The 144179-nt window shown below is 38.0% G+C and overlaps 2 long non-coding RNA genes and 1 other non-coding gene across 4 annotated transcripts; all 3 read left to right on the forward strand.

Annotated features, from left to right (window-relative positions):
* Nucleotides 1–16797: 16797 nt before the first annotated feature.
* On the forward strand, nt 16798–70632 carry LOC140518249 (uncharacterized). Its single transcript, XR_011971881.1, has 2 exons — nt 16798–17174; nt 70447–70632. It is a non-coding gene; the product is annotated as an uncharacterized lncRNA (long non-coding RNA).
* Nucleotides 70633–100739: 30107 nt separating this feature from the next.
* Nucleotides 100740–113699, forward strand: LOC140518250 (uncharacterized). 2 transcript variants are annotated; one of them, XR_011971883.1, is made up of 5 exons: nt 100740–100826; nt 102127–102430; nt 104803–104932; nt 106707–106967; nt 107123–113699. It is a non-coding gene; the product is annotated as an uncharacterized lncRNA (long non-coding RNA). The 2 variants fall into 2 exon arrangements; XR_011971882.1 differs by having other exon boundaries at nt 106707–113699.
* On the forward strand, nt 102671–102777 carry LOC140521939 (U6 spliceosomal RNA). Its single transcript, XR_011973199.1, has one exon. It is a non-coding gene; the product is annotated as a U6 spliceosomal RNA (small nuclear RNA).
* Nucleotides 113700–144179: the final 30480 nt, after the last annotated feature.

A 144179-nucleotide genomic window follows, 5' to 3' on the forward strand; every position in this document is an offset into this window, starting at 1 on the left:
TAGGGGAGGTGAAAGAAGAGAATGAGTTCAGTTTTTGACATTTTGAGTTTCAGATGTGAGATATTTAATCAGAGATGTCTAGTATATAGTTAGAGATGTGAGACTGGAGGTCAGGAAAAAGATTAGGACTGGAAAGTGAGACGTAAGAATCATCTATATAGAGATAATAATTGAAATTCTGGGAACTGATGAGATCTCTAAGTGAAGTAGTATAGAGGATGAAAAGAAAAAGCCCCAGGACAGAGTGTTAGGGGGGATCTATGCTTAGTGGGTGTCACCTAGCTGAAGATTCAGCAAAGGATACTAAGGAATAGTCCTAGAGGTAGAAGGAGAACCCAGATAGAGCAGTGTCATAAAAGCCTGGAGAGAAGAATAACAAGGGAGAGAGAGTGATCAATAGTGTCACAGCCTGCAGAGAAATCGAGAGGGATAAAGACTGAAAAAATGCTATTAAATTGGACAATTAAAAGATTATTGGAAACTTTGAAAAAATGATATTTCAGTAGGATAATGAGGTCAGAAGCCAGACTACATAGTTAAGAATAGTTTCTCTGAAATCAATTCCTTAAAAATATTATTTATTTTAACATTCTTAAAAAATTTTTTTTGGAGTTCCAAATTCTCTCCATTCCTCTGGCTCCTTGCCCACCCTTTGAGAAGGCAAACAATATGATATCGATTATACATGTGAAATAAAGCAAAATATATTTACATATTAGCCATATTGCAAAAAAACCAAGAAAAATAAAGTGAAAAAATTATATGTACTCCAATTTGCACTCAGAATTCATCATTTGTCTCTCTAGAGGTAGATAACATTCTTCAACATGAGTCTCCTGGAATTGTCATGGATCATTATGATCATTAGAGTTGATAAGTCTTTCACATTTGATCATCATTAAAATATTGCTATTATGATGTATGATGATCTCCTAGTTCTGTTCACTTCACTTTGCATCAGTTCATATAGGTCTTTCCAGGTTTTTCTGAAACTGCCCCCTCCATCATTTCTTATAACAATAATATTCCGTCACAAGTATACCACAACTTGTTCAGTCATTCCTCAACTAATGGTCATTTTCTTAATTTCTAATTCTTTGCCATGATGAAAAGAGCTACCATAAATATTTTTGTACAGATGGATCTTCTTCCTTTGTCTTTGGTATTGCTGGGATAAAGATTGTGCACAGTTTTATAGCCATCTGGGCATAACTCCAGATTTGAACACAACTCTTTCTTCATTTCTCATGGTACAGTAGTATTCTATTTAAATTAAAATACCATAATTTGTTCAGCCATTGTCCAGTTGATGGATGCCCTCTTAGTTTTCAGTTCTTTGGTACTACTACTTTGGCTATTGATGTTATTGTATATAAGTGTATTTAAGTTCTTTTCCTCTTTCTTTGATTCTTTGGGAGTATAGGTCTCATAGGAGCACTGCTGGATAAAAGTGCATGTACAGTTTGATGACTTTAGGGGCATGGTTCCAAATTGCTTTCTAAAACATCTGGATCAATTCATGCCTCTCCCAAGAATATGTTAATGCCCATGTTTTCCTGCAGTCCCTCCAACATTTGCCATTTTCTTTTCTTTTTGGTATACTTTGCCTATATTGTGGGTGTGAGATAGAACTTCAGAGTTGCTTTAGTTTTCAATTACCTAATTATTAGTGTTTGTGAGCACTTTTTCATGTTTATTGGTGGCTTTGATTTCTTCCTCTGCAAACTGCCTGTTCATTTCCTTTGACCATTTATCAATTGGAGAATAGCTCTTATTCTTATGAATTTGAATGACTTCCTTATATACCTTAGAAATGAGATTTTTATCATAGAAACTTACTGCCGAGATTTTTCCTAGTTATTTTCCTTCTAATTTTTCCTGGATTGTTATTGTTTTGGCAAAAAACTTTTAATTTTACGTAATTAAAATTTTCTATTTTAGCTCTTTCTGTGAGCCTCTCTATGCTTTGTTTGGTCAGTAACCCTTTTCTTATCCATAGATTATAAAGATAATCTTTACCTTACTTTTCAAATTTGTTTATGATGTTAATCTCTATATCTAAGCCATATTCCCATTTGGAGTTTTTATTGGTATACAATGTGATATGTTCGTCTATATTTAGTTTCTTCTAGACTGCTTTCCATTTTTCTTAGTAGCTTTTGTCAAATAGAGAGATCTTACCCCAATAGCTGGGGTGTTTGATTTATTAAATACTTATACAACAGTGTTCACTTACTTCCATATATTGTGCACTTAATTGATCAACCTATTTCTCAACCAGTACCAAATTGTTTTTGATGGTTATTATTTTATAATATAGTGTGAGATTTGGTACAGCATGTCCCTTTTCCCACTTTTGTCATTATTTCCCTTGATATCCTTCACCATTTATTTCTCTAGATAAACTTTATTATTTTTTTCTAGTGCTACAAAGTAAATCTTTTATAGTTTGATTGGTAGGACATTGAATAAGTAAATTAGTTTAGGTGGCATTATTATTTTTATCACATTGGTTCAGCCTATCCATAAGCAGTTGATACTTCTAAAATTATTTAGATAAATCTTTTTCTGTAAAGTACTTTTTTAATTGTATTAATATAGCTCCCAAGTATTTTATACATTTGATAGTTAATTTGAGTGGAATTTCTTCTTCTATCAGTTTCTTTTGTGTTTGGCTACTAACATACAGAAATGATAACTATCTGTGTGCATTTTATGTTCTGCAACTTTTTTTGAATTTATTGTTTCAATTAATTTTATTTTTCATCTGGGGTTTTCTAAGTACAAACATATTATCTGCAAAAAATGATTATTTGTTTCTGATTTTTGTCTATGAGTATTCTCTCTGTTTCTTTTTCCTGGTTGCATTGCTATAGCTTGCATTTTTAACACTATATTAAATAATACTGGTGACAATGAATGTCTTCACTTTTACTTCTGATCTTACTGTAAAAGACTTTAGTTCATCCCTATTACATATAATGAAGGTTCTTAGTTTTAGATGTATACTATTTACCATGTTAAGGAAGGTTTTTACATTTTTGGGGTTTTTTTTTGCATTTGCATTGATTTAGTGATTGTCTATTATTTTCTTGTTTCTGCTTACTTCACTCGGCCTCAGTTCAAAGTAATGTTCCTATGCTATGAATTCTTCATATTTCTCATTTTTGCAATGCAGTGTTATACTACATTTGTACAGCACAATTTGTTTTGTTTAGCCATTTCTTAATTGATAGACTTCCACTTTTCATGTTTTGGCTACTTCAAAAAATTCTACATTAACTACATTCTAATTTGGATTATAGTCATCTCTCATCTTCCCTACTAAACTGAATTTTGTGAGAGCACATACTCTAGCAAGTGACCTGGTACAGTGGAGAGGGAGTCAACTTGGAATATGTAGCCCAGATTGTAGCCTTAGTTCTGAAATTCACTAAATGAAGCCATTGACAAGTCACTTGACTTTTCTGAGTCTGAGTTTCACTATATGTAAAATTGTCACAATACATACTTCTGCAATAATAACCTGGCTCCCTGGGTTCTAGGGAATAGAGTGGTTACCCTCTCCTACTAAGGGAGCCCTAGCTCTAGTTGCATGTGCGGTACTGTGTTCAATCCTGGGGGACCTTAAGCTTCTAAAAGGCTTTTAAAAAAATTGTCTTTGCTCCTTTATACCCTCACACTGTAGCTATGACTCATGTCCTAGATGTCCCCAACATGGCGTAGTGAAATGTAGATCATGTATAGAACAGCTGTTTATTCCTTCTCCGTAAATGAAATACTTTAGACACAGAAGGCATTTTGTAAGGAGGAAGATAAAGGGTGAAACTATAAGTTGTCTCTCCTTTTAAAGTCTATTAAGTAAGTGATTCTTCCTTTCTTGGTGGCCAATAAAGAAAGTACTTCATCATCTTAAAGGGCAAAGTCCTTCAGTACTGAGCCACAGCCCACATGGCCCACTGGAAGTGACCCAGGGTCCTGCAGATCAGAATTACATTTTTCAGGAACCTGTGATTTTGTCAGTATGGTATGCCTTAATCGATGGTTCCCGAGAATTTATGTAACCAAAAAAATTCATCATCTTATGATGAACCTCTCTGAACATAATGAGGATGCTTTTCATTTGATAGATAAGCAGCCCCATGTGGGACCCTTTCTAGCTTGGGGTGACCCACCAAAGCTTGTGACCCTATGGCATTGTCCTGGAGAAACCAGGGTCACCTTCATACTACAAGGATGAGACCAAGGAAGGCTTGAATAAAGGGGACATAAACATATTAAGTGTATCATGAGGTTATAAGGAAGAGATTCTGCAACCCTTAAGCTGCTACACAAATTGCAACTATAAGCACTCTACAGATGTGAAGTTACTGTTGTTTTTAGAGTCTGGATAGAGACTGGTCCTTAGGTTCATTGATAACGGAACTCTTAGATTAGAAAAATACATTTACCAATACAGGTCAATAACTTTTCTACAAATGATAGTTTTATAGAGTTGCCTAGAACACTGAAATATAAAATGATGTGCCCAGGGTCATATAGCCAATTTATAGTGAAGGTAAGACTTGCAACTTATTTTCTGGCATTGAGAAACTGCTGTTTGACCCCTTTGTCACACTGTCTCTAATTATTATGAATAATTGCTAATGATTATTATTATTTCATTTTTGTATTCATAGTGTGGACACTGGGACCCTCATATAGCATATACTTACTAAGTGCCGAATGCACGACATTAAATTTAATTGAATCTAAGAAAATAAGAGTTTTCTAACTCTAGGTTGGCAGGGGTTCAGTTACAGGAAGGGGGTTATTGCTCTGGAGGTTGTGTGAATGTGGGGGAGGAGAATGCAATGTGATTGTCAGGAGATATCAGAGAGATCAGTGCAAAGTCTTCCTGGAAGCCAGGGAATAGACTCCAGCCTGAGAGCCATAGGCATGAGTCAGTTCAGTTCTGGTCAAAAGGGTCTGGTTATTGGGTTGGAGTTTTTATTCCCTTTTGGCAAGTGGAGAAGCACTCAGAGGATTAGAGTAATTGAGCTGGAATGTAGAGCATCTTTCTCAGAGAGGTCTTTCTTACTAATGAGGGCTAGAGATAGCCAGGCCTTCCTGAGAGTCTGTGGGGAACTCCTGGGAGGCCAACAGTAAATATGTGGGAAATGGGGGAAGTCCCTCTTTCAGTTTCCTTCCCCTCAAAGAACCTTAGAATCACAGAATATAGAGTATTAAAGGGACCTTCAATCATCTGATCTTATCCAAAACTTATTTTACAATGAAAGAAACTGAGGCCCAGGGAGGGGAAATGATTTGCCCGGGGTCTTATAGAAAAGTCATTGTAGAGCTGAGACTGGAACCTTGAGTTTCCTGACTTTCTGGCTATATTTGTTTCCTGCTTGCTGACATTCTGGGCTGCCTGCCATTCCTACATGGCTGAGCCAGACAGTTACTGCTGTTGTTGTTTCTTCTTCGTTTTCGAAGAGGACCAGTGGTTATCACAGGATGGTGCCTTGACTTGTGTGTGAATTAGGTTTAAGTGAGGTAGAGTTGCACAAAGTCCTCAGCCTCACTTTCTCTTCTAGAGTCATAAAAGTCTAGTGGCAAGACAAAAGTCAGCATATCGGGTGATGACCTGGCATGCAGTGGGCAACCTTGGTGTCTTCGATGCCTGACCGAGCTCTAAGTGCTCCATGGTGCCTGCTTCAGTCAGTTTCATGGCTGTTGGAGCATACTGTTCTTATCTACCCATTCTACCAGAGCAAGTCTTCATGTGGTTGGGGGCAGGGTAGGCATTCTCTAACTCCCCAACTGTGAGACAGACCATAAAGGAGCGTTTGAGGAAATTTTTTACTTGACTAGGGGTTTGTCACTTGTTTCCAGTAACCGAGCAGTTGGGGACAGGAAATCATTTTTCATAAGTGAAGAATGCCTTTAAGAGATTTTTCAACACACTTTTGCTAAACTCCTTCCATGTATATGGTTTTATGATAGGCCCTATGGAGATACAGAGAGGAATAAGACATGGTCTGTCTCCCTAAGGAGCTCACACTTAGTAGGGAAGATAAGACAGGGGCACAGCTAGTGAAAATATGTAGGAGGAATATAAAGAAAATGATGTAAATTCAGATGGAGGAGAGATTACTATTTTTTTCTGGGAGGATCAGGGATGACTTCGGGAAAGAAGTAACATTTAGGTAGAATCTTAGGGTCTGGTTAAGATTTTGAAGGACAGATATGGCATGGATGACAGGTTCCAATGAATTCTCTTTCTTTTCAACTCCTTTAGTTTCTATTGGATTTCCTCGTGAGCCAATGAGTTGCCCACCACTGAAAGTGTCTAAGTAGACTCTGAATGCCCACTTGTCAAACATGCAGAAAGGATTCCAGTGTTAGGAGTAGGTTTGGATTAGATGGTCTTGGAAGTCCTTCTCAACTTGGAGGTTCTATGATTCATTTGTTTAAAAAAATTAAAAATGCTAAAGGCAAACAGAAAATTTGTAATTATTGTCAGAATAAACTAGGTTTTCAAATTTCATTTACCAAGCTTGACCAACCAAGTTATATAGAATGCATTTTTATGTTCTTTAAGTTAACCAATGTCTTTAAACAACAAACAGTATTGCTCATTTTCCATTTTCCCATCAAATTTCCTTTTTCATGAAAAAGAAAATAAATCACTACTGTTTTACCCCATGAGTTCAAGAATTTGGACAACCTGACAAAATTCCAGAAAAGGACTGTGCTTTACAGTAATACCCTTAATTGAAATTCCCAGACCCTAGGGCCTTGGCCACTAGGCTGAGTTTCTTCCAAATTTATTCATGTGGAGCCTGTCACTCATTTTCTGGCTCTTGCCCTCTTGTCTGTCCATTGCTTTCCTTGAATCAGTTGTGGGAAAGCTGAGGTCTGGTCCATCTGGAGCTAAATATCACAGTATCTTAAGAGTTAGATTGAAAAAGGAATTGAGAAATGAGGTGGTCCACTCTCCTTTTTTCAGAAATGATTTGCTCAGCTTGTAAGTAACAGAAAAGGGATTCAAACACGTCTTCTGACTTTGAATCTAGTTGCTTTATTTTCCATTTCATACTTCCTCTTCTTTAATATGTGGTTGCTTAATTTCATCCAAATTGAAGAAAGATCTGTAAGAGATGGTATTTTTCTGGCAGCACTGGGGAGACAAAACACATAAAAAGTTAACAACGCTAGTGAGAGAATCACATTATCTTGGAATATCGAAACTAGGCCAGCTTGGTATAATGCAGAGATGGGGAAGCTGTGGTCTTGAGGTCACATGTGGCCCTCTAGGTCCTCAAAGGTGGTCCTTTGACTGAATCCAAACTTCAAGAATTCTTTAATTAAGAGGATTTGTTCTGTGAAGTTTGGGTGGGGTTTGTTCTATGAAGTTTGGATTCATTCGAAGGGCTGCACTTGAGGACCTAGAGGGCCACATGTGGCCTCAAGGCTGCAGGTTCTGCATCCCTGGTGCAGTGGAGAGCAAACTGGATTTAAATCTAGGGGACCTGGATTCTAATTTCAGCTCTGACATTGGTAGCTATGGGAAGCTAGGGGGCACAGCGGAGAGACCATTGGGCTGGAATTAGGAAGACTCATTCTCATGGGTACAAATCTGGCCTTAGAGACTTACTAGCTGTGGAACCCTGAACAAGTCACTTAAATGTTAGCCTTGATTTTTCTTAGAGAAGGAAATGGCAAACCACTCCAGTACCTTTGCAAAGAAATCCTCAAATGGGGTCACGAAGAATTGGACAAGATTGAAATGACTCAATAACAACAAAAATAACTCCTGTGTGACCTTAGGAAAATCTCTTAACATCTCTGGACCTTAGTTTCTTCCTCTATAAAGTAAAAGGGTTGGACTAGATAAATTCTAAAGTCTTCTCAGCTCCAAGGATCACAGAACCATAAAATATTAGAGTGGAAAGGGCCTTAAATCACAAGATTAAAAATGTTTTAGAGGCAAGAGATCTTAGAAGCAAGGGTGTGATGGAGCTAGTTCAGATTGGCTCATGATAACTAACTGTTTACTTTTCATTTTGAGCATTTACAGTTCAGAAATAGGTATATGCTACAAACCTCTCTGATTTATTGTTCTGTTAATTTAGACGTAAGAAAGTGAAGGAGAAAATGCTAATAATGCAGACTAAGCTTAAAAGTGTGTCGGGGTACTTCTTTCTCTCCCCCTTGGAAATCTGGTTGTTACATATAAAGTGACATGCCCTTTCTCAAAGGTTATCTAGTTCAAAGCCCACATGCTTTTGCATAAGAATCCTAAAGCCAAGAGAGAAGAAACCCCCTGCTCTAGGTCACAAAGAGCATTATTAGCAGAGAAAGGTATTGCCAAAATGACAGAGGGGTCAATAAAGCTTCGGTCCAGAGTGAGAAACACATCGGTGTCTGCTAGAGTCAGAGTGCTCATAAAAGAGGAGGAATTTAAGGTTGGTTAGCTATTGTCAAAAGACTGAGATGTGTGTGGCCTTTTTAAGCTGGACACACATGAAAGCTGTCTTTTGGTTGATGGAACTAGCTGCCATTTGCAGTCTGTCACTTTTTGGTCCTACAGAAAAGAATACTTTTATCTGCAATAAGATGACCTGACTTCAAATCCTGGCTCTGCTTCTTTATACCTACACGATCCTGAGCAAGTCATTTAACCTTTATAGGACTCAGTTTTTTCATCAGTAAAATGAGGGGGGTAGTTTTGGGTGGACTCTGAAATCCTTTTCAGTTTTCAGTCCTTATGACTTGGTCTCTTACGTTTCATCTTTGATGTCAGCTAATTTAAACTAATGGATGACCACATCAAACCTAGGAAAATCAGCACATTTTTTATAACTTATTCTCCTTCTTGAAGAAAGCAGATACTGAATGTCGCAGAGCTATAGAAAAGGTGCCACAAATATAGGTAAATGATGCTCAAGTTCTAATTACGATTGCAACCCTTCCAAACCTTTTGAACTGGGCTCCCTAGCCTTTCTCTCAATGAGATTCTGGAGTCCAGCTAGACTTCCCACATTGGTCAGTGTCACTGGCCACAAGGTGGCCACCCTACTCCACAGTGCCAATTGACATTTTCTGATGCCTTCTCTAATCCAAGTCTTTACCTACTCACCTTTTCATTGATTTCCTCTCTGTAGGTAAAAACTCCCAAATCCTACCAACTCTCGAAACTAAGAACTGACTGATAAAGATCTTCCAGCTTCCACTGCCTCTCCCACCTCCAGTCTATGCCTACTTTCCTCTCTGAATTCCTCATTTAAAATTCTTGTTTTCAGCTCCTGCCCTCAATTAGCCCCATGTCTCTTTTATATCCGTTTACACTTGTAGAGTCCTTAAAAAATACGTTGTTTCTGTGCATGGTGCTATATAAACTGTGGTACCAAGGGACTAAACAGACCTAGTCCTTGTCATGTAGGTTCTCATATATGACAGATTCCTCTGAATTAAGCAGACAAGGCTCTGCCACTAGCGGCTGTGCAACCTTTGGAAAATCTCTTTCCCTCTCTAGGATTAAGTTTTTCACATCTGGAAAAATAAAGGGGTTGGACTACCCCCTTCTAGCTCTGACATTCTGACAGTTTCCCTTCAAAGTACAATCAATACTGAGACCTTAGACATTCACATAAGAACTACTCATTATAGTTGGCTTTAGTTTTATTTTAAGAAGGGAAGAGTAATATCCTTAACATATGCCTGAACGTAATCTAATGTTAACTCATTAATACTCTTATAGTCTGACAAAGTAAGCTATAAGAAGCTGAATAATGAAATTAAATTACACTGGGTCTCTAAAATATACTGTTTTCAGGTGTCTCAAAATGTTTATAAAATATCTTAATTTTATAGACTTAAAGTAATTGAGTTATATTATATTTCATCAATTTTTGCATATATGAACCCCGAAAGTCTAGAAATAAAGGTATTAGCACCAAAAAAAGGTCCTTTCTTTTTCTGCCTTTCTGCGATTGTGATAACAGAGGTAGCCCACATTTCTGAAACTAAGATTTGCAAAGTATCTTTCTCACAACAACCCATATAAATATTACTATTCCATTTGATAGGTAAATTTGGATGGACAGAGGATAATCAGTTAACTTGGGGTTTATGGATTTCCTCCCTTCCCTTCTCTTCCCCTCTCTCCCTTATTCTCCTCTCTTCTCCCCTCCCCTCTCCTCCCCTACTGTTCCCTCACCTCCTCTCCCCTCCCCTTCACTCCCCAAACTTTACATCTACTGCACTCTGAAGCACATAGATTGGACAACACTAGGCCCCTGCCCAAGCTCTACTTAAGGTCTGTTTTCTGGACCCTCCTGGCTTAAGAGTGATTATCAATAGTAACTGTTGCTGTTTCCCTCCCAGCTTGATGTAGTTATTTTTCTTTGCATCATTAAAGGGGCCATTCCCTGATTACTTCTTAAACAGGCCTATTCACTGAATGGGTGTTACCTCACCCTAAGTGAGTATCTGAACAGACCTTGGCCTAAAGGGCCCAAGGTCTCCCAGTGCATCCTGGGTCATCTCCAGTCATCCTGATGAATATCTGGTCACTGGATTCAGATGGCTCTGGAGGAGAAGTGAGGTTGGTGACCTGCACAGCCCTCCTTCACTCAGAACAAAGTCAAGTGCAAGTCATGTCATCATTTCTCTGATGGCGTGTTCTTCTTTGGCAAAGAAGGACAAACACAACAACAATCTGAAGGAACTGAGGCTCTAAGCGATATAATGATTTGCTTATAACCAACACAGAATAATTCAAATAAAAAATAAAGATTAAATATTGAATATGTTCTGGTCCAAGGTGAAGTTGAATTTTAGTCTGATAAGTGGGAGAGACTTGTGGGAATGTCATGCTTATACAGTGTGATTAGGGCAATTTATCACATCCCATATTTTAGGAACTACTCTGGAAATCTCAGGGAAATTTATGTAGTATCCCCACTTTTTTTCCTGGCACCAATTCTCCAGAATATCAGATAAAACCTGTCCTATAAATCCTGGTCAATTCTCTTGACATCACCAGCTCAACAGCATTGCTGCTAATTATTAATATATTGAGTTTAATTAAAGATTTTTATACTATTTTACATTTTTAGCACAAAATGTCCAGTGGTTTGTTCATAGCAGGCATTTGTAAATACTTGATTAATTGATTAATACAGGTATTTGACAGTATCCTTTAAAATTACTAATGCTTTTTTGGTTACATGACCTTCATTTCTGAACATTATCTCTCTTCTCTCCATTATTCAACAACAAGGACCTTTAAAACAGATTTAAAAAAAAAGGGAGGGGACAGTTTAATAAAACCAACTACGATTTCAACTCTGTATTCCAGACTATAATAATTTTTTCCTTTTTTGAATTCATTGAATTAAAATTTTCCACTTAATTAATATCAGAGTGGTTCTTCCCTCTCTTTTCTCAAGGAGATCAATATCTGGCTCACCACCTTCCTCTTTTGTCCAACCCTTGCCCTTACCTCATATTGGGGGCTTCAGTATTCTTATTTATGCTTCCTCAAAATTCCTGATTTCTTAATTCCTCAATCTCCCTAAATACCATGACCATTATATCAGACACACATAGTTATGGACATACTTTGAATCTTATCTTTACCCACAAGCATTCTACTTCCTTAAAAAAGCAACCAAAACCAAAACCAAAGAACCAAACCAAAACCCCACCATCTAATGTTCCTCTTTCTGATAGTAATCTTTTATCATCAATATCTCATCAAAACCAATATCTTCACCTTTCTTAAACCTATTCTTGAACACATTATGACCCCTTCCTCAATAATTCCACCCCTCAATCCTTTTTCAGGCCATTAACTTTTCTCTGCTTCTTTCCTTATCCCAATTTTAACTCTACATCATCATCACCATCAACTCTCAAATTCCTTACTAAACCTCAGCCCTGGATTTCTCCTTTCATCTATATACTTCCTCTATTCCTGCTCATATGCACCTGAACAGAAATAGAAGTACAGAACAATTGTGCTGAATGAGTACCATTCATATGATCCAGCTTCAGTTGGCTCCTCATTATATACAGTCAGACAATCCTTTTATTACTACCTAGTTTTAGTCTCTCCCAGAATCTGTTCCAAAGCTTATCTTCTCTCCTGAAGTCTTCCATCACTTTTCCCTCCTTACTTTCTTAGATGAGAACCTTGTCTCTTGCATTATTAAGAAAAGTGAGACCATTTGATCTAAGTTCCCTCTTCTGCTCTTTTCAAATCCTCTTGACATCTCATCCCACAATTATTCCTTCTTTTCTCAAGTCTCTGACAAAGAAGTGGCCCTTGTCCTTGCCAAAACCAATGTCTCTCTATATTCTCTTGATGTCATTCTCTCCTACCTCCTTCAGAAGATTGCATTGGTATCTTTCTATCTATAGGTTCCTGCCCTGCTGCCTTCAAATATGCACAAGTCTTCTCATCCTTAAACTAAGAAAAACTTCAATAGATCTTCCCATCCACTCAAGCTAGCATTCTAGATCTCTCCTTCCTCTCTTAATCAAACTCCTAGAAAAAGTTATGTAGTCATTTCCTCTTTTCTTCAATGCCTGGCAATTTAGCTTTCATATTCAACATTTAACTTACCTACTCTCTCCAAAGTATCAACAAATTTTTTCTTAGTTGTGATCCAATAAGCATTTACTATGGTCCAAGTATTGTGCTAAGTACCAGGGATAGAAGAAAAGGTGAAAATAGTCTTTTCCTTTGAGGTGCTAAAAATTAAATGGGAAAGACAACCTGTGAATACTTTTGTCCAAATAAGATACATAATGGATAAATTGGAGGTGATGTCAGAACGAAGATTCTAGCTTTAAGTGGGATTGGGGAAAGCTTCTTCCATAAGGTGAATTTTAACTGACACTTGAAGGAAACTAGGGAATTCAGGAGGCAGAGATGAAGATGAGAACATTCCTGGCATGGAGGACATCCAGTGAAAATGCATGGAGTTGGGAGATGTAGTGTTTTATATGAGGAACAGCAGGGAGACGAGTGTCTTTCGATTATAGAATATACAGAGGGGAGTAAAGTAAATATTTGTGTAAGAAGACGGGCAAGGTCTTTGGAAGAACTTTGGAAACCAAACAGGATTTTATATTTCTTTCTAGAGGTATTAAACACTGAAGTTTTTTGAATAGGGTGGAGGGAGTGCAACATGGTGAGACCTCTATCTGCTTGTCCCTGCTAGCTATGGTTGAGATCTATACATAACAGAGAGATGGATTTCTTCAGTTTTATCTTACAGAGTAAAGATGAATTATTGACTTCACAAAAGGCACTGACCTGAGTCATTTCATAGAGTTAGGAAGCATCATGATTATTTTTGTTCTGGTCTTCTATTGAATAAATGCAGGAAGAATGTATCCTAAATGAACCCCCCAAGTGAAGCCTGACTGTGATATGATACCTTCATTTTTGATATATGGGCTGACTTGCTCCAGTTCATGCTGTCAAGTCTAGGATTTCTGTAGTGTGGTCACCATTATGCAATTACAACTCTCTACCCTATCAAGGTCCCAGGGGCAACTTTGGTGGGATTGTCACTCCTGAGCCATAATAAAGTGCTTCCCATTTACCAAAAATCAATCACCACAACACTCTTAATTATTAAACATTTACTTACTTATAAGTTCAATATTTATTTGCCAGAAGACCAAATCAGAAAAAGCAAAAATAATCATAACACTCTATCTGTAAACCTGGATCAGACTGGGTCCATAGAAGAAACTACACATGCACTTAGAAACCTAGCAGGGAGGCAGATGAACTAGCAGGCCATTATTCTTTGGCCCCTTCAGTAACAATCAGAACCACATGAAGGTAATTTTCTACCAGCACATTTCCTTCTAGTGCTTAATGGTAAAGCTGCTTCTTTTCTGCTCTGGATCCAGTGGAGCAGGACCAAGTTCTTTTTGTCCACAGCTGTCCTTAAGAGTGCTCTGAGAAACAGTGTTACACTCTTTCAGCAACAAGTAATTCCATTAAGCTGTAGCATGGCTAAGCTTCTCAGATCTTGAAGGAACAGAAAATTCTGATTTCATTCTCTTCCCACAAGTAAACAGAGTTCTCAAGGGGACAAAAGAAGGTGATGCAACTCTCACTATTTCTCCTTCACAAACCAAACAATAAAGGGCAACACAGGCATCCCTGAGAAGTTTCCCCTTTCTCACTCTAGATGGCACCAGAGAACAATTGCCCCAGGAGCTTTTCGTAGAGCACCAAGATTCAGCTCTCAGTCAGTGAGCTTCTAGTAGCTATCCAGCCTTTCTCTAGCTCTTCAGTAAAGTAATGCCTTTCTTCCAAACAGCAAAGTTTGAGGAAAACAGCTAAAAAAGTCAATCGTCTCTTCTGAAAGCTATGTCTTTTGTCCCTAGTTTGTTGTGATTGCTCATGTGCTTGGTTCATTGTCCTACTTCTATCTCTCTTTTTTAAAAAATTTATTTATTTAACTTTTAACATTCATTTTCACAAAATTTTGGGTTCCAAATTTTCTCCCCATTTGTCCCCTCCCCCCACCCCAAAACACCGAGCATTCTAATTGTCCTTATCACCAATCTGCTCTCTCTTCTAACATCCCTCCCTTCCCTTGTCCCCATCTTCTCTTTTGTCCTGTAGGGCCAGATAACTTTCTATACCCCATTACCTGTATTTCTTATTTCCTAGTAGCAAGAACAGTACTCAACAGTTGTTCCTAAAACTTTGAGTTCCAACTTCTCTTCATCCCTCCCTCCCCACCCATTCCCTTTGGGAAGGCAAGCAATTCAATATAGTTCATATCTGTGTAGTTTTGCAAATGACTTCCATAATAGTCGTGTTGTATAAGACTAACTATATTTCCCTCCATCCTATCCTGCCCCCCATTGCTTCTATTCTCTCTTTTGACCCTGTCCCTCCCCAAGAGTGTTGACTTCTAATTGCTCCCTCCTCCCACTGCTCTCCCTTCCATCATCCCCCCCACCCTGCTTATCCCCTTCTCCCCCATTTTCCTGTATTGTAAAATAGGTTTTCATACCAAAATGAGTGTGCATTTTATTCCTTCCTTTAGTCGAATGTGATGAGAGTAAACTTCATGTTTTTCTCTCACCTCCCCTCTTTTTCCCTCCACTAAAAAGTCTTTTGCTTGCCTCTTTTATGAGAGATAATTTGCCCCATTCCATTTCTCCCTTTCTCCTCCCAATATATTTCTCTCTCACTGCTTGATTTCATTTTTTTAAGATATGATCCCATCCTATTCAATTCACTCTGTGCTCTCTGTCTCTCTGTGTGTGTGCATGTGTGTGCGTGTGTGTGTGTGTATGTATGTAATCCCACCAACTACCCAGATACTGAAAAGTTTCAAGAGTTACGAATATTGTCTTTCCATGTAGGAATGTAAACAGTTCACCTTTAGGAAAGTCCCTTGTGACTTCTATTTGCTGTTTACCTTTTCATGCTTCTCTTCATTCTTGTGTTTGAAAGTCAAATTTTCTTTTCCCCTCTGGTCTTTTCATCAAGAATGCTTATAAGTCCTCTATTTCATTGAAAGATCATTTTTTCCCCGGAAGTATTACACTCAGTTTTGCTAGGTAGGTGATTCTTGGTTTTAGTCCTAGTTCCTTTGACTTCTGGAATATCCTATTCCATGCCCTTTGATCCCTTAATGTAGAAGCTGCTAGATCTTGTGTTATCCTGATTGTATTCCCACAGTACTTGAAATGTTTCTTTCTAGCTGCTTGCAATATTTTCTCCTTGACCAGGGAACTCTGGAATTTGGTCACAATGTTCCTAGGACTTTCTCTTTTTGGATCTCTTTCAGGCGGAGATCAGTGGATTCCTTGAATACTTATTTTGCCCTCTGGTTCTAGAATCTCAGGGCAGTTTTCCTTGATAATTTCATGAAAGATGATGTCTAGGCTCTATTTTTGATCATGGCTTTCAGGTAGTCCCATAATTTTTAAATTGTCTCTCCTGGATCTATTTTCCAGGGCAGTTGTTTTTCCAACGAGATATTTCACATGATCTTCCATTTTTTCATTCTTTTGGTTTTGTTTTGTGATTTCTTGGTTTCTCATTAAGTCATTAGCTTCCATCTGCTCCATTCTAATTTTGAAAGAACTATTTTCTTCAGTGAGCTTTTGAACCTCCTTTTCCATTTGGCTAATTCTGCTTTTTAAAGCATTCTTCTCCTCCTTGGTTTTTTGAACCTCTTTTGCCAATTGAGTTAGCCTATTTTTCAAGGTGTTATTTTCTTCAGCATTTTTTTAGGTCTCCTTTAGCAAAGTGTTGACCTGCTTTTCATCATTTTGTTGCATCTCTCTCATTTCTCTTCCCAGTTTTTCCTCCACCTCTCTTACTTGATTTTCAAAATCCTTTTTGAGCTCTTTCATGGCCTGAGCCCATTGAATATTTATTTTGGATGTTTGGAATACAGAAGCCTTGACTTCTGTGTCTTTCCCTGATGGTAAGCATTGTTCTTCCTCATCTGAAAGGATGGGAGGAGATATCTGTTCACCAAGAAAGTAACCTTCTATGGTCTTATTTTTTTCCCCTTTTCTGGACATTTTCCCAGCCAGTTACTTGACTTCTGAGTTTCCTCTCCACACCCACCTTGCCTCCAGTTCTGCCCAGCTAGTGCTTGGGGTCTGAGATTCAAATGCTGCTTCCCAGCCTCAGGGCTCTAGGTAGGGGTGGGGTTGCTATTCAGTGTGAGATTAAGTTCAGGTGCTCAGGTGGGGGCAGGGCCACCACACAGGGCTTAGTTCCCTCAAGGGGTTTATGTGGAGACTTTCAACAAAGGATCCGGGCTCCTGCCTGCTTTGGGAGCCCCTTCCCTCTGCTGCCTCTGCTGCTGCCTCCCGAGGGGCCTGAGTTATGGAGACACCCTGCTCCTCTCTTGGCAAGCTGAAAAGACCCTCTTACTGACCTTTGGCACCTGTGGGTGGAGGGACCTGCGCTGTTGCTGGGGATTCTGTCCCTGAAGCCTGCTTGGATCTGTTCCTCTCGGTGCTGTGTGGTCAAGGCAGGGCTGGGCTCTGCTCCAGGTCTGGTGCACAATGGACCTTTCGTGTCAGTTTTTCAGGTCTCTCTGGAAAAGAAATCTCTTCCACTCCATTGTTCTGTGGCTTCTGCTGCTCCAGAATTTGTTGAGAGTTCTTCTTTACAGGTATTTTACGGGCTGTGGGTTAGGAGCTAGCATATGGGTATCTTTCTACTCCTCCACCTTGGCTCCTCCCTCTCTATCTATCTCTTACTAAAGCTCCTTCTCAAAGCTTTTCCTCCTGTTTGCTTCTTAATTCTATCCTGTGCTTCAGCTCAAAGCTGAAGTCACTGACTCATCTTTACTCTGTGAGGTAAAACTCAGGAAATCCATCTTTCTGTCAGCTAGGAACCCAATAGTCACAACATAATTTTCTCATAGTGCCCAGTTATGTGGTTTATAATTTTGCCACTTATAAACTTCAAACCTCTAACAATAATAACTTGCAAATGATTTGACAGACTACAGCAACTTCATTCCTCTGTTTCAAAAATATATATTCTCTCAGTACAATCATTGGTAGGGCAGTTCCTTATTTGGTTTTCAGAATAGTTCATGCCTTTCCTCAACAATTTATCTGAGAGACTCTCTTCACAAGTCACTTTCTATCAGTTTTCTTATGGAAATTTGTATTTTTTCTGTACCTTTTTCAGCAGCCAAACTGTTCACATATGAAAATAGTAGTATCTTGTATCTGAATTCTTCATATTCTTTGTTAAAGTTGCAGTAATATTTTATTACACTGCTATGCCACATGTTACTTAGCTATTTCTCAAGTCATAAATTTCTACTTTGCTTCTAATTCTTTGCTACTTCAAAAAATGAATGTTCAGCAAATTGGACTTTGGTAGAGAGAGGTAGAGAATCCGATATCCTGAGATCTTCCTAGTATCCATTGTTGGTTGAACCATTTGGATTAATAACATTTCCTATTATGTGAATACAAATAAATGTGCCTATAAATGATAATGAATTCCATGGAGAAAAACACTCAATCAAAATGCCAAATGAATACCAAATGTTATCCTAACCCCAAGTCATGATTTTAAAAGTTTTAATTTATGGATGAAGGGAAAGCATTTGTTAGAGTTCTTGCAGGAATCACACTCTTCTCAAAACTCTGGGGTTTATTATTAATATTTTACTAAGATGGTAAAATGCCAGGTGAAAGCTTAAAATGCAATTAAAATTCATATGTATAGCTATACATATACACCCTACCAAATACAACTAATAGTAGTTTTAAAGAAAAGCTTCACTAGTTTTGATACTCTGAATCAAACAGAGTCAGACAAACTCTTGGTTCCAAGGCTTCCTAGTAACTAGAGACTAGACCACCCTGGTCTTTGATTGTTCCATCCTTTGCGGGTGCAGTGTTTGTGTTCCACTGGGTGAATATATGTCTTTGGCTATCTACAACTTCTGTTGGGGGTAAATGCATGAAAGAAAAATATCTATGGATAGACCTGTAATCGTCCACTCTTTAGAAATCTCTCTGGTTGTTTATTTGGGTCTCTGATGACTTTTAATTATACTTAAAAGTCCATTTGTTTATTTCAGAGACAGCACAGAAGAGAAGAGAAAATATCCCACAGCTCTAGTGAGTTTAGTGAGCAGTCTGTCCCTTCTTTTAAGGAACACTGTAAACGACTCAGAAGTGACTGCCAGCTTATTATCTAACTCAGCCTGCAGTGACTTCATGGAAAACAGCAGCAGTACTGTTTGCCAAAAACAAACTCAGGCACATGTATTGACTTTTAAAAAAGGGAGGGAGGAATGAAAAAAAAGAGGAAAAAACAGAAAGAAGAAAGAGGAGAAGGAAAATAGGAAGAAAGGAAGGAGAATGGGAAAAAGAAAGGAGGGAGGAAAGAAGGAAGAGAAAGGAAGGAGAGAAAGAAAGGAGAAAAGAAAGGTGTCTTCTGTTCTCTAGAACAGTGTGGTCTCCCAAATGGGGATGGTGGTTTCAACCTAAGGGACATATGATCAATCAGATGAAGAGTGGGAAGAAGAGGGGTCAAATGCATCCTTACTACAATAGCTAATTGTGGGGCTTGTCATGAACAATGATATGCCAGTTACTTGTAATATTGACACGATTTCTCTCTGCTGTGCAAGCTTCCAACTAACCTCTTCTGAACTGGTTATCCTCCCTAAGGCAGTTATTTCCTAAATTCATCACTGTCCACAGTACCTAGGCAGATACCATTTGGTCAGTTTTGCCCTGCATCCCCACATGACTTCATGACTGTGACAGGCATTCACTAGAAAGGTGGATTTTGCTTTGGGGGTAGTGACTGGTGAGTAAGAACCCCATCTCTTTTTGTTCTGTTGGGTCAATAACACAGGAGAAGAAAGTACAGATGGATTATGATCTGGATCACAGATCTCTTTACATAATCCAAATATCCCCACTCCACCCCCCCCCAAAAAAAACCCACAACAAAAACAAAACCAACAATTTTCTCTTTATAATTCCTTCTTACTGCTAAGGACATCATCATCGTATCAGGTTTTCACAATGTTAATGTCATCTTCAACTCATCAATCTCCCCCACTGCCCTTATCCAATCATTTGTCAAATCTTTTTGGTTCTGTCTTCCCTTTTCTCTTTTCTTTACTCATACAGCTGGAGTATATGGGGTGTTAAGGGAGGACCAGCACCTCTGGTGTGAGGGCTTGTTGAAATCTGTTCAAGGGTGCTCATCCACCTTTGGTATCCAACTGGTCATCCAGCTCTCATCTGTGGCTCTAAGAAGATGTCACATGTGCATCAGCCAACCCTGGTAAAACCATCTCAACAGAAAAGCTAAGGAAGGTTAAGGGTAACTGACAAGCCTCAAACCCATAGGAGAGGTATTCTTTCCCAAGCATGTGAATGAGAATAATTTGTTTTATCAGTCATGAAGGTGACTGAAGCAGGCATAGTAAAGCTTGGTCAGACAGCAAGGAGGCTAAGGTCATCCTCTGAATTCTAGGCCATTTCTAGTTATCCTGACTTTTGTTCTGCACTGGAATTCTATGACTCTGGAAGAGAAAGTGAGGTTGGTCTGACTCACTTCAATCCAATTCACATACAAATCAAGACACCCTCCTATGATGTCACTGGTCCTATTCAAAAGTGAAAGAAAAACAACAGTCACAAAATTTATATATCCACCACACTAATTCAGGACCTCATCTCCTCTGGCCTGGATGCTTACAATAGCCTTCTAATTGTTTTCTGTGTTGTCTAGAGTTTCTCTTCTCTCCAAGTCATTCTCTATATAGCAGTCCATTTGTTTTTGCTAAAGCATGGGTCTTCCTGTGTCACTCATCTGCTCACTTATCTGGCAGTTCCTTATTTAGTCCAGGATAAACTGTTATTTGGTCTCTTTAAATGTACAATCTCATTTTAAAAGTTCTATTTTTATGCAAATTTTATAATTTTCATAATCATTAGTGCAGTAGTGCAGCTATATAGCATAAACAAAAGTAAAACTATTGGGAAGGAGTTAAATGTTTTTGACTGATAAAAGTATTTGGTCAGAAAAATTTATAGACTGCTACTCTAGTTTTCTCAGGAAATTCCCTCTTGATTTGTGTTTGTTTTCTCCAACTACCTCTTTTCAGCATCTAGTTCATGTTCAGGAAAGCCCTGGTATGATATAGCATTCCAGTTGTTTACCAGGAGACATACATTTTTCTGATTTTGAGGATAGGGGAGCAGTTTTGGCTCAGGGATCTTGAGTCCTGTCCTTTCCTTAATACTTTCATATACATCCCTCTACCTCCCCCAGGGAAAGAGATTCCTTCCAAGGAACAATAAATAGGTTTCTCCAATTCAGTTGAAAGGGAATTGGGGCTGGGTGTTCTGTCTTGCTTTGTTTTGATTCCTTTCAGTGAATGCGGAGTTTTGCTGTGTGGGGAGCAACCAACATTTTCTGCAGCTGGTGGAAATTTAGGTTTGTTCCCTCAGAAATGTTCTCTCAGGCTCTCTAGAGTCTCCAGGCAAGAATAATGTTTTGCTTTGTGTATCTAAATGCTGCATACAAGAATATTAGTTTAGTCCAAAAGAAAAAAGTGGTTGAGTTGCTGCTGCAAATAGACCATTCCACTCATCAGATTTAGAGCTGAAAGGAATCTTAGATCTCATCTAGCCTCAAACCATTGTTATAAGGATTTAGAAGTGATATTGCCCAAGGTCACACAAGTAGCAAGCAACAAGATCAGAGTCCAGGTCCTTTGACTACAAATATCAATAATAATAGTTAATATTTACGTGGCACTTTAAGGATGGCAAAGAGCATCACATATGTTATCTCATTCTTCTAACAACCCAATGGAGTAGATACAATTATAATCCTCATCTTATAGACAAGGAACTGAGACTGGGAACAGTTTTCTCCCTCTCATCACTTCTACCTCTTAGAATTTCTAGTTTCTTCCAAAACTCAACTGGAGCATTGCTTTCTACATGAAGTTTTTCCTGAACCCTATGAATCCCAACCCCCAAATAGCTAGTGTATCCCTTGGAATCACATTGCATTTATTTATATGTGTATGTATTGTATTCACCCTCCACCCTACCCTGTAGAATGTAAGATCATTGAGGACAGGAACTATTTCATGTATAGTATTGTAGCCCAGCCTTTTGTCTGTGCCTGGTACATAGGCTCTTACTTTGTCATTGTTTGTCCTTCAATTTTGAAGAGGACCAATGACATCATGGGGTGATGTCTTGTTTTAAATTAACATTTTTATTTAAAACTTTGAGTACCAAATTCTCTCTCCCCTTTTCCCTCCCTGAAATGGTAAGGAATCAGACAGAGGTTATGCATGTGCAATTTATATAACATTTCCATCTTAGTGATTTTGTATGAGAAGACTTGAATAAAAGAAAAAAAGAAAGAAGGAAAGGGAAAAATAACATACTTCCACCTGTATTCCAACAATTTCAGTTCTTTCTCTGGAGGTGGATGGTATGCTTCATCATTAGTCTTTTGGGACTATCTTGAATCATTGTATTGCTGAGAATAGCAAGTCATTCACAATTCTTCACCAAACAATACTGACGTTACTGTGTACTTCACTATGCATCAGTTTGTATAAGTTTTTCCAGATTTTTCTGAAATCATTCTGCTTGTCATATAGCACAGTAATATTCCATTATAATTATATACCACAACTTGTTTAGCCATTCCCCAAGTAATGGGAATCTCTTTGACTTCCAATTCTTAGCCACCACAAAAAAAAGCTCTACAAATAAGTTCTTTCCTTTTTTATGGATGTCTTTGGGATATATATATATATATATGTAGCAGTGGTATTGCTAGATCAAAGGGTATGCACAAAAGATATGTACTTTGAGCATGATTCCAAATTGCTTTCCAGAATGGTTGGATCAGCTCATAACTCCACCAATAGTGCATTAGTGTTCCAGTTTTCTCACATCCCCTCCAACACCCAACATTTCCTTTTTGTCATATTAGCTAATCTGACAGGTGTGAGGTGGTACTTCAGAGTGGGGTGATGTCTTGACTTATATGTTAATTGGGTTTAAGGGAAGGTGAATTGTGAAAAATTGTCAGTCTCACTCTCTCTTCCACAATTATTGAAGTCTAGTGGCAGGACAAAAGTCAGGATGAATGACAATGGTCCAGGAAGCATCTTCAATGTCTAAGTTCTAAGTACTTGCTACCTTCATGGCCACTGGAACAAATTGTTCTCATTTACCCATTCTGCCAGGGTGAGTCTTTACATCATTTGGGTAGACATGCCCCTAACTTACCCATGGGTTTGGGGCCTATAGGTTACCTTCAACCTGGGTTAGCCTGTCTGTGGAGACTGTTTACTGGAGTCTGGCCACTGCATTTCAAAAGCTTCTTAGAATACAGGTGAGAGTTGGGTGAATGTGGATAGGAAAGGTGATTAAGTGACTCTGAAAAAGACTTGGTATGCCCTTACACCAGAGGTGTGAGACCTCCCTGACAACCCTATATATCCCAGGCTCTTACTAAATAATTGTTGATTGATTCCATGGCTATCACTTCACTATTGCTCAGACTTAAAAATTACATTAGAATTACTATTATATTTATTATTATTAATTAAAAATTATATTACTTCTACTTTTGTCAATACTTCAGATATAGGATAGATATCCTCTCTCTGTTGCTACAGACAGTAACTGAAATTTAAATATTATTTTAAGATTTGCAAAGCTCTGTGTTTGTGTTCTCACTTTATCTTTCTAACTACCTTGTAAGTTAGATGATATTATGAGCCCCTTTTAAAAATGAGTAAATGGAGGTCAGAGAGGCTAATGAGTTTCCCAGGGTTACATAGATAATGAGACTTGGTACCAGGTCTATCCTGACTCTGCGTTCAGCGCTCATCCCTGTACACCAAAATACTCAGTCTTCTTGAGTTTTGGGGGCTTAAACATTTATCCTGAGGGGTTCAGCCTTTCAGAGACAGTCCTCTCTGAATTTTAAGCTAGTCCTTGGATGACATACACAAATCCATCACTGGACCCATTCTCAGCCTTCATTGCTGGATATGCCCTGCCAGAGCTTTTATTTTGTCTTGGGAAGCCCAGAGACACCTTCATGGCAATGCAGCATTGGAGACATATGTCAGTAAGAGGAACAACAATTTTTAAAATCCAATCACTGACACACACATAGGCAGCTTGGGGTAGCATACGGAACAAAGACCTTAGAGTTAGAAGACCTGAATTTCAGTCCTCATTCCAACACTTCAATGAGTGGAAGAATGAAAAAAAAATATTTACAATATGGTAAGTGCTGTGCTAAATCCTGTGGACATAAAGAAAAAACAAATAAAACAGTCCCTATAGAACACTGAGTTTCTTAACCTCCCCAAGCCTCAGTTTCCTCATCTGTAAAATGAGAGAGGGTGCACTGAGTGGATTGTTAAGTGGACCCTTCCACCTCTTAAATCCTATCATTGCCTCCTATGGGTGACACTAGTGGCCTTCCCTCCCTCCCAGAGCTGTTGTAAAGAAAGTGTTTTGTAATCCTCAAAGGTCTAGACAATTGGGAACTGTTATTTTTATAGAATCCTTTGAAGTCTAGAAAGAACTTTACAAAAATTATCTCATTGGATGTTCACAAAAACCCTGGAAAGTCAATGATGCTGAGATTAGCACTCTTATTTTATATATGAAGAAGCCATACCTCAGAGGAGACGGTCCCTGGCTTTCTGAGGACCCCAAAGCTAGGAAGGATCAGAGCCCACATAGCAGGTCCTCAGACTCCCAGGTCTATGATGTTCTCCCTCTTCCATGTTGCCTCAGAACAGATGACAAGCTGTTGCTTCAAGAAGGAAATCCACCCCATGGTTGATTTCTTTCAAATTTAATTTTGCAAAGTGGGTTAAAGGTCAGTCCATCTGTACCCAGTCTTTGCTGAGTACAGAACTGGCTTTGTGTACATTAAATGTGCTTTCCGTGGGATAATTAAGCCTTTTGTCTTGGGCCCTACAGGGGCTCTCAATTAGTAACATCCTGGTGCCTATAAGTGACAGGAACTCTTGCAAATGCATGCGTACCTTCTCTGAAATGGCCTGGTTCCACAACATTATGCTGATCCCATGGATATGGCATTCTCAATGACTGGGTTTTAATATGGGGACTATATCAAAATGCCTGGATTCTTTCACATTCAGGGTCCCTGTGGGAGACATGCTCTTATTTCCTATAGTTCGTTGTGTTAATTGAAGCAATAATAATAGTGGCTGGCATTATATGGCCCTTTAAGGGTTACAAAGCCTTTTTACATCCATCATGTCATTTGATTTTCATCCATCCAGTGAAGGAGAAAGGTTGGCAGTTATTACCCCTCTTTTACATACAAAGAAACTGAGACTCAAAGAGATAATGAAGTCACATGACTAAAAAGGGCAGAGCTGGAATTATAAGTCCAACACTCTTCCCATAATGCCATCCTGTTGAACCACTGACAATAAAAAAGCATACTGTGAGAACTGGAAAACAGCCCCTCTTTTTCTTGGGGTCTCTATTTCTTCATTTGTGAAATGTATTTGTTCTAGTGAAAACAATACAGGATTTAGACACTGAGTATTGGGTTCAAATATTGACTCTGGCTGTATATCAAGAATTGTGTGAACTTGGACAAATCATTTCACTTATTTGGGCCTTGGTTCCCTAGTCTATAAAATGAAGGGGTTGGATTAGAGATGATTTTCAATATTCTATGATTCTCTAATTTAGCTATTTGTGAGCAGAGAGTAGCTTTTTGGTTTGTTTTTGGTCTTTAGTGCCTACTCTGGCACTTTATAGAAAGAGCTTAATAAATGTCAAATTGAATTAAGTTGGCGTGCCATCAGGTCTATGCCATACTGGATCCAAGTATACTTAGTTCCTGCAGTGGCACTGGTGTCTTGCTATTCTGTTTCATCAAAACTTCCCCTCCTTCCCACTCCTTCAACATCACACCCTTTGGTTAAACTACATTTCCTGTTGTTCCAGATTCACTTCTTGGGTTGTTCTGGAAACTCAAATTTCAACTCATGCTTTCCTTCTCACCTCTTAGGGTCCTCAGGGGACTTGATTTGGAAGAGTGGCTTCCCTTGGACTAACATATCCTCTACATTTTCTTCATTTCTCCATTCCTAATGAAGCAAGATTCCAAGGATATTCTCCTCTGATTCTTCAGGGCAGAACTCTCAAAGGCAAAGAACATTGAGCACCAGTCCAGAAGGCATATCATCCTAGCTAAGTGCGCAGAGGTTCATCCTCAACCAGGCAGATTTTTTTTAGGGGGTTCGGCTGGTAATAGCTTCTCATGAGAGCATTTCCTAAAGTGTGGAGAGGTTTTCTTTTATATGGGTGAAGGAAGTACCCATTAATGATATAATCATTCCTTGAAGTATCCAGAGGGGAAGGAGGAAGCAAAAAAGGAAGAAAGGAAGGAAGGAAGAGTAATACTGTATGTTATTTTTTTTTGTTTTGGGGATTTTTTTCATATTGACACATTTTTTTTTCACATGTGCTCCCTGGAGGCCTGGCTGTGCCTAACTCCAGATGTGATGCTTTTGAAAATGTAGAGGCTTTGGTGAAAGGGAGGAACTGAGTGTCCTGAGGAGAGCCCTGAATTGAGAAAGAAGCCCTCCCAGGTTGCCCTGCTGTACTTCCTTGCCAGGTTTTCCTTCCTATCGGCCCATTAAGGCTGTTCCAATCTCAAATTTCTCTGGATTTGGGCCTGTCACTTAGGGCCACTGAAGTGAAAAGTTGAATGAGATAGAATGGGACTGGAGGAAACAAACTTCAGGCTATCAAAGGCATTTTTTCTTTACCTAGAGAGACATACAAACATGACATTCCATATACCCACATATGTATATTTTATAATGTATATATATATACATATACCCATGCATGCCTATATATACAAATATATGTATGTATATACATGCATACACACATTGCACATACATATACATGTATATGTGCAACACACACACTTTTATGTATACACAAAATACACGCATATAGTATGCATGCATGCACATACACTGCATATATACAATGTAAAACACTACATATGTATATATGCACAAGATACAAATGTGTACATACATACATGCATTGTATATAATATACACACATACATATATTTATACACACACTCATATACGCAGACATAATACACACATACATGTATGTTCACATACATATATACACATTTGTATAAAGGTACACACACACATACATACATATATATTGCTTAGGTCACAATTCCTAGAAAGTTGTGACAAATGTGATCAGTTTTGGAAAACAAGATCAGACCCATCCCTTGGTTTTATTTTGGTAGCTTATATCATTCCCTCACTCCTCCCTCATTAGGACAGGAATAATTTCTTATTTTAACTTTATATGTCCTCCAAGATTTGATGTAGATTGCTCTCTACATTGTAGGCAACTCATATTTTGGGGGAGAGGACAAAGGACTTGCATTTATGTGATCTTGAGTTTAATGTCTTTATTTCTCTGATATCAGTTTCTATATACACACACACTTAGTAGTAACTTCATGGAATTGTTATGTTGTAAACCTTAAAGTGTTATAGAAATAGGAACCTTTATACTTTGATACAGCTCCTATGACCATCACCACCACCATGACCACCATCTCTCCTATACCCTTTTTAAAGCCATTTTTACTGTGGGAAGTGCCATAGCAGAATGGGAAGAGTGCTGAATTTGGAATTAGTGAACCTGGGTTCAAATTCCAGTCCATTCATTTAGTAACTGTGTGACCCAAGACAAATCACTTTACCTTCATTTCCTCATCTGTAAAATAAGGATGTTGGATCACATGCCTTCTCTGCTCCCTTCTGGCTCAAATTCTATGATTCTATCATTCTAAGAAAGGACACTGATCTGAGGCAAAAATAATTGCTTACATTTATTTAATGTTTTACCGTTTGTGAAACTCTTTACATACATGATTTCCTTTAAGCCTTCTATCATTCCTGTGAGGTAGGCAGTAAGATATTATTTTCCTCATTCTATAGCCTCTCCTTTCAAGACTTCAGTTTCCTCATCCATATGTACTGGGGGTGACCAGGGGAGATCTGTTCCCTTTCCTTTTCCTCTGTTGCATTGTCACTCAGCTAGTAAGTAGTAGAGGTGGGCTCAAACCAAGGTTCCCCCCAACTACAGGTCTAGGAAATCATGATGTGTTCAATAATACTTGTACAGTTGATCTTAAGACTTAGCAGAGAAATAAGGTTTAGGATGATGAAATGATTGTCAATATTAGTTCAGAACAATCGGTCAGGAAAGAAAAGGACAAGGTGCAACCACTTCTGTCAGGGTGATCACTTGAGGCTGGGTCATGAAGGAGGAGGACAAGATTTCTATCTTGTCACCATATTCATATCTCTTCTATGTACATGCAACTTGACAAGGTCACAGCTGTAACAGTCAATCCAAGGGGACCACTCCAGATCACATTGTTTTAGAGACTATGTGCTGGAGCCAGCTTGAACCAGCTTGGGAACTGATTGTTATATTTTCAATGTGAACATTTATACCTTCGAAATTAGCAAATGCTACATATCTGGGCTTGGTTTATTGTTTTATTGATCGTCTAGACTTAAGAAAGTAATGAAAAAATGTTAATAAATAATGCAGATTACTTAAAAGCATATCATGGGTACTAGAAAGCTTGTTAAACATTTACTGGCACACCTCTTTTTAGAGAGGAAATGTATTATTGTGGAAAGAGTATTGGACTTGGGGTCAGGAGACCAAGATGACCATAGATAGGTCACTTTCCTTCCACTATCTGCCTCCCACCTACAGTTCCAGAAATTTCATATTACTGTTGTGTTTATTGTACAGCTCATACAGACCCTCTCCAGACTGTTAGAACCCTTAATTTTCTTAGAGGTTCAGCTCAAATACCTCCTCCTACACAAAGTCTTTGCTGATGCTCAAGTATCAGTGTACTCTATTTTCCTAATTACTTTGTATTAAACCAAGCTATTTATTTCCTTTTTCCCAAGTAAAAGGTAAGCTTCTTGAAGATAAGGGCTATTTCATTTTTATCCTTGTGACCTCACTGTCTAACACAATGCCATGTATGTAGTGAGAGTTTAATAAATATTTGTTGAATTGAATATATTTGTATGTCAATTAGGAAGAATACTCTTGACATCTGGCCAGGAGGCAGCGAATATAGGGACCAATACACACTCAGTCAGCTCTCTCTGCTTTCTTGTATTGAAACCCCAAGGTTTCAACCAATGTTGGCTGATAGGCTATATTATTCATTTCATGGCCTTTTTAGTGATACTAGAGTTAATGACCTCTAAAATCTTTTCTAGTTCTAAATCTATAATATAATGGTCCCTTGATAATAACACAGACAGAGTGCCCCATGGTGCAGTGGTTACAGCACTGGGCTTAAAGTCAAGAGATTGAAAGTTGAACTCTGGCTCTGTGCCACTAACTCTCTGTGTGATCTTGAGTGTCCTCTTTCAGTACTTGTTTCCTTATTTGCATGTGATGGGGCTAATTAGGAAATGTGCTTTGCCTCTTCTCCTCCTTTCCTTCTTCTGCTAGATTGGAACCTCTGCAACTTTATCTCAAAGCCTGTTCCATGGGATGACCCCAAAGGTCCCAGTACAGCACATTGCAGGGTTGCCCTGATCAACCCTATTATGTTTTTGGATTGGAGCCTGTGAGTTCCATCCCATGGAGCATTTGTAGCTATGAGTTTGGGCCTATTCCAACAGATGATGGATCTCCTCTGATTACCCTCATTACATGTAAAATCAGAGAATTATAATAGCTAGTCTCTAAGGCTAGGTCCAGCCTTAAATCTATGATCCAGAGTGCTCACAAGGTAAATGTAGTCACTGACAAATAGCCTGAAGAATGGTGACCTTGCATGTTGATCATTTGAAGTCATTGCCTTTAGTGGAGGTAGCATGAAAAAAGATTGGAAAGAGTGTAATTAAACTTTTTTTTTATTTAACTTTTAACATTTATTTTCACAAAATTTTGGGTTACAAATTTTCTCCCCTTTTATCCCCTCCCCCCCCCAAACCCAAGCATTCTAATTGCCCCTGTGACCAATCTGCTCTCTCTTCTATCCTCCCTCTCTGCCCTTGTCTCTGTCTTCTCTTTTGTCCTGTAGGGCCAGATAGCTTTCTTTACCCCTTAACCTGTATTTCTTATTTCCTAGTGATAAGAACATTACAGTTGATCCTAACACTTTGAGTTCCAACTTCTTTAGCTCCCTCCCTCTCCACCCCTTCCCTTTGGAAGACAGACAATTCAATATAGGCCAAATCTGTGTAGTTTTGCAAATGATTTCCATACTAGTTGTGTTGTATAGGACTAACTATATTTCCCTCCATCCTATCCTGTCCCCCATTGCTTCTATTCTCTTATGATCCTTTCCCTCCCCATGAGTGTCGACCTCGGATTGCATTCTCCTCCCCGTGCCCTCCTCTCTATCCTCCCCCCCACCCTGCTTGTGCCCTTGTCCCCCACTCTCCTGTATTGTGAGATAGGTCTTCCTATCAAAATGAGTATGCATTTTATTCTTTCCTTTAGTGGAATGTGATGAGAGTAGACCTCATGTTTTTCTCTCCCCTCCCCTCTTTATCCTTCCACTAATAAGTTTTTTGCTTGCCTCTTTTATGAGAGATAATTTGCCCCATTCAATTTCTCCCTTTCTCCTCCCAATATTTCTCTCTCACTGCTTGATTTCATTTTTTTTTTTAAGATATGATCCCATCCTCTTCAATTCACTCTGTGCACTCTGTCTCTATGTATGTGTGCGTGTGTGCATGTGTGTGTGTGTGTACTCCCACCCAGTACCCAGATACTGAAATGTTTCAAGAGTTACAAATATTGTCTTTCCATGTAGGAATGTAAGCAGTTCAACTTTAGTAAGTCCCTTATGACTTCTCTTTGCTGTTCACCTTTTCATGGTTCTCTTCATTCTTGTGTTTGAAAGTCAAATTTTCTTTTCAGCTCTGGTCTTTTCATCAAGAAAATTTGAAAATCCTCTATTTCATTGAAAGACCATTTTTTCTCCTGAAGTATTATACTCAGTTTTGCTGGGTAGGTGATTCTTGGTTTTAGTCCTAGTTCCTTTGACTTCTGGAATATCCTATTCCATTCCCTTCGATCCCTTAATGTAGAGGGTGCTAGATCTGGTGTTATCCTGATTGTATTTCCACAATATTTGAATTGTTTCTTTCTAGCTGCTTGCAATATTTTCTCTTTCACCTGGGAGTTCTGGAATTTGGCCACAATGTTCCTAGGAGTTTCTCTTTTTGGATCTCTTTCATGCGGTGTTCTGTGGATTCCTTGAATATTTATTTTGCCCTCTGGTTCTAGAATCTCAGGGCAGTTTTCCTTGATAATTTCATGGAAGATGATGTCTAGGCTCTTCTTATGATCATGGTTTTCAGGTAGTCCCAGAATTTTTACATTGTCTCTCCTGAATCTATTTTCCAGGTCAGTTGTTTTTCCAATAAGATATTTCACATTATCTTCCATTTTTCCAATCTTCTCTCTATGTTCTGTGATATCTGTCTTTCTCACAAAGTCCTTAGCATCCATCTGTGCCATTCTAGTTTTGAAAGAACTATTTTCTTCAGTGAGCTTTTGAATCTCCTTTTCCATTTGGCTAATTATGCTTTTGAAAGCATTCTTCTCCTCATTGGCTTTTTGAACCTCTTTTGCCAATTGAGTTAGGCTAGTTTTCAAGGTGTTAATTTCTTCAACATTTTTTTGGTTCTCCTTTAGCAGGGAGCTGATCTGCTTTTCATGCTTCTCTTTCATCCCTCTCATTTCTCTTCCCAGTTTTTCCTCCACCTCTCTAACTTGATTTTCAAAATTCTTTTTGAGCTCTTCCATGGCCTGAGCCCATTGGGTGGGCTGGGACACAGAATCCTTGATTTCTGTGTCTTTGCCTGATGGTAAGCATTGTTCTTCCTCATCAGAAAGGAAGGGAGGAAATGTCTGTTCTCCAAGAAAGTAGCCTTCAATAGTTTTATTTCTTTTCCCTTTTCTGGGCATTCTCCCCACCCAGTGACTTGACCTCTGAATATTCTCCTCCCAGCCAACGTTTGGGGACTGAGATTCAAATGCTCCTCCCCCCCTTAGGGCTTTTGGCGGGGGCAGGGCTGCTATTCAGTGTGAGAATTAAGTTCAGGTGGTCAGGTCGGGGCAGGGCCGCCTCTCAGGCTCAGTTCCCTCAGGGGGTTTATGTACAGACCTTCCACAATGGATCCAGGCTCCCGCCCGCTTGGGGAGCCCTTGTCTGCAGCCGCCTCTCAGCTTCTATCTCCCGGGGGGGGCCGAGCCATGGGGGCACCCCACTTCCCTCGATCCGCCAAAGAGACTCTCTCACCGACCCCCGTCACCTGAGGGTGGAGGGGCTTGTGCTGCCACTGGAGCTCTTGTCCCCGTAACCCGCTCGGATCTTTTCCTCACGGTGTCGCGGCCGCTGCAGGGCTGCCCTCTGCTCCCAGTCCCGGCGCCCAGTCCGCAGCGTGAAGGACCCCCCGCGAGAGGTTTGCAGGTCTCTCCGGAACAGAAATCTCCCTTGCTCCAATATTCCGTGGCCTCTGGGTGCAGAATTCACCGTGAGTTGGTCCTCTCTAGCCGTTCTGTGGGTTGTGGGTTCGGAGCTATGTGTATGTGCGTCTTTCTACTCCGCCATCTTGGCTCTGTAATTAAACTTGTTAAGGCAAAACCCTGGGGTTACTAGAGAGAGCTAGCTGAGAGTTGGTTGCATTTTAAATTTGTATAGCTACTTCCTCCCAAGAGCTTTATGAGTGTGAGATCATTTAGCTGCAGAACCATAGAAACTTAGAGCTAGACTTTAGATGTCAGTTGGTCCATCTATACCTGATATAGGTCTCTCCTCAATGTAGTCCCTGACATGTGTTCAGCCATCTTCTGCTTGATGACCTCCAGAACTGTTGGGCTCTATCAGTTTGAATGGAGACATAAAAAGCTTACTTATAGAATCTGAGGAAGGAGCTAGGAGGTTATGTTGTATGCAAGTATACAAAAAAAATGACCCCTAACAATGGACTAATTCTAGTAATAATCATAATAGCTTCTATTTACATAATACCTTAAGGTTTGTGCCTTGATTCAATAATCTTGGGAGGTAGGTGCAGTTATTATCCCCATTTTATGGTTGAAGATACTGAGGCAGACAAAGGTTTTTTTTTTTTTTTTGTTTTTGAGAAAGGGGGAAGAGAATAAGCATTTAATATTATACTATGTTCCAGGCACCATGCAAAGTGCTTTACATGTATTGTCTCATAGTGAAATGACTTGCCCAGGGTCATCCAGCAGATTTGAACTCAGGTCTTTCTGACTCCTGATCAATGCTCTATCAATCATGCTACCTAGTAAGATGGAATTTAATACAACTAAATGTAACAGCTTACATTTAATTAAAAAAAAAACCTTCACAAGGTGGGAGAGGTGAGCTTTCTATGTCTCCATTTAAACTGATAGAGCCCCACTGTTCTGGAAGTCTTTGAGGAGAAGATGGCTGAGCACCTGTCAGGGATGACATTGAGGAGATGCCTACATCAGGTACAGATGGACCAGCTGACATATAAGGTCTAGTCCTAGATAACAATTGCTTTCAAAAAAATCTGGGAGTGTGCATGGAATGCTAAATCACTATGAGTCAACAGTGACTAACACATGGTGGTTAGAAAAGCCACTGTGTGGCATTAAGTCTTGTCTGTAATGGAAGAGGTGATAGTTCTCCTGTACCTGGTGCTATAGAGCTTTTCCCTCCAGAGAACCAATTGTTAAACTTTTACTAGCACACCCCTGGGTCAGTGAGACCCAGAAATGGACACAATTTGGAGGATGGTGTTCAGTTTTAGGTGCTACATTTTAGGAAGGACATTGATATAAAAGAGAATATCTTGATTAAGGTTATTAGAACATAAGAGAATTGCAGACCATGGCCTAGGAGGGGCTTGAAAGAGAGGTGATATGTGGCTTGATCAAGGAATATGACAGCTGTCCATGGTAGCCATCTTCAAGTATTTGAAGGATTGTCATATGAAAGGTGGATTAGCTTTACTCTACTTGGCTTCAAAGAGTAGGACTAAGAACAATGAGTAGAGATCGGAGGGCTTATTAATAATAGGTAATATTTCTATATGCTTTAAAGCTTATGAAATATCTTATATACATTATCTCATAGTGGAAAGAGCAAGAGTCCTGAAGTTTGAGGACCAAGGTTCAAATCCTGCCTGTGATACTTACTGTCTCAGTGACCTTGGGCAAGTCATCAACTTTCTTTTGAGCCTCTCAGGTCCCCTCTAACTCCTCAATGTTATAGTTCTCTTAACAATTGTTTTGGCATAGTTAGTCAGTCGTTTTTCAGTCATGTCCAACTCTCTGTGACCCCTTAGCAAAGATGTTGGAGTGGTTTGCCATTCCTTCTTCAGCTCATTTTACAAATGATGAAACTAAGATAGACAAGATTAAGTGACTTGCCTAGGGTCACACAACTAGTAAGTCTTTGCAGTCAGATTTGAACTGGGAAAGATGAATCTTTCTAGCTCCTGATCTGGCATTCTATCCACTGTACCACCTGGCTGCCAGAGAGTTACTATGGTTTTATTATCCTGATTTTACTGAGGAGGATACTCAGGATTCAAGAGGACAAGTAAAATTTGAATGCAAGTATTATCTGACTCCAAGTTCATCTCTCTTTGTCTTAGAATATGTAACAGATTTGGTTCGATACAAGGAAAAACTCCCAACTGTCAGCTGCATCCTAGATTGGGAGACCTTGGAAGGTAGTAGCTTACTAGGGTGTACTGGCAAATGTTTAACAACCCCTTCTCTGGAAGGAAAAAAAATGTACATAGACACACTTTTAAATTTAATCTGAATTATAAATATCCTTACCATCACTTTCAACAAACAAAGCAAGCCCTGATTTGTAGAGCTTGCTGATTTGTAAAACATAGATACAAACGCTTATACTGAAAATATAACTAATGGTTTTTGTGAGAGGATTTGTGATGGCTCCAGCACACATCTGGTTAGCTTTCACTGGAGGTCTTTAAGTGAATAAATGCCTACTTGTAAGGCATATCTTAGAAGTGGTCATTCCTACGCAGGAAGGAGCAAGGCCACATGGCCTTGTAACAGCATGGACTCTGGCATACACAGGAGGACCTGCTGTACAGGTTCTTTCTAAAAGGAAAGGCATCTTTTGAGGGGTCCAGAATTTACTTTAATCAAGCACATGTATCATTCACTTAGTTCAGGGAAAAAAGTCAGCACCCTGAACTTCAGAGAAAATATAAACAGAGAAATAAATACCAAGAGACAGGGCTTCCAACTGGCTAACCATAAACAATACATACATCAGAGATCAACAGACAGATTCAACTATCTGACCATTATATACATAGATCATTATCAGAGAGAGAAGCATCAACATTTGAATTTTCAAAGCCAGGGTGGAGGGGTGGCCCTCCTTAGTGGCTACTCAGAGTCTCATCTGGCCAAACAAAAACTTCCAACGAGTAAGCCCCAAAACAAAACCTCACCTCAGAGTATATGTACACTTTTCAGAGCCAGAGGACATAACAACCCTGGAGAGCCAGTGCCTCATTAGAAATTAACAAAAGGTTTGGGCCTTCCTACAAAACAAATCTCCCTTAATTAAGCTTCCCTTAATGGGCAGGCCCATTAATGGGTGAAGATCTTTAACTCTCATTAACATAATTAACATTACAGGTCTCTGAGATCCTTCCAGTTCAGAGATTCTATCAACCCCCTCCCTATTGAGGCAGTCTATAATAAAAATAATGGTTTCCATTTAACCATAGTATGTGATACATGGTGAAAATATGATTACTCACAATTTAGAGAGGAGGAAACTGGGGTTTAGACTGCCCCACAGTCCATGAGTGGCAGGGGTGGGACTCTATCTAAGGCCTTGGGGACTCCAAATCCAGGACTCTTTTTCACTCTACCTTGCTGTCTTTCAGTTAGGACATGCTTTCCTTACCATATTCCTGTGGGGTGCAAATATTATTTTCTTTTTACTAAAGAAGAAACTGAGGAGCATAGGTGTCAGTGATTTGTGTAGAGTCATGTGATATTTCCTGGCCACATGACTAGTAAGTCTTTTGCCCTAGATTCTTAGAAAACATTCAGTTAAGTGCACAATTGTCTGATACTGTTGATAAAATGGGAAAGGAGAGGTCAGGATTTTTCACATGGATATTTCCATAGCACAGCTGTGACCACAGCATTCCCCTATTCAAAAAGCTCAGCTAGTTCCCTCTGTACATAAGGACTGAATACAAACTCAGCTGTTTGACTTTGAAAGCCTTTCACAGACTGACTCAACATTATTTTTTTAGGCTTAATGCATGGTATTCACCTGCTTCATTTAAGTACCAGCTAAAATCTTCTACAAGAAACCTTTCCCAATCCCCCTTAATCTTAGTGCCTTAGTTTGGTTGAATATATACAATTTGACCCTATTTATATTTTGTTTATACTTAGCTGTTTTCTTGCTCTCTCCCCCATTAAACTGTAAGCAACTTGAGATCAGGGACTATCTTTTCTCTTTCTTTGTGTTCTTAGTGCACAATACCTGGCACTTAATTAAGACTTGTTGACTGTGCCAAACTGGCTTCCTTGTTATTTCCTGTCCATCCATTCCATCTGTTAGCTCTTCATATTTGCACCACTAACTCCACATCTTAATTTCTTCATCCCCTCTGCTTTCTAGGATCCCTAGGGGATCTTCCTCCAAACCTCTGCTTAGTTGTCACCTCCAACAGGAATCTACATATCCCTACTTGTCAACACCACCTCCCATCAGAAATTACTACGTATTCACGCTATGTGTTTTGTATTCATTTATGTCCATACATGCCATTTTTTCTCAATAGGGTATAAGCTGCTCAAGAGCAAGGGACTATGATACTTTTGTTTTTGTATTGCTAGCAGCTACCACAGTATCTGGCATATAGTAGGTATTAAATAAATGCTTGTTGAATATAATTAATTGGCTCTATAGCTGGAGGACCTGGAATTCAATACCCAACTCTGACACAAAATTGTGATTTTGGGCAAATGGCTTAACTTCCTTGGGTCTCAGTTTTTTCATCTGTAAAATGTAGGGATTGGACTAGATGTCTTCTAATGTTCCAAGTTCTAGATCTATGTTTTACTCCTGAAGTAATCAAGGATGTTTCATGGGCCTTGAAGAGGGTCTCTCCTCCTTTTGGGAAATGGACCTAATCTAACTAGTCTTCATCATGTGCATAGGAAATAATAGTAATAATTAGCATTTTTATGGCACTTTTTGCCATACAATGCAAATATTATCTCATTTTATCTTTGTAACAATGCTGGGAGATAGGTGCTATTGCCATTTTACAGATGAGGGAACTGAGGCAGACAGAGGTTAAATGACTTACCTAGGGTTATGCAATAGTTTCTGAGACTAGACTTGAGCTCAGGTTCTATCTGATCTCAAATTTTCTTTGATATCTTAAGATACCTTAAGAAAAACGAAGAAGAAAGAAAGTCAGAGAAGCTTTGGAATATCAGATTCTCTTTCATGAGAAGCAAAATGGGAAATTCCATGCTCAAAATGACTTGCCACTTGTCCAAGCTGTACTTCCAGATCTAGATGCCAACTTCTCCCTAGTACATAGGAATGGTGTCTTGTGATTTGAATGGTGTATAGTGCTCCCAAGGCAGGTTGGCACCTTTTGTACAACTTTGAGTCTTAGGGAGTTGCTTAGAATAATAAGAGATGGGGTGACTTGACCAAGGTCATATAGTTGCTATAGGTCAGAGGTGGAATTTGAACCTAGGTTTTCCTACCTCTGATGACAGCTTTCTGTATACTTTGCTCCTCTTCTCCCCTTGTGATGCACTCTTGTTGAATGTTATACGTGTGTGTGCATGTATGTGTGTGTGTATGTGTGTGTGTGTGTGTGTGTGTGTGTGTGTGATAAGGCATTGCCCATAGCATCAGTCTCATAGCCCATTATAGATGAGGCAAGGGAGCTCTCATTCATTCATCAGGAGAATCTAATGAATGGATTAGATTCATTAAACTTCAGGGATGTTAGATTCCCATGAGACCTGGGCTTGGATGCAGCAATTGCTTTGGGAGATATGTGCTGGGATAAAGATGAAGAAAAAATATGTGGGTAGCTCTGCTATGGCATCAGCAGCTATGGGTTCCTGACCAGCCTAGAGTCCATTAGATAAATACCTGAACTTGAGTAATATCTGTAGGTCTTAGATATCTTCTTAGCTCTGATGACTGTTTGAAAGGTATCACTTCCTGCTGGTGGCTCTGCTAAGTAAACTTTCATCTCGGAATTATCTGTCTCTAGTTCTTTGTCTTTCACAAACTATGATGTTATTGACCTCTTCTATCTTGGACACTGCTATCTTTCTGGTTCAGACCCTTGTCACCTCATGACTGGATTATTGCAACAGCCTGCTGCTTGGTCTACGTGCCTCAGATCTCTCCCTACTCTAGTCCATCTCCCACTCAACTGTCAAATTCATCATCCTAAAATAAAAGTCTTATCATGTCACCTGTTCTATTCAATATACTCCAGTGTCTCGCTACTACCACCAGGATCAAACATAAAATCTTCTGCTTGGCTTTCAAAGTTCTTTATAACCTAGCCCCTTCCTACATTTCCAGTTTCTTATACTTCATTCTCCATTCACTCGGTGATGCAGTGACACTGGTCTCCTTATTGTCACACACACACACATACACACACACACACACACACACACACATACGACACTCCATCTTCCAAATCAGAGCATCCTCACTGGCATTCACCCGCCATGCCTGGAGTTCTCTTTTCTCATCTCTACCTCCTAGATTTTCAGGATTTCTTTAAGTCTCAGCAAAAATTCTACCTTCTGCAAGAAGCCTTTCCCAGTCCTTTTTAATCTTAGTGACTTCCTTCTGAAACTACCACAAATTTATTCTGTATATTATCTTGTTTGTTCATAGCTGTTGGCACATTATCTCCCTTGTTAGACTGTGAACTCCTTTAGAGCAGGGATTCTGTGTGTGTGTGTGTGTGTGTGTGTGTGTGTTTCCCTTTTAAAAATTCCTAGCACTTAGCACAGTACATATTAGATTCTTAATAAATGCTAGTCTGACTGACTCTTGATTGTCTTTTTCACAGAAACCTTCCAACTCTCAGTCCTATGAATCCATTATTCTTTGTACTTAGCTCACTCTCCCTTATATAGTAGAGATTTGTAAGACTTGCTACTTGTTTTACCTTAACTTCCTTAAGCCTCAGTTTCTTCATTTGTAAAATGACAGAGTTGGAAATGATGACTTCCAAGGGCCCTTCCAGCTATCTGTTTGTGATCCTCTAGCTTCCCCTCCATTACATTGTAAACTACAGAAGAAGAGTTCAACTCAATTCAAGAAACATGCACTCATAAACAAAAAGAGCTATATCCTTCTTTGTGTCACCTTGACCCCACCTAGCTTGTGCTGTGGGTGAGTGGTACTCAGGATATGAATGAATGAGAATTTCACCTGTCAGACCCCAGAAAAAGAGAGTAACTCCGCATCCTTCAGATAGATTAAAAGATGCAGCCCAGTTCTAGCTACACAACCAATACAAAGAGGCTGCTCCCACCCACGTGGTAGGGGAATGCAGAATATCTTCTCCTAGTAGCAAGTGCCTGGCATCTCCCACATAGATGCTTCCATCTTAGGTGACTTGGGCATTCGCTATTCATTTTAGGTAACAATGACTTAAAGGGAAGAGGTAACAATGCTGTAAAAGAGAAAGGTAATCAGACTTGGAGTCAGAAACGTAGGAGAAGAGATTCTCTTGTTATCAATTCTCTCTCTGATCTTTTAGCAAATCACTTCTTTTCTCTTGGCCTCATTTTTCCCAACTGTAAAATATTGGAGTTGAACTAGAAGCCCTTGAAGGTACCTTCTAATTCTATTAGCCCAGCAAGCTAGTACATATCAGTACCAAGTCTTAAACTCAGACTTTTGAACTTGAAGACTAGGATCCTTTCCAATCTTTGTAGTACTTCCCCATCCAAGCTTTACTCCTTGCTCCCACCAGAAGATGGTGGTGAATGTTTCTGTATCTCTGATTCCTTTCCCTGCCCTTCTCCATTTCTACTGTAGGTTGAAGTCGCTCGGACTGACTTTTTGTGATTCTGGCCACCTACCTCAGGCTCTCAGCAAATCTTTAGTTTGTTCTGTTGGTGCTTTTTTGTTGGGAAGTAGCTTTAGTCTCTGCATTCTATTTTTTTGTTCCTTACACCGGTGCCTTTTTCTTGAAGGGAAGGCAAGAGCTTCCTTAAGATTAGGCTGATTGTGGCTCAAGAGGAATAACACTATAACTTTTCACACATGCCTTAATTCTGTTTTAGAAATGGGGAGAACTGAAACCCAGAGAATTGAATTACTTGTCCAGAATCACAAAGACTGGTTGTGACTTGCTGAGCCTTTTGGTGCCTGTGGTTACCCAGGTGAACAAAAGAGATGGCATTTCCAGTTGTTCCACTTAATATAATAAAAAATACTATATAATATAATATATATAATATAAAACCTGGGAAGATCAGAGAGGGAGACAATAACCCACCTCTCACACCTGCTGGCTTTGTCAACATGGGCAAATCTATTACCACCTGAGGCTTCTCTTTCTGTAGCTGTGAAATGAGGATGTCTTCTTATAGATAAGAGATAGCAGGATAAGAGCAGCAAGGACAGCTGGGTGGTGCAGTAGATAGAGCACCAGGTCTGGAAGCAGGAAGACTCATCTTCCTGAGTTCAAATCTGGCCTCAGACACTTTCTAGTTGTGTGACCCTTAACTGGGAGTCACTTAACCCTGTTTAACTCAGTTTCCTCATTTGTAAAATGAACTGGAGAAGAAAATGGCAAACCACTCTAGTATCTTTGCCAAGAAAACCACAAATGAGGTCACAAAGGGTTGGACATGACCAAAATGACAAGATAAGATACATGAACATTTGAAAAAACCTAAAAACCTTATATACATTTCTATTATGATTGCTGTTAGAACACTGCCCCAAGCAACATTCATTAAGCAACAGTATTATCAAGATGTCACTTTCCTCAGATCTGTAAAATACCTGTACTACTGACTTTCACAGAACTGTCAGGAGGGAAGTCATTTGTGTCCTAAAATGTCAGATTGGAAAGGACCTTGAAAATCATGTAGTTCCACCTCTTCATTTTAGAGATGAAAGAACTGAGACTTGGGGAGTGGTTGTAACTTGTCTGAGGTTAGCCAGGTAGGAAATAGGGAAGTTGGAATTTGCTGTTGTGTTTGTCCTTCATTGCTGAAGAAGACCATGCCATCAGAGAAATGATGACATGACTTGCACTTGACTTTGTTTTGAGTGAGGGAGGGCTGTGCAAGTCACCAGCCTCACTTTCTCCTCCTGAGCCATTGGGATCCAGTGACCAGATATTTATCAGAATGACTGGAGATGACCCAGAATGCACTGGGAGACCTTGGCCCCTTTATGGCAAGTTGGAATTTAAAGTAGAGTCAGAGGAGCTAGAAGGACCTCACTCTGCAGTTGAGGAAACAGACCTAGGGAAGTGAAATGACTTGCCGAAGGCCACACAGCTAGTAAATGTCAGAGCTGGGTTTGAACCCAAGCCCTCTGACTCAGCAACATCTTTCTTTTGCAACATTTCGTTGTGTGATAGTCCCATGACTCCAAATTAGTGCTTTTTTACTGTGTCATAATGCCTTTCAAAAAGCCCATTGTTAAATACCAAACTGTGCTATTATTCTGCATCTGGTCTTTCTTCCTGTGATCAGCCAGGCTCAGTCCTATTGTGTTTCAGATTAATTCCACTTGGGCAGATCTGGCTTTGGAACTGAGAGGAAAGAATGAGGACTTCAAGACTGGAGCATTAGCTGGAGAGATAGTATCCCCAAATCTGCCCAGGCCTTAACATGTTGAGACAGAAAGAATTGGTGACACAGGGGCAAGAAGTGAATGGAGAAGACTGAAAGAAGAGACTTAAAAGAAGAAAATAGAAAGAGGAATGACGTTACCAGTTTTACCCACCCCTCCAAGCAATCAGGGAAGTTCCAAGCAAAGGTCTGGTCTTTTCCCAGCATATTCTCCCCTTGCTTGTCCAATAACATACACCCACTTTCTTTTATCTAAATATTTCCTATATCCTAATCTTTGACCCCCAAAAAAAGAGACTGGAAGTTACCTAAAGATAATGAAAATTTAAGTTAAAGCAGACAGTCAAAGATGTGCCTGAGTTAGACATTTTCCTAGTTGGGAGCATTGAGTTATTGTTAGCGTATTAACTTTTCATCTGATTTAAAAATTTCATAAAATAAAGCAAAGGCTATGGGAAACTGAGAGCCACTGCATATTCTCTAGGTTAAAAATTGAACTAATTGTTATATTAGATGTGGCTGATTGATCATCCAGAGAAAAGAGCCTGGAGAGTAAAGGACAGTGACTAGAGAAAAGATCATATCCTAAAATACCTAGGGAAGAGATAGAAAAAGTCTGGGAAGGATTCAGTTCTGCTCTTTCTGAGCAGGGGAAGGGAAGCAGAAAGTACTTGCTAGCCACATCCACATTCCACAGCAACACCCATTGGTGTGACATGTAATTTAGACCCTTTCTAGCACTGAAATTCTATGATATATGATTCTAAGTCCCCTTCCCAGCCCTGACATTCTGTGTTCCATGATTTTAAGGCCTCTTCTAACTAAGAAATTCTGTGACTATGCTGGTAGGTCAAATAAACATACAGCTTTTGTATTTGGGCATTGTGACCACCCAATACAATGGCTATTTGAGATTGCCTTGTTCCTATGGCTTTCAGTTTATATGAGCTGTGTCCTTATAAGATTTCTGGTACTTCCTGCCTCAGCTGGGGCTAGGAATGCTTCCAGTACAAAGTCTTCCTTGTCTGATCTTCCTGTCCCAGTGGGGATCGATCACAACAATGAGGTGTGTGGAAAATGATGGAAAATTTTATTCCAACTTGACCTAACAAATCCTTAAACAAAACAAAACATGATTTTTGTTGTTGTTTGTTTTGAGATTTTGGTCTCTTCTCTGCAACTTCTTCTTTTCTTGGAACTCAGTCAACCTTACTGTCTGCTTAAGACATTTTTTAAAGGCTAATGACTATCTTACTTTAGAACTATTGGTAGGCTTTGGTGATGGATAAAGGGAGAGTAACACCTTCCTTGTGACTCACATCGTAAGAAGACATGAAAGGTTAATTTGACAAGTTCTGGCCCCAGTTGTTTTGCAGTCAATGTTCATTGTTAGCTAGAGATAAATGAAAATTTAAATTAAAATCAGAGAGCCAAATCTGTGTCTGAGGTAGATGTTTTCCTAGTTGAGGGCTCTGAGTTCTTATTAGTGCATTAACTTTTCATCTAACCTAAAACTCCATAAAATAAAGCAAGGGACCATGGGAACCTTGTCATACTATGTATATATACATATGTGTACATCTATACATATATCAATGAATAAACATTAAGTACCTATTATGCACTGGGCACTGTGCTAAGTACTCTTTCTCTCTCTCTTTCTTCTTTCTCATCTCTCTCCCTTGGTCTTCTTTTTCTCTCTGTATGTATATGGATATATGTGTGTCCATATGTTTATGCAGGCATATATGTACACAACATTGCTTTGGGAATTCATGATGGAGGGGCCCTCCCCTCATTTTACAGCAGGCATAAATAGATATCCTCTGACTAATTACTGTCAGCCATGATAATATTTTAAAATGACTGTTGAACCAGAAATCTGGATATATTAAAAGGGCGATTTCTACTTCTTAGGCTTTTCCTTAGAAGCATGAAGCTGTAAGGGTGACTCTCTAAGCTCTGAGAGGTCTGTGGGAGAATACCCTTCCCTTGTTCTTATTGGCCTGATCTTGAGAGCACATGGCCTCCGGTATCTGGTATAAGGTTACCTCCAGTTTGCCTTCTTTCCTTTGGTACAAGGTCTTAGTGAAATTTTGAAAGGCAGCTAGCATCTTTACCCATTCATGGACACCTGAGCACTGGGACATTGGCTATTGGAGCAATTGTAGTAGCCACAGCAGACTAGCAGAGAGGGGCAAAAATAGCCCATGCAGAGAGAAGCCACCAAAAGAAAGAATTTACTTGGTTTTGATCAGGCTGTACTCAGTGGAGGCAAAGTATCAAATAGCTAATGAGCAGTTCTTGCAAAGAAATTATCTGCAAATGTGCCAACAAGGCTTGACAATTAGCCTTTCAACTGATTGTAATCATTCTGTAATTCTTTATTGCTTCTTCATGTTGCCATTTAATCATTCAGTCACGTCTCATTCTTCGTTACCTCATAGTTGTCATGGGGTTTTCTTGGCAAAGTTAATGGAATGCTTTGCCATGTCCTCCTCCAGTGGATTTTTTTGTCAGGTGTTCAGAGGTTAAGTGACTTGCCCAGGTTCATATAACTAGCAAGTGTCTGAGGCTTTATTGCTTGGCCTTTCCTTTGATGTATGTCAGAATAACATTTTATATGCCCGTTCCATTCTTAATTCATGTATGCACTCTGGGTACCTTTTTTACTGTCTCTCTTTGATGGGGGGGACCTCTTAGACTAGAGACAAAATAGAATTGTGGGAGGTGAAGGTTGAATTGGGGCACTTGGGGACCTAGTTCATTCCCCTGAGCAGACACACAACCCCAGAACAATGAACTTAAGAGGACAAGTAAAGAATAGGAATTGACAAAGGTCACCAACTTATATGGGTACAGTTCATTATGCCCCAGAAGAATTACAATAGTAACACCAAAGATCACTGATCACAGATGACCATAATGGATATAATAATAATGATAAAGTTTCAAAAACTGAGTTTTTATGCCAGGAGAATTGTCTGTCTAATTCATTTGATCCTTAATCACCTCTGCCTTCTATTGTTTAACTGTATTTGTGTTTTCCCAACAACATGGCCAGTTCATTGACTAGTCTCTGCGTCACTACACCTCTTCACATCGTCCATAGCTTCTGAGAACACCACAGAGGCACAGAGTTAGGTACATAATGGGCACTGTGTTGTTACTTTGCTTTCTTTTTTCATCTTTGTCCTACCTTTGAGCCCTTTCTTCTTCATCTCCCCATGTTTTTCCTGCCAGCCTCCTATCACTCCTTTATGGTCCAGCTCAAATTCCACATCCTCCAGGAAGCCTTCCTTTAGTACTGTCTAAACAAGAAGTGGTCTCCCCTAGAATACATTGTACATCTCCTATAGCACTTATATAGCTTAGGCAATACTTGAGCTGAGGTCTTCCTGATTCAAAGTCCAGCTTTCTATTCTCTCTACTCAGCTATCCCCAAAAAGGTATCTAGTGTCCAGAACTAGGAAGTATATCTTCTCTGTCTTGATTGTGCTGTATATATCTGGAGTATTATATTAAGTCCTGGGCATCATATTTTAGGAAAAGTGTTGATAAGCTATAGAGACTCCAGAGCACTGGTTCTTAAGCTGAGATTTGTGAAAATTTTAGTAACTGTATTTCAATACAATTGGTTTCTTCTGTAATCATATATATCTTATTTTTTTGCATTTAAAAACATTATTCTGAGAGAGGTCTCTAGGCTCCATTAGATTGTTGAAGGGATTCATGATATGAAAATAGTTAAGAATCTCTCGCTCCAGAGGAAAGGGATTAGTATTGTAAAGAGTTTCAATCATTTGAAAATTGGTTGAAGGAATTTGAAATATTTAATTTGAAGAATGGAAGCCTTTGGAGGACTTAATAAGTCATTAGGTATTTAAAGGAGGAGAAAGAGGGAGACTAAAGAGGAGGAGGAGAAGGAAGAAAAGGAGGAGGAGGAGGAGGAGGAGGAGGAGGAGCAGGAGCAGGAGGAGGAGGAAAGATTTGTTGTAATTGCCCCCAGAGAGCAAAAACAAAACAAGGCAACAATGGCAGAAGTTGAAAACAAACAAAATTAGGCTAGGAAAATCTTGATTAGAGAAAATTTATTAGGACAACTCTTGAGACAGTAAACTTCTCTTCACTGGAAGTCTTCAAGAAAAATCTAGACAACCATTTTTCAGGTTCGGATTTGAAAGCTATGTTCTTATTTCTAACTTTATAATATTTTTCTTAGACATTTCTTTACTCCACTCACATAGGCATCACTTGGGGCAGACCCTCATCACCATACAACTGAACTGTCACAATAGCCTGTATATTGCTCTTCTGGACTCAGATCTCTCCCCATTCTATTTCACCCTATCTCTAGCCATCAAAATGATTTTCTTAAAGAGCAAGTTCCACCATGTTCCTTCTCCTCCCATTTAATTAACTCATCACTCTCTATTGCCTCCAGGGTCAAATATAAAATTCTCTGTTTGACTTTTGAAGCCCTTCATAACCCCACCCCATCTTTTAAATTTTCTTACTCTCCTCCACATACTCTACAATTCAGTAACATTGCTCTCCTTTTTGGTCCTTGCATACACAACATTTCATCTCCCCACTGAGTATTTTCCATGGTTGTTTCTCAGTCTGGAGTTCTTCTTCTCCTCATCTATACTTCCTAGCTTTTCTGGTTTCCTTTAAATCTCAAGTAAGGTCCCACCTTCTTGATGAATTCATTTCTACTCTTCTTTAATGTTTGTATCTTCCTTCCATGACCACTTTCCCATTTATGCTGCCTTTATCCTGTTTGTACATACCCATTAACATGTTGCTTCCCTCATTAGATCTGTAAGCTCCTTGACAATAGGGATTGTCTTTTATTTTTTTATCCCCAACACTTGGCATAGTGTCAGACACATGGTAAATCCTTAATAAATGCTTGTTGACTAATTGATTGACACTACTGTATATTGTGAAAGATATATGGGTATAACCAAGAATAACTTACTCTGAAAAGCTATGTCTAATTATATAGGGTGGGATCTTTAAAGGATTAAAAGTTGTTTTCTCTTTTCTCTTTTAGCATTCCTGATGAGAAGGTCAGAAATGAGTAGGAACTCTGAAATGCAAACATGAAACTCAAGAGAAACCCAGGAAGATAGTCTATTTAAGAAATGGGAAGGGTCTATATGATGATGAAAAGTTGATGACTTAATGAGTTGAGGAAGAAGCAAGTGCTTTCTTAGAACCTTAATATCAATTCAGGTCTGAGACTTTTAAGAGAGGAAATAAAAGGGAAGGCAAAAGGAATACACTTGTATGAAAAGGGACTCTTACTAATTTTCATAATTGTGAGATAAAGAATATACAAACATTGAGAATGGAGTACGGAAAATGAGTATTAGATGAATTTCACTCATCTAAAATAGACAAAGGAGGGTTGAGCATACATATGCACTTAGATACACACATACACACATACACAAAGAGTTAGGTGTAGAATACATCAAACTAAATAGGAAAAGAATTGAGGATAGGGAGAAGGAGGTTAAGAGGGAGGATAATAATGAAAAAGAAATAGTCATATCAAAAATGAGTTTTTTGAACCTGAATAAACGCAAAATATTTAAATAGTTTGAGAGGGAGGGGTATTAGCAGTTGAAGAGAATTCAGAAAGGTTTTATCTAGAAGGTGCTACTTGAGTTGGGTCTTGAAGAAGAGAAGGACTCTATGAGGTAGAGGTAAGGAGCGAGTGTATTTCAGTAATGATTTAAAGTCTATACAAAATCACAGAGATAGGAGATGGACAACAAATGGGGTAATATCTGAGGAACAGAAACAAAAAGCCAATTTGGCCATATAATAGAATGTTGGAAGAAGATCAGGGTCCGTTGAAGCTGGAAGTAGAAGATGGGGCCAGATTCCACAGGAATTTAAAATAAAGGGTTTTATAAACAGAGGAGTTTATAAAGTAAAGTGAAAACTTAGTTTTGAAGAATTTGCATGTATCAGAAGCCTAAGGAGAATGATGCCAACTGGAGCCCTTCTACCAGATAAACTTGGCTTGGGAAGACAGGTAATCTCAGGTACTATTAGCACAGTACTCTGGCCTGGCTCATCAAGGTCTCCAGTGACAGGGAAATCACCATTTCTCAAGGTAGGGAGCTGCTCCTTTGGGAAAGATACTGTATTCTGTACAGGGCCATTCAAAGACTGTACATTTTAAAATATCCAGTATTGTTATTCTGTTTCTTAATGGAAAAATCTCCTTCAGAAGACTTTCTTCAATACTTCAAATATTGGTAATTTCATCACTGCATCTTATTCCTTCCACTGGCATGGGTCTTAATACCTTAGTAGTTGCTCCTTGTGGGTTGTTTTAGCTGAAAAATTCCTCTCCCAGTACATCAGGACTGATTGAGATAATTCTAATTTTCCTTTCAGCTCTGACATTCTTATGTTCTAAGAGCTTTCTAGGTCTGATATTCTATGATTCTAAATTGTAATATTTTATGATTCTTATTGTCATAGAAATAGAGACATGAAAGTTAGTCAAATACCCTGTGTGGGTATGCACAGCCCCTCTCTGAACTTTGGTCCAATTTCATCTCCCATAGAGTAACACACAGATGGCTACCAAATTGCATGGAATAAAACTAATACCATCACTTCTTAATTTGTGGTATCCAGGAATAATCTTTATAGAAAAAAAGGAAATTCTGTCTTGCCAAAAGACTCCTATTAACAGGTATCATCACTTTTAGTTTACTTTTTCCTACCCTTCCCCATTTCAAATTTCTATTTTACCCAATATATTTAAAGTTTTCTCTAATCTGAGAAGGATGATTTAGTATTTTCAGGATAATTCTTCCAAGAAAGAAGGACCAGTCATTTCCTGGGGGGTTCCAAGAAAACCCTATTGCTCTCAAATTTGTTGCTTTATAAATGGATATCACTGCAGTGCTTAGTAAAAAAAATGATGCTAAATTCCCTGTTTAACAGAAGTAATGTTGGGTAAAAATTAACTGCTGTGGTCAAGGTTATCTTTTCTCACTAACACAACAGATGAACTAAAGTAATTGGAGAGCAAAGTACAAACATGTTTACAACCAATATTTCTGTCTGATAATTCATGTTTCACTACATATTGATGGAGCTCTGTGGATTAATGTGGCCAGCCTGGGTTTTCAAAGAGGGGGAAGACAGACTCAAGTGTAGAGTTTTAAAATTTATTTTATCCATGTTGGTTGTAGTTCAACTTCATTTTCTGTTACTCTGGGCACACACAGAATCATATGTCATAAGAATCAGACCTGGAAGGGCCTGAAAGATCATCTAGTCAAGCCCCCTCACTTTTCAATGAAGTAACTGAGGCCCAGAGACCTTAAATGGTTTGTTCAAAGTCATACAGCTAGTAAGTACCAGAGCCTCTTATTCTTATAGAGGTTTGTTATGCAGAGAGAATTTCACAGAGTTGTGTGGAAATTAAGAACCTCTGACTAGAAAAAATTTGTATTTTAACTTAACAGAATAACATTGAAAGGCAGAATAGTATAGTTGACTAGTGTATTAATCTCAGAGTCAGAAGGATCTGGATTCAAATCTAGGCTTTGGCACCACTATCACATATTAGTTGTGAGGCCCTGGGCAAGTCACTTAACTCCTTAGTCCCCCAAAGAACTCTGTAAAATTATACGTTAAGGATTTTTTTTTACTAGGTGTAGGTCAGGCCAAAAAACCAAAAACTTAGCATTGCAGAGTTAGGAGAAAACTTGAAGATATAGAAGCTGAATCGGAAGACAACTCATAGGCTATCTAGTCCAGAACATACCAAACCAAGAATCCTCTCTACATCATTCCTGAAATTGGTCATGGCAGCCCTTGCTTGAACAGGTATAGTGAGAGGACATGGAAGACTTGTAGTGATGGCCTATCCTACTTCTGAATAGCTCTAATTTTAAGAACCTTTTTCTTTATACACAACTGAAATTTGCCTCTTTTTAATCTCCATGAATTGGCAAGCAGAATTATAACTCTTCTTTCATATAACAGCCCTTTAAATATTTGAAGATAGCTATCATTTTCTCCCCCCCCCCCCCAGGTCTTCTCTTTTTTAGGATAAACATTCTCATTCTCAATATATTGGAATACAAAATTATACAGAGGCCCTCCATCATATTGAATCCTCTTCTCTGACTGCTTTCTAGGCAACCCATCTTCTCAAAATGTGGCCCATGGACCTCAAGACAGTATCACTCTTGATGTGTTTTTTAACAATGAGAAGTACATCAGAATTGTAACTTCCCCACCATTGTATATTAATGTCTCTTAATGGAGCCCTAAGGTGACATTAGTTTGTTGAGCCAAATAACATACATTTAGTAATACTGAGTGTGCAGTTCACCAAGTGCCCCAGATCCTTATCAAACTTCTGTCAAATTATTCATCTACCATCTTATTCATGCAAAGTTGATTTTTTGAATACTAGTGGAAGAATTCACATCTATACCCTTTAGATTTCATCTTATAAGTTTCAGTCCAAACTTCTGGTTTCCAAAGATCTCTTGGGATTCTAATTTTGACATCAAACATGTTGACTGTTCCTCCTAGCTTTGTGCCATCTTCCATTGTGATAAGCATTTCATCCACATATTTATTCCTATCATTGGCAAAAGTGTTAAAGTTTACCACATGTAAAACTCTGGGGTCCTCTGTTAGCAACCTCCAGCTAAGCTGTCATTGAACCATTTGTTAATGGCTATTGTTTGGTTCTAGTCACTTAACCAGTTGTAAATCCACCAAACTATACTATTGTATAGTTTACTTTTCTCAATCTTGACCACATGAAAAGCTTGGCATAGTTTGTCAAATTTCAGCTAAACATCCTTTAAAAAATCTTCCTTAGATCTGCCATTCTCTCTAATTATTGTCTCTTCTGTCTTCTTTCCTTCTCAGATAAACTGCTTGACAAAGCCATCTATAATTGACACCTCCCCTTCCTCTCCTCTCAATCCCTTCTAATGTCTTGCATTCTAACTTTGGACCCCATCACTCAAATGCAACTGTTTTCTCTTAAGTTGCCAATGATGTCTTAATAGTCAAATCTCAGTCCTCTTCTTTCTTGACCTCTCTGTGGCATTTGGCACTGTTGACCATCTTGTCCTTCAGAAAATCCCTTGTCTCTGGATTTTTGTGACTTTGCTCTCTTTTGGGTCTCCTTCAACCTGTCTGATCACTTTCAATCTCCTTTCTGAATCTTAATCCACATCATCAAATGAATGAATGAATAAAAAAGCACTTATTAAGTGCTTACTATGTACAAAGCACCATGCCAAGTGCTAGGGATCCATATAGAAAGTAAGTCCTTTAATGGACCTCATGACTTAGGTTGGAGCAAAGATTAGGATTTGAGGATTTATAGAAAATTGGTACCTAGGAAGCTAATGCAAGCATTGACTTTGTTACTACATAGTATAGCAAGCAGGCAAAAATAAAACCAACACACACACACACACAATATGGCAACACAAGTTTCTATCTCACTAAGATCAAGATTACTTATGTGAAGGAGACATGTACAGTTGCAAAATCTCTGGGAGTATACACTCAGTACAGTTTGAGCAGGGAAATGTTGTAATTTAAAGACATGCATGGTTGAGAACAGGTGATCAATACCAGATATGAGAAGGTGTATTCAGAACCAGACCCAGATGTGGTAGAGAAATTCCCCAGGTCACTTATCAATACCAGACTTGGGCTGAGATGTTTTCTCATCAAGATCAGAAAATGGATGAGTCCAAATACTCAATCAAGGATTCCAGAAATGAGTGTCACACAGCCTCTGCAGTGGATTGAGAGTCTCATCCATCAGAATTACGATTTTTACACATTAGAAATAAAGTTAGAATGAGTCAGGACAGTGGATGTGTATGGGCTATCTGTCATTGCTTACATGTTATAGTCATTAGAACCACTTAGCCTATATGGGAATTCTATATGGGAATTCTATCACTTTCATTACAACATCAAACAATATAATTTAACAATCACAATTTTCACAGAAAGACAGTATTTGTTCTCAAGTAGTGCATATTCAAAAGGGTGAGACAACATATATGGAAGATCTCTGCTACAAGTCAGATGAAAAGTTCTTATGATTCTTAGGGTACAGAGGCAGAAGCAGATGGTACTGTCTCTTCTTTAATGTTATTTACACTAATAAGATCCTGTCAGTTTCGGTTGCTGAGTCTTTTGAAGGCGTCAAGTACTTTGGTGTGAGACTTTCCTCTCTAGATCTTCCATAGCTATCTATGGCTGCAGATCCCATGAAAGTAGTTGCCAGGTCACATCTCCATATAGGTTGCTTTTCCTTATGATGACTTGGCTAGAAGCATTGATATGCCTAAGCTTTTGGGGTTCAGATTTATGGACAGTCTCTAACTGCATCTGAAAGGAAGTGGTGGTTGAGGTAATGATGGTGATTTGAGCTGCCTGGAATAGTCTGCCTCCTGTCTCTCCTTTAGGGTGCTTTGTTGCATTAGTTGGACTGGCTTGCCTGAGTATGCCCCAAGCATGAGGCATGACCCATAGGCTTGCCCCATAGATGGCAGGAGGTTTGCAATTGGTGAAAATGGGTGATTCTTTCTCTACAAGAGGTTTTATCCTTGTATGATGGCCATCGGGGCTAGATTAGAGTCAAGACTAGTGGTCTCGGTGGTGATGCCACTCCTAGGACTCTTCAGCTTAGCTGCCTATGGTGGCAGTTTTTCAGCAATTAGTGTTGATGGTGATGAAGAGTGCATTCTCCCTTCCATGCTGGCTGTGGGATCAGACTGGAAGAAGAAATAGAGTATAGGTGTCTCCTAAATCTCTTTCTTGAGTCCTCTTTCCTTCCTCTTCTTTTTTTGTCTCAGTGATCTCATCAGTCCCTGTGTGTTCAATCACCATCTCTGTCTAGATAACTCTCAGGTCTGTCCGTCTATCTGTCTATCTATCTATCTATCATCTATCTATCTATCTATCTATCTATCTATCTATCTATCTATCTATCTATCTATCTATCATTTATCTATCTATCTACCTACCTACCTACCTCCTATTTTTATATTTATATCATATATATCCATATGGAGCACACACACACACACACACACACACACACACACACATATATATATAGCATATATATTCTCTCTCTACATATATTATATATAGTATATATGTGTGAGTGTATCTGTATCTATCTATCTATCTATCTATCTATCTATCTATCTATCTATCTATCCTATTCTGTTCTGAATGCCATCCTCATGTCACAAACTATCTATTGAACATTTTGGACTGGGTATCCCATGGGCATCTCAAACTAAACATACCCCAAACAGAACTCATTACATTTTCTTACCACACCTTCCCATCTTCGAAGCTTCCCTATTACTGTCAAGGTTACTACCATCCTTTTAGTCACTTAGGTTTAGTCTGGGTGTCACCTCCAATTCACCAGTCTCACTCCATATCTTTAATTGGTTGTCAAAACTGATCAGTTCTCTCTCTACATCTCCTACATACAATCTCTCTTTTCCATTCAAACGGACATCTACTTAATTCAGATCCTCATTATCTCTCACCTGGTCTATGCAATAGTCTCCTAATTGCTCTCAAATCTCTCCCTACTCCATCATCCACACAGCTGTAAGTCTAACCATATTATTCCCTCCCTCTATCCCACCCCTTCCCTCAACCACACATACTAACAAACTCCAGTGGTTCTCTCTTACTTCCAGGATCCTTCATCTTTACAACCTGTCCCTGTCCTATCTTTCTAGTCTTCTTACGCATAACTCCCCTCCATTCACCCTTTAGACTAACCACATTGGCTTCTTGCTGTCCCTCACACACAACAATGTGTCTCTCCTCTCTACCTTTGCACTGGCTCTTTTTCATTCCTGGAATGCAAACCCTTCTTACCTTTGCCTCTTAAAATCCCTGACTTCTTCTCAGTTCAAGCATCACTTTCTGCTTGAAGCCTTTCCTACTCTTCCCAAGTTACACCTCCTCTAAAGTTACCTTTTATTTAATATCTATCTATATTATATGTAATATCTATCATCTAAAATTGAATGTAACATGTTATATTAGATGATATAATAGTAATAGTTTTATGTATAATGTAATACATATATTATCTCATCTATATTCTGTATGTCTTGTCTATATGCCTCTTTATGTACATGTTGCCTCCTCTGTTAGAATGCAAGCTTCTTGGGTCAGGGACTATTTTCAGTTTTTTTTTTGTCTCATCAGTACCTAGCACACTGCTTGGCACATAAAAAGTACTTAGTGAATGCTTGTTGATTGACTGGTTGATAACAAAAATGGAAATGGAGTAGTCTCTCATGACTTCTTCTAGAAAAAGCCATCCTGCATGACTCTTTGTGATCACTGTTCCTTTTCTGTATGTTCACTCTCATACCTTCTAGAAATTTTCCAAGAAGTTATGCTAAGTAGCAAAGTTTTCTGATTTTTCTCTCTTCCTTTTTTTCTTTATTTGTAATTAATTGTTCATAATCTAGCATGTGCTTCTTTCCACTCCTGTAGCAGATTTCCTACTCTTTACAGTCTATCCAAGATTACTTAAAGTGGCTCAACAATCACATCTATCAATCTTTTAGTACCTGTAGATGTAGCAGGTCTGGACCTGATGACTCAAGCTCATCAAAGACATCTAGGTATTCTACTTATCTTTAGTTTTAATTCCCTATCAGTCACTTAAAAAATTCTCTCCTTTCCAATCAAAGATCATTCTCCTTGGTACAGAAACAGCACTGATCAGCCTTGCCTGCACTCCATCACTTGTTATCATTAACTTTTCTACCCAGAAGAGTAATCATATACCTTTTTAATTCTGAAAAATTTTTAAATGTTAAAATATTTATTATTAAAATTATTTATTAAAATGCAGTAATGTTTAATTCTTGTCCGCCATAGAGGGAAACAAAAGAAGAAAAAGAAAACTCATTTTGTTGTACCTAGTTTTCCTCACTAGTCTTGACTCATTCTGCACTTTAGCAACTCTGAAACTATTTTTAAAAGGCCATGACTTACTTTTATATTCACCTTCTGTTTCATACCTTCACCTTTATCTTCTGTTTAAGACTTTTAACAATCAAAGTTGGTCAGTGAGCTCCCTGTGTATCCACATGGGTCTTCTTAGACAACTTCCACATTTCCTTCTCACTGAAATTGTTCCAGTTTGTGATCTTGTCCAATACTTACCTTCATAAGCACCCTATCTGTAGCTTCCTTGATGAGAGAGTGCTGATCCATGGTTGAAGACTTCCAAAATGAGCATCTTGCCAACTATTAAGGCAAGCAATTCAAATTTTTACAATTTTGCTCTCTGGGAATTGTGTTCTCAGACTATGAGAAAGTTGTCCTATCTATATCTTTCACCCATTGTTCCTAGTCCTGTCTTCCAAGGCCAAACCTAATGAGAAGATTGAGTTTGATAGTCCCTAAGTTATCTTCTAGTTCTATCTCCTAATTCACATATCCTCTCCCCTTTCTCATCACATCACATAGCTCACAATCTAATATTTAATAACAACAATCATGCTTCCACCTTGTTGTTCAATTGTTTCATTGGTGTCTGACTCTGTGACCCTATTTAGGGTTTTTTTGACAAAGATCCTGGAGTGATTTGCCATTTTCTTGTCCATCTCATTTTCACTGAAGAGAAAACTGAAGCAAGCAGGGTTAAGTGACTTGCCCAGGGTTACACAGCTAGTAAGCATATGAAGCTGGATTTGAGCTCAGGTTGTCCTGACTCCAGGGCCAGCATGGCATTGTGCCACCTGACTGACTACTTGGACTAGATTGATCATCTCCAATTTCACCAATCAATCCTTGCATGAAATGATTAGCACAAAAACCATGACTATGTATTTACTAAATTTTAATTATATAGAGAATGGCAATCTTAGTTTCAATGACAATGGAATAAGTACCAATTTTCATCTTAAATTTGCTTCTTTTAGTGCAAAAACTATGAGAAAATTGCAAAATTGTCTCTGTTAGTCCTGATGAATCCTGGTTGTGACTCTCCATGACAGATAATAGAGACTAAATGATGGAACTTTGCAACATTTAACATCTAAGTTTCTTTCTGAAGTGGGCTTGTGGTAGAGTAAATATGAATCAAAGGAGAATAATCAACCAATAAGGATTTGTGAAGTGTGTACTATGTGCCAGGCACTGGACTAGGAACTGGTTATAAAAGTAAAAAGACCATCTAAAGCCTACTCCCAAGAAGCTCACATTCTAGTAAAGCTTTTCTTTCATCCTCTCAGCAGCAAGGCTTCTTTTGACAAGATTGTGAAACCTTTGCCATCTTGGTTGCCCTTGCTTTAACTTGTCAAGGTCCTTTCTAACATGCAGTTTCACAACACTTCAGATGTGGCCTGACTAGGGCAAAGAATAGTTGGAATATTACTTCCTTCCCACTTGATACTAGATTTCTGTTAATATAGCCTAGGATTGTTTATTGCTCAGATTACATCATGGAGTTATATGGCCCTCCCATTGAGTTAGTCTATTAGTACATGTATATACCTTAAAAGTAGCAAATTAGCTAGGTCCAGGACTGATTAGGAGGAGGACAGCAGGTTCTATTTGTAAGTTGCTTTTTGCCTTCAAGGATCCCATGCTGCTTATTTATATTAAAGCTCATCCTTTCAACACTGTATCATAGATTTAGAGCTGGAAGGTATATTAGAAGTCAACTACTCCAACTCTTTTCTCTTTTTCTTTTCTTTTTCTTTTTTTGATGATGAAGTTGAATGACTTGGTAGAGGTAAAAAAAGGGTAGTATTCATAAGATGTATGATTTATACCCACATCCTTTGCCACCTAAGCCAATGCTCTTTCCGTTGTGCCACTCTACATAGCATTGTACTATAGAATTCAACAATCTTAGAAGGATCAAAATTGAAAATGTCATAAAAGACATGAGAGAAAGATGCATGTGGGTGTGTCAAGAATGCAACATATTCCTAAAGATGATTTGTTTGTGGTTTCATGGACTATACACATCACCAGGGTCATATGTGACTGGAAAAGGAGGTCGGCAGGGGTATGTTACGAAATGTTTAACAATCAATTTTCTGGGAGGGGGATGTATACATGACATACTTCTAAGCTTTAAATCTGCATTATTAACATTTTACCCATCACTTTCTTAAGTCTAGATAATCAACAAAACAATCAATAAAGCCCTGATTTGTAGCATTTTCCAAAGTGCTTGTATTGATAATTTAACAGGCTCTCATGAAGCAGTTGCTTTTGACTTCAGAACACCCCCTGGAAGTGGGTGATTTTAGCAAGAGAAAGTATGATAAGGGATGACCTCTTTACTATTCTGGTATCTTGGTAATATGAGAAAACCAGAAAAGAAACTCTTGAGTGTTTGATAGATCCATCATGTGTGACTTATGGAAAGATAGGGACAAGAATATCATAGAACGAGTTAGTGTGAAAAACTAATACTCTGAATGAAGTATTTACAAGCAAGAGATTATAGTGCTAAATTTCTAAATAAGACACAGTTAGTTCTTTTTGGTTTGTTTGTTTTTATTATGAATAAGACATCCGTTAACAAACACAAAAAACTATATGAAAAGAGACTATAAAATAGGGCTTGTAATGAAACTGTTAATCTACTACATACAACTTGTTCCTTTAAATATACATTAAATTTAACATGGTAGTACCTTCATTGTCCTACTTGTCTGTATCACCCTCTGAAAACTCCTTTTGTTTTCACTGTGTAATTTTTACTCTTTTTGTTCCCCCCCCACCTTTGCACTATCCCACAAATAAAACCAAAAAGTTTAACAAAAGTATTGCTGGAAAAATTAGAGGTGTTTGGTTTGAAGTATTGATCCTCTCTGGAAAGGTATGTCTTATTCTACCTTTATAATCCATCACCACTCCACTAAGAAGTCAGAGGAAATATCTCTCTTCTTGAATTGTGATTACTCATTTCATTGATCAGAATTTTTAAGTCTTTCAAAGTTTTTTCCCTTCATAATGTTATTATCATAATTCTTCTAGTTCTACTCATTCATTCTATTTCAGTTAGTATAACTCTTCCTAGTTTTCTCTGATTCCATCTCTTTCATAACTTTCATGACTCAGTTATACTCCATTGTATTCACATGCCACAGTCTATTTAGCAATTCTTCAGCAGTGGCCATCTACTTTATTTCTAGTTCTTTCTGACAAAAAAAAAGTGCCGCTATGCATATTTTTATACACACATATCTCTTCCCATTTTTTCTTTGAAGTGCATGTTTAATAATGTCATCTCAGTGTCAAAAGGTATACATAGTTTAGCAACTTTGGGGGTATAGTTCCAAATGGCTTTCCAGAATGGTTTGACCAGTTCATAGGTCCATAGTCACTTCAACAATTGTTATTTTCCTGATTTGACATCTTTGTCCATCTGATTTGGTGTAGGTCAGTCAAGCAGTAAACATTTACTGAGTACTTACTATGTTCCAGGTACAGTGCTAAGCATTGAGGAGACGAAAAAAGGACAGTCCCTACACTCAAGGAGCTCACAATCTAATACAGAGAAAATAAGCAAATAGGTACAAATGAGCTATATATAGGATAAATGATTGGTCAATAGGTTGTTTTTTTTCATTCTCAAAGAGGACCAAAATGACATCTCTAGGTTAGAGTGAAGGTAGAGTACATCTGATTATGGCTAATCAGAGTAATAACACCTCAGAAGGCTCTACCACAGGTCGGGTACAAATATTCCACATGAACTTTTGGAGTGGAGATGGCTCTAAATTTGCATATCTCATGTTGCTTTTGAACTAGTGTAATTCTTCTTCACTCATAGAGTACAGAGCCTTCTGTAATGTGGGCATGCTATATTGGGCAGTCCTTTGCCAGTGTCTCCCATATCACACCATTGATATCAATATTTTTCAGAGACTTTGACAGTGCTTTTGTATTGCTTCTTCTGACCTCCATGTGAGTGCTTTCCTTGTATGAGTTCTCTGTAAAATACTATTTTAGGCAGATATATGTTTGGCGTTTGAACATGGCAAGCCTATTGCAGTTGCCCTCTCTACAGTGGAATTTAAATGTTTGGCAGTTTAGCTTGAGAAAGCACCTTAGTATCTAGTACCTTATCTTGCCAGGTGATCTCCAGAATCCTCCCAATTCAAATGGAAGTGATTCCATTTCCTAGCATGGGGCTAATATACTGTCCAGGTTTCACATGCATACCCCAATGAGGTCAGCACAACAGCTCTGTAGACCTTCAGTTTTATAATCAGTCTAATACCTCTTCTCTCCCACACTTTCCTTTGGAGACTCCCAAACACTGAACTAGCTCTGGCAATGTGTGCATCAACCTCATCATTTATATGTACATCTCTGGAAATTGTACTGCCAAGGTAAGTGAACTTATCCACAGCATTTAATATTTCTTAGTATAAATGATGTGGTGCTGGCTAGTGGAGAACCTGTGTTTTCTTGGTGTTAAATGTTAGGCCAAAATTAGCACAAACAAACAGCAGATCCATTAAGTTAAATAATCTATCACCAGTGTAGTAGCTGATCTTGATATAATGGTATAGGTGATGTCTTTTGATTTGAGCATAAATTGGATTTAAGTGAGGCAAGTTGCACAAAATCATTGGCCTCACTCACTTTACCAGAATCATCAGAGTACAATGACAGGACAAAAATCAAGATGACTGATGATGACTTGGGACGCAGTGGATGACCTTAGTGTCTTTGATATCTCACCAAGTTTTAAGTGTAACAGTACCTGCTTCAGTCAACTTCATGGCTATTGGGACAAATTGTTCTCATCTTCCCCTTCTGCCAGGGAAAGTCTTCACATGCTTGAGGTAGACACCCCTTTGCTCATCAAAGGGTTTGAGAATTCTTGGTTATCCTGGTTTATTCCATCTACAAAAATGGTTTATTAGGGCAAGACCACTGCACATACTACAGTTTCTTGGAGCCACAGGTGAGAGTTGGGTGAATCATGTGGACACCAAAGGTGGATGAGCAGACCTGAAAGGGCTTGGCAGTTTTCATACTAGAAGTGCTACTCTTTCCTGAACACACTGACACCTCATAGGATAAATAGGAAATAATCAAAAGAGGGAAGACAGAATAAAGAGGGATTGGGAAAGGCTTCTTGGAAAAGATGGGATTTTAGCTGGGACTTAAAGGAAGTCAGAGAAGTCAGTAGACAGAGATGAAGAGGAAGAACATTCCAAGCATGGTGAACAGGCAGAAAAAAGTGCTCAGAACTCAGATATTGAATGTTTTACTCATAAAACAAACAGCAAGGAGGCTAGTGTCACTGGATCACAAAGTAAGATTTCCTCTGGCCCCAAAGACTGGAAAGGTAAGTGGTGTCTAGTTTTTGAAGGATTTTGGAAGACAAGTAGTATTGGATTCTGGAAATGATAGGAAGACCCTGAAGTTTATTGAATATTGTGACATTGTCAAACCTTAACTTTCAGAAAATCATTTTGGTTGCTGAATAGAAGATAGATTGGAGAGGGAAGAGAAGAGGCAGAGACCTACCATTAGACTATTGCAATAATCCATCCATGAGGTAATGAAGCCCATACCAGAATGGGAGCAGTGTCAGAGAAGAAAGGGGACATATTTGAGAAATGTTGCAAAAGTGAAAAGGACAGGTCTTTCAACATGTTGGATATGGAGGGAGGTGAGAGAGAGTGAAGAATTGAGGATGATACCAGAGTTGCAAGCCTGAGATAGTGAGAATATAGTGTTGCTTCTTACAGGAACAGGAAAATTAGGAGGTGGGGGTGGGTATGGGGTAAAGACAATGAGTACAGTTTTAGACATGCTGAGTTTAAGATGTCACCTGATCATCTAGTTGGAGATGTCTGATAGGCAGTTGGAGATGTGAGTTTGGAGGTTAGTAAAAAGGTTAGGACAGGATATACAGACTTGAGAATCATCATAGAGATAAATCCATGAGAGTTGATGGAATCACTAAGTGAAGTAGTATATAAAGAGATGAGACAAGAGTTCATTCCAGAACCTTCTGGGATACCTATGGTTAGAAGGTATTATCTGGATAAGGATCCAATCAAAGGAGACTGAGAAAGACTGAGAAGACTGACAGGTAGGAGTACTAGGAAAAAGTGTTATTCAGGAAACCTAGAGATAAGTGAGTATCTAGGAGAAGAGAGTGATCAATAGTGCAAAGACTGATGAGAGGCTGAGAATGTGGATTGAGAAAAGGCCATCGGATGTGACAAATAAGAGATCATTGGTAACTTTGAGAGAGTAGTTTTGGTGGAATGGTAAAGTTAGGTGGTAAGGGGTCAAGGAGAGAATGAGAAGAGAAAATGTGAGATTACCTATTGTAGAAGCCATTGAGAGGAGTTTAGCCACAATAGGCAGATGACATATAAAATGATAATGGTAATAGAAGGATGACATAAGAGTTTTTTGGGCATGGGGGAGACATAACCATGTCTGTAGTCAATAGGGAATGAATCAGTAGACAGAGAGATTGAAAATTAGTCATAGTGTGGGGATGACAGAGGGGACAATTTCTGAGTTGAGTTGGGTAAGAATGGAATTGCTTGTATAGATAGAGGGGTTAGTTTGGGCAAGTAGTATGATCACCTCTTTATCTGAGATAGGGGTGAAGGAGAAGTTTGTGGCAGAAGGTACATGAGTGGTATGGGATTAGGAAGAGGGAAGAAAAATGGAGCTCCTGGTAAATGCCTTTACTTTTTTCTGTAAAATATGAGGCAAGTTTCTCAGACAAGAGGGTAGAAGAAGGGGGAGCCATGGGAAGTTTGAGTAAGGTGAAAAGGATGAGGAAGGATGAGATAATAAGTTTGTAAGGGAGGATTTGTTTGTAAGGTGGGATTGCCTAGCAGCAGTAAAGGCCCGATTGAAATTTTGTAACATAAATTTAGAATTAACAAGTTTAGAATGGTTGCATGATTTTCTCCACTTTGTTCAGTACATATATAGGAGCGAAGAGGATAAATGGTGGGAGTGATCTAAGGCTGAGTCTTAGATTCAATTGGTGAAATGATATGGGAGCTAGAGGCTCAAGAGAAAAAGAACAATGTAGAGCTGAACTGGTTCACCATGAGGTCAGCATGGGGATAAGAGGAGAGAGTGGCTAGTATAGGGGAGATAACCAGTGAGAGAACTGAAGAAAGACTGATGGTCATGTTATAGATGAGCAGTGGTGGTAAAAGAAAACAGAAGGGGAGGAGGAAAGACAATAGATTATGATTAAATAAAGTGATTTTATAATTCTTGATCATGGAAGTGGTGCATTTGTGAGTGATTGTAAGATGAAAGGTATGACTATCTTTGTGTGGTATTGAAGTGGGGTGGAGGAGTATGTTATAGGAATTGAGTAGGTTGAAGAACTGAATGATTAGGATGTTTGTGGGAAAGTCAATATGTAGATTGAAGTCTTTAATTATGTGGGCAAGAATTGGGGAAGATAGAAAGATTTTGATTCAGATATTGAACTCATTGAGGAAGGTATAGGAGTGAGCTGAAGGTCTGTAGACAATAGCCACCAGGATTTTGAATGGTTGGTAGATATAAATAGCATGAATCTCGAAGCAAGAAGAAGGCAGATGATCAAATGCAAAGCCCTATTTTAATACTACTCTCTCCTCTGAAGGCTGTAGATTAGGCAGGAATTATTCAGCAAAAGACGGAAGTCCCTTTCCCCATTGACTTATCTCTTCTTGTTAGCAGGAGACAGAAAGCCTCAGAACAAGGGGAAGGTTACTCTTCTTTGCACTGAAGGTTGTCCACATCCTGATTGGGTGATCAAACTGGTTGTAGGAGGTGGAAGTTGCCTTTAGTGATCTTCCCTCAGGGGATATATATAGAAGAAAATGGAAGATGCAAGATCCAAGAAAGATCTTGCTTTTCTTTTCCTCACCACTGTATCTTACCTCTTTTCCTTGATGTAAGGCAGATCCTGAGTTACACTGATTTGCATTACCCTTATTATTATGGATTTGGATCATCTTTTCATAGCTTTGTTGATAGCTTGTGTTTCATCCCTTAACTGCTTATTCATATCTTTTGACTCTTTACTTGTGGATGATTCTTATTCTTTAAATTTTTTGCATCAATATTCATTAGAGAAATTGGTCGATAGTTTTCTTTCTTTGTTTTTGTTCTTCTTGCTTTAGGTATCAGCACCATATCTGTGTTGTAAAATGAATTTGGTAGGACTCCTTTGCTTATTTTTCCAAATAGTTTATATAATGTTCAGTTGTTTCAGTCATGTCCAATTTTCCTTGACCCTGTTTTGGGGTTTTCTTGGCAAAGATATTGAGTAGCTTGCCATGTTCTTGTTTAGCTAATTTTACAGATGAGGAACTGAGGCAAACAGGGTTAAGCGATTTGCTGAGGGTCATACAGCTTATAAATGTCTGAGGCTGGATTTGAACATATAAAGATGTCTTCCTGATTCTAAGCCTAGTTCTCTATCCATTGTACCCCCTACCTGTCCCAGTTTATATAGTATTAGATTTAATTGTTCTTTAAATGTTTAATAGAATTCACTTGTTAATCCATCTAGTTCCAGTGATTTTTTTTCTTAGGGTACTCATTGATGGCTTGTTCAATTTCTAAGACAGGATTATTTTGTTCAGTAATTTTTCAGTCATGTCTTATTCTTTGTGACCCCATTCATGACACCATTCATTTCTTGGCAAAGTTACTGGAGTACTTTGCCATTTCTTTCTCTAGGTCCTTTTACAGATGAAGAAACTGAGGCAGAGTTGAGTGACTTGCTCAGGGTCATGCAACTAATAAGTGAGGCCAGATTTGAATTTGACTCCAGACCTGACTCTCTATCCATTGCATCACTAGGCTGCCCATGGAGTTATTTGAGCATTCTGTTTTCTCCTCTGCTAATCCAGACAACTTATACTTTTGTAAATATTCATTCATTTCACTTAGATTGTCAAATTTATTGGAATATAATTGGGCAAAATGGCTCCTAATAATTGCTTTAATTTTCTGTTCATTGGCAGTGAATTCACCCTTTTCATTTTTGATAATGGTAATTTGGCTTTTCTTATTTCTTTTTTTTCTTAAATCAAATTAACTAATAGTTCACATACTTAATTGGCTTTTTCATAAAACCAGTTCCTAGTTTTATTTATTAGTTCAATTGTTTTCTTACTTTCAATTTTATTAATCTGTCATTTGATTTTCAGGATTTCCAATTTTGGTGTTTAATTGAGGATTTTTCATTTGTTCTTTTGCTAGTTTTTTTTATGGTACTGTGCCTACTTTTTTGATATATTCTTTCTCTTTTATCGATGTAAGCATTTAGAGATATAAATTCTCCTCTAAGTACTGCTTTGGCTTCATACTATAAATTTTGGTGTGTTGTCTCATTGTTGTATTCTCTTTAATGAAATTATTGATTGTCCCTATGATTTGTTCTTTTACCCACTCATTCTTTAGAATTAGTTTGTTTACTTTCCAATTAATTTTTAATTTGTATTTCCAAAGCTCTTTATTGAATGTGATTTTTTTATTGCATGATGGTCTAAAAAGGATGCATTTAATATTTCTGCTTTTCTGCATTTGGTTGTGAGGTTTTTGTAACCTAATGCGTAGTGAATTTTTTGCAGGTGTCATATACTGCTGAGAAAAATGTATATTTCTTTCTACTCCTATTCTATTTTCTTCAGAGGTTTATCATATTTAATTTTTCTAGAATTTTATTCATCTTCTTTCTTGTTTGTTATTTGGTTAGACCAGGGGTGAGGGATCTACTGTCTCAAGGCCACAGGTGGCTCTCTAGGTCCTCAAGTGCAGCCTTCTGCCTGAATCCAAACTTCTTTTAAAAATTCCCTTAATAAAAGGATTTATTCTGTAAAACTTGGACTCAGTCAAAAGGCTACACCCAAGGTCCTAGAAGGCCAAATGTGGCCTTGAGGCCTCAGGTTCCCCACTGTTAGACTTATCTAGTTCTGAAAGGGGAAAGTTGAAGTTCCCCCATTAGTATAGTTTTACTGTCTTTCCTCCTATAACACATTCAACTTTTCCTTGAAGTTTTGGATGCTATACCATTTGACGCATCTATGTTTAACATTGATATTGCTTCTTTGTCTATGTCACATAAATATAGTAAAATGTAGTTTTCCTGCTTATCTCTTTTAATCAGATCTATTATTGATTTTGCTTTATTTGAGATCATGATTGCTACCCCTGCTTTTTTGATGACTTTTATATACTTTTATCAATTCCCTGTAGGTATTTATCAGAGAATTTTGCTAAAAAGATTTTTGCTGACCTCTTTCCTTCTAACTTCTTTTGTGTTTAAGCTTTAGAGAATTGGTCTTAAAGCCAGGAATATCTAGATTTAAGACCTGCCTCTGACCCAGAGTGTCTGTATGACCCTGAAGGATCCACTTAACTTCTCAGTGCCCTCTGTATTTCTCTGAGGCAATGAGGCATAGAGAAGGTACTGATCTGCATTGGTATGGAAAGTGTATTCTTATTGGGGAATTTTGTAGGTCTAAGAAATCACAGGTCCAATCTACATACCTCTCCTTTTGCCTTTATTTCATCATACTATTTGTTTTTTGTTTAAATCCTTCCTTCGAGAGAGTCAATGTGATATAGTAGATAGAAAGTCAGCCTCCAAATCAGGCAAACAAGGGAAGAATCAGGAAGACTTCAAGTTCAGTTCTGACATACATTGAACTGACTGTGTGACCCTTGACCAGTCACTGAATGCCTCAGTGCCCCGGGGTAATACTCTAAGAATATCTGCTGCTCAACAAGTTCCAATCTACAAGCTTAGAGAATTTATCAGGAATTTTGTGTACCAATGAAATCATAGAACTCTTTCCCACTACCTGCATCTCCTACCCCAGTCCTTCTCCCTACTAGATTACAGCTTCCTTGGAGAAAGGCTTGTACTCATCACCAGGCACTATTCTTTGCACATAGATACTGAATAAATACTAGTTACATTTAGTTGAAGTGATTGAGGAGCCCTATAACCCAGTCTGTCAGCCTGACCTCCCTGTAAATCCATTCAGGGTTTCAACAGATAAGTTGGAGGGGACAGGAGCGGTAAGTTGAACCAGGAGAAGGACAAAGGTTCCCACAAATGCTCTAGTTTTCCTTTTTCTGACTGTATCTAGAAGTCTGGAAGAAACACTCTGGCCTTGGCCAGCAAATGCAAAGAATACAGATAGTTCAGATACTTTCCCTGTGGAAATGAATGTGCAGCTGACCTTGAGGGGTAGGTTTGGGTCATCCCTGATGTTACTCAACCTGCTTTTACTGGTAAAACACTTACAGTGATAGTGCTTATGATGTAGGTGGAAAAAACAAACAATTGAACAAATATTTTTGAAATAAATACTATTAGCAAGGCAGAGAAGCAATGTACTACAGCCAAAAGAATACTGGGCTTGAATCAGGAAGATCTGGGTTCAAATCCCACATCTGACAATTACTAACTATGTGACTCTGGTGATCACTTAACCTCTTCCTGAGCCTCAGACAACTCTCCAGAGTGAGATATGAGCTAGCCATTATACTGGGCCATTGTACTGACATCCCTTCATTGGAGGTAAGGTGGTGTCCTGCAGAAGGTACAGAAATTGATGTCAGTGTACTGTAGTGTGAATCTCAGTTCTGATCTAATTGGTTGTATGACCATGGGAAAGTCAAAGTATCATGGAATACAAGAACCATAATCAACCAATCTATTAATCAAAAAGTATGTATTGGCAGAGCCAAGCTGACAGAGTAGAAAGACACAAAAATGCAGGCTCTCCCCACACAGCCCATAAAATACCTGTAGAGAGGGACTCTTAACAAATTTTGGAGCAGCAGAAGCAGAGAACAACAGATTGGAGGAGATTTCCAGCTCAGGGTGACCTGAAAGGCCCACAGGAATTGTCTGTTGCACTGGACACAGAGTGGAACCCAGCCCAGCCTTGGCCTCGCAGTGTGGTGCAGCTCTGGGAGGAGGAGACATCAGGGTGGAATCTATCAGCAGCTGCAGCAGTGGGTTCGCAGATCCCTCAACCTACAGGTGCCAAAAGTCAGTGACAGGGTTTTTTCAGCTGGCCGGGAAGGGAGATGGGCCTTCCCATAGCTCTGGCCTTAGGCAACGGCCACAGAGGCCACATTGGGCAGGCGGCAGCAGTTCCCACTGCAGCCCCTACAGCAGCCCACATCCATTGTTGGATTGAAAAAGTCCTGGGGGCACTGAGGAGCTGACTTTTACCTCAGCCCTGTGTAGACGCCCTGAGGAAGCTGAACTTTATCTCACACTGAATGGCAGCAGAACTGGAGGCCAGGTGACTATGGAGAGGAAACTGCTAAAATTCTGGGAACAAAAATCTCTAGCTGCTCCCAGACCATGTACACACTTGACTATGCCACCTTGGAGGAACTGAGATCTTAGAGATTCGCGGAATATACCCTGCTCTTGACAAAGGATCTAAAAGTCAAGTAACTGGATGGGAAAATGCCCAAAAAAGGGAAAAAAAATAAGACTATAGAAGGTTACTTTCTTGGTGAACAGATATCTTTCCCCATCCTTTCAGATGAGGAGGAACAATGCTTACCATCAGGGAAAGACATAAAAGTCAAGGCTTCTATGTCCCAAACATCCAAAATAAATATTTAATGGTCTCAGGCCATGGAAGAGCTCAAAAAGGATTTTGAAAATCAAGTAAGAGAAGTGGAGGAAAAACTGGGAAGAGAAATGAAAGAGATTCAAGAAAAGCATTGAGACCCAAAAAAGACTCAAAAAAATGCTGAAGAAAATAACATCTTTAAAAATAGGCTAACTCAATTGGCAAAAGAGGTTCAAAAAGCCAAAGAGGAGAAAAATGCTTTAAAAAGCAGAATTAGCCAAATGGAAAAGGAGGTTCAAAAGCTCACTGAAGAAAATGGTTCTTTAAAAATTAGAATGGAACAATTGGAGGTTAATGACTTTATGAGAAACCAAACAAAACCAAAAGAATGAAAAAATGGAAGATAATGTGAAATAACTCATTGGAAAAACAACTGACCTGGAAAATAGATCCAGGAGAGACAATTTAAAAATTATGGGACTACCTGAAAGCCATGATCAAAAATAGAGCCTAGACATCATCTTTCATGAAATTATCAAGGAAAACTGCCCTGATATTCTAGAACCAGGGGGCAAAATAAATATTGAAAGAATCCACCTATCACCACCTGAAAGAGATCCAAAAAGAGAAACTCCTAGGAACATTGTGACCAAATTCCAGAGTTACCAGGTCAAAGAGAAAATATTGCAAGCAGCTAGAAAGAAACAATTCAAGTATTGTGGAAATACAATCAGGATAACACAAGGCCTAGCAGCTTCTACATTAAGGGATCGAAGGGCATGGAATAGGATATTCCAGAAGTCAAAGGAACTAGGACTAAAACCAAGGATTACCTACCCAGCAAAACTGAGTATAATACTTCAGGGAAAAAAATGGTCTTTCAATGAAATAGAGGACTTTCAAGCATTCTTAATGAAAAGACCAGAGCTGAAAAGAACATTTGACTTTCAAACACAAGAATGAAGAGAAGCATGACAAGGTAAACAGCAAAGAGAAGTCATAAGGGACTTACTAAAGTTGAACTGTTTACATTCCTACATGGAAAGACAATATTTGTAACTCTTGAAACTTTTCAGTATCTGGGTAGTTGGTGGGATTACACACACACACACACACACACACACACACACACACGCACGCGCACACACACAGAGACAGAGAACACAGAGTGAATTGAATAGGATGGGATCATATCTTAAAAAAATGAAATTAAGCGGTGAGAGAGAAATATATTGGGAGGAGAAAGGGAGAAATGGAATGGGGCAAATTAACTCTCATAAAAGAGGCAAGTAAAAGACTTTTCAGTGGAGGGAAAAAGGGGGGAGGTGAGGGAAAAAAATGAAGCTTACTCTCATCACATTTGACTAAAGGAAGGAATAAAATGCACGCTCATTTTGGTATGAAAACCTATCTTACAATACAGGAAAGTGGGGGAGAAAGGGATAAGCAGGGTGGGAGGGATGATGGAAGGGTGGGTCGTGAGGGGAGGGAGCAACTAGAAGTCAACACTCTTGGGAAAGGACAAGGTGAAAAGAGAGAATAGAAGCGATGGGGGGCAGGATAGGATGGAGGGAAATATAGTTAGTCTTATACAACACGACAATTATGGAAGTCATTTGCAAAACTACACAGATATGGCCTATATTGAATTGCTTGCCTTCCCAAAGGGAATGGGTGGAGAGGAAGGGATGAAGAGAAGTTGGAACTCAAAGTTTTAGGAACAACTGTTGAGTACTGTTCTTGCTACTAGGAAATAAGAAATACAGGTAATGGGGCACAGAAATTTATCTTGCCCAAAAGGACAAAAGAGAAGATGGGGATAAGGGAAGGGAGGAATGTTAGAAGGGAGGACAGATTGATGATAGGGGTAATTAGAATGCTCGGCGTTTGGGGGCAGGGGGAGGGGAGAAAGGGGGGGCAATTTGGAACCCAAAAGTTTGTGGAAATGAATGTTGAAAACGTAAATAAATAAATTTAAATGCAAAAAAAAGTATGTATTAAATGCCTGTCATGTGCATGGCACAATGCTAGATGTGTTACAAGAAACTTTACAGATCATCTAGCTAATACTTTTATTTTTTACATAGGGCAACTGACGTAAATCCATATAGCGTTAAAATGACAAATCAGGCAGGAGAATAAAGTCTTTTGGCAAAATCCACTATTCTTTCCCTTATAGAGTCATCCCTTCACTTTTCTGAGCCTCAGTTTCCTGACTTCTTAAATAGGAATAATATAGCTTTCTCTACTTACTTCATGGGACTACTATAAGTCGCATGCTCTACTGTAAATTATTATTATTGTCTGATCTTTTGAGCAAGTCTGCTCTAATCCAGTGAACGACTTTCACAATGAGCTCTGCTCACTCAGGTGAGCATCACACTTTTTTGTGTATTCACCTTTTGGGATGGAAATCTTTCTAAAGATGATTACTTATATAGAAGTCACTTTAAGTGACTTCCCTGGGGGGCCACACAGCTAGTAAGTTTCTGAGGGGGGATAGGAATCCAGGTCTAACTGACACCCACCTTAGCACTCTATATTCCCCTCACCTCCCATCAACACCTCTGGAATTTATGCTTATGATCAGAATTAATAACCACTCACATTTCTATATTACCATGTGGTAAATCTGATATTGCTACTGGAAAGCAGATCAAAGGGTGCCTGTTCCTCAGGATACTTTTCTCAAAATGTTCTAGCAAAGATAATAACAGTGCCTATGCTATCACATGGGCGCTGTTATAACCCTCTCGAACTCAATCATTTATTAAGTACTTACTATGATCCAGGTACAAAATTTGAGGACAAAATTGGGTCCCTTTTCTTAAGAAGCATACATCCTAGTGAAAGAAACACAATGTAAATCATTATGTACTTGTAACACATGTATAGCAGATAATTTCCAAACGAAGGCAACAGAAAAGGGAGGCAGGACCTGGAAAAGCCTCCTGCAGAAGAGAGATTCTGAGATGATTTGAAGCCAGTTTACAAATGAGGAAATAACCTCAGAGTGGTAGAATAACTCACTCAAAGTCACACAATAAATGGAACCAAAAAGCAAGACTCTTGACTTTTATGTCTAGTATTCTTTCAGTCTCATTGGGATGGTTTTCCATGATTATGATCGGATAATGGTTATGTTCTTGGTACCTAATGGAGTGTCTAAGCAAAATTGCTCCAATCTGCAGGAATTAACCTGAGATATGAAGTGAATTCTTACATTTGTTCTTAACAGGTTTTACTCTTCCTTCACTGTGTTCCACTTGCTGCTGTCGCTGTGCTTGGAGTAGCAAACCTCCTTTCCTTCCATCAGGAACTCACTGCTTCCATCCGATGTGGACTGAAGAACCAGCTGAGTAAAAGCCCACCTGCCTCTTCTGGGAATAAAGTAAACAATCTTCAATGAAGGGAATTTGTGACATCTGGTATGGCTGCTCAGTGTCTTCTTTTTTTTTAAACTTCCTTCCTGGCCCTTGGCTATGTTCCGATAAGTGAATGTCCAGATAAGTGAGATGTTACAAAAAGAGATGTGTAAACAGATCCTGGACCTTAAAACTTCCCAGCAGAGACTGGGAAGCAGAAACTTAGCTTTTTAGAGTTGGAAGGGATTGCAGAGGTTATCTAGTGTCCTAGTCCAACCTTCCTCCTAGGGTGAGAATGCCTTAGTTTAGTATCTCTGATTGCTCCAACACCTTCAGTCATGGGGATCTCAAAACAACATTGTCAGGTAAGCAGTACAAGTATAATTATCATTCTTTTACAGAATTAGGGAATCAAGGCTCAGAGAAACGAATTGGAATGTTTGTGGTCACAAAGCCAGTAAATGCAGTTTCTGAAACCTAAAACAAGGTCTTCAGTTCAAATTCAGTACTTTTTCACTTGTCTCTCCAGGCATCATCACTTCCTTCAGTCTGCCTTACCCCCCCAGGTGTTTGATCTAATCCTCCCTAAAACATTCCCCCCACCTTTCTCATCCTCCTTTTGGATTTGGTTTAGTTGGTCATTTTCCTTTGTAATCAACCAATCAATCACTGCTTACATTCTAACAGGGAAATAACACATGTTTATAGGTATATACGAATAGATGCAAGGGGATTGGGAGGCACCACTAGCAGCTGGGGAAAACTGGAAAAGCCTAATGCAGTAGATGGCACTTATAGACGTGATTTAATATTTGATGACCTAAAAGACACTAGTGTTCTCAATGAATAGAGAACAGAATAATTCCTCTTCATCATCAAAAAAATATATTCCTTCTCTGATGGGAAGGACCATAAAGTCCCTTAAGCACATGAATTCCAAGGCTGTAAGAAATGATCTGTCTGATTTTTATAAGGAAAATAGTAATGACTCATGTCTATAGAACTTCCAGGTTGATCGAACAATTCCCTCACAACAAAAATGTGAATTGTCAATCAACATTCAACAAGCATTTAAATGTCTACTATGTGCCAGGCACTGTGTGTTGAGCACTGAAAATAAAAAAATAAAAGACAAAAAAAGGTCCTGGCATTCAAGATTTCCCAGTCCAATAAGGGGAGACTCCGTGTAAATAGCTACATGCAAATAGGATAAATTGGAGATAATCAACAGAGCTGAAAAGAACTTTTGAAGTCATCTGGTAGTCTAACACCTTCATTTTATAGATGAAGAAACTGATGCCTAGAGATCTGAAGTGATTCTTTCACAGTCACACAGCTAACAAACAAAAGATATGAAATCTAGAACCCAGGTCCTCTGGCTCCAAATCAAGTATTCATCCATATAACACCACACTGTACAAATATTATCCCCATTTTTCAGATGAAGAAGTTGAGACTTGAAATCACTTGTCCTTCAATGCATAGTTAATAATTGTCTGAGTTGAAATTTGAATTCAGAGTTCCTAAATTCAAGTCCAGTGCTCTTTACTCTGCCACACTGCCTGCTGAGTTCCTTGGTAGACCAACTGGTATTGAAGGGGTCCATAGAGGTCATTATCCTTTTGTCAGTGTGGAGGACCTGAGGAAACTTGTAGGCCATTTTAGATTGAGTCAAATGTCAATGATTTAAGTCAATTAAGAAACTTCTCATTAAAAGTAGGGGGAGGGGAATATTGTTTTAATTGTTTCATAACATACTAGGTTAATTTATTTGTTTTGACTTGCATCTTTTAAATACAGTTTCATCATGTAGTGTGTTTTCCATCTTATCCTGTTACATGGGCAGGAGACCTGGTATTTATTTACTTGTGGGACACTTCCCATCCCCAAAGGCCCATTTAATCATCTGGGCAGGGATGGAGTATTTTTATAGCCTGTGCTCTCTGGCGCCTCCCTTCCTTCTCTGCTTTCACTCCCCCTGTTCTTTTGAATGTATGCCATGGTAGCATACTTACCTTTGACTTTCACACCAGAGCCAATGCCATAACAGGGCGCATATGGGGTCCACCACTTTCGATCCCCTGAATGGAATGCCGACAAGTCTTTCCAAATAGCTCTGGCCTTGGCTCAGGAAATGAGAGCAGAACTTGCAATGGTCAGGGAGCGAGATTGCAACACAATTACAAATGCCTGAAGGGTTGATGATCCAGGATAGGCTTACCACACAGGATCTTTGGAAGAGGATATAAGAAATCAATTTATCATTTAACAGGTATTGACTGAACACTTACTTTTTGAAAAGCCTTACTCTAGGAGAAGCTTCATGAGGGACCATGTCATAAAAGGATTGATGGAAAAACCAAGGAATGTTTAGGTTGGGGAAGAGAAAAATTGAATGAGGATGGATTACAGTTATCTTCAAGTATTTGAAAGACTGTCATATGGATGAAGGATTAGGAAGTTATTTCACTTGACTCCAGAGGGCAGAAATAGGGATACTGTGTTGAAGTTGCAGAAAAGCATATAAATATAATATATTATATATGTTCATAATATAAATAAAACCTGCTAACAATGAGAACTATTTAAGAGTAGAATGGACTACTTCAGGTGTTAGCAAGAAGTTACCTCCTTTTTCCTTCTTGAAAATAAGGGGCATATAATGATGAATGAAACATAATTCCTACTCTTAGGTTTCAGATTTCAGAATTCAGATTCTAGTAGAGAAAATAGGACATATACACACGAATGAGGGAGTCATAGAATTCTAAAGTATTAGCACTGGAGGGAACTTTGGAATATAGACCATAGATGCCCAGTTTGGGAAAGTAACTTAGCCTGAAAGATATAACAAGTCATTGAATTTATAGCTTAACTCGGGTTCAGTGAGTAGGGAGAAGACCATATAAGTTTAAAGGACACAGTGGTTACCAGTCTCTGTTTTAAGCTTCAGGAACCTTGGAAGATTCCATGGAGGAAATGGAATTTAGGTTAGGTCTTGGAATCTGAGTACGATTTGGAAAGGTAGAAAAGAGGCATGCTGATGGGAGAAGGGAAGGGAAACCATGAAAGTCAAAGAGAATGGCCTAGAAGAGCAAGATGGTAATAGGAAACGACATTTATGTGAATTTGCACCATGCATCTGGTCAAGGTTTAATAGGGACAGGCTATAACTGTGTCTGAGCCACCCAAACCTCCTTAACAGTAGTGGATCTTTGAGGGATCCTGTACGTGCTAGGTTATAGTTTTAATTGCTCAGCAGTTCAGTTCGTTGGTGAGTGGGCTGGGAGGAATCTGATCATGCATTGCTTTTATAGGAATCAGTGAGAGTTCTAGGAGGCATAATGCCCTGAGATGATGCCCAATAGCAAATCTGGTTTTGTTGAAACTTGTCACAAATAAGGGGAACTCTGTGAGAGGCAGTGATTCACAGTGTCCTCAGTAGCCCCTCTTACAATCCCAGGAAGCCAGCAAACTGCAAAGGGGTAAATGGACAGAAGCAGTTGAGATTTATGATAGGGAAAAGAAGCTGATGACTAAGGCCACCCACTTACATTGTTATTACTTAATATTCCTGGAAAATCATTGACAAGATAAACAGTTGGCAAGACCATTGATTGACAGATTTTAGCTTAGTACTGAGTATATTTCCAAGTCCTACTTAATACTTGCCTCTTCCAAAATGCTTGACTAACTCTACCTGGCTCTGGTCACTCCCATCACACCTACGCTTGAGTGGTGCCACACAAGCAGACTGCTAAGATGGCATGGAATGTTTTGAATGCTCTCCTTCTAAAGAGTTATTGGAATTTTCATATTCCTCAAATATTTATTTCAACACCACTCTCCTCTTTGAAAAAAAAAAACTTCCTACCTCTTGCAAAACCAAGTCCACACTTAGACCATCTGCAAACTTGCTCCAACCTATATTTTCCACTGAATTTAATGGTGATGGGGATACACACCGGGCATTCATATAGTGCTTTAACATTTGCAAAGGGCTGCCTTATTTGATCCTCAAAGCAACCCTGAGAAGTAGGTGTTTCATGTGTTACCTCGATTTTATAGCTAACACAACTGGGAGACTCATAGAGGTTAAGTATAAACAAACAAACAAGTAAAAATAAGTAATATATAAGGTCATATAAGTTTTAAAAAGTACTCAGAGTAGGTCTTAGACCCAAGTTTCTCTTGACTTCAAGCCCGGTATTCTTGCTATCCCATTATACCACTCAATAGAAAGTCAGAATGGAAAGGGGACTTAGAGGTCATCTCCTTCCAAAGAGATGAAATAGTTTGATGCACCTCTCTGGACCTTGTTTTCCTCATCTATAAAATGAGGATATCGGATTGGGTAGTCCAAGATCCTTTGAAATGTCTATTCCATAGGCTAAAGTTCCAGCATCATAGAATCTCTGAGTTGAAAGAGACCTCAGAGTTCAAATTCTTGTCAAATTCCTACTTACAGAAATCCCTTCTCAACAAGGGGGGCCCGGCCACCATTTGAAGACCTCCAGTGAAGATGTGGCTGCTACTTCTTGTGCTTGGTAGCTCAGTCCACGATTGGGTGGCTTTGATTATTAGGAGATTTTTTCTTACCTGGAACCTAAATCTACCTTTCTGTGACTTCTTTCCATGATGCTTAGTCTCACTCTGGTACCAGGAGTAGAAGTCTGTCTCCATTGCTTTTTCAGTCTTTCAAATACTGGAAGACCACTATCACACCCTCTTCAAGTCTTCTCCATTTAACAGAGATCTGGAATTTAAGCTCTCAGCTTCTAATTCTGAGGCTAGTGTTCTTTGCCCTCTAACATTGCCTCTTCCTCTTTCTCATACTGCTGCCCTGCCCTCCAAACATAGAGTTAAACTGTTTTTATTATTTAATTGTTTTCATTTTGACTGACTCTTCATGACCTCATTTGGGGTTTTCTTGGCAAAGATACTGGAGTGGTTTGACATTTCCTTCTCCAGCTCATTTTATAGATGAAGAAACTGAGGCAAATAGGGTTAAGTGATTTCCTACAGCTAGTAAATTTCTGAGGCCAGATTTAAACTCAGGAAGATGTGTTTTCTTGGCTTCAGGCCTGGCACATTGTACCTCCTGGCTGTCCCATGCCTGGCACATAGTAAGTGTTTAATAAATATGAAGCATCACCAGATACTGCCAGCTGCTAGAGACTTTCATCCCTAACTACCTTCTATTTAACTATTTTGTATATATTCGTACTTATTACCTTTATATTTATACTGTACTCACTTTCATATGCCCTTGTTTTCTCCCTTTGGAATGTAATCTCACTGAGGACCAAGATTGTGTTCATTCTTTGTACTTTTATTACTGCACCTGGTGCATATAGGCACTTAAATACTTGTTGATTGTTTGACTGGTCTTTCTGGAAACAGTTAGTAGGGTCCAGATAATTTTTCTCCCTAACTGGAGGCCTTTCCCTGGCCCTGAAAATCTCCCTAACTTGGCCTGTTGAACTACTACTGGTGATTCTGGCCTCGTTCTCAGGGGCCCTGAAGGTAAATGAGGCATGAGGCCGAGGGTTTCAATGAAACAGAGGCCCAAGCCTAAAGGCAGCCAGCAACTAGCAGATGTTCCTTGCAGATATAAAGAGGACATTGTGTTGTTCGAATTAAAGTTTAAGGGCTAGTGAAGTGGGTGTGTTTGCTACCTAAACCCTCCTGTTGACAAATGGCTCCCAGCTGTCAATTGCTGTGCTCTGTGGACAACAAGAATCTTAAGCGTCTTTTCTCGGGACAGAAACTTCTAAATCGTCCCACAAGGCAAGATTTGGTTATTTTGTTTAGACCAGTCACCATGCAAGAGCACAGCCTAGCCCAGTTCAGTCCAGCTCAGGCTGCACAAGGAGAACAGCCATGTCCTCTCTGACCCTATCTTTATTTTATTGTTTTGTGGTTGAGAAAAGCAATGGTTGGGAGGGAATTCATTTTTCCAAATTGTTGAACAGAGCATGTTTGGAAGAAAAACACACCGTTACATTTGAGAAAAATTATCCATACTGTGTAATAAAAGGCACACAAGGCTCATGACTCAGCCACTACTGACGTATATCTTTACTGAATTTTTATGGGACCTTGTAAAATAGCATCTTGTTAATTTAAAGCTTTGCTTGCTAATTTTCCTTCTGTTTTATTTGTCTAATAAAGTTAGAGATGGCTTCTTTCATGAAAAAAAAGATGCCTCATTGTTTTTTATAGAATGGTGCCTATAGCATGGTCAAATATAACATGGAATTTAGTATCACTGTGGACTGAATCCAATTGGGTTATCAGTGAAAGCCCTTAGAGGCGGTATAGTATAGATGATAAAGAGCTGACCTTGAAGCCAGGGAAACCTGTAGTTCAGGTTCTGCCTCTAGAAAGACCTTAGGCAAGTCACTTAACTTTTCAATGCTCTAAGTTATAAAGAAGTTGCAACATATGTTTGCAGAGAGAGTTTCCTCCCTGTGCCAAGGAAATCACATATCCAACCTCTACTTCCTATGGAACCTTTTAAATTTAATCCTTTTAATTTAAAGCTTCTCTTGCTAATTTTCAGTTCATTTTATTTGCCCAATAAAACCATGGTATCCTGGTTAAAGCACAGAGTGCAGTATAACATAAGCCAACCATGGACATGGACCAAGAGGGTTTAGTGATTGGGGAGATCAGAAAGACCTTGTTATAATAGTGTTGCCTATAATACATTCACATGGGATAGAGCCGAGGGGGTCCGATTCCACTTTGCCAAAGACCTCCTGAGATAAATGGAGGAAACCTGTAAATATCACTTAGTGATGTGGAATTCAAGCACTGGAAGAGACCTTGGGATTACAGTACAGAGTGTCAGAGCTGGGAAGATCATAGATTTAGAACTAGAACGTCATTTAGTCCAAACCCTTCATTTTACAGACGAAAACAACAAAGTAAAGAGACTTGCTCAAGACTACATAAATCACACATAAATCATTTGGAATTTGAAACTAAGACTTTTGGCTCCAAATCCAGTACTCTTTGTACTACATCAAGTTGATAGATCATAGATTATAGCTGAAAGGGCCTGTGGGGCTTTAATCCACCCCCCTCATTTTACTGGCAAAATTTTATAAACATGCAGGTAGTAAGCAGCAGAATCAGAATTTGAATCTAGCTCCTGCAATCTGTACCCAGTGTTGGGTTTGCAGTCAGGAAGACCTGAATCCAAATTCAGCCTGAGATATTTAGCTGTGTGACCCTGGGTAAGTCATCTCACCTCTGTCTGCCTCAGTTTCCTCAATTGTAAAATGAGGATAATAATAGCACCACCTCCTACGATTGCTGTAAAGATCCAATGAGATAATATTTGTAAAGTGCTTAGTGCAATACCTGGCACACAGTAGACATATAGTAAATGCTTAGTCCTTTCCTCTCCCTTCCTTAGACTCCTAATTTAATTTTTATTTTATTGAGCCATTATTCCCAAACAAATCATAGTATGAAAAATGTAACATAGCCCCAGAGAAGTCACTTTCCAAGGTCTCATGGTCAGCTATAAGAAGAATTAGACCTAGGCTTCTAATTTTCCTGCCTTTACCGCGCCCCCCCCCAACCCCCCCATATAACCAACTTTACATACTGAACTAGAAATAAAACCATATTTCACAGTCTTAGACTAAATGGGTAGTCGTCTAGTTCAAAGTATTCCCCATCAGGGAATATTTGCATGTTGTTCCTGCATTGAGTTAGAATATGCAAGATAGTTCTTTGTTTTGTGAAATACTTAAACATGTCATTCTAGAGGCAATGGGGCATTATGGAAAAATTGCTGGACCTGAAACTGAGAAGCCTGAGTTCTAATCCTGCCTCTGATGACTGACTGGCTGGATGTCCATGGGAAAGATAATTAATTTTTTCCCCTAAGCTTCTGTTTACTCGTCTCTGAAAGAGATAATAATAGTCATGCTCTATGTTTCATGGGGTTATTGGTGAGAACTCACTTTGTGACTCTTCATGTGTTATATAAATCTGAGGTAATAGGAAAGGAGTAGGGAGTAGGAAAGGTCTATTTCGCTAAGAAGAGAGGAGGAGGAATTTATGAATTTATGCTCAGAACAATATCTTCCCTTAGAAATAGTAGAATAAGTTTCAGGTTGTGTCAAAAGATGATTAAAAAGGGTCTCCTCTAAGTTGTGAGTCAAAGAACCCAGAATGCCAGAGTGAAAGAGCCACTCCCTACCTAGCTAGGCCAATTCTAGGAGTATTTCTACCCATGTGGATAGAAAATCAGCTTTGGAAATCAGTAGTGAAAACTGACCTGAAGGGATTATATGCAGGTGACCCTCCCCAATTCCCAAAGCCCTCTCTGGTCTATATCTCCCCCTCCCCCCTTTATGTTCCTCACAATCCTCGCCTAACATCCTTCAGCCCATGTTTTTCTGAGTCCCAGATCACAGTTTGTTCTACATTTGTGCTATGGGAAGAATTTAGCCCTTCAGATTTCCAAAAAGTAAAATTCTCCCTATCTCCCTATTCTTTTCTAGGCATATCAGGCTTAGTGCATTGCTTCATGGCAGACCATTAGAGGATCAGACAGCTCTAAGAACCTGATCCAGATGCAGAACCCTGAGGTGGACCTGGTTAGACCACATCTGTGTTGTTTAGCTCTGGGTACTACATTGGAGGAAGGATATTAACAAACTAAGCATGTCCACAGGAGAGGGATCAGAATGGTGAGGGCACTTGAGGTCATGCCATAGAAGGCTCAATAGAGGGAACTGGGCATGTTTATCCTGGAGAAAAGAAGACTTAAGTGAAACGTGAATGTGATCTTGCAATATTTTAAATTTTATTTTTAAAATTTTAAATTTATTTATAAATTTATTTTAAGTTTAATTTTTTGGGACAACAGTGTGCTTGGGCCCACAGAACATGGAAGAGAGGCAGATTTCTGATCAGAATAAGGAGGAATATAAAAATTAGAGTTGTAAAAAAAATAAAAGGAAAGTTGCTGCAGGGGCTCAGTCAGTTGTTCTCTAATACTATAGACTGTCAATCAGAGATTGAATGATCACTTATCAGAGATATTCTTGGGGAGATTCATGTTTTAGGTCATTGTTAGAATAGATGATTTCTGAGGTTCCTTCTGGGGGCAAGCTAGGTAATGCCGTGGATAGAACACTGGACTAGAATCAGGAAGGCCTGAGTTCAAATGTGGCTTCAGATACTTATAAGCTGTGTGATCGTGGGTAAGTCACTTAATGCTGTTTGCCTCAGTTTCCTCACCTGTAAAATGAGCTGGTGAAGGAAATGGCAAATTCCTCTAGTATCTTTGCCAAGAAAACCCCAAATAGGATCATGAAGAGTTGAACACAACTGAAATGACTGAACAACAATGAGGTACCTTCTAGTTCTGTGATTTTAAGGTTCTAAATATTGTTGCAATGAAATTCTGGCACATCTAACAGATCTATGAATTCTAGCTAATGGCTCCAGCCACTTCAACTTATTTAAATCTGGTCATTTACATCCCATACTATGAGTCATGGGATGCAGAGGGGTTTAGTGGAAAGAGCACTGAATTTGTAGCCAGAAGACTCAGATTCAGATCTCAGATCAAGTTGCCACCTCTGGGATGTTGTATCTTTCTGAGACTCAGTTTTCTCATGTATCACATGGGTTAAGGAGGAGAAACTAGATTATAATTAAGGACTTCCAGTTCTAATAAATCACCCAATCAATACATACTTATTAAGTGTTTACTGCAAGTGCTTAAATCCTTGCCATAGAGTCCAGCACGCTCAATATTGCAAATCAAACGATTTAGGACTGAAAGGGATATAATGCCTTGGAAGACTGTATAATCCATGCCTCAATGTACAGATGAGAAAACTGAGGACCAGAGATGTTAAGTGAATTACCCAAGTCAAGTAGATAGGGAAAGAATTTGGATTTCAATCCAGGTCCTCATGTCTCCAAATCTAGAGTCTTCCTAGTGTACTATATGAGGTGTCCAAGGAAAGCTGGATGATCCTAACCTACTTGAAAGTCCTCTTTATCCTGAAGATACTACTACTAAGGAAGACATAAAATTGAGTTTGTTTGGGGCTATACAATGATGATGGTTAACTGTGCTTTTGAGGCTCCAAATGTCTGATTCCTGAGCACTGACTTTGGAGTCAGGAGACCTTGTTTAAAATCCTGCCGCAGAAGTAGCTTTGAGACTTCAACTTTCTGAGTCCTACTTTTCTTATCTGAAAAATGGAGATAATAGTACTCATTCTATCTCAAAGGTTAGCTGTGAGTAGAGAAGTTGATTTTTAAAAACATTTGATTTCTGCATTGCTTTTTTGTATTTTATATTTAAGTTTATCTGGTGCCTACCATCTGTGTGATCTTGGGCAAGTTGCTTATCCTCCCTGGGCCTCAGTTTTGTCCTTTGTAAAGGGAAGAGATCAGAGTAGATAGACCCCGAGCTTCTGTCCAGCTCTAAATCTTGTTCTTATCCTATGAACCAATCTTTATGTAGCATGGTTACAAATCTCTTTGCCACCCTCGTCATACTCTGCTGAGCATGGGTGAAAACAACAGGCTCTTAGTGGGTAGACTAGCAGAGATCAGAGACAGAAGTCTAAATATGATGGTTATCTGGTTGATTCATATACGAGTTATGGCAGATAATAGGATAAATACTGAGAAAAGTACAGCTGCAGAAAGTGAATGCCACAAAAGTAGGCAGTGGAATAGAATCTGGATTCTAGGAGGTTTAAAAATCTCAGAAGGGACTAAGTTCTGTGAAGTTTGGATTTAGTCAAAGGGCCACACTTGAGGACCTGGAGGGCCTCTCGAGGCTGCAGATTCTCCACTCCTGGACTAAACAACAAGATCAGTGCCTGGTGGATGGGGGACAAGCATTTATTAAGTACCTACTGTGTGTTAGGCAGTTCTAAGCAACTTATAAATATCATTTCATTTGGTCCTCATAATAATCCTGGCAAGGGGGTGGTATTAGCATCCTCATTTTATAAGTGAAGAAACTGAAGCAGACAGAGGTGAGGTGAGTCACATTCTAGAGTCACACTCCAGATCAGATCTGAACTCAAGCCTTTCTAACTGCAAGCCTACTGCTCTATCCATTGCTCTACTTAGCTGAGAACGTGGAGATACGGCCTCTGATTCTAGTACAGAAACTGTTTGCCCTCTGTCCCGGTTTAACCTTACTTGCTAGTCGTGAATGGGCAAAAACTTATAGGGACAAAATAAAAAGAGCCCTGGAGGGAGAGTCATATGAGGTCAGGGGTCCAGTCCTGACTCTGCTCTAAATTATCTCTGGGTATCACACTGGGTTAAACCCTTTTCGCTCTTGGGGGCCAAGTTTCTTCCTTCTATTAAATGATTAGGCTAAATGAGACAGGTCTAGACTAGACTAGTCTGGAAGCTCTTTCAGATTCCTTCCAGCTCTTACATTCCACATCTTATGATTCTAAGGCTCTTTCCTCCTGTGACCTGCAATGACTTTTAGATATGTTTTGGCATTTGTTGAGAGTTAAAGCTTTGCAAATACCTGTGGACTGTGATTAGAGCAGGGCCCCAGCAGAGGCCCTTAGGGGCATTCTGGTAGCGATAAGGCCCTTGCTGAGATTTCTACAGTAGAAATAAGTAACTATACAATCTCTTCATTGCATTAGGAGCTATCTCCATCCCACTCGTGCAAGTTACATGAGGACATGCTTTATCTTTAGCCTGAAGCCACCTGCTTTGTAATCTGTTTCTGTGGACCCAACTGATCTCACTGTCCTTACATTAACAGGGACAACTGTGTTGACTCTATCGAAAACGAACAGTTTGATTGGAAAATTTGGGAAAAAAAACCAGTCCACTTTATATTTGTCAAAAGCGGTGCAGCCTTCAGATAGTGCTGTCTCTTTCAGAATTAGAAGACAGACAGGTTGAGTTTAGGTCATGGCATGCCTTGTACAGGCACATCAGCATTCAGAAGACTGATGGTTTTACCTAGGGAGTATCTAGAATTCAAATCATTTGATGTTTCACACAGAATGTTGTTTTACTCTTTGTTTGATAGCCCTAAATTCAAACTCCAGCTTTCACACTTATTAGCAATGGGCAAGTTGCATCACTACTCTAATCCTCAGTTTGTCTCTTTACAAATACAAGAAACATTTATTAAAAACTTATTAAAAATTGTTAAAAGCTTATTATAGCAGCATCCCCAAGAGTTGTTGTTTTGAGTTATTTCAGTCATGTCCAACTCTTCATGACCCATTCAGAGTTTTTTTGTTAAAGATACTGGAGTGGTTTGCTACTTCATTCTCCAGCTCATTTTACAGATAAGGAAACTGAGGCAAACAGGGTTAAGTGATTTACCCAGGGTCATACAGCTAGTAAGTATCTGAGACTGGGTTTGAATTCATGAAGATGAGTCTTCTTGGATTCCAAGAGCAGTACTCGATCTACTGTACTATCTAGCTGCCACAAAAGCTGGCCACCAAACTGTCCATGGTAATAGCTGAGGAATGGAGATTTCACTTCCTGTGAATAAGAAGGGTATACAGTGGTTTATAAGAAGCGCATAATCATAAGATCATAGATTTAAGGCCAAAAGAAGCATTAGAAGGTAGCATTTATTAAGTACCCACTATGTGTTAGACACTGTGCTACATGTTAGGGATACAAAGAAAGGCCAAAAAACAGTCTCTGTCCTCATGGAGTTTATAGTTTAATGGTGGAGACAATACGTAAGCAACTAGGTGAAAAAGAATATAGACAGGATAAATTGGGGGTGGTCTCAGAAGAAAACATGAAGATTAAGGAGGATCGGGAAAGACTTTCTTTCAGAAAGTAGAATTTTAGCTGAGACTTGAAGGGAATCAGGGAAGCTGAGAGGCAGAGTTAGGGAAGGAAAGCATAGTGCTCTGTCATGAAAACATTCATTTAGGAGATATAATGTGTCATTAGTCCAATTCTCTCATCTTATGGATGAATAAACTGAAACTTAGAGAGTTTAAGAGACTTACCTAAGATCCCATAGTAGCAGAACTGAGGTTCAAGCTCAGATCCTGACTCCCCAAACCAGGGGGAATTCCACTGTATCGTGCACCTCCCACCGGCTCAGTTTTGACCTACTTGGGGTATTAAAGAACTCCTGGAGATTCTTAGAAAAAGTATGAACCCTATCTTTTCTGTTCATATTGATGTAATCATTAGAGAATAGGCACATTTAAATTAAGCATTTTTTTCTTAAGAAGAAAGCTTATCTTTCTGTCATGGCCATGCTGTTTATATACTATATATGCTCAGAATAGCAATTGGTTTCTTTTATGCTCTGTTGTGGGAGAATGGTGATGTCTCTCATGTAGCCAGACTTAGGCTGGCCATTCTCACCTGAGCATTGTCTAGATTGCCTCTCAGAGAGTCTACTAGTCTTGTCATATTTATCAGTCAATAGATCAATTAATAAACAGTTATTAAGTATCTACTATATGCCAGGTTCTGGGAATGAAAGACAGAGGCAAAAACAATCTCTGCCCACAAAATCTTATAGTCTAGCTTGGGGAGACAATGTGTACATTTACAGGTATATCTAACATAAATATACGGTGATTCAGAGAAGGTGTGAGTAGCTAGGAGCATTAGGAAAGACTTACTGTAGAAGGTGACCCTTGAACTGAGCCTTGAAGGAAGTTGGATATTCTGAGAGTCACAGGGGTTGGGTGGGGGAGTAGGAGTAGCTGGGGTGGGTTGGTGGGGAGGAGAATGCATTCTAGATATGGGGGAAGGCAGTGCAGAAGTAAGAAGGCAGAAGATGGAGCTCTTTTTCAGAGGAGTAAGAAATCCAGTTTGACTGGATCAATATGCATAGTGTGAATAATGCATAATAAAGCTGAAAACACTCAGCACAGTGTTTCACACATATAGTAAATGTCTATTTGTTGATTGATTGAAAGATAGATTGGGGCAAGGTTGTTAAATATCAAACTTTTAATATATAATTATGTATAACACAGTACAATATAATGCAACACAATATAATACAATAAAATATATTGCATGTAATATATATTTATAATAATAAATGTCAAGCTTACAAATATAAAAACTATAGAAAAATCTTAACATAAAATAATGCCCTTATGTGTGTGTGCATATATATTTTTCTTTAGCAAACAATATTAATTCATTTCCATTTCTCAGTGTGAAGGAGGATAGCACTTATCATTACAAACAGGAGTTTATATTTGATCTTGGAGGGAGCCACTCTTCTCTTTTTGAAAACATTAAGCACAAGTCTTGTGTTTCTTAACATATAAGCATCAGCATCTTGGGCCACATTATTGTAATTTCCTCTTGGCTCAAGTTTCCAGATGCTAGGCCTTCTCTTTATAATCCATATGCAACATAGTTCCCAAACGCGTATTCTTATAACAGGTTTTATTAAACTATGTCTCTAGAGATTATTGAATAGGGAAGAGATATTAACAGATTTGCAATTTAGGAAAACGATTTAAATAGTTATGCAAGGCATGAATTGAAGAAGGCAGAGAAATGAGGCAAGGAGAGTAATTTGGAAGCTATTGTAACTGGTGATGAGAATGTGAACTAGGGTCACAGTTCTGTGACTGGAAAGAAATAGAAAGATGCAGGAGATGTTGTGGAGGTAGAAAAAACAAGATTTCATAAATAGAGTGAGGAGTTGAGGAAGATAACAAGGTTGTCAAGTAGGTTGAACAGAAGGAGGGTAGCCTTCTAGGGAAATACAGAAGTTTTGGGGTAAGTTTTTTGGGAAAAGGCAACATGTTCAATTTTAGAGATGTTAGATTTGAGAAGTCTATGGGACATCTATTTCTAAATATGTAGTAGGCAGCTGGATATGTAGGACTGGAGTTCGATAGACAGATTAGTGCTGGATATATAAATCCATGAGTCACTGATGTAGAAATGATAATTAAATCTATGAGAGTTGGCGAGGTCACCAGGAGAGAGAATACAGAAAGGAAGGAAAAAAGGGCTGAGGATACTTACAGTGGAAATGATGTCAATTAAGATCCAGCAAAAGAAGAAGTCAGACAACTCAGAGGAGAACCAAGAAAGTGGTGTCATTTTAAAAAAGTCCCAGAAGAGTTTCTAGGAAAGAGCTTCATGCTTCTAGAGAGGTCAAGAAGTATGATGACTGAGAAAGCTCCCTCAACCAAACCTTCTGCTCCGCTGTCAGAACCCCCAGCATCGGATTTTGAAGGTTCTAGTCTAGGTCTCTGTGAGGATGACATGAGAGAGATGCTTACCAAGACTAGCACATTCTTGAGTAGTTTCTCTTAATAGCTTGACTTTGATCAATTCTGATCACATTCGTGTTCTGGTATGGAAGTCATACAACCAAAAAAATACTTCTTCCACAATGCCTTAGCTTTCTTGTGAAATTTTTAGTGATTGCTTACTTGATTAATTGTTGGCTGCACCTGTTTAAGTGGTTTGCTGCTACAAGGCTATGGCTTATGGTCTTTCTACCTCTTTTCACATACCACTTCCAAAATCTTATTGTTGCTCATGTTTTATAGGTAAACAACTTAGTGATTTCTTCTTTCTAGACCTGAGACTTCATTAGCATAAGGAATCCCTCCAGAATGGAACTTCTTCTACGTGAAGACAATCAAATTTTTATAATGTGATTAAAGAAGATTTTTCCCTCCCATTGATGGGCCTTCCATTGTGGGAAGCTTGATTAGGGGAGTTGTTTTGTAGGAGAGTCCCAAATACCTTTTATTTTTTCTATTGAAAAGGGTTGTGAGGCCTTTTGGCTCTACAAAAAGGTATAAATAGTCTGAGTTGAAGTTTAACTTTGGGGTTTAGTGAATGTTTGAATGCCAGATGAGGACTCTGGGAAGCCACTAAGGAGCCCCCCAGCTTTGAGAACCCAGATGTCGTGCTTCCCTCTCTGGTAATTATGGTCAGACAGTTGGGGTCCAATTGTCTGTCGAATTCAGGCAGAGAAAGCCACGTCTGTAGACTTTTTGATTTCTCTATATTGTCTTCGAAGTTCAGGGTGCTGACTTCCCTGAATTAGGTGAATGATATATGTACTTGGTTAAAGGAATGATACATGTGTTTGATTAATGTCATTGTCAACCCCTTGAAAGTTGCCTTTCCTTTTATGAATGCAGATTTAAGAAGCTGTGATAGCAGGCCCTCCTGTGTATGTTGGGGTGCTTAATGTTACATTCTACCAGTGCAACTCAGCACCTGTTCTGCGACATACAGATTTAGAGAGTTGCCTGGGGCACTGAAAGGAGAGGGGCAGGAATAAGCAATTATCAAATACCTCAAAGATCTTATTTGATCCTCACAACAACCCTATGAGGTTAGGTTCTGCTATTATCCCCGTTTTGCAGTTGAGGAGACCAAGGCAAACAGAAGCAGGATATGAACCCAGGTTTCTTGACTTTGAGGCCAACACGTCCTCTCTCTTCAAAAACAATGAGCACACTTGTATTTCTTGTGTATAAGTATCACCATTTTGGGTCACATTCTCCTAGATTCAATGGGGTGAGGGGAACTGCAACCTCTGGGCCACATGTGACCCTCTAGGTCCTCAAGTGCAGGCTTTTGACTGAATCCAAACTTCACAGAACAAATCCCTTTAAAGTTTCTTTTTGGTTCAAATTTCCAAAATTGTCATGGAACCTAGAATGAAAGGCCTTCTCCCTATTATACATACATATCACATATGTATATATATACATATAACACATACATACATATACACATATACATGCATACATATGTATGTAGATAACTTCCAAACTTGAATTCTTATTGCATAGGCTTCATTGTATAATTTCTCTGCTCCAGAAGCTTCAAGGGCTCCCCTTTGCCTTGAGAATAAAACATAAATTCTGTTTAGAGTTTAATGACTTTCTCAATATGACTCCTGCCTAATTATGCATTACTTCCCATTACAAGCTGTACCCTCCAGCCAAACTATCCTCCTGGCTGTTCTAAATTAGAGTGACTCATTGCAGCAATTGAAAAGAAGAATTTGAAAATGAGGAGACTTGATTGGATTCTCTTACCAATTTCAATTCCTTTCTTTAAAGGCAGATGACTTTCCAAATGAGTAACTGTGTGGTAACCCAAGTGCCCACACTAGGAGGGGAAAAAGGAAATTCACAAATGTAGGCATCCAAAAGGGATTTTTAAAGTCTTTAGACTGACTGGAGATGAGAATGTCTCCAAATCTTTTTCCAGATTGGGGCCATAGTGGCCCTTTTTCCTTATAGGCACAGTTTTATCTCCGATTGTGTTAGAGATATTTCATTGATTGGCAGTGGGAGTGGGATGCAATTCCAGGATAGCCAATGGTGGGGAGCAAAGTGTTATCTATTACCTATCATTTCAGAGCTGTTCTCTGTGATCTTTGAGCACAGTGATTGATTGAAGGGAATGAGATTATGGGAGTGGAATTTGCTTTAGTTTATTCTAGGCAGTCTAAAAAAGAGGGGCTAGAGGTCCCAGGTGCTATGGAGCTGCCTGGGCCCAGATCTATACTTTGTCTCTGAGCCCATGTGAGGCACCAACATGGCCCAGTGGATAGAGCACTGGACCTGGAATCAGGAAGACCTGAGTTCATATCTGGCTTTAGACACTAACAGTGGGGCCTGGGACAAGTCACTTTGTCTCCATTTCCTCCTCGGTAAAATGGAAATAATAATGGCACCTACCTCCCAGGGTTGTGAGATAATATTGTCAAAGCACTCTGTATAGTGCTTGGCACATTATAGGAGCTATGTAAATACTTATGTCCTTCCTTATTATTTGACAAAGAGGGGAGACATTCCCAGTGGGTTTTAGGGGTAAAAGCAAAAAGCAGCAGATAATTAACACTTATAGGGTACATGGCAGTCATCTAGAAAATGTCAAGAATAGGACTGAATTGGTCTAGAAAGTTCCTATAGAGACACTTTTTCCCCCCTCATTGAGATTCTACATGTGAAATACTAACTCAGACTCCATAGGAGAGAGGCAATAAACTTCCCTTACAGAAAGATTAGAATAAAGATATAAAGCCCTTACTTAGATGTGTATACACAGACGTATATAGGGTGTCCCAAAATTCTAGTGCAGTTTTAAACTTTAGGGACAACTAGGTGATATGGTGGTGGAATCAGGAGGATATGAGTTCAAATCTAGCCTCAGATAGTTCCTAACTGTGTGATCCTGAGCAAGTCGCTTAATCCCGATTGCCTCCAAAAACAAAGCAAAACAAAAAACAAACACAAATAAACCTTAGTAGCTTAAAACTGCACTAAGAAATTTTGAGAGTACACCCTGTATATTCTAAAGTAAACAATATTCATTTACATTCCTCAGAGTGAAGAAGGATAGTATTTGTAGTTATAAAATTCTAAGCAACAAAATCATGCCCCTATATATATTTGTAAAGAATATGGAATAGGAGAGCTAAAATATTATTCAAAACATTGCCTGAGTGGAAGTTGTATTGGTGTCAATATGTGTTTCCTGTCATGAGGTTTCATCTGCCTTCTCATAGGTTGTCCCTGAGGATTGTAATGCTTTCTCTCCTCACCTCCATCTCTGGGAATGGCTTCTTCCCTTCAAGCCTTACTTAGCTCAGGTACCATGGCTGTCAGGCAGGTTTTTCCAAATCCTCCACTTCTCAGTACTCTTCACCCTCTATCACCGCTTATTTACTTCATATATGTTCTTTATCTGTGAACAATTCTTCTAGTAGAATGTAAACTTGTTGAGGGGAGGGGATGTCTCATTTTATGTATATGTTTCTCCAGTGCCTAGTACAGTGCTTGACAAGCAGAAGGCACTTAATAAATGCTTTTTGGTTGCTGTAGTCTCATACTTCATGCAGATTTTATAGTCTATATAGTCCATATAGTCTATATAGTCTATATGGTATATATATATATATATATATGTATATATGTACATATATACATATATATATATATATATATATATTATTCTACAATGCCAATTTCTGTTATTCTCATAACAGGGTCCCTCTGAAGAGCTGAACTTGTGTCCCTGAGAGTCATCTCTGTCTCTGTCTCTCTTTCTGTCTCTGTGTCTTTGTTTGTTTATATATGTCTGTCTTTGACCCTCTCTGTCTCTTTTTCTGTCTCTGTCTCTTGCATTTTTATGTCTTCTTATAGACCTTCAACCTTCAGCTTCTCTCAATGGACAATCTATGCAGAGGAGATTTGGTAAGTATCACAATCTTTATTTCTTTGGATATCCCACTCTATGGAGAAGACCTACTCTCTAGAGACTGCTTCTTGAATGTTCCTTATCACATTCACTCCTTGCATGGTGGTCACCTTGGTTTAATGTACTCTGGACCTAGGAGATCAATGCACCTACATATATGTTGGTATTCCCTGGTTGGTTGGTTATAGACACTGAATTCATCATTGGCCAGCACCCACTTCTCAGTGGCATCCAACTTTGTGCCAGTTTATTATCTATGCTCCATTCACATGGTCTCAAAATCTTTTTCAGTGACAAGCTCACTTCAGAGCCAAGAACTGTAATTTGTTGGTGAAATGATGAGTCTTGCTGTCAATGAGTTCTCTACTAGCAAATGTAGCCCTCTTCTGGAAACCATCAGAATCCTAGTATAAAACTGTTTACAAGCCATGCTGAAATCAGTGTGTAACATACCCAGCGCTTGCTGGGATCTGCAAAAGTTAACCTGACAAATATGTAATATAGGCAGATACACAAATCCTTAAAGGTCTGAGTGCTTCTCAAAATTTGAAGTCCAGTATAAAAGCTATGGTTGTTCTTACTGATGTTGTTATTGAGGGGTGTTATGATGTGACAAATTTTCTGAAGTAGCCAGGAATGCTAGTAGCACCATTATTTTTCTGACATGTTCTAGGTGATGAGTGCTTCTGTCTTCTCAGGATCAGTAGACTCCCGGGTGATATACTGTATGACCCATGTACTTGACAGAGGATCTGTAAGACTGGGATCCATCAACTGACAGCTTTAGACCAGAAGTTTCTGGGGGATCTAACATGTTGAAAAATCTTTCCTCATCCTTCTCCAATGTCTTTCAAAGTATGATGAAATCATTCAACTTCACCAGAAATAATAATAGCAAATAATAATAATAGTAATTGATATATAAGTAGTTCTTCAAATCCTGAAAAGCACTTATTTTACCTTAGCTCATTTGACCTTCATGACACTTGAATCCTTGTCTACTTTTTTCTCTTTAAAATTTTCTAATCCATTATTTATTTATAAATTTATAAATTTTGAGTTCCAGATTCTCTCCTTCCCTCTCCCCCACTCCCCCCTTCACTGAGAAGGCAAGCAATAAGATGTCATTATAGAAGTGAAATCATGCAATACATATTTTCATATTAGCCATATTTCAAAAACAAGAAAAATAAAGTGAAAAACTTATGCTTCAAGTTTCACTCAGAATTCATGAGTTCTCTCTCTGGAGGTGGATGGTATTTTTAATCATGGGTCCTTTGTAATTGTCTGGTATTATTGTATGGATCAGACCATCCAAGTCTTTCACAGTTGATCATCATTACAACATTGTTGTTACTGTGCATTATGCTCTCTCAGTTCTTACTTCAATTTTATCAGTTGGTATAGGTTTGCCATGATTTTCTGAAACCATCCTCATTGTCCTTTCTCATAGCGCAGTAGTATTCCATTGCAATCATAAGTCACAACTTGTTCAACCATTCCCCAATTAATGGACATCCCTCAATTTCCAATTCTTCGCTGCTGTAAAAGAGCTGCAATAAATATTTTTGTACATATAGACTTTTCCCCCTTCTTTTTTACCTCTTTGGGATACAGAGCTAGTAGTGGTATTCCTGGGTCAAAGGGTATGGACAGTTTTATATAACTCTTTAGGCATAGTTTCAAATTGTTTTCCAGAATGGTTGGATCAGTTCACAACTCCATCAACGAGAAGTTTATTAGTGTACATATTTTTCCCTCCAGTCCCTTAACATTTGTCATTTCTGACAAATCTGAGATGATACTTTAGAGTTTTAATATAGATGTCTCTAATCAATGGTGATTTAGAGCATTTTTTATATTACTGCAGTTACCTTTGATTTTTTTTCCTAAAAACTGTCTGTTCAGATCCTTTGACCATTTATCAATTGGGGAATGGCTCTTATTATAAATTTTACTCAATTCTATATGTAGTAGATATTTGAGAAATGGGGCCTTTATCAGAAAAAAACTTGTGGTAAATTTTTTTTTATATTACTTCATTGTCTATGATACCTTTTTAGCAAAATGCAGTTTCTTTGATTATTTCTTTTATTTGGTCTGTTTTGCTTTTGTTTTCTCTGAGATCATGATTGTTACCCTGCTTTTTTAACTTCAATTGAAACATATTACATTCTGCTCCAGCTCTCCAGTTCTTTATTTTAACTGCATGTGTTTTTCTGTTTCAAGGGTGTCTCTTGTAAATAACATATTGTTGGATTCTGGTTTCTAATCCATTCTGCTGTTTCTGTTTTATGAGTGATGTCATTCCATTCACATTCACAGTTGTGATTACTTTTTATTTCTTTCAGTCCCATCATCTTCTGTTTCTTTCTTTCTCTCTTTATCCTATTCCTCCTCAGAAGTTTATTTTTCTTCTAACTTATGCCTTCCTTAGTCTACCTTCCCCTTACTATCTTCCCCTTTCTCTTATCCCCTTTCCCTTCCTATTTCCCTTTTGAATAAGTAATAGTTCCAAACACAACTGAGAGGGAAATATATTTGTATACATATATATATACACATATATAAAATATTACACACATATATGCATGTATGTATGTATTTATTTATTTTCTTCCTATGAATCAATTTCAATGAGAGTGAGGTTTAGGTATTGCCTGCCACCCTCCCCACCACATTTTCTCCTTTACTGTAAAAGCTCTTTCTTGCATGCCTTTTTGATGTGAGAAAATTTATCCCATCCTATCTGTCCCTTCCTCTTTCTTCCAGTTTATCCCTTTTTCTTCTCCCTCAATTTTTTTTTGAGATCATTTCAATATAATCGACTCACATCCATGTCTTCCATTTATATAAATTGCTTCTAATTGCCATAATAATGATAAATTCTTAGAAGTCACATGTATCATCTTCCCATATAGGAATGTAAACAGTGCAGCTTTATTGATTCCTGTGTTCTTTCATGTTTATCTTTGTATACTTCTCCACAGTCTTCTGTTTGCATGTCAAGTTCTCTCTTCAGCTCTGGTCTTTTCATCAGGAATGCTTGAAAGTACTCTGTCTCATTAATTATCCATTTTCCTCTTGAAGGATTGCACTCATTTTGCTGGGTAGGTTATTCTTGCTTATCCTTTGCCTGCTGGAATATCATATTCTAAACTCTCTGCTCCTTTAATGTGGAAACCACTAATATTGTGTGATCAAGACTGTGGCTCCATGATATTTAAGTTGTTTCTTTCTGGCTGCTTAAAGTATTTTCTCTCTTACTCTGGAGCTCTAGAATTTGGCCATAATATTCCTGGGAGTTTTCATTTTGAATCTCTTTTAGGAGGTGATTGATGGATTCTTTCAATTTTTATTTTATTCTCTGGATCTAAGATATTGGGTAGTTTTCCTTGATAATTTCTTGAAATATGGTGTCTAGGCTTTTTCTTTGATCATGAATTTCAAATCTCTCTTCAATCTGTTTTTTTAAGGCAGCTGTATTTCAATGAGATATTTCACATTTTCTTCTATTTTTTCATTCTTCTGACTTTGTTTTATTATTTCTTGATGTCTCATGCAGTCGTAGCTTCCACTTGTCCAATTCTAATTTTTAAGGAATTATTTTCTTCAATGAGCTTTTGTACCTCATTTTCCATTTAGCCAATTCTGTTTTTTAAGAAGTTCTTTTCTGGAGTGAATTTTTGTAACGTTTTTCCATTGGTTTATTGTTCTTTTTAAGTAATTCTTTCCTTTAGTGAATTTTTGTGCCTCTTTTACCATTAGGCCAATTCTGTTTTTAAAGTGTTATTTTCTAATTTCTTTGCCCATTTTTCCTCTACCACTCACCTCTCTTTTTGTAAGCTTTCAAGAATCTTGTTGTGATTGCATTCAGTTAGCATTTTTCTTTGAGGCTTTGTTTGAGGCTATTTTCATGTTATTGTCTTCTTTTAAGTTTAAGCCTTGGTTTTCCTTCCCACTGTGGTAATTTTTTAATGATCAGATTCCTTTGTTTTCTGTTTGTTCACTTTTCTTGACTTTGAACTTTATGTTAAAGTTGGCCTCTGCTTACTTGGAGGTAGAGAGTCACTGTCCCAAGACTCAGACTTTTATGTGTTGCTATTTTCAGAGCTACTTTTGAGGGTCTTCAAATTTTTATGTTTCCAAAAGTTCCCCACAATTTTCCCTCCCCCATCTTCTCAGCATTATATTTTACTTAAACAATATTAAGGTTATTATCAAAGAGCTCCCCCTTCTCAAATCTTCTTGCTCTCACATCATTCAAACATCTTTTCTCACTGTCTGCTCCTTCACACCTGTTTCAGATAAACAGATAATCTTTCTGTTCTCATTGCCAAGACAAATCTTCAACATGAACCAATGTTCTCTAGCAAATTTCTTTTACTGGCATTCCCACTTTCTCTCAAATCTTCAGACTGTTCCTATTTATTATGTCAACTCCTTCCCTCTTGCCTATAAGTACATTTGTCTCATGTCTCCCCCATTTTTAAAAATAGAACAAAACAAAATAACACAAAACAGCTCACTTGATCTGAACATTCCAGCTAACTAAAGTCTTTCAATCTCGTTTCCCCTCGTGAAAACAGGGAATTCAGGACTAATATTTCATTTCCCATATGATTATAGCACTTTGGGACTTCACTGACTTTCTCACTAAGCCTCAGGAAGCTCATCATTGGAAAATCCTCATTATCTTGGAAGATCCAATGAACCTTGGTACTCACACCTCATGACTACTTGTCCAATCATTTTTTAAAATAGGAATAGGTGCCTATTTTGGCAATACTCTCTGAATGGAGGGTGAATCCATGAATTCCAAAGGCTCAATTTAAGGAGGGGACTCAGGACAGACATCTTATCTCACTTCACATCTGTTTGCATTATGAAACTTCTCTGACATCTCCCCCATACTTCCCTCACCCAGCCTCCCATAGGCTATGTGCCCACCTGTCTACCCTCCCCACATTTTCAGTTTCCTTCTGTATGTTGTCTTCTCTCATTAAATTATAAATTCTTTGAGGGTAGAGAGTATCTTGCATTGACTATTACCTTATTTTTTTTCTCCTACAATTGTATTTTCAGTTCAAAATTTTACCCCTTCCCAACCCATTGAAAACATAAAAAAAACAAAGTCCATTAAAATGATATATTTTATGTATAACACATATATGTATCTATGTGTATATATACAGGTATATCTGTATGTATGGATATAATGTGCTCCAGTCTGCCTCCAGCTCCCTATCCAAAGTTGGATAGCTTTTTTATCATGAATCTTTGGAATTGTGGTTATTCACTCTATTGATTAGAGTCATTATGCCTTTTAAAGTTGATCATCTTTATAATATTTTTGCTACTGTAGAAGTTATTCTCCTGGCTCTGCTCACTTCACTTAGCACAAATTCATGCAAGTCTTTCTAGATTTTCCTGAAACCATACCCTTCATCATTTTTTATAGCACAATAGTTTTCTATCACATTCATTTACCATAACTTGTTCAACCCTTAGATTCCCTTACTCCCTTGTGTTTTTAATTCATTGCTACCACAAAAGAGCAGCTATAAATACTATTGTGTATATAAGTAATTTTCCTGTTTCTTTGATCTCTTTGGAGTATAAACCTAGAAGCAGTATTGCTGGATCAAAGAATATGCATAGCTTAATAGTCTTTTGTGCATAGTTCCAAATTAGTTTCTAGAATGATTGGTTTACAGCTCTACCAACAGTATATTAAAGCACCTCTTTTCCTGTGGTCCCTTCAGCATTTGCCATTTTCCTTTTTTTCTAAACTTCGTGTATTAGCAACCCACACTAGCTCATAGGGTGGGCTGCTAGCATATGTCCTTTGATCTGCTTTTCTAAAGAAAAGACAACTTTAAACAGGTAAATGATCTTACTTTAATTACAGATAAGTAGAAAGAAGTGAGTACAGAAAATACCAGCAGAGAAATTAACAGAGACATTCAACAGACAGGGCTCAAACTGTCTGAATATAGTAATACAATCAACTATATACAGAACCATACCAGGAGAGGACCAATATCTGAGTAGTGGGATGGGAGTGGGGGACTCTTTAACAAGCAGTTATCCAGAGTCCGATTCAGGGAATAAAAAGATCTTTCTCATGAGCAAGCCCCCAAAGCAAAATGGCAACCTCCCAGAATACATAACAAAGAGTCAGCCCCTGATTGGTTCAGAACCAGAAGGCACAAAACCTATGTGACTCAGCACAGCTATGAATTATCAGAGTTGAAAGGAGATTAATCTTTCAGATGTTTATAATTTAGCCTGAGCCTAAGAAACTGAACTCCAGAAAAAAACAAAAACACCAAATCCTGTTTTGATTATGCTTACACTTAGCCAATCTAATGAACTTGAGGCAGCACCTCAGATTTGTTTTAATGTGAATTTTCCAAATTATTAGTGATTTAGAACATTTTTTCATATTGCTACGAGAGCTTGGATTGCTTTCTCTAAAAATTGTCTATTCAGATCTTTTGACCATTTATCACTTGGAGAAGAGAACTTATTCTTGTAAATTTGACTCAGTTACCTATGTATCTTAGAGATAAGACCTTTTTTAGAGAAACTTTCTGTGAATATCTCCCTTCTCCCCAACAATTTCCTACTTCTCTTCTATTTTGAACTGCATTGATTTTATTTGCATTCATTTAAAAAACTTACGTGATTAATATCATCCTTTATCTCCTGTGAACCTCTGTAACTCTTATATGGTCCTGAGCTCTTCCTTTTTTTCAAAAAATCTGACATGTAATTTCTTCTATATTCCACTAATTTGCTTATAATGCCACTCTTTATGCCTGGGTCATGTATACATTTGGAGCTTATGACATATGGTGTGAGATGCTGGTCTATACCTAGTTTCTGCCAGACTATTTTTCAGATTTTCGAGCAGTTTTTGTCAAATAATGTGTTTTTGTTGCAGTAACTGGGATCTTTGAAACTATGAAACACTCTGTTACTGTTCTCATTTGCTTTTGTATATTGTGTGCCTAATCTATTTCACTAGTCAACCTTTTTTTAAATCCAGTAACAATTTTTTAAATAATATCAACTCTATTAATATAGTTCAAGATCAGTGACCACTAGACCTCCTTTTTTTCTCTTTTAAAAATATTCCTTTGACCAATATGTACAAAAATATTTATAACAGTTCTTTTGGTGGTGACCAAGAATTAGAAATTGAGGGGATATTCATCAATTGAGAAATGACTGAAAAAAATGTAGTATATGAATGTAATGGGATATTATTGTTCCATAATAAATGATGATCAGGCAGACTTCAGAAAAACCTGAAAAGACTTACTTGAACTGATACTGAGTGATGTGAGCAGAACCAGGAAAACATTGTACAGAGTAAGAGTGTACATTATATGATGGCTAACTTTGATAGACTTAGTTCTTCTCAGCAATGCAAGGACCTAAGGCAACTCCAAAAGACCAACATTGGAAAAATGCTATCCATATTCAGAAAAATAATTATGGAGTCTGAATGTAGATTGAAGCATATTATTTGTGCTCTCTCTCATTTTTTTTGTTTCTTTTTTCTCATGGTTCCTCCCATTGTTTTTAATTTTTCTTTACAACATGACTAATGTGAAAATATATCTAACGTGAAGGTATATATAATGCCTATATCAGATTGCATGGTATCTTGGGGAGAGAGGAGGAAAGGGGGGAATTTAGAACTCAGAATCTTATGGAAATGAGTGTTGAAAACTAAAAATTAATTAATTGATTAATTTTAAAAAGTGGGCAGTTAAGACTGCTCATATTTTGTTTCTAAACACAAAATAACTTTTAAAATATACAATTTATTTAATTTTCAGTTTTCATCATTCATTTCCACAAGAATTTGAATTCCAAAATTTTTCTCCATCTCTCCCTGACCCCAAACCCAGGACAGTGTGCACTCCACCCACCCCTTTCCCCAGTCTATCCTCTCTTCTATCACCCCCTTCTACCATTTCCCTCCCCTCTATTTTCATGTAGAGCAAAATAGATTTCTATACCATATTACCTATACATTTTATTTCTCAGTTACATGCAAAAACAATATTTAACATTCATTTTTAAAGCTTTGAATTCCAATTCTCTTCCTTCCTCCCTCCCCCCCCCCCATTCAGAAAGCAAGCAGTTCTACATAGCTCATACATGTGTAGCCATGCAAAACACTTCCATGGCAGTTATGTTGTGAATGACTAACCACATTTCTCTCTGTCCAATCCTGCCCTCCATTTATTCCATGCTCTCCCTTTACCTGTCTTCTCACAATAGTGTTTGCTTCTGATTATCCCTTTCCCTAATTTGCCATCCCTTTTATTATCTTCCCTCTCCTATCCCCTTCCCCACTGCCTTCCTGCAGGGTAAAATAGATTTCCATACCCAACTGGATGTGTGTTATTCCCTCCTTAAACTTCATGAGAGTAGGACTCATTTATTCCTTTTCTGCTCCCCACCTCTTCCCCTCCATTATAAAAGCTCTTTCTTGCCTCTTTTATGTGAGATGATTTGCTACATTCTACCTCTCCATTTATCTTTCAACCTATACATTCCTCTTAAGAGTAAATTTTATTTTTTAGGTATTCTCCCTTCATATTCAGCTCACCCTGTGCCCTCTGTCTGCCTGCTTATCTGTCTATCTATCTGTCTATCTATCCACATATATCCACATACATATATGTACACATACATACATACACACATATACATGCCTACACATATAATATGCAGATGCATACATACACATACATATCTACACATACATATAAATGTATATGTGCATATGTATATGTGTTTATATACATATATACATATTACCTCTAACTAACCTAACACTGAAAAAGGTCTCATGAGTTATAAATATTATTTCTCTATGTAGGAATGTAAACAGTTCACCTTTAATGAGTTTCTTATTGCTTTTCTTTCCTGTTTACCTTTTCATGTTCCTCTTGATTCTTATATTTGAAAGTCAAATTTTCTTTTCAGCTCTATTCTTTTCAACAAAAATACTTGGAAGTCCTCTATTTCATTGAAATTCCATTTTTTCCCTCAAAGTATTATACTCAGTTTTGCTTAGTAGGTGATTCTTGGTTTTAATCCTACCTCTTTTGACCTCTGGGATATCTTGTTCTAAGTTCTTTGATCCCTTAGGCTAAAAGCTGCTAAATCTGGTGTTATCCTGATTGTATTTCCACCATACTAGAATTGTTTCTTTCTTGCTGCTTGTAATATTTTCTCCTTGACCTAGGAACTCTGGAATTTGGCTACAATATTCTTAAGAGTTTTCCTTTTGTAGTCTCTTTCAGAAGGTGATCAGTGAATTCTTTCCATGTCTATTTTATCCTCTTGCTCTAGAATATTAGGGCAGTTTTCTTTGATAAGTTTTTGGAAGATGATATCTAGACTCTGTTTATGATCATGGTTTTCAGGTAGACCAATAATTTTTAAATGATCTCTCCTGGATATATTTTTCAGGTCATTTGTTTTACCAGTGAGATATTTCACATTGTTTTTTATTCTTTCATTCTTTTGGTTTTGTTTTATATTTTCTTGATTTCTTATAAAGGCATTAATTTCATCTGCTCCATACTAATTTTTCAAGAACTCTTTTTTCAGTGAGCTTTTGGACCTCCTTCTCCATTTGGCCAGTTCTACTTTTTAAGGCATTCTTCTCCTCATTGGCCTTTTGGACCTCTTTATTCATTTAGGTCATTCAGTTTTTAAAAAGTTTTATTTTCTTCATCACTTTTGGTCTTCTTTGGCAAGCTGTTGACTAGATTTTTATAATTTCCTTGCATCACTCTCATTTCTTTTCCTAATTTTTCTTCTACTTCTCTTACTTGATTTTCAAAATCATTTTTAAACTCTTCCATGACCTGAGACCATTTCATATTTTTTTGGAGGTTTTGGATGTAGGAGCCTTGACCTTACTGTCTTCTTCTGATTGTATACTTCGGTCTTCCTCTGGTTGTATGCTTTGATCTTCTTCATCCAAAAGGATGAAAGAAAATACCTTTTCATCAGGAAAGTAGCCTTCTATAGTCTCATTTTCCCATTTTTTGGGCATTTTCCCAGTCACTTACTTGACTTTTGAGCCCTTTGTTAAGTGGAGGGTATACTATCCCAGGTTTCAGAGGTTTTGTGCACTTGTTCTCTGAGATATCTCTAGGAACCTGCAAGTTCTCAGTTCCTCTAAAGTGCTATAGTCAAGGGAGAGGTGTTTACTACTCTCCTGGCTTGTACTCTGGTCTGTGAGTAGCCACAAACACTCTTTTCTGCCCTGGAACTGGGAGTAGGATTCCCTCTCCACAGCTGCCACCAGCTCTACCATGCCAGTGCTCCCTCTCACCCCAGAACCACCACTGAGGACTGAGACTCAGACCAGACACTCAATTTCCCACTGTCTACAGCTCTAGAAGCAACAGTGTTTGCCACTGCCCTGGGGTTGGGGCTAATCTATACTCCCCTCTCACCCACGTGAGAGTGAGAGAGTTTTCTCACTGACCTGTGAAGCTGTGTTTGGCATTTGTGGGTTGAGAAATCAAGAAACTGTGGCGCAGTGATTGAGCATTCTGAGACTTGCTCTGGTCCCATCTGTGCTGGCGTGGTCCATGCTGTGCTGCGCTCTGCTCTGAGCCAGGTGCAATAGACCCCTCCTGTTGGCCTTCCAGATTGTCTTGGGCTGGAAATCTGTTTCACTCTGTCATTTTGTGGCTTCTGCTTCTCTAAAATTTGTTTAGAGTCATTTTACAGGTATTTTAAGGGTTTTGGGTGTAGAGCTCAAGCAAGTCTCTGCTTCTACTCTGTCATCTTGGCTCTGTCCCTCTCAATAACTTTTTAATATTAAAGTACTGAGCAGCAAAAAAAAATATACCTTTTACATTTTTTGTCTTTTTTTCCCTCCAGGTAAATTTCAGTATTTTTTTAAAGTTCCATAAAGTCATTATTTGGTAGTTGGATTGATATGACACTGATAATTAAAGTAATTCAGGTAACATCGTCTTTTCTATTATATTAACTCAGCCTACTCATGAGCAACTAATATTTTTCCAATTATGTAGATATTTATTTGTAAAATAATATTTTGTGATTGTATTCAGATAGTTCATATGCTTATCTTTGCAAGTCATCTCCCAAGTATTTTATACCATCTAAAGTTATTTTAAATGGAAATTGTTTTTCTGTCTCTTGCTAAACTTTGTTGATAGTATATACAAATGCTAATGATTTGTGTGAATTTATTTTATATCCTGTAACTTTGCTTAAGTTGTTAATTGTTTGATTTATTTTTTAGTTGAGTCTCTAGGGTTCTCTAAGTGAACCATTGGTTGTTGTCTTTTATCTTTGAAGAAGACCAAATTGACATCACCATTGTAAAGTAAAATTTCAGTGTGTCTGACTGTGGCTGATCAGACCAATATGAGCTCAGAATGCTCTACCACAGATTGGGCATAGATTGTCCATGTGAATATTTGGGGTGGATATCCCAAATTTGTGCATCCTGTATTTACTTTGTGTGGTCTCAATTCTGCTTTGTTCAAAGAGCACAGCACCTTTTCTTATGTGGGCACACCATGCTGAGCAGTCCTGTGCCAGGGTCTCCCATGTTGCATAGTCAAATCCAAAGTTCTTGAGAGAGAACTTGAGAGTATCCTTGTATCATTTCTTCTGGCCACAATGTGGTCACCTGCCCTATGCAAGTTCTCCATAAATAGTCCTTTGGGCAAGTATACATTTTGCATTCGAACAACATGGGCAGCCCATCAGAGTTGCACTCTTTGAAGCATAGTTTGAATACTTGGCAGCTCAGCTTGAGCAAGGACTTCAGTGTTGAGTACCTTATCATGCCAGGTGATCCTCAGAATCTTCTTAAGACAGTTCAAATGAAGCAATTCATTTCCTGGCATGGCACTGGTAGACTGTCCAGGTTTCATAAGCATATAACAATGAGGTCAGCACAACAGCTCTGTAGATTTTTAGTTTAGTAGTCAGTCTAATACCTTTTCTCTCCTAAACCTTTCTTTGGAGCCTCCCAAACACTGAGCTAGCTCTGGCAATGCGTGCATTAACCTCATTGTCAGTGTGTACATCCCTGGAAAGTACACAACCAAAGTAAGTGAACTTATCCATAGCATTCAAAACTTCTCCATTTGTTGTAACTGATGGTTCCACATACCAATAGTGTGGTGGCGGCTGATGGAGTGCTTGTGTTTTTTTGGTGTTAATTATTAGGCCGAAATTAGCACAGGCAGCAGAGAATTTATCCATACTTTGTTTTATCTCATCTTCAGAAGCTGAATTGAGTGCACAATCATCTGCAAACAGAAAATCATGCACCAACACTCCTTCCACTTTGGTCTTGCCTTGTAACCTTTTCAAATTGAAGAACTTACCATCAGTACAGTAGGTGACCTTGATGCCTTGTTCATCTTCATTGAAAGCTTTTGTCAACATGGCTAAAAACATCATGCTAAAAAGCATGGGAGCAAGGACACAGCCATGTTTCACTCCATTAGTGACTGGTAAGGCACAAGAGCTTTGTCCGTTGTGTGACTTCAGAAAAGAAGTGAACCATCATATTCTCTGTGAAGAGTGGTAATTTTATTTCCTCTTTGCTTGTGCTTATTCATTTAATTTATTTTTTTGTGCTTTTGCTATGGTTAGCATTTCTAGTATATATCCTTGTTTCACTCTTGATCTTATTGGAAAACTTCTAGGTTATCTCCTTTATAGATAACACTAGCTCTTGGTTTTAAATGGATTCTACTTATCATTTTAAGGAAAGCTAAATTTATTCCTTTGCTTTCTAGTGTTTTTTTTTCCTAACAGGAATGGGTGCTTGCTTTGGCAGCACATATACTAAAATTGGAAATATACAGAGAAGATTAGCATGGCCCCTGCCCAAGGATGACACAGAAATTCATGAAGTATTCCATATTTTATTGTAACTCTTAAGAATCTTATTATTATTATTAAGGCAATTAGAAGTAGTATACATGGACAAAGAGCACACATATGAGTTGTCTATAATGGAATGATTAAAAAATAAAATTAAGGGGTAAAAAAGCAGGATGGACTGGAAGAATGCAGAAGGGAGCAGAACAATGGGGTAAATTATATAAAAAGGGTGCAAAAGGAAGAGCTCTTATAATGGAGGAAAAGATGGAGGGGTGAGCAACATTTGTATATTACTTCTCATCATAATTGACTCAAAGAGAAAATAACATACACATTCAGGTGGGCACAGAAGTCTATCTTACCCTATAGGGAAGTAGGAAGGCAAAGGGAAAATAGAAAGAAAATAGAGCTAAGAGAATGGAGGTACTTGTCAGAAACAAAACAAACTTTTGCGGGGGGACAATGTGAGAAGAGAGAGTGAAAAGGAGAAACAAGAACAAAAATATGATGGAGAATAATACAGTTAGTAATCATAATGTGAATGTGAATGGGAATGGGAAGAACTCACCCATAAAACAAGTTGGATAGCCGAATGAATTAAAAAGCAGAATTCAACAATATGTTGTTTACAAGAAATAAACCTGAAACACACATACACACACACACACATACAGAGTAAAAATAATGGGCTACAGCAGAATCTATTATTCTTCAACAAAGGTAAAAAAAGCAGGGTTAGTAATCATGATCTCAAATAAAGCAAAAGCAAGCATAAACATAATTAAAAGAGATAAGCAGAGAAACTATATTTTGCTAAAAGGTACTATAGACAATGAAATAATATCAATATTAAACATATATGCACCAGATGGCATAGCATCCAAATTCTAAAAGGAAAAACTACATGAATTAGAGGAGGAAATAGACAATAAAACGCCACTAGTAGGGCACCTCAGCTTTCCTCTTTTAGAACTAGGTAAATCAAACCATAAAATAAATTTAAAAGAAATCAAGAATAATAATAAAATTTTTGAAAAGTTAGATATGATAGACCTTTGGAGAAAACTGAATGGGAATAGAAAGGACTATACTTATTTATTTCCTAGTTGTACATGGCACTTTCACAAAAATTAACCATGCCTTATGGTATAAAAACCTCACAACTAAATGCAGAAAAGCAGAAATATAATTTGGATTCTTTTTAGACCATAATGCAATGAAAACTACATTCAACAAAGTGGTATGTAAACATAGACTAAAAATTAATTGGAAACTAAGCAATCTAATTCTTCAGAATGAGTGGGTAAAAGAACAAATCATAGAAACAATCAATAATTTCATTAAAGAGAATGACAACAATGAGACAACATGCCAAAATTTATAGTGTGCAGCCAAAGCAGGACTTAGAGGAAAATTTATATTTCTAAATGCTACATCAATAAAATAGAGAAAGAACAGATCAATCAACTGGGCATGCAACTAAGAAAAACCAGAAAAAAAAAACAAATTAAAAATCAAATTGGAAATCCTGAAAATCAAAGGAGAGATTAGTAAAATCAAAAGTAAGAAGCCCATTAAAGTAATAAATGAAAATACAAGCTGGTTTTACGCGAAAAAATAAACGAAATAGATAAACTATCTTTTGATTTTATTAAAAAAAACCAAATTATCAGTATCAAAAACAAAAAGGGTGAATTCACCAAAGAAAATGAAATTAAAACAACTATTACTATGTTGTTATGTTTTGCTCAATTGTGTGCCAATAAATCTAACAACTTAAGTGAAATGGATAAATATTTGCAAAAATATAAATTGCTCAGATTAACAAAAGAGGAAACAGAATTCTTAAATAACTCTGTCTTAGAAAAAGAAATTGAATGACTTATAAATGAGCTCCCTAAGAAAAAAATCACCAGGATCAGATGGATTCAAATGGAATTCTATCAAGCATTTACATAACAATGAATTCCAACACTATATAAACTATTTGAAAAAAAATAGACAGAGGAGTCCTACCAAGTTCCTTTAATGACACAAATACTGTTTTGTTGTTGTTTTTTTCTTTTCAGTTGTCTCCAACTCTTTGGGACTCCATTTGGGATTTTCTTGACAAAGATACTGAAGTGTTTCAAGCAGATTTCATAGGAATTGAGGGGATTGTCCAGCTCATTTTACAGATGAGGAACCAGGGACAACAAGGTTAAGTGACTTGTCCAGGGTTACATAGTTAGTAAGTGTCTGATGCCAGATTTGAACTCAGGAAGATGAGTCTTCTTGATTCCAAGCCCAGTGCTCTATCCACTCTCCCACCTACCTGTCATATCTGGCAGACTGTAGGCACTTAACAAATGTGAACTGATTTATTTGTTTTCTACCCACCCATCAATATCAATGAGAAGAGGGGAATTCAGCTTTTGTAGAACTACTTCAGAATTCTCATCAACTCCATGAAACATAACTGTGTCCATCTAGTCTACAATAGGTTTTGGTTATAGCCAAGAAAAGCTCAGCATTTGTAACTGAATTCCACTAGTTCTATTTGTAAAGTTAGTGACTATAATCTCTGGATTTGAATTCCTTTGCCCCTAGTATAGGAGTCCTGGCCCTGGAAGCTGGTCTCTTTTCTAGCGCATTTTCTCACAAGATCCCATTGACTTGTCAGTTTCGCTTTTATTCTCTGAGACCTACATCTAAGAAGATGTGCTAATCTATTCTACACATACTCTTTCAAGATGTCATTACACTTTATTAGGTTTCATGATGTTAGCAACTAATGCATCTGTACAAAGCAAACCTCACATTCTTTCTTCATCAGTAACACTGCTCATAAACACCAGTGGCAAAGACAGTAGATCGTATTTTCTGGATTCAGAATTTTTGTTTGGTGTTATTGTATCTCTGCTAAAATATCTCCACTGTTATTGTTTGTTTTAACTTTAGCTGTTCCAGCGTATTTTTTTCCTTTGATCTAATTACGTGTTGTCTCATTATTACATTATTATTTCGCTTGAAAAATTAGAGATAATTGACAATGAAATTTAAATTTTATTATTTAAATTTTCAAATAATCATAACTATTCCCAAGTTTTTTAACTTTTTTTAGATGATAGTTTTGTGGAAAACCCCTTTTTGTAGTATATTTATCAAAGTGAAAAGATACTGAGAAATGTAGCAAGTAATATAGTTTTTCAAACTTCCACACAGTGATTATCTGATTTCAAATACAGTCACTTCTTGTTCAAATGTAGCAAGTCACATGGCAAAACAACTCATTTTCTCATAAGCCTACATTGACAGTGACATGTCTGTGCTGAGACTCAACAAATACTCAAATTCAACCTTGTTTATATACACAGTAAATAACTACTCTGTTGCCTTTACTGTTTTGTTGTTTAGTGGTGTCTGACTCTTTGTGACCCTATTTGGAGTTTCCTTAGCAGAGATGCTGGAGTGGTTTGCTATTTCCTTCTCCAGTTCATTTTTACAGATAAGCAAACTGAGGCAAACAATATTAAGTGACTTGCCCAGGGTCATACAACTAGCAAATTTCTGAGGCCGGATTTGAACTCATGAAGATGAGTCTTTTTGATTTCAGGCCTGGCACTCTGTCCGCTCTGACACCTAGCTATACCTCACCTTTGCTTTGTGTCTGCCCAGATTAGTCATATTTCTGTTGCTTTCATATACTTTGAGTTGAACCTTGTTTTCATTGAAAAAAAGTACCCCTATTCATGTGGGAGTTGTGATAAAAATATCAAATAATTTTGGCCATTGTCTTGTGTCCTTCCTGAGAGGGTCTTGCATCTTCTGTGTCAGGACAAAGGGTACCCTCTTATTCTTTGGAAAATTCTGCAATATCATATAATAAATGTCTTAGAGATAGATAAAACAGACATGTTTTGTGAAACAGGTTGTTGGGAGGAAAGTGCTTTATAAACCTTAGTAGTCTGTAAATGTGAATTAATTTTCTTAGTGAGTTGTTGTGGGTGAAGAATTTCATGTGATGGCCAACCCACTGGAGATGAACCTCTATATTTACCCATGGTGGTTCTTGGAGAGCTGACCCTTCCAGTTGCTGGAAACACAATGGAAGCTTTTGTAATTTCATGGAACTTGCCCAGAGCTAGCATCTTATTGGCATATCATTCTTCAAGGAATTTAGACTCATGAGATGTCATGATAAGGCAGCAGAGTACTGAAGTATAATCATCATTGTCTTCCCCATCATCATCAGGTAAGAAAAGAATGGTTTCAATTCTTTATTTCTGAAAGTTTTACAAGACATTTAGTTCGTTCAATGCCATTCAGGAAGTGTTCATTTTGAACTTGCTTAACGTCTGCTGTAATGTAAAATGTACATTTTGACAATCTGATATGTTTATGTTTTAGATGTAGTCAGAAGGAGGGGAAGGATCCAGTTTCTTGAAGAATTATCCAACTGCTCATTAAATTCAATATGATTCAACAAAGATTTATTAAATTCTTGTTATGTTCAAGGCATCATGCTTCCTCATCATCACTGTTATGGCTGAGCTAGGCAAGAGTGGAGGGAAACAAGAAGGGAAATGGTAGATGGGATGAAACTCTGGGTTTGAGACCTGTATTTTTAACTATGAGATCTTGGTCAAGTTCCTTTTCCTTTCCAGGAGTTTCTTTATGGGTCAAATGAAAGGGCCGAACTAGAAGTTCTCTGGGGTGTCATTTTATTTGCAGATATGAAGTACATTCTGGCCTTCTCTTTCAGAAGTCAGAATCTGTTACAAAGTAAATTTTCATATGTGTTGTATTAAAAATAAATAAATATAACTAATTACAAAAGAAATTAATAGGCAATGAAAATCCAAAGATTTATTTGGAAAATCTCCCTGTAAAAAATCCAAAAAAGTTTTTATATGCTTGAACTTGGTTCTTTTAGGAAGTTGAAGTATGTAATTCATTTATGCATTAATTAAGAAGTTATATGAAACAGCCACATTTAATAAAAATGCTAAAACAAAATTATATTGTTGAGAAGTATAACATTTCAATTATTTGCATTTATGGCACATACACACACATACACACCCAACACAGAACCCTGAGTTTTTAAGCAGTTGGTTGTATATCAAAAAAGTGACATGTTCACATACTGCAGAAAAATATAACATGCCTGTATTATTCTGAATGGAAACATCTGGAACAATTTCTTTACCAGCTCTTTTCAGATGAAAAGATCCATCTCTTTACAGTCTACTTTGCTCCATGTTTCAGAATAATTGAAGAAGGGAAACTTCTCACCAAAAATGTTCATGTGTAACTTAGAAAATACAAAGTGGGCTGTTCCTCATAATCATTGAAGCACCTATTTCCCAGGGCTGTTCTGAGGATCAAAGGAGATAATAAAGGGATAATACTTCATAACCTTTAAAGCTCTATATAAAAAAAAGTTGTTTTCTCTTTGGGAGAAAGGTGAGCCCTCCCTCACCTTCACGTACCCCAAGTGACCTAGGTATGCTTAATCTTCACTTGGTTTGTCTTTTTGTATGTCCATCTTTTCTCCATTACTTTTCCCTCTCTCTCCCATTCCTATGAAATCAGCTTGAAAGCTTTCAGAAGACTACAGTAGAGAAGAAGTCAATTCACTTTTTAAAAATTGAATTCAACTCAATGAACATTTATTAAGCACCTATTGTGTGTTAAATTCCTATGTTGGATTCTGGGGATTCAATTGAAATAAGGGTCTGACACATGCCCAGAGTGCCTCTAATGGCATCTCCCCCACATGGATTTGCCAGGTATCCTGCTTCCTGCTTCAAGAAAAGATGAGATGATATGCAATGGAAATTCTTTGGAGAGACTATTGAGAATCTGTTGACATTCTGTGACTGGTTCCAGTTGGCTAACTATATGGTCAAGAGGAGGTCTTTGCCTAGCAGTGGACATATTCAAAAAAGGCCTGTCAGCTTCATTCATTTCTTCTTTATCTCAGCACTTTCTTTGGGACCTTGGAGAACTATAGGGAGTGAAACCTATAACCTTGCAAATTCAGAAGGTCTGGAGGACCCCTCAGGATTCAGCTGCTTCTGCGAGTGTCACAAGATGTTTAGTTTGTTCAGTGTCATCCAGGAAATATTCATCTTGAACCTTGCTCAACATCTACTATGTTGTAAAATATACATTTTGACAATTTGGTACGTTTATGTTTCAGATGTGGTCAGGAGGAGGGGGGATCCAATTAAGTTTTCAGGTATATTGTATTTGTAATCAGCATGACATTAATGTCCTGAGAAATAAGGAATTACCTTCCTTCAGGAGTGACCTCCTAGATCCCAGCCCAGGGGCAGATGAAACAAGAACATACCCAAATTTATCCTGTCTATAGTTTGTTTGTCTGTGGTTGCTCTCGTGTTGTCTCTCCCATTAGACTATTAGTTCCGTGAGAACAGTGATTATCTCTTGCCTTTCTTTCTGTTTCCAGGGTTTAGTATAGTAGCTGGCACATATTAGACATTTAATAAATGCTTATTGGCTAATCAAGGAGAGATGTTGCCCTTGTGTGTAAGAGTGCTAGGATCAATACTATCCAGGCACTGAGCTAAGTTGAGCTTATTGTTCCTAGACATCAAATTAGTGGATGGGAGAGTGTGCTTCTGAGGCATGGGAGGAAATTATTATTGCTTTATCTTTGAAGTAAATTTATAAAAAACTACCTGATGTTAGATGTTGAGATGGAACTGAGGTACTAGTCATGGACCCTTACCCAATGGAGGGAACATGCCTGACCCAGGGAACATACCTGACCCAGGGTCAAAGAATGAATGATAGTGAAGAAACAGACAGTCCTTTAATCCATCATACTCTAGATCTCAGAGGCGCAGATGTAGCAGGCGTAGTTCTGGGACAGTGAGCCAGGCAGTACTCAATGCCCAATCATGACAAATGATACAATACCTGCCTTCTCTCTGCTTGAAAATTAATGGGAAGAACATGCAACATACACACAGAGGTATAAAACAAAGCACAATGCGATAGGGACAAATGAGACATCCAAAAAAAATTTAAGGAAAATTTGATAAGAGAGAAAACATCTAAGGGTTATGGAAAATGGATAGAAGTTCAACAGATACGTTTAGATTTTGAAAGCCCTCTTCAAAACTATTTAAATGTTTTAAAGAATTAGCATTTTAAGAGGCCAGATCTCTGAGAAAAGGGCAGAGTGATTCTCAATGATGTCTTCCTCTTCTCTCCAGTAAATAGTAGCACCTATGGTCTTTTGGCTTAGCAGATGATGCTCTGACAGAGACTGGAGGTAGTATATTTGAGTATTGCTTAATTTCTTTAAAAGTATCCCTGTACTTCTTAGGGCCTTGATATTTTCATGTATGTAAGGCCATTAGTGCACAATCTTCCCTACGGAGCAGTTTTAATGCTGAAAGGGACAGAAAAAGTACTTTCATATAAAGAAAAAGTATTAATTTGGGAACAGTTTGATGCCTGAAAGGAACAGGAAAAAAAAATTTTATTTACTAAAATCTTAAAATAGTTGTATAAAGGAACATAGTTTTCAGATGGGACCATTTGGGATAGAAAATGAACTGTGGCATAAATACAAAAGTTTGACTCATTTTGTAAAGGTTGAGGCTTTTGTTTATATGTGATCAATTTTATTATTTAAGAAAGGCAGAGAAAACTGGTAATATGTGAGTATGAAAAAACCCAGTTTGAAGGACACAAAATGAGATGGAAGATTGATTTTGAAAACCTGTAAGTACAGAACATTTTGGGTCCCTGGGCTTATTTGCATACAATTTAGGGTACAACTCAAAAAAAGGAAACATAACTATATAGAGTCTGAGAGATGATGAAATTAGAAAGGTGGATTTGTTAGATGTAAGATAGTAGCTCATGGATGAACAATGAATCATTGAATAGTAATAGCATACTTTGATTTAAATGATTGACTCCTCTGAATTTTAGTGCCTTTTCTCTGTTAAATGGGTTTTGTATATATTTGCTTGTGTGTTGTCTCACCCATTAGATTACAAACTACAGAAAGGAGCAGGGACTGTCTTTTCCCTCTTTTTGTATCCCCACTGCTTAGCACAATGCCTGGCACATGGTGTGCACTTGATAAATGTTTATTGGTTTGATTGGTGACTGAGGCTGGAGTGATAAAAAAAAAAAAAACAACAAAACCATACAGGAGAAGCAGCAGCAGCAGAAGATCCAAAGGCAGCTCTCTCTGAGCTATATGAAAAAATCAACAGGAGGAGTCAGTAATGGTTATCAAAATTTCAATACATAAGAAGGCTTTGATTATTAGTTCCTGATTGATTCAATCAACAGTATATTAGTTGCTATGCTGAATAGGATTTCCAGCTATATCCCTTCATTGCCCCCTAGAGTTAAAGGGAGGTGAGGCATCTAACATGGACCTGTACTTGGTTATGCCCCTCTGGTCTGAGTGGCAAGAGCAGATAGGGGAAAGACAGGTCTTACTGCTGCCCTGCTGAGTCAGAAGAGACCCTTCAAACAAATTTGGTGATGCTGAGTCCCAGTGAGTACAAATCCAGTCAGGGTGATTTGCCTTTCCTAGAGAGTTAATCTGAACTGTTTTGTTGTGAGCTCTGTTCTGATGGAATGAAATCACATCTTGATGCTTATATAGCTGATTCAAATGTTTTGTAGCGCCCAGAGATGGCCAACCTGGTGAACTTCGAAGTTCTCTGGTTTAAAGGGAATTGCTAGTCCAAAGGACAGTTTAACACTTTTCTAATTCCCTTTGAGAGTGATTGTAAGTTCAAAATGATGGCTCCATTATCTCATAAGTGTGGCAATTCTTTCTACTGGTGCAGACTACAACTTGTCCATACTTTCTCATTTTGTCTGATTCTTGGTTTTTCGTCAGTTATTCTTCTAAGGTGCTTCTATGCCACATGTAGGGACCTTCTTCTAATCCTGTTCAATGCATTCATTAAGTTTAATTAATATTAATTAATTCCCTATTGTATGTGTGTGTGTGTGTGTGTGTGTGATTGGGATTAGTTTTTTCAAAAATGGAATATATGGAGATAAAAAAAATTCAGCCTTATGTAGTCTATATAGTCTTATATAGTCTAAAAGATACACACACATATATTTGCTACAGTCTAATGACATATATGGAGGTATGTATGCTGCATAACAGGACCTAGTAGATAGGATGAAAGACTCCAGACAAAAAAAGAACCCTAGGAAAATCTGTGAAGGGAAATAACACCTTCAGCTGGAGATCAAGCAAAGTTTTCTGGAAGATGTGGTACTTGATTCTTGAAGGAAGAGAGGGATTTTAGCAAGCAGAGAAAGGGAGAGAATTATCATGATAGTATGTGCAGATGTACAGAAACAGAAGAACTAGCTGGGAACAGGGAACAACTATGGCTCTTAGAAGGGCAGCTAGGTGGTATAGGTAGAGCACTGGACTTTGAGTCAGGAAGATTCATCTTTCTAAGTTCAAATCTAGCCTCAGAATATTACTAGCTGTGTCCCTGGGCAAGTCACTTATTCCTGTTTGCCTCAGCATCCTCATCTGTAAAATGAGCTGGAGAAGAAAATGGCAAAACCATTCCAATATCACTACTAAAAAAACCCCCAGTGGGGTCACAGAATCAGAAATGACTGAACAACATGAAGAAGGGCTCTTAGATAGGGATGATGAAGGGCAATCATGATATAACACTGGGTTTTAAAAGGAGTAGAGATTCTGGAAGTAGAGTTAAAGAAGGAGTACATATACTCCAGACATGGTAAATAAGCTTCTAATCTGCTATCCTTCACTTTGCAAGGAAAATCTTCTAACTTGGGTTTACTAGCTGACTGACCCTGGGAAAGTCACTTAACCTCTGCTTTACTCAGTTTCCTTATCCTTAAAATGAGGATGATAATAATAGCACCTACCTCCCAAGGTTTTTATGAGGATCAAGTGAGATAATTGTAAAATTCTTAGCATGATGCCTGATAGCATAGTAACTGTTATGTAAAAGTTAGTTATGATTATGATTATTCTCGCTATTATTGTTTACTCCATGTGGTAGGAAAAATTAGCATTTCATTTGCTCTCTCTGTATATATGGCTCATCTATTTCCCAATTGCTGGGCACTCCTCCTAACCCCATGTTTCCAGTTCTTTGTGACCAAAGCAATAGTTGCTATAAATGTGTTTGTGCATATGGGTCCTTTTCATTTTTCTTTGATCTCTTGAACCAGTGCTTCTTTTGTTTTATTTTTTTAACTATACAAACTTTTTTTCTGTAGGAATCCTTATCCAGAAGACAGTATAACCCAAACTAAATGTGTTGAAAAAAAATTTAGAATGATCTATAATGAATTGTTAAGAATGCCATAGCTCAATATGACAAAACAGGAAAATGATAAATGATGGAGAAGATGTGGGAGAGCTGGAACACTAATTCATTGTTGGTGGCACTGTGAATTGCTCCAACCATTCTGGGGAACAATTTGTAACTATGCCCAAAGGGCTATAAAAATGTGCACATCCTTTGACTCAGCAATACTGTTTCTAGGACTGTATCCCAAAGAGATCATAAAAATGGGAAAAGGGCCCACATATGCAGAAATATTTACAGTAGTTCTTTTGTGGTGGTCAAGAACTGGAAATCAAGGGGATGCCCATCAATTGGGGAATGGCTGAACAAATTGTGGTATATGAATGTAATGGAATACTGTTGTGCTATAAGAAATGACAAACAGGTAGACTTCAAAAAAACCTAGAAAGATTTATGTAAAGTGATGCTGAGTGAAGCAAGCAGAACCAGGAGAACATTATACACAGTAACAGCCACAGTGTGCAAAGACAGTGTGCAAAGACTGATTTTGATGGACTTCTCAGCAATGCAAGAACCTAAAACATTTCCAGAGGACTCATGATGCAAAATGCCATTCACATCCAGAGTTGGAACACATATTAAAGCAGACTATTCTCTCCTTTGTTATGTTTTGTTTTTCTCTTTGCTTCTCCCGTTCATTTTAATTCTTCTAAGCAGCATGACTAATGCAAAAATGTTTTTAATAGGAATGCATGTGTAGAACCCATAAAAGACTGCATGCCATCTTGGAGAGGGAGAGTTGAAGGAGAGGGAGAAAATATGGAACTTATGGAAGTGAATGCTGAAAACTGAAAACAAATAATTTAATATATTTGGGGAGGGAAGAACAGCATAGTTCTTTTGTAGGGTATCCAATTAACCTTTTGAGACTGGCATCATGGGTGACAAACTTTTTACTACAATTTCTCCTTAATGCCACTGTCAGAAATTTTAACTGGATTTATCAGTTTTACTCAGATTAACAGGCTTCATGTTATTATTTAATTTTTAGATTAAACTACAAGACTATAAATAAGTGGAGAAATATTAATAGTTCATGAATAAGTCAAGCAGTCCAAATGGGTGCATGATCTAGGTGTAAAAATTGATGCTATAAACAAATCAGTGGAGCAAGGAATAGTGTATTTATCAGACTTATGGAGAAGGGAAGAAATTTTGACTAAAGAGAAAACATTATGAAATGCAAAATGGATAATTTTGATCATATTAAATTGAAAAGTTTTTGCACAAACCCAATGCAAGCAAGATTAGGAGGGAAGCAGAAAGACTTTTTACAACTACTGTCTCTGATAAAGTCTTCATTTCTAAAATATAGAGAGAACTGAGTCAAATACACAAAAATACAAGTCATTCCCCAAATGATAAATGGTCAAAAGATATGAACAGGCAGTTTTCAGAAGAAGAAATCAAAGCTATCTACAGTCATATTAAAAAAATGCTCTAAATCGCTATTGATTAGAGAGATGCAAATCAAAACAACTCTGAGATACCACATCACACCTATCAGATTGTGCTATAAGAAATGATGAAGGGGATGGGTTCAGCAAAACCTGAGATGACTTGTTGGAACTGATGAAAGTGAAGTGAATGGAACCAGAACAATGTAAACTGTAATAGCAATATTATAAATATAATCAACTTTGGAAGACTTAGTAACTGATCAACACAATGACCTGCCACAATTCCAAAGGACTCATAGTGAAACATGCTTTCCACCTTCAGATAGAGAACTGATAGATTAAGAGAGCAGATTGAAATTCTCTCTCTCTCTCTCTCTCTCTCTCTCTCTCTCTCTTTTTCTCTCTCTCTCTCAAATTTGTTTCTCATATTTGTAATAAGTTTTGGGGTGGGTGGAGGGAGAAAATATAGAACTCAAAAAAAGAAAAAAGTCTGTGGTTTAAAATTTAATTTAATTACTTTAAAACAATTTTTTTTTAAAGAGAAAGCGAGACAGATTTGTGTGAACTGATACACAGCAAAGGAAGAAGAACTAAGAAAACAATTTATGTAACAACAACATTGTAAAGACAAACAACTTTGAAAGACTTGAGAACTCTGATTATCACACTGACCAACCATAACTCCAGAGGACTAACAATGCATGTTACTTACACGCTGACAGATAGGTGATGGACTCAAGAAGCAGAATAAGATATACACTGTTGGACCTGAACCATGTAGACATTTGTTTTGCTTGACTATGCAAATTTATTCAAAGATTTAATTTTTCTTCTCCTCCTCCCCTCACCCCAGCCACACCATAGGGGTAAAAGGGAGATGAAGAAGAGAAAAAATAAATGTTTTAATTGAAAAATATAAGTAAAATCAAGTGAAAAATAAGAAAAAAAGTAAAAGCACTGATTCCTTCTGGCTCAACAATTTTTGTACGAAGAAAGGCACAATGAAATAATAGGAGTAATATGCAATGATTATGGCTTATCTAAGCTGATATATTATAGATTATATTACTGCTCAAATTAATCTATAGTTTCAATACAATATCAAGGAAATATCATTGGGATGTCCATTGATAAGTAAAGTAGATTAAAATGGTATCAGAATTTATATAATTGAACAGGTCATGAGTAGTAAGAAAAATAATGAAAAGAAATTAGAAAGCTGAATATTACTGCCAGATCTCAAATTATAGTATAAATCAATGATTATCAAAACTATTTGGCACAAAATATAAAATTAGAAAAGTGATACCAGTATAATAAATTGGAGAAATAAGATCTATAACCTAGTGCATAAATTAGCTTGATATCATAAATCTCTAAAAGTAAATGACTGAGGAAGAACCTTGTTATATTAATATGTCAAGAATCTGTATAAGCTGGATGTCAGTTTAGCAGAAAATGATTAGAAATTCTATTATGCATCTGATTTTAATTAATTGCAAGAAACTATTTTCTGGGTTCAAAATAATGGAGACCTGGGAACAGGGTGAGGGAAGTGGCCACTCTATCTTGTAATTTGTGATAGAGGAGAGAAAATTCAAGTATAGCTTAAAATATGCCCTAGACTTTGGAGGAACATATTTCAAAGAGTTCAGAGGAAAGATAGCAGAATCTCATGGGGATATAGGGGAAGCTGTCTCAGGAGGAATGGAAAAGGAATCATTCTGAAGGCTCAAAGGGAAACAGATCTGATAAAGAGGAAAAATAGGAGATATCTGAAGAAACTGATGTGGATGCATAAGGAACTCATCAAATAAATGAAATTTTTAAAAGATATATGCAGAAGATGGAGGTAAGAATAGTCAACCTAGGATGAATATAAGACTATAACACAGTACTGTAAAGGAGTGTCAGAAATGCTAAGGCTAAGAGCTATCTACTGTCAAGGAAAACTAAAAAGAACTGTGTTGTTTTATTTTTTTAAATCTTTACTGGGGGAAAGAGGCAGATTAGAGAAGGGGTAGGATAATTGCAAAGAGTGAATGAGTCATTGAAAACTGACAACTGAGACAAGGCAGAGCTGTTTAATTTTTACTTTAATGCTTTTATTTTCTTTTCCAAGAAGACTCTCCATTACACTGTAAAAGACAGAACAAAAACAACTAATTGGAAATTGGTACCTAACCTAGGAAAGAGAACCCTTAAATACCCTAGAAAGACTAAGATCACCTGGCTCAGACAAACAAAATGCTTAGGTACAAAAAGAACTCAGTGATGTGAATGCTGAGCCATTGTCATTGCTATTTGGAAGATAATTAAAATTCTATGAAGAAAGAATGAGCTGACACAAGACTAGGGCATGGCAAATATCATCTTGATTTTCAAAAAAAGGGAGAAAATCTACATGAATAATAAAGATGGATGTGATTCCTAGCGAAAATTTTAGAGTGGATCATTAAAGATATGGTGAACACCTTGAAAAGGAAGTGGTAATTACAAAGAATAACATGGCTTCATCAAGAAGAGGTCTCCGCAGACTTACTTTCTTTCTTATTTTGAGTAGGTCTTCTAAATTGGTTGACCAAGGCTATCAATCAATCAGTCAATCAACAAGCATTGTTTAAATACCTACTATATGTCATCACTGTCCTAGGTGCTGGGAATACAAAAGCAAAACAAAAAGATGTTTGCTGTTTTCAAGGAGTTTACCCTTAATCTGGGGTTATGCAGAATACTATACAATATTATGGGTAATTAAGTAAAAAGTAGTTAGAGCAAGAGCAATTATGAGTATTAAGAAAGCCTTCACACAGAATGTACTATGATAGTTGGGGGATTCCATGAGGAGGTGGGGAAGGAGGAAATGAATGGGCAATGCAAAGGTGTGGAGACAGAAGATGGAGTGCTGTGGGTAAAAAACAGAGAGAATGTCCATTTAGGTAGACTACTGAATAAAAGAGAATAGTGTAAATTGTTCATCTAGATTTTTTCAAAACATTTGATAAAATTTCTCGTACAATTCTTGAAGAAAATATGGAGAGATGGGGGCTAGGCAATATAGTAATGTGGAACTGATTGGATGGTTAGATTTGAAAATAAGTCATTAGTGAATTAACATCACTTGGCAGGAGGTCTTGAGTGGAATGCCCAAGGGATCTGTGCTTCTCCCTGTGCTGTTCAACATTATTATTAATGATTTAGATAAAGAGATATATGGAATATTGATCAAATGTATAGATTTTGCAGAGCTTGGAGGGATAGTGAATATACTAGATGATGGAGTCAGGATCCAAAAATAAAAGTCCATAAGCCAGAGCATTGGACTAAATTGAATAAAATAAAAATTTCCAAGTGACAAATGTAAAATGTTAAACTTGAGTTTTAAACATTAGTCCCACAAGGACAAGATGGGGGAGACATGGTTAGGCAGCAGTTTGTTTGGAAAAAAAAAAAACCAAAACCTTGAGGTTTTTAGTAAAGTGTAAGTTCATGTGAGTCAGTACTGTGATGTGGCAGCCGAAAAAGCAGATGTCGTCTTGGGCTTCATTAACAAAGCATGCCTTCCAGGAATATCGTGCTAGTCCCTCTGTACTCTGCTTTAGTCAGACCACATCTAGAGTATTGGCTTCAATTCTGGACATCAGAGTTTAGAAAGAACATTCTGGAGTGTGTCCAGAGAAAAGCAAACATGATGGTAAAGGACCTTGAGTTCATGTTAAATGTAAGGATTCATAGAAAGAAGTCAGGGTCATAGAGATCATGGAGAAGACTCAGAGTGTATGAGATAGCTGCCTATAAGTATATTAAGGACTATCAAGCAGGAGAGAGACTATATTTGTTCTATTTCATCTTCAAGGGCAGAACCAGGATCAACATAACTCATTCCCACAAAAAAAAATTGCTTCACAACAGTTTTTAAAAAACACACCAATAATTCCAACAACTTCCTAATGATGAGTTGTGCAAAAGAATGATGAGATGTTTTAAGTGGTCTTTCAAAGGAGACATTTCATCAGTCAAATATTCAATAAGCATTTATTGCTAGCACAAACAGAGGCTGGATGACTACTTGTCACATATGCTATATTGGGAATTGATTTTGGTGTATGTATTCTTAAATAGCTTATGATATCTCTTCTAATTATAGAATGCCATGATCATAAAGGAATACCTTTAAAAAATTGGAGGTAAGGACTCATGATGAAAAATGCTGTCCAACTCCAGAGAAAGAACTTATGAATTCTGCGTGTGGGTTGAAGTATAATTTTTTCTTACTATATATTTTTTCTTTTTTGCAACCTGGCTAATATGGAAATATTACATGATTTTTACATGATTTCACAGGTATAATTGATATCATGTTTGTTGCCTTTTCAATGAGTAGGAGGGGGACTGGAGGAAGAAGAGAACTTTGAACTCAAAATTTAAAAAATGAATATTAAAAATAAACATTCTTTTTTTTTTAAAAAAATAGAAGACTACAAGATGGTATATTTCACAACTGTATCTAAGTGGAAAAATCTTAACCACTAATGAATGAAATATACCTGTGGTCCCAATTATGAGGGGAAGTTGAGGCTAATGATACCTTGAATTCAGTAGTTCTGATTTGTAGGAGGGCTAAAAACAATAGGTTGTCCATCCCAGTTCTGGTACCAATATATGGAGAGTCACTGTGGCCAGGCCAGTGAAGGAGGGATGAACTGATCCAGGTCAGAAACGAGTGTGTCAAAGTTTTCATGCTGATAAGCAGTGTGGTTGGACCTGTAAGCAGATATTAGCAGATATTGCACTTCAAGTCTAAGAGAAATATGGAGACTGAGGAGAAGGGAGGGGGAAGGGAAAGGAGGAAGAGGAAGAAGAGAGAGGGAAAAGGAGGGAGGGAGAGAAGAAAGGAGGAAGGAAGGAGAGATGAATAGAAGGAAGGAAGGGGAAGAGAAAGAGAGAGAAGGAGGCAGGGAAAGAGAGAAAAGAGGGAGAAAGGGAGGAAAGAAGAAAGAAAAGAAGAGAAGGGGAAAAGGGAAAGAAGGAAAGAAAAGAAGAAACAGAAGACAAGGAAGACTATACATCTGGAATATGAAGGAAAGATACAAACTGGGGAAACAATCTGTAAATTGAAAATCTCAGATTAATGTCTAAAATCTATAGGGGCTTAATAAAAATTTATAAGAATAAGAGCCATCCTCTAAGTGATCAAAGAATATGAACAAGCAGTTTTCAAAATAAGAACTGCACATATATCTATCCATATTTTAAAGCATATATATTTATGCACACACACACAAACACAGAATGACTTTGAAATATTCAAAATCATTGGTGATAAGAGAAATTCAAATTGCATCAACTCTGAGGTATCCCTTTCATAATTAATGAGAAAGAAATGTCAACAGAGAGTAAAATTCAGTTTTGACAGGGATGTCAAAGAATAATTCAATGATTCAGTAATTCAATAATTATATCTATGAAATAATTCAATAATTATATCTATGAAATAATTCAATAATTCAATCTACGAAATAATTTCACCAATTTGGAAAATAATATGAAATGATAAAACAAAAGTAATATTCATAGGATCATCAGTTTAGAGCTGGAAGGAACCACAAAAGTCATTCATTCAAATTCACTTTGCAGATAGGAAACTGAGGCACAGAGAGGATATGTGTTTCCGAGATCACAAATCTAATACAGATTTTCCTGATTCATATTCAGTGATTCCTGCTCTATCATGCTGCTTCCCATGCACGCTCTGACCCAACAAACATATTTTCAGGTTTCTGCTTTTAGAGGGTTGGTTCAAGAAAGAAACAGTGGCTCTACCTAAAAATATCCATACCAGTACTGTCTATAAATTGGATACCTGGAAAAAAAATCCACTATATGCTCAATGATTGAAGAATGACTGAATTATTGTGATTCATGAATCAGTCAATCAATTGACAAATTTATGTTCCAGCTATTGTGCTAGTAGACATAAGAATGAAAGAAGGGGCTTGCTTGCTATGAACAAGAATATACAGTGTATATATGTATGAACTATGGGAAAGATATATAAAGTGATATAAAATTTGAAAAGATTTAAATTTCTTTTGACTTTTTGAATTTATCATTCCTTAATAGTATGATATTCATTGACAAACTACCTTATACAAATTTTTTGCATATATTAATATTTATTTTATATTTTTGTTATGCATGTGCTTATATGGGCATATTTTATATCAAGTATATGCATACATGTATTATATTTGTTGTATGTAAAAGATAAATGTAAAACAAATACATTCAGATGAACACAACTGCTTCACAGATATTAATGTCAACTAGCAGGAAACGTTATGTTAACAATGGACAGCGTCAGACAATGTCAGTGTTATGACTCCTGTTCCTTGTTCTCAGTTTCTTTTTATGACCCTATAAATGACAAAAGGATATATGTACACACAAACATCTATATTTACATACATGTGTGTATGTATATGTATATGTGCATGTGTATGTATGTATATGTGTATGTATATGTAGGTGTATACGTACAAATGGTATCCTGGTGTTTGAATGTGAGTTTCTTAGGGGCAGAGTCTTTTTGTTTTTGTATTCCCAGCTCTCAGTGCACAATCTGGATCATAGTAAATGCTTAATAAATGCTTATTAATTGCATTAGTGGCAACTATGTGGTACAATGCTGAGAGTACTAGGCCTGGAGTCAAGAAGACCTGATCTCAAATCCAACCCTAGAAACTAGTTCTGTAACCCTGGGCAAGGATCTTAATCATTGTCTGCTTCAGTTTCCTTATTTATAAAGTGAAGATAATAGCAACATCTACTTCTCAGCATTGTTGTGAGGATCAAATGAGATAACATATGTAAAATGCATTGCATACCTTAAAGTGCTAGCAAAGAAAGAAACTCAGTTCAGTGCATTCATTCATCCATTCATTCATCCAGAGAAGGATAACCAGGATGGTGAGACATAAGTCATGCCATTCGTAATTGGAAAGAAATGAGGTGGTTGATAATGCTTTATCTGGAGAGCAGACAACTTAAAAGGCAATGGTTTCTGTCATTAAGTATCTAAAAGGTTGCCTGTTATAAGAAAGGATTCAATTTATTCTGCTTGGCCTAGGATATCAGAAGGGGGAGCAATGTATGGAAGTTGAAGATTTCAACTTGATATAAAGAAAAGGTTTTTAAAAACTTAAAACTGTCCCCATATGGACTAGGCTACTTGGAAAGGTAATAGGTTCTGAATCCCTGGAATGTTTCACATGAAGACTAGATGACCACCTTTCAGGGAATTTGTTGAGGGAATTCCTGGTTAGGTACACATTGAAGTGGATGCCCCCTGGAGGTCTCTTTCAACTCTTAGATCCTGTAATTCTATGATTCAGTCTTCTTAGCAAAGCACAAAAGCAGGAAATCCCTACTTACTGGGGGGTTAGGGGGTCCAAATGATCTTTAGCACATCTGGTCTCCAGACTGCATGAAGCAATGCAAAGAGGGTCTAGGGACAGAACACGTCTTCCAGCCCTAAGCTGGAATCTGCCCAGGACAATCAAAAGTGCCATGATTTGTATACTTTTATAGCTCAGAAAATAATCCTGCTGGTGTCCTTCCTGATCAAAGGCAAATCATGCTGGCCAAACACCTCGTTCATAAATAACTTTCAACCCAAAGTAAACTTTGTCTGCTGAATTAGAAAGCCTTGGAAATAGAGGCAATTGTGAGAAAATGGAGGTGGATTTTTTCCAAAGGACTCTGGGGGCTGTGCTACTATAACACCAACTAGTTTTCTGACAACCATAGCAGGAGAGTATTTAATGTTAAGTCCTGGTGGAAACCAGGATACCATAGAAACCCAGAATGTCAGGTTTTAAAACACAGAGTCATAGACTGTCTGACCCTACAAGGACCTAAGATTCATAAAGCATGGGGGCCAAAGTTGGAAGAACTCTTGGAATTATTGAATTCAATCTATTTCATTTGAATCCAATTCAACAAGTATGTGTTTGGGAGGCAGCATGGTACAATGGAAAGAGACCTGGTTTTGGTGGCAGAGGTCTGGAGTTCAAATCCCAGCTTCACCACTTCCATTGGGTGATCTTCAGCAAATGATTTAACTTCTTTAGGGCTTCAGTTTCCTCATTTGCTAAATGAGAGAGCTGGACCAGATAAATCTCTAAGGTGTATGTGTGTTCCTCCTTTGTTACCAAAGAAGACCATGCCATCAGAGAAATGATGACGTAACTTGCACTTGACTTCATTTTGAGTGAGGGAGGGCTGTGCAGGTCACCAGCCTCTCTTCTCTTCAAGAGCCATCTGAATCCAGTGACCAGTCCTTCCAACTAGAGATCTATGTGCATAAGATAAATTTTAATAAGAAACTACTAAATGTTAGTCATGGAACAAAGACTAAAATGAAACAGTTTAAAGAGTTTTAATAGGGACAGCTAGGTGGCACAGTGGATAGAGTGCTGGGCCTGTGGTCTGGAAGACCTGAGTTCAAATCCAGCTTCAGACACATACTAGCTGTGTGACCCTGGGCAAGTCACTTAACCCTGTTTGTCTCCATTTTCTCATCTGTAAAATGAGCTGGAGAAGAAAATGTCAAACCATTCCAGTATCTCTGCCAAGAAAACCCCAAATGGGATCATAAAGAGTTGGACATGCCTGGAAAATGACTAAAAAACAAGGAGCTTGCATTCTGCTTGGGGATATGGCATGTAAGACTTCTTGTTCAGCCATGGCTAGCTCTGTGTTTCTTGGCAAAGATCCTGGAATGGTTTCTTATTTCCTTCTCTAGTGTGTTCCCATTTTATAGATGAGGAGATGAGGAAAATAGCGATTAAGTAACTAGCCCGGGGTTGCACAGCTAGCTAGTATCTGAGGTCAGATTAAAATTCAAATTTTCCTGATTCCAGGTGCTCTATCCACTGCACCAATTAGCGTTCCCCTCTCCCCCAACTTCCAGCATACACACAAACCAGTTTAATACAAGGTAAGTTAAGGAAGGAGAGAACATTGGGGGAGAAACTGGAAAGGCTTTATGGAGATATTTGAAATGAGTATTACAGGAAGATAGCATTCTGAGAAGTGGGGTTTGAGGTTTGACTTGTGTGAATACATGGAGGAAAGAGATAAATGTCTGGTGTGGGGAATAGTTGGGGTTTCAGTTTGTCTGAAACACCATTTGTGAAGGGGAGTATTATGAACGGAGAGAATAAGTATATTACTCAGGGTCACACAACTATTGAGTGTCTAAAACAGAATTAGAGTCTATATCTAGAAGAAGCACTGTGAGATAGATTTTGGGTTCATTGAGGAACTAGGGAGAATAGCCTGGATACCAAGAGAAATGGAAGCAAGGATTAAACCTTAAGTGACTGAGTAATGACTATAGAGGGAAGATATAGATGTGACAGTAGGGACAAATGGGGACTATTCCAACTCTTCCTTCAGTGGTTCAGTGGATCTAAGGATTAGCAAGAAGGGAGAAACTAAAATTGGAGATGGTGGCTGGGGATGAAGGGTCCTCCAGTGGGGGATAGGTTTCTATAAATTCAAGATGGAAAGAAGAGATTTCAGATGAAGGTAAATTGATAAATGACCAAGTAGGCATTTCAGAAGTCACAGAAGAAAAGGACAACAGAAGAGAAGAAAGTAAATATGTAGAGAAGTAGTGAGAGGAGAGGAGTATACAGTTTAGAGTCACAGGGATAAGTAGAGCAGCAGTGGCCTCTGAGGAAAGGAACCTTATGTCATTAATTTCAGGCTCAACAGTATGAAAGAATACCCTGTATCAAGGAGATGAAGATGGTGGGACTGAGAGACAGCTGGTCTCTTGGATTTCTAAGTTTCCTTCCATCTCTGTCATTTTACAAGTTTAATGCTTCCTTAGGATTCAAAATTCCAATCATCAGGACCCTAAAAAATGGCCATATTTCGGGTAATGGTGCTATCAATATTAGTTACAGTATTTTGTTGTTTGTCCTTTGTTTTCAAAGAGGACCAATGATATGACAGGGGAATGTTTTGACTTGCACATGAATTGGATTTATGTGAGGCAGAATTGCACAAAGTCATCAGCCTCATGGATCAAGAGATGAAAGGGACCTCAGAGATTTAGTTCAAACGTCTTATTTTCTCTAGGACTTGGAAGAATTAAGTGATTTGTTCAAACTCACAAAATAAGTGTCAGAGGTGGAATTTGAACCTGTCATCTGGCTCCAAGACCAGTGCTTTTTTCTGATTTACTACACATGTATAAAGGACCCCTTTTACATTTGGACACTGGACTAATCTGCATGACAGTGTCTCCCTGTTTTATGTTTGGGGTGATGCTATCTGTCTATGAGATATTTAGTATGAACATCTCTGAAGAATTAAAATTGGGGGTCATGCAAACATCAGTGGAAAGAAATAAGTTGGGACTAAGTAGGTTCTAACACATTATCCTCTAAGAATTTCACAGGAGAAATGGTGGAGACCATTTCATCAGAAAGATGGATTATGGTTGGTTAGTCATTTTAGTTGTGTCTGACTCTTCATGACCGCATGTTTTTTCTCTTTTTTTTGGCAAAGATGTTGGAGTGTTTTGTCATTTCCTTCTCCAATTCATTTTAGAAATGAGGAAACTGGGACAAACAGAGATTAAGTGATTTGCTCAGGGTCACACAGCTAATAAGTATTCGAGACTGGATTTGAACTCAACTCTTTCTGCCTCCAGGTCTAATACTGAGTCCTCTGTGCTACCTATCTCTCTCTTGGCTATTAATTTGGCTTAGACTCAGATTTCTCTTAGAGACTGTATTCAAAGCCTTTGTAGATTCAGAAATCATGTCAGAAACACCAATATGGGACTCTAGTGGGAGGCAGCTTGAGGTGGTAGAAAGAACTTGGGTCAATTCAACCTAGATTGGCTTCAGGACTCATTTCCACTCCTCGTCTGCTCTTTGCTCACTGTATGATTTTAGATTAATCACTTCTTCTTCCTGGGATTAATTTAAAAAATAGTGATTATTTTTTATTTTTATATTTCCCAATGTATCCCTCCCCCTTCCTTTCCTAGAGAACCATCCCTTACAATAAATAAAATTTTTAAAAAGTGGTTTAGAAAAGTCAATGAATACATCAATCCAATCTTATAGAATATGAAGTATTCCATATCCATAATCCTCTATCTTTGCAAAAATGATGAGACTTCGATGGACTTTGTGTCATTTCTGTGAAATCAGAAAAATGGAAAGTTTCTTTTTCTTTTCAAATGTTATTGGTATCTTCTGTTTTTATATCACTTGCATATCCCAATATATTCCCCTCCCATTCCCAGATAGCCATCCCTAATAACATGGAATTTTTTAAAAGAGAAAAAAACAATTCAGCAAAAATTAACCCACACATCAACTAAGTCTAACATTTCCCACATTGTCCAGGCCATGAAGGGTTCTTTCTTGCCTTGACTTTCTATTCCATTTCTTCATTCTGCAAGTTCTAAGATCCCTTCCAGCTCTGAAATCCTGCTTCTCAGATAAATACTTGTGACATCCCTACAACTTCATGTGGGAGCTCTTAGCTAATTAGTATCCTCAGAGTAAAGCCCCTTATATTTCTCTAAGTGTATATAGCTTTTATCTGGTTCTTTTCAAAATGAGCAGCAGAGTAGTATAGTGGTTAGCAATCTGATTTTGGAAATGAGAAGACCTGCCTCTGTCACCTATTGGCAGTGTGACCCTGGACAAAGCCATAACTTCTCATTGCTCTATTAACTGAGATGCAGAGAAAGCCCTTGGCCTGGATTCTTAAAGGGAGTCTTCACACCTGCGAGTTTCTCTTTATCAGTGAAGTTACAGACCCAGTCCTACATTAAAAAAGAAAAACAAAACCCAACAACCCAGTCCTCAACATTAAAAAACCATACCCTCTCTCTGCTCACCTCCCTCTCCCAAACACTTTGTTTAAGACAAAGGCTTAATCACACATTGATGTGTCTTGGCTAGGCAGGCTTGAGCCAGGAAAGTCTCCTAAGCAGACGACTAGTGTTTTATCTATGCAGGGTGCCTTCTTAAGCTTTTCTTGAGATCAAAGTGCTCCAATGGGGGGATTTTTCCTCCTGTGTCAGCAAGCTGATGGCTTCAGGATGCTGTCTGGGAGCTGAGGGGTTTAGGCTACTCAAACATAATGTAGAATCAGCAATTTGTCTTTCCTTATCCTCTCCTCCCCACTTCCTGCAACTCCACCCTGATCCCTTAGCTCTCCCTGTCCCTGTTTGACATACAAACCTGATTGACCTGTAAGGCCTGAGTTGGCCAAGGAAATACAGGATTTGGGGCAATTCCAGTATTTACCAGATGTCAGAAGATAAATGTCCTTTAATCCCTTAATCCCATTTCATAGTATGGGCCCGTGCTTAGCTTTGAGCACAGAAAGAAGAAATTATCTTTTTGTCTTAGGCAACACAGAGCCCTAAATTGGGAGGGAGGCGACTTGGATTCAGATCATAGCTTTACTGTTAACTTACAGTGTGACCATAAGCAAGTGGTCATTTCTTTATGGGACTTAGTTTCTTCATCTGTAAAATCCATGGGTTAGAATGAATGATTGATAGAATTCTTTTTTCCTCTTATATTTTATGTCCTATATTTCTCTGGAAACTTCCATCTCTGGCATTATTATTGTTGATAATGATAAGAATAATTTCAATTTCTATATTGCATTATTTTGCCATGTTTTCTTTGAAATGATAATATGAAATATTTCCTTGAAAAAATAATATCAATTTCCTTGAAATAATAATAGGAATATTATTTCCATTTTACAGATGAGGAAATTAAGGCACAGAAAAGTTAAATGATGTGCCCTTGTGATGTGTCTTATAGCAAGTAAGAGACTAAATCTGAACCCAAGCCTTCTGGCTCTAACTCTGAAGTTCTTTGTAGTACATCATGGTGATTCTGTATTTTATGATTCTAAGGTCCCTTCCAACTCTAACATTCTCTAATTTTGTGGTCTGAAGTCTCTTCTTCTAGCTTTAAAATTCCATGTTCTATGATTCTAATGCCTTCTCCAGCTTGGACAACAGATTGCTTGATTTGAGAGAGTGGGGGGTGGGTCAAGAAGAGTTGTGGGGGAGAGGTCTTTATTCTAGGTTACTTTAAGCCAGAAAGATAGGCCTTTCTGTTCAGAGTGAGATTCATTTAACCAACCAGTAAAGGAGAGTTTACTTTTCCTTAGCATTCTTGAATGGCTAAGCAAGGAGGAAGAGCCCAGTGATCAGAGATCATAAGGGTCCTATGCAGCCTGTAAGGGTGCAAGCACACCTCAGAGGACAGAGAAAGACTCAGAAGGTGTGATCCAGGACTGTGCTGTTGCTGGCCTTCTAGTCCAAAATCACCTGTGCCCAGTTCTTTCTTATTTTCTGGGTCTACAAGCCTGAGCAACTCCCAGCACAATTTATACAGAAATATTTCCCCAAGGACGTGGATATGGACCCACAGGAAAACCCATCCTGGAATCTGGACTGTATTACTCTACTACTAAAAAACCTCCTCTTACTCTTCTTCCAGTGAGTACAACCCCACAGTGTAAAAGCTACTCTGATAAACACCAAAATTGAGGCCTGATTTCATGTGAGGTCTCAAAGTGGGAAAGATGGCGCCCCTATTGGGAATACTGGCAGCAGCTGGTGCTGTTGTACCCCCTTTTATCCTGCCTCTTTGATTTTAGTGACAGAAGGAACAGGGATTGATATTTTCTAAGATGCCACTTTCAGCCACTGCATCCCAAGAAATGATTGATGTGATGTTTTTCATCTTTGCCAGGGAGCTTTAGCCTGGCAGAGGCTCAAGCTATGATCTGGTGCCACAGTATTTTTTTTCCAGTGATCTGCTCCATGTTCTGGGTGGGCACAGGGAGGAGGTTTTGGGTGAAAGGCCCTCTTGTGGCGTGGTGAGGTGAGAAGAGAGGCTTGGGTCCTTCCTGATGAATTGCCTGAGCCTTCTTCCTTTCTCGTACCTTGGACCAAGGGAATGAACCACAGAGAACTGGGAGAGAGTGATGGAAGGTTTTGCCTTGGCTCAATTACTATGTTTTGGAACACCTAGGAGGTTGTGTATTTCAGGAAGCCCCTGGTGTGTGTGGAAGGGGAGAGAGAGGGTGAGAAACAGTGGTCCACACTCCCTCTTGTTGTGCCGTTGCTTTGAAAATGCCCTAAGTCTATGAGACTGTTTGGAGGCTGTTTTCCAGCTACAAACATTTTTAGGTAGTGAAGCCCAGCATTGACTCAAACCTTTGCTCCTGGGGTTGAGGTTGGGTCTTTATTCGAGCCTTAAAAACACACACACACACACACACATACACACACACACAGAAAAGAACACATTCATGAAATCATCCACATTAATCACTACTGATAGTTCAGGAAAGGACAGAGGCCACCAGTAGACTGGAAAGGAAGAAAGGGGTTATAAAGAATTATTTATTAGTTAAAAGCAAGCTAAAGAGACCTGAAGAAATGGGCTATAACAAGGCATTGTTCCAAAAGATAGTTTTTTTCTTCAAAGCTACAATGTCATATTTTGTTACATTTGGATTTTCCAGTGTGTATGTGTGGATATGAGAGAGACAGAGACAGAGAGAGATGGAGGGATGGAGGGAGGGAGGGAGAGAGACAGCCAGAGAAGAAAGGAGGAAAAGAAGAGAGAGACAGAGGGAGATAGAGAAACAGAGACAGAGAGAGAGACAGAGACAGAAATTAATTTTGGAGGGGAATTAATGGCTTATCCTGTTCTTAGGAAAGACCAGTAGGCTGATTGTATAGTAATATTTTCCATTTTACTGAATAATTTGTGGCACATAAACTTTCAGCTGCCCATAATTTTCAGCCTGATCACCTTCCCAATCCCTGTCTGAGTCTAGTCAATAATACAAATTTAATCCCATGTTTATATGGAATCTTCCACCCATAGGTGTACCGTAGGACACAAGGGCTGTTCTCACTCTGGCTGAAACAAAACTCTTTCTTGAAGGCAGTAACTCTTTAGATTGGCAGCAGGATATGATGAATTCACTTGGGAAGTGACCTAGCCTTTACCACTTATGAGTTGTGCAAACTTGGATGAGTCAGCAACATAGTACAATGTAAAAGTGTTGGCTTTAGAATCAGAAAAACGCGAATACAAATTCTTATTCTTCACTTTACTAGCTTTGTGATCTTGGACAAATCACATAAGAGCCTCTGGATCCTTATCTGTTAAATCGATAGTGGTGGAGCTGGTATCCTAGATGACCCCTGATGATCTAGATGTCCCTTCCCACCAGGGGTGTGCTGGAATCAGCTCCAACTGGTTCATCAGAGATGATTGTTACTAGCATATGCTCAAATCAGGGCATGATATATTGTTTTGTTGATTTTTCTAGACTTAAGAAAGTGTGGGATAAAATGTTAATAATTCAGATTAAACTTGAAAGTTTTTCATGTGTACATTTTTTTCCCTTGGAGACTTTTTTGCCAAACATTTACCCCCATTTCCAGCTCTAACTTTGCAGTGAAACTTTGTAGTATAAAAAGTTTAAGAGACATGATTTCTGGGTAATTAATAATTTTATAAATAATGCTAAAATTTTATTAATAAAAGAGATCAGTGGCACTCTCAAATGCCAAAGACCCCTCATGGCAGTGAACTCACTGGAAGAATGAGTATTCCTGAGGGTAGCAATCATCTCTGATTGGTTAACAATTAATGACAAAATGAATATTATAATGAGGGATAGGGCTATATTCCAATAAGGGTCTTGGGGTATGTGACACTGAGCATCTAAATCTTGCTCAAAGAGATTTATCAATTTCCATATCACCCATCTGACAAAAGGTAGAATCCACATTTTCCCAGATCTATCCAAGTAAACACAATGACAGGAATCCACCCATTCACCTAAACTCAGAATTTCTTTTACTGTCTTTGATTAGATCTTATCTTAGCTAAGTCTTTGCCCAAGATTTCCCACACTAGTTGATTTCAAGATGAAGAAGCAGAAGAGAGGAAAAACCTTAATCCTAAATCAACAATTAGGTATTAATAAAAGAGAGAAATAATTAGTTCTCTCATTCTGCCTGAGCCATTCTATAAAATGTGGTGGTTGCATGAAGATCCCTTCCATTATCCCATATTCCAAAGCTCTAAGGCCCCTTTAAGCTCTGATATTCTGTGTATCCATAATTCTAAGGGATTTTTCCAGTGATATGAGTCATTACAGGGTTAGTGAGAGGAAAGACACTGCCCAGCCTCTACAGTGTTTGAAGGAGATTTCTGAATATTCAGTCATTGCAAGTAGAGTAAGGTCTACTGGGGACATGGAAAAACAGAGGGAAAGAGTGAATTTGTAGGAGCTATCCTGAGGTTGTTTGGACATTACTATTCACCTAATATTAGAGTGGAATTGTAGAGATAAGGGAAGAAAGAGAAGAATGAAACTCTTAAGCACTGAAGGAGCCTTAAAGGCAATATGGCTTAGTGGATAGAGACCTGACCTTGGAGTTGGGAAGACCTGGTTTCAAGTGCTGTTTTTGACACACACTGGCTCTGTGACCCAGGGAAAGTCACTTAGCATTACTGTGCCTCAGGAAACCCTATAAGACTGTAATTACACAGTAGTGGCCTATTTGTGTTAGAAGGTATTTCTTTGCTGGGAGTCCCTTATACTAAAGAAATCACACAGCAGAAAAAGAGCAGGAACAAAAGAATATTATTGATGTTAAGTACATTAATGGAAGCTAATGGTAAATATTATAAATTTATAATAAAAAATAAATTATAAATTATTTATACAACAAAATAATTAAAGTGGTAAATCCTCATCAATGGTTATCCCAAAAAGCTTTATACCCATTATTTTATTGGCATTCAAAGCTCTTCAAAATCTAGCCCTGTCCTACTTTTCCAGTCTTATTCTAAATTACTTTGCACCATCCACTTTATTATCATAGTATAGGCAGATTGATTTACCTGCTATTCTTCACAAACAAGACCTCATCTCCCACCTCTTTGTACTCACCTTCCCTCATGCCTAGAATATATTTCTCTCTCACCTTTAACTCTTGGAATTCCTGGCTTGCTTCAAGACTCAACTCAAATGCAATCTTTTGTACAAAGTTCTTTCTGTTTCCCCCTCCCCCAGTTTTTAGTGTCTTGTGTCCAAGGTTATCCTATATCTGCTCTGTATATGTTTTGTCTGTATGTAAACACGTGCAGATCTCCTCTGTTAGAATGAAAACTCCTTGAGTGCAGGGACTATCTCACTTTTGTCTTTCTATCTCTACCATCTAACATAGTACATGGTACATAGTAGGCACTTGAAAAATGATTGCTAAATGATTGATCTTTGCAACAATGCAGTGAATTAGGCAGTGCCTCTATTTTTCAGATGGGAAAATTCAAGTTATCTTCTGAGTTTCCTCATTTTCCTTTGCTTTGACCCCGTCTTTTTTTCCACCAACTAAGTGTGGGCACTTACAAAAAGGTCCTTTCTTGTTCCTCTTCTATTTTTGCCACCTCTCCTTTGATAAGCTGTTCCCATGGATTCAATTCCCGTGGATTAATGACAGTTAGCAATTTATTTCACTTTTTGCAAAAAAACTCTTGATATATTATCTCATTTGATCCTGACAACAAACTTAAAAGACAGATACTAGTATTATCCCAATTTTATAGTTGAGGAAATTAAAGCTGAGAAAGAATTAACAACTTTCTCAGGATCCCATAGGTACTAAATATCAGACAGGATTTGAAACTTGGTCTTCTACTCCAAATCTATGTATAGCACCACTTGCTACCTCTATTCAGTTATAATATCTATGTGGATGATACTGGGATCGGTTTACCTAGCACTAATCTCTCTCCAAAGGCTAGTCTCATTTTATCAACTGTTTGCTGGACAGCTCCCTGTGAACATCCTGTTGGTATCTCTAATTCAATATACACCAAACCAAATTCATTATGTTGCCCCCTAAAACTATTCCTCTTCCAAATTTCTCCATTTCTGTTGGTGGTACCACAATTCCTCTAACCATTCAGCTTTTGTACTCTTGCATTTACTGCTGATTTTTTTCTTTTAGTCTTGTATGCTTTTGTATCTAATTAACTGTCAATTCTTGATTCTATTTCCTTATCTCTCAAATCTTTCCCCTGCTTGTGAGTCATATCTATTGCAATGGTCTCCTATTTGGCCTCATTGCTTAAAGTCTTATCTCTTTCTGAATTCAATCTCTTCAAAGTTGCCCAACTGACATTTCTACAACATACTATGACTATGTTACTCTTCCTATTCAAAAGTCTTCATTGATTCACTATTTCCCACAGGATAAAATATCAGGTCTTCAGCCTGTCACTTAAAGTCCTTCATAATCTAGCTCCTACCTACTGTTTTAGTCTTATTTCATATTGTTACCCTTCTAAAAACTTTAAAAATTTTTTTTATTGATAATGTCTTTTTAATTAAATATTTTTCTCCAATTACATGTAAAAAAGTTTTTAACTTCTTAAAATTTTGAGTTCCAAATTCTCTCCTCCCTCCTTCTCCACTCCCTTAAAATGGCAAATACTTTGATATAGGATATCTACATGCCTCATGCAAAACACATTACCACATTTGCATATTGGACATTTTGTGAAAAAAAATATAGACACCCCCCCGCCCCAAATACACAAAATTAAAATAAAAAATAGTATACTTTGATCTGCATCCATACTCCACTAGTTTTTTCTTTGGAAGTAGATAGCATTTTTCTTCAGGAGTCCTTTGGAATTTTCTTAGGTCATTAGGTTGCTGAGAATAGTTGTCATTTACAGTGGGTCATTGTATATTATTGCTGTTACCATATGCAATGTTTTTCTGGTATTGCTCACCTCATTTTTCATCAGTTAATGTAAGTTTTACCAGGATTTTCTGAAGGCAACTTGCTTGTCATTTCTTATAGCACAATAGTATTTTATCACCATTATATACCATAACTTGATCAACCATTCCCCAATTGATGGACATCCCCTCCATTTCCAACTCATTGTCATTACTAAAAGAGTTGCTATAAATATTTGTATACAAACAGATCCTTTTCCTTTAAAAAAAATTCTATTTGGGATACAGACTTAGCAATTGTATTGCTGAGTCAAAGGGTATGCACAGATTTATATCGTTTTGGGCATAGTCTTCTATTTTTTTCTTTGATTTTGTTTTATTGTTTTTGACGTCTCATGGAGTCATTAGTTTTCATTTGCCTAATTCTAATTTTTTAAGGAATTATTTTCTTCAGTGAGCTTTTGTACCACCTTTTCCATTTGGCCAATTTTATTTTTTTAAGGACCTCTTTTCTTTGGTAAATTTTTGTATATCATTTTTTTAAAAATCAATTCTCCTTCTTAAAGTGTTCTCTTCCATGGATTTTTGTACCTCTTGTACCATTTGGTCTAGTCTAGCTTTTAAGGTGTTATTTTTTGTATTCTTTTTGTACCTCCTTTATGAAACTGTTGACTTTTTTATGAATCACTTTCATTTCCTTTCCTCATTTTAATTCTGCCTCTCTTTTTTGATATTAAAATTTCATTTTAAGCTCTTCTAGAGCCTAAGGTCAATTTACATTTTCTTTTGAACTTTGCACATATCTGCTTTGAGTGTATTATCTTCTTCTGAGTTAGTATTTTGATCTTCCCTGTCACCATAGTAACTTTCTATGGTCAGGTTATTTTGTTGTTGGTATTGCTGTTTGATCGTTTTTCCTAGCTTTTTTATTTTGACTTTTAACTTTATTTTAAAGTTAGATACTCTGCTCTTGGTATATAGGAGGCACTGTCACAGGTTTCAAATTTTTCATGGTGCTGTCTTCTGGGCTAATTCTGGGGATCTGTAAGTTTCAATTTTTCCAAGGTAATGTGATCTAAGAAGAAGTATGCTCAGTGTTCTCTTGACCTCTGCTCTGGTCTGTGAGTGATCACAAGTACTCCTTTATACCTGGAACTGTGACTAGGATCCTTGCTCCTGCTATACCTCCTTCTTACCCTGGGACTATGATCCAGAACCTCATATGGGCAATATAACAGAGTCCTCCAACCAGTGTCACAAAGCATCTCATGTAATTTCCTTCTAACTAGTTGTCTGACCCCCTAACTGTCTGTAGACCAAGAGTTCCAAAACCTGCTGCTGCAGATTTAGTCACACCCAATGCTTGTTACTGACTTCTGCCTAGTACAGAGGCCCAGGATTCCACTGCTGTCTTACCCCAAGGCCCTCATGGACTAGATTCTTGCCTGCCCAAGGGTTTTGGACTCATTCCTTGCTTGAACCAGGGCTTAGGGCCTTGCTTTTGACTTTCCTGGATTGGCCTGATCTAGAATGCATTCTACTCTCAGTGCAGTGAGGAAAACTTTTCCTGCTGCCCTTCTAAGTTGTCTTGGGCCAGAAAATTGCTTCACCTTGTTCTTATGTTGGTTTTGCCAATCCAGAATTCATTTTCAGGTATTATTTTGATAGTCTTAAGAGAAAAATTGGGAGGGGAGGGAGAATTCCCCTTTTAGAGGGGAATAAGCTTCATTTTTCTTTAGAGTCCTTCCCATTCTTTTTCCTAGAGTTATTCCTCATAACAAGAAGAAGAAAAGGAAGAAAAGAAGCAGTTCAGCAAAACCAGCCAACACATCAGCTGAGTCTGATATTATATGCAACATTCCACTGCCATGATCCTTCAACCTCTTTAAAGAAATTCTCATATTTTCTTTGGGGACAGTCTTGGCCATCACAATTATAGAACACAGCTTCATTTACATACTGTTGTAGTCAAACTGGCACATGTTTCCCACATATAATATCTTCCATATCTGGTACTTGGCACAAGTGATTCTTTATGTCTAGATTACACCCCTTCCTCACTTCTTTCTTTTTTAAAATTAATTTATTTATTTAAGTTTTCCACATTCATTTCCACCAAATTCTGAGTTCCAACTTTTCTCCCCATTTCTCCCCTCCCCTCACCCCCAAACGCCAAACATTCTAATTACCTCTATCACCAATCTTATCTTCCTTTTAGCATTCCTCCCTTCCCTTAACCCCATCTTCTCTTTTGTCCTGTGGGGCAAAATAAGTTTCTATACCCCATTACCTGCATTTCTTATTTCCTAGTTGTATGCAAGAACAATGCTCAATAGTTGCTCCTAAAACTTTGAGGTCCAGCTTCTCTTGCTCCCTCTCTCCCCACCCAACCCCATTGAGAGGGCAAGCAATTCAACATAAGCCATATCTGTGTAGTTTTACAAATGCCTTCCATAATAGTCATGTTGTGTAAGACTAACTGTATTTCCCTCCATCCTATCCTGCCCCCCCATTTCTTCTATTCTCTCTTTTGACCTTGTCCCTCCCCAAGAGTGTTGACTTCTAATTGCTCCCTCCTCCCATTTCCTTCCCTTTCATCATCCCCCCCCACCCTGCTTATCTCCTCCCCTACTTTCCTGTATTGTAAGATAGGTTTTCATACCAAAATGAGTGTGCATTTCATTTCTTTCTTGAGTAGAATGTGTTGAGAGTAAGCTTCATGTTTTCTCTCTCACCTCCTACCCTTTTTCCTCCACTGAAACATCTTTTAGTTGCCTCTTTTATGAGAAATAATTTGCCCCATTCCATTTCTCCCTTTCTCCTCCCAATATATTCCTCTCTCACCTCTTAATTTCATTTTTTTAGATATGACCCATCCTATTCAACTCACCCTGTGCTTTCTGTCTCTGTGTGTGTTTGTGTATGTGTGTGTGTGTATGTGTGTATGTGTGTATGTAATCCCACCAACTACCCAGATACTGAAAAAAAAGTTTCAAGAGTTACAACTATTGTCTTTCCATGTAGGAATGTAAACAATTCAACTTTAGTAAGTCCCTTATGATTTCTCTTTCCTGATTACATTTTCATGCTACTCTTGATGCTTGTGTTTGAAAGTCAAATTTTCTTTTCAACTCTGGTCTTTTCATCAAGAATGCTTGAAAGTCCTCTATTTCATTGAATGACCATTTTTTCCCCTGAAGTGTTATACTCAGTTTTGCTGGGTAGGTGATTCTTGGTTTTAGTCCTAGTTCCTTTGACTTCTGGAATATCCTATTCCATGCCTTTTGATCCCTTAATGTAGAAGCTGCTAGATCTTGTGTTATCCTGATTGTATTTCCACAATACTTGAATTGTTTCTTTCTAGCTGCTTGCAACATTTTCTCCTTGATCTGGGAACTTTGGAATTTGGCCACAATGTTCCTAGGAGTTTCTCTTTTTGGATCTCTTTCAGGTGGTGATCGGTGGATTCTTTCAATATTTATTTTACCCCCTGGTTCTAGAATCTCAGGGCAGTTTTCCTTGATAATTTCATGAAAGATGATATCTAGGCTCTTTTTTTGATCATGGCTTTCAGGTAGTCCCATAATTTTTAAATTGTCTCTCCTGGATCTATTTTCCAGGTCAGTTGTTTTTCCGTTGAGATATTTCACATTATCTTCTAAATTTCATTTTTTTGGTTTTGTTTTGTGATTTCTTGGTTTCTCATAAAGTCATTAGCCTCCATCTGTTCCATTGTAATTTTGAAAGAACTATTTTCTTCAGTGAGCTTTTGAACCTCCTTTTCCATTTGGCTAATTCTGCTTTTTAGACCATTCTTCTTCTCATTGACTTTTTGAACCTCTTTTGTTAATTGAGTAAGTCTATTTTTAAAGGTGTTATTTTCTTCTGCATTTTTTGTGTCTCCTTTAACAAGTTGTTGACCCATTTTTCATGATTTTCTTGCATCTCTCTCATTTCTCTTCCCAATTTTTCCTCCACTTCTCTTACTTGATTTTCAAAATCCTTTTTGAGCCCTTCCATTGCCTGAGCCCATTGAATATTTATTTTGGATATTTGGGATACAGAAGCCTTGATTTTTATGTCTTTCCCTGATGGTAAGCATTGTTCTTCCTCATCTGAAAGGATGGATGAAGATATCTGTTCACCAAGAAAAAGTAACGTTCTATAGTCTTATTTTTTCCCCTCTTTTTTTTTGGCATTTTCTCAACCAGTTACTTGACTTTTGGGTCCTTTGTCAAGAGTAGGGTATACTCTGGGGGTCTGCAAGATCTCAGTTCCTCCAAGGTGATACGATGAAGTGTGCACTGATTTGGGAGCAAGTAGAAATTTTTGTGCCCAGAATCTGAGAAATAGTTTCCTCTTCACAACCACCTTGCCTCCAGTTCCACCAAGACAGCACTGGGGGCTGAGATTCAGGTAAGCTGCAGGGGCAGGGCAGCCATTCAATGTGAGATAAAGATCAGCTGCTCAAATCAGAAGTATTAGATAGGGGCAGGACCTCTACACAGGACTGAGGTAAATGTCAGCAGTTCAGTGTCCCTAGGGGTTTTATGATTCAATAATGGATGCTGGCTACTGTAGGAGCTGCTGTGGAAGCTGCTGCCGCCTGATGCTGGAGCTATGGGAAGGCCCTTTTCCCTTCTTACCCAGCTGAAAAAAGCCTTGTCACTGACCTTTGGCACCTTGGGTTGAGGGATCTGTGAACCCCTGCTACTGCAACTGGGCATTCCACTCCTGTGACCTGCTCAAGTCCTCCTCCCAGAGCTGTGCCACATGATCAAGGTTGGGCTGGGCTCTGCTCCACGTCTGGTGTGACAAATGTTTCCCGTCGGCCTTCCAGGTCACCCTGGGTTGGAAATCTCCTCCACTCTGTTGTTCTGTAGCTTCTGCTGCTCTAGAATTTGTTGAAAGTCTTTCTTTACAGGTATTTTATGGGCTGTGGGGGAAGAGTTAGTATATGTACATCTTTCTATTCCACCATCTTGTCTTTGCCCCCCCCTTTATTTTTTTTTAATGACAAGGAAAAATGATAATGAAAATTAGCATCATGAAGATATCTGTGGAAAATTTAAATAAAAATATGAATAATAAGAAGTAGAATTGTTTTTGCTAAAAGATGAAATGAGGGAAGTTGAAGAACAGTCACTAAAGCAAGATGAAAAGTTCACTGAACTGGAAGAAGGTTGATAACTTTACAACCATAGGTGATGGAAGTAGAGAACAAGAGTGTAAGACGATTATTTGAGCCACCAGATTTCTTGACAAATGTGAAGAGAGCAAGTATCTGCATATCATTTCAACAATATTTCCCAGAATTGTGGAGATTAAGGAAAGAAACTATTGATTAATCCAACCTACTAGATGGCAATAGGAATGAATGTCTGATTCAACTCCTCCAGGCATATGGTCATTAAACTCCAGGACTGTGCCAAGAAAAAGATGATTTTAAAAGCAGTTGAGAAGAAAAACACCATTTATCAAGGGAAATCAATTCAAATTTCTCAGAATAATTCATCTGAAATGAGGAATAATAGGAAATACCGAAATATGATGTATAGAAAAACAAGGGAAATTGGGCTCCATTCCAAGATCCACTACTCAACTAAACTAGACATGCTATTTAAAGGCAGAAAATGTACATTTGAAATTCCACATCTCTTCTAATAATTTCTACAGAGGAAAGCAAGTTTTTGATATGAAAATCAACCCAGAAGTAGAACTTCAAGGTATAGAAAATCAGGCCTGGTCAAAGACTTTTGATATGCAAATCACCTATGAACAGTCAACAGAAATAAAGTCTAGGCAAACTTTAAAATTATTCAGAGATTCAATGTAAATTTTATACTTCCTCCAATACTTCAAAGGTCTGTAATTTGACCAATTCTGTCTTCTCCCTTCCCCAGTGAAGATCAGAACTTGCTTGTAACTAACATAGCAGATGGAGTTTAAGAATGACTATACCTGAAAAGATCATTCCCCTGTACCCATCTTGGTTATGAGTCTCTCCACACTTAATTAGAATGACCTTTCAATGGCAGACACACAGTCTCTTTCACTGGACCATACCTAAAATATTACCAGAACTTGTGCTCCACTGGCATAGTCTTTGAGAATGCAAGGTTACTTCTACATCCTGCTGAAGTGTAAGAGTAGTGTTAGCAAAACAATAGTAGAACTGGTATTGTCAAAACAAAGTAACTAAGATGTCTATACTTTTTGAACTGCAGACTCCATTTCTGAGCTTATTTCCCAGGAAGTTTCAATAAGCAGAAAGTTGTCATAGACACCAATATATACATAGCAGGACTTTTTGTGATAGCAAAGAATTTGAAACAAAGCAGATGTCCATTGACTGGGGAATGCCTAAACAAACAGTGGTACATAAATTTAGTAGAATTTTATTGTGCTGTAAGAAGTTATGTATGTGATAAATATAGAGACATTGTGTAAAGGTCTACCTGAACTAATACAGTATGAAGTAAGCAGAACCAATAAAATGCACAACAAAAACCAAAACACAATATACATAGGAACTTCAACAATATAAACAAAGAGAATTACATATTTTAAAAATTTACTATAACAAATTTATAAAAGCAAGCATGACTCAAAAGGAGAGATATGATGGGGCACCCCCAATCTACTCCATGAAAGTAAGAGATCCATAGGTATTACACATTGTATATGGTTTTGGACTTTTTTAACTTCTCAGTTAGTTTTGCTGATTTTATCCCACTCTAAAAATACCATTTGTTTTATGGAATGATTTTCTGGGAGAGGGAAAGGAATAAATAGTTGGGATAATGATGATGATGTAAGAAATAGAAGACATCATTAGAAATTTATTTAAAAAAAAGATTGTGAACAGTATTGAGTCATAAAATAATGGAAGGTGGCAAAAATTTAAACAAATGTGCAGACACCTTGACATGAGATCCAACTAAATCATTTAATTTTGAGACAATTCATAGAAGAAACTTTGAGTAAGGCAAGAATGGAGCAGGGAAAATGGAAATTTCATTATTGCTTCAGTAACAATATATCTCTACTATCAGCATCTATGGAAGCAACACATTTCAACTCCAGCATCTCACTTACTTATGCTTGATGTATGTAGGCCAACTGCCATAAGACAAAATTGAGTAGAATGAGTAGACAAAATTAGATATGAACGGAAAAAAAACCTGTGCTAAAAGAGACAAGGTCTAAAAACCACAGAATGATGAGTTGACATATTATCTCATGGAGGAAAAGACACCAAAAAGAATGGGGAAAATCCCAAATGATATAATTACTCCCAAAAAGGTGTTCGTGAGTCCAGAAGTAATAATTGTCCAAATATTTACTTTCTTCTCTACATTAAAGTTCTTTATGTGATTAAAAAATTCTTGTCAAGGTTATAAAGACATATGAAGGGAAGGGGTGTGCTTTTGAAAATAATATTTTTCAGGGGTAAAATTCACATAAATGCAGAAAATCTAAGATTCTTCTATTTACTATTGTAGATGGTAAAGTATTTGATTCAGTAGACCAAAATGATTCTTAAAGAGTTTTCTCAAACAAGAAGTCTTTCTTGCATATGCTAGTCACACAAGGCTCCCTGGCAAATGCATGCAGAGATGTAACTCTTTTCAGTGATTCTCTCATTTTTAAAGATCCTCAAGCAAGCATAAAATGGAGCTACCTGATCACCATTGGTATTCACCACTATTATGCAGGTTGTCTTACACAGGGTCCAAGTGAAAGAGAGATTTCCTGAAGATGGTGAAGTCTTCCAGATATTCTTGCTTGCACATGTCATGTTGATTATGGGAAGTCTCAGAACATGATAGGACCTTTTCTATGAAATCTATTATTGCTCAAAAGAAAATGATGTAATGATTCATACAGGAAAAATTATATGGTTGATAAGTGTCATTCTCTCCTCATTTCTGTTTCCTAGTTTCCTGGCCTTCTTTCAGATCCCAGCTAAATTCCTACCTCCCTATTCTTTTTAATAATATTGCCTTCCTTCCATTGATTATTTCTAATATATCCTGTATATATCTTGTTTGTACATATTGTTTTCATGTTCTCTCCCTCATTTGACTATGAGTTTCTTGAGAACAGGGACTGATTTTGCCTTTCTTCATATCTCCAGTGCTTAGCACATGGTTTGTCACATAGCAGCCACTTAATAAAGGCTTATTGACTAACTGACTAGGACATGAGGCTAGATGTCTAGACCATTGAGTTCATACATTAGCATATATATTAGGGACGGATATTGTAGATGAATATCTGCCCAGAACAGAAATAGAGAGCAAAGTGCATAGCATTTGGGTAATCCTCCTGCAGTATTTGGAAAAAAAATGATGTCAAGTTTCACCCCAGAGCAAAGATTCAAAGTTTGTTTTGTTTTGTTTTTTTGCCATTATCAATTAATTTATTTTTAGTTTTCAACATTCCCTTCCACAAGATTTTGAGTTCCAAATTTTCTCCACATCTCTCCCCTCCTCCCAGCCAAGATAGCATGCATTTTAATTACCTCAATCAGCCCTTCTCTTATTCCTTTCTTTTCTGTTTTCCTATAGGGCAAAATAGATTTCTACACCCAATTGCCTGTGTATATTATTTTCCAATTGTATGTAAAAACAATTTTTAACATGAGTTTTTAAAACTCTGAGTTTCATATTCTCTCCCCTCCTCCCTTCCCCTTTTGAGAAGTCAAGCAATTCGATATAGGTTATACATGTGTAGTCATGCAACACATTTCCATAATAATCATGTTGTGAAAGACTTTCCCTCCATCCCATCCCACCTTAACTTATTTTATTCTCTCCTTTGACAGTGTCCCTCCTCAAAAGTGTTTGCCTCTAATTATCCTCTCCTCGCATTTGCCCTCCTTTCTATCATGTCCCCCTCTCTTATCCCTTCTCACCTACTTTCATGTAGGGTAAGATAGATTTCCATACTCAGTTGTATACGTTATTCTCCCCTTAAGCTAAATCCAATGAGAATAAGGTTCACTCATTACCTCTCACCTCCCCATCTACCCTTCCATTGTGAAAGTTTTTGCTTGTCTCTTTCATGTGAGACAATTTACCCCATTCTACCTCTCCCTTGCTCCTTCTCCCAGTGCATTCCTCTCTCATCCCTTAATTTTATTTTTATGTAACATCCTTTCATATTCAACTCACCCTGTATCCTCTATCCATCCATCCATCCATCCATCCATCCATCCATCCATCCATCCATCCATCATCCTTCCTTCCTTCCTTCCTTCCTTCCTTCCTTCCTTCCTTCCTTCCTTCCTTCCTTCCTTCCTTCCTTCCTTCCTTCCTTCCTTCCTTCTTTCCTTCCTTCCTTCCTTTTTGTCTTTCTTTCAACTTTCGTAAATCCCTTATGAGTTCTCTTTCCTGTTTATCTTTTCATGCTTTTCTTGAGTCTTGTATTTGAAAGTGAAATTTTCTATTCAGCTCTGTTCTTTTTATCAAGAATGCTTGAAAGTCCTCTCTTTCATTGAATTTTTCCCTCGAAGGATTATACTCAGTTTTGCTGGGTAGGTGGTTCTTGATTTTAATCCTAGCTCCTTTGACCACCTGGATACCATATTCCAAGCCCTCTGATTCCTTAATGTAGAAGCTGCCAAATCTTGTGTTATCCTGCTTGTGTTTGCACAGTATTTGAATTGTTTCTTTCTGCCTGCTTGCAATATTTTTTCTTTCACCTAAGAACTCAGAGTTTTCCTTTTGGGAGCTGTTTCAGGAGGCAATCAGTGGATTTTTTAATCCACTGGTTCCAGAATATCAGAACACTTTTCCTTGATGATTTCTTTTATTTTTTGTTTCTTTCCAAAATTTATTAATTTGTTTTCAGTTTTCAACAATCACTTCCATAAGTTCAAATTTTTTCTCTCTTCTTATCTCTTCCCTCCCAAAGACGGTATGCAGTCTTATATGGGCTCTCCACATACATTCCCATTAAACAGATTTTCACATCAGTCATGTGGCATAGATGAATTTTAAAAAATGAGAGAAACTATGAGGAAAACAAAACATAATAAAAAAAACAGTCTGCTTCATTTACTTTCTGACTCCATAGTTCTTTTTCTGGATGTGGATGGTATTTTGCATCATGAGTCCTTTGGAAATGTTATAGGTCCTTGCATTGCTGAGAAAGGCTAAGTCCATCAAAATTAGTCCTCGCACACTGTGGCTGTTCCTGTGCATAATGTTCTCCTGGTTCTGCTCACTTCACTTAACATCAGTCCATATAAGTCTTTCCAGGTTTTTCTGAAGTCTACCTGTTCATCAAACACAATAGCATTCCATTACATTCATATGTGACAAGTTGTTCAGTCATTCCCCAATTGATTCCCAATTGATTCCCCAGTCAGTTCCCCTCAATTTCCAGTTGTTGGCCACCACAAAAAGAGCTGCTATAAAAATTTTTGTACATGTGGGTCCCTCTTCCATTTTTATGATTTATTTGGGATACCACTCTAGAGGCAGTATTGCTGGATCAAAGGGTAGGCACATTTTTATAGTCTTTTGGGCTTAGTTCCAAATTGCTCTCCAGAATGGTTGGAGCAGCTCACAGCTCCAGCAACAATGAATTAGTGTTCCAACTCTCCCATATCTTCTCCAACGCTTTTCATTTTTCTGTTTTGCCATGTTAACCAATCTGATGGATGTGATTTATTATTTCAAGTTGTTTTTTACTTGATTCTCTAGGAATTTCTAAGTATATCATCATATTTTCTACCAAGAGTGATAACTTAGTGTCTTTTTTACCTATTCTACTTCCTCCAATTTCCTTTTCTTCTCTTACATTTCTAGCACCATATTG

This window comes from Notamacropus eugenii, chromosome 1, assembly GCF_028372415.1.
Source record: "Notamacropus eugenii isolate mMacEug1 chromosome 1, mMacEug1.pri_v2, whole genome shotgun sequence".
NCBI classification, from domain to species: Eukaryota; Metazoa; Chordata; class Mammalia; order Diprotodontia; family Macropodidae; genus Notamacropus; species Notamacropus eugenii.